We start from the raw sequence: 120,862 nt of genomic DNA on the forward strand, positions 1-120,862 counted from the left end.
CACTCCATAATTAACGGTAGAAACTGAGTTGTTTTCAACCTGATTGGCAGCGCATGAAGAGTCTACACAGAAAATGATCGTATACATTCCATTATTACTAACACGCACCAACAAGGCCAATATTGAACCACCACGTACCATGTATCCATGTTGATTATTCAAGCCCTGCACCCTATAAATACCATCACGCACTTGAACAAGAAATCGCATCATACACAAAACAAATTAATACCTCACTCTCCATTCATCAAATTAATAAAACCAGCTATATGAATCCCATAATGAATACCCAATTTGCTCTTTGCATTATTTTGGCATTCTCCTTCTGTGGTATGATAACAATTCATCCTTTGAGTTTCCTTTTTTAAATTTAATATGCTATTATATCCATATATTTGATGCATGACTAGCTAGCTTAGCTATCTTCATTATTATTTTAATAGGAATTTTATTAGAGAATCTTTACCCGTTCAGTTGTGAAAAACACTAAACAGTTTAGTATTTTTCTAATAAAACAGTAGAAAATTACTTATTTCTTTCCTAGGAAAACTATGGATAAACTAAAATAGCACTAACTACGTACCTACTTTGTCTTAAAAACACTTTTAACTATTTTTTTTTAAATTATTTTTTAAAATTTATTATGAAGATTGTAACTAAATACATAGAAATAAGGCAGGAACTGTAAAAATTGATTAGTTTTTTTTTTTTATTTAGCATGTGAACCATGGTAAAGATTTTTTTTTCTTTTTTTAATGATATTATTCAGAAAATCCAAAACAAATATTTAAAATCAAATTTAAGAGCTACCAAAGGGCAATTAGTGTTACTTTAGTTTAATTACATATAACGAATTTAAGTTTATAACTTACCAACTTAATTAACTATTCTTGTAAAAAAAAACATAATTTCATGATAAGCATTCCCAATTAATTTGTTTATATATAAACGTCTTTTTTTTTTCTTCACAAAAACTTAATTGTTACTTCTAAAGTTTACTAAGCATTCTCAATTAATTTGTCTATATATGCGAGATTACTTTAGGCATCGATTTTTATGCGAGATTACTTTAGGCATCGATTTTTCATAATAAGTCAATTAATCAATATTTTCATGCATGTGTTGCCTCGTGTAGGAGCTTATGGAGCTAAGATCACATTCATGAACAAATGTCCATACACGGTATGGCCAGGAACCCTAACAAGTGCCCAAAAGCCTCAGTTATCAAAAACAGGTTTTGAGCTAGCATCTGGAAAATCCGATTCTGTGGATGTCCCATCTCCATGGGAGGGTCGGTTTTGGGGCCGAACCAGATGCTCAAACAATGCAGGCAAATTTAGTTGTGCCACTGCCGATTGTGGCTCCGGCCAAGTCGCGTGCAATGGTGCCGGTGCAGTTCCACCAGCAACATTAGCAGAACTACACGTAGAAGCCAACGGTGGACAAGACTACTACGATATAAGCAACGTTGACGGTTTCAACGTGCCCATGTCCATTGCTCCACAAGGTGGAACCGGTGATTGCAAACCCTCGAGTTGTCCTGCGAATATCAACGATGTGTGCCCGGCAAAGTTGCAGATGAAAGGACCTGCTGGGAAAGTGGTTGCTTGTAAGAGTGCTTGTGCGGCTTTCAATCAGCCACAATATTGTTGCACTGGAGAATTCAACTCGCCGGATAAATGCAAGCCTACCCAATACTCTGATATTTTTGAAAAGCAATGTCCTCAAGCTTATAGCTATGCTTATGATGATAAAAGTAGTACTTTTACTTGCTTCAAAGGACCTAACTACACCATCACATTCTGCCCTTGAACTTGAAATGCCATATTACTTTACTATTTAACCACAATGAAATGTGTGGTTTGAAATAATACCCTAGTATGTATGTAAGGAATAAACAATCACATTTTGGTGATTGCATATGTATTGGCTCATATGATACGTGTTTTAATAAAAATTGTCATAAATTATACTACTTCTCGCTTAATTGTTTGTGTGCGCGCTACCAGTATCACCTTAGTATATTATATTACTAATTCCGCACCACATTACCCGACTTCCATCCATGCCTGATCCTTCCATCACCAAAGCATCTGCACTACTGTTCGCTTTTCGGTCAACATGGACAAAGGAAACCTTTGTCAGATCCATGAATAGGTTGCTAAGCTTGTTACTGTAAAATCTCATCTCCCATAGACTAGCTAGTCTCCACTTTTTTCAACCATGACAGAGCAGAGTTCAACCTCAAACAATAAATGAAATTGCTAACAGATATTGGTCCTATATATAAAGGTAAAGACAAGAAGAATTTCATAAAATTAGTTGTGAAATGGCTAAATAAGGTTCTCTAGACCTTGTATACAGACACATGATAATATTTGACGAGAGATATTTTCCTTTCAAAAGCTTTGCCAATTAGTAGTTGTAAGTGATCTTTGGTTAATAAGCTCTAGCAGTCCAGCTTAATGCCAACAATAACCAGAAAACAAAGAGTGTGAACCAAAAAATGGAAAATTAACTCTGACATAAGGCTTGGAAACAAACAATCAAAAGCTAAATACATTAACTTGCAAGACGGAAGTTATATGTATAGACAAGACTAGGCATACTTTAGTGACAAGAAACTATAATTAATAGAAAGAAAACACTGACACAAATACATGCCTAAGAATATGAATTTAATGTGCATGTAAATTTTAATAAATAATACTCCCTCTAGTTCCACAAAAATTGACATCTTTGCTAAAAAAAGTCCTAAAATGATTGACAATTTCAATTTCAATTTTAGTCCTTATACTGACGTAGAACATAACCAAACTATGGGAGGTCTAACCTATTTTCATCTCCTTATACAGGCTATGATTATACCACCAACAGGAAAGCTTTCAGTTTTCAGAACCTCCAGCAATGCCTCTAGCGACGCCAGTACATAAATACCCTCACCGCTCCTTTCAATCCTGCTCATGCCCAATATTATAGTTTGAATCATCGCCAGGCTTCATCACGTATAAATCAGTGCCAGGAATAGCATGTTTGATCCCCTGAAATATTATCCAAAAAATTATACCAAAACACTGGTTCTTGAAACATTTAAAAACATTAGAATGAAGAAAGACATTGTTAAAAAGGCATAAAGAAGTCAATATCCCAAAGAAGTACCTGGGCAATGATTTTGACAGCCTTCACATCTTTGATTTCTTTGCGACGACGATGATGAGCCTAAAATTAGACCACCGTTACTTAGCAAGAAGACAAATCTGGATGGTGGAGTTCATTGTTTTAGAATATATTACAAAAAAGATATGATTGACAATCAACATTAACATGCATTGGTGACAAGTTCATTCGTTAAAGCCACCAATATAAATCTGTAATGTGCAAGATTAGCCGAGTTCATTCATTCAACCCATTAATATAAATAAACTTTGTGATGTGCAAGCAACTAATCGTCAATTGACATGCTTTCTATGTTTGGAAAACCCTCCATAATGTGGAGTATGAACGACAATACTTGCTGGAACATTTCTGACTTATGGCAAGTCTCAACAATATCTCAAGAGGGACCACCAGTTCAAAAATTTCAGTAATTATCATCTACTATGAGCAAGTCCGAAATGTTGATTTCAAAGTTTTAAAACATCATAAAAACTAATATGCTTTTTCATGCAATCACACACTAGAAGAGCTAGAAACACGCACCACTGGATTACAAGTTAAACTATCTTACTGTGAAACTCAATTCTGCGAGTGAATTTCCATTTAAGGAGACTAGAATTCCACGAGGTTTTAGCCTTGAACTCGAGGTTAATGTCAATTTTGTTAAACAACAGAATATCATAATTTCTGACTATAACATGTCCGAGGATAGGATATTAGATTATATTTTGGCTACAAGGATATTACTTTTAAGTTTTAACCAATGCTTTTAAAGAATATAAACTCTTGCAAGCTTTCTAGTTGAGTTCACCTAAACTTTGAAATAGCTTTAAGTTCCAGAATTAGTTCACCTCTAGGTCACAACCTCAACTCAGAAAATTTACTGCCATTTCAAAGACGTTTAGCAATGGATTTGAGCTCCAAAGTTAGAGCCCTCTAACAAAGAACGCATATATTTATTTCAAGGGTATCATCTAAGCCAGAATTGATAAAATTGACATTTAAAATTTCCATCAAACTATGGACTTTGTGTTTTTAAGCTCCGCGCCTTCATGCTAAGCACAATGTTAAAAATCGAGGATGTCATTCCTTAGCTTCTAACAGTTTAGCAATCATTGAAACTCATTCAAAGTTCAACATGTCTTTTTCATTCCAAAACCATACTTTAATACCGAATCAACAAAATATATCAACTCAGCACACAAAAAGTATCTTGTTCACATGCATACTAGAAAATTATGTACCTAAGTTATCATTTTCCAATCATTTAAGTTTGAGGTTAGTAACATATATGTCATTTAAGTTTTTTTTTAATACATAAGTCCTTTTTTAAGTGTATGATTTGGCATGTTGATGGGTCAAACACAACGTTTTTGTGATCTGATGTGACTAATATCATCTCCTTAACTACCGCAACATACAAAAACGTTACATCACATTATCATTTTTGTAATGTTTGGTTAACAAAATGCTAAATTGAAATTGTTTGAAAACTTAAAAGACTTACGTGCGACCAAAATAACATAAAAATATATTTGTTACAAACTTCAAAACTAAAGGACGCGTGATGTAATTTATCCCAATTAAAAATAAATAAGTGTTCATTAAAAAGTTGCGTAATTATTACATGATCAACTATAACAACCTAGTTTTTTAAGACAAATTTTTTATTTCTAAATTCTTTAACCAACTGTCGAACACTTGTTACCAAGACATTTAATTTTTTTATATATTATTAAATAAAATGTAATCAAAACCATAAATAAAAAAAGGGGGAATTAGTCACTTTAGTCCCTGAATGGGAAATGAGTAGTCACTTTAGTCCCTGAATCCAGAAAAATTGCAAAACAGTCCCTGAATGTAGACTCCGTTGGTCAAGTTTAGGGACTGAAGTGACCAACAAAGTCTACATTCTGGGACTAAATTGACTAACGAAGTCTGCATTCAGGAACTAAATTGACTAATAGAGTCTACATTCAGGGATTATTTTGCAATTTATCTGCATTTAGAGACTAAAGTGACGACAAGGACTAAAGTGAGTAATCTAGCTAAAAAAAAGTAATCAACTGGTGTAAATGTTTCCCTCAAAAACATTCCAAAACATAAAACTTTCCCTGAAAAAAGTGGTGTAAAACTGTAATTTTAGATGGAGGTTTTATTGACTGTCAAAAAAAAGATGGAGGTTTTATTAAAACTCTTAAATGAACACATCTTGAGTAGTGTATTGCCATGTAGGAGCTGTGTACTATTTTGGTCCGTAGTAGCAAACAAAATCTTTTTTGGGAATGAATTAATCAATGAGTTACTCTTATTGTTCTATAATTCCGAATCCGATACATGTAAATTGATTGTAATTAGCACTTACAACTTATGATTCTAAAACACGAATAATAACTTACAGAATCTTTTATTATGGGATGGAATGAATTATAATTATAAGTTATTATTATTGTTGTAACAATTGAATTGATTCAATGCAACCAAATTGTGTTGCAAACATCTTTTAGGGTTCCTTTTCGCCAAAACAAAGAATGGGCAAGAAAAAGATGAAGACGGCACCGATTGATCGTGTTCCAAAACATTCTCAACAGCCAAGGAGTTCACCTCCTAAACGCCGCACTGATTTCTCTTTTTTCAATCGTGCTCCTTCTTCTTTTTCCAATTCTCCTATTGGTATGCTGTCATTCTTCTTGATTTCTTATAATTGAATTTCATTGTTTCTCAATCTTGATTGTTTAATTGCTTAATCTGAAAATTACTTGAATTTTAGTAGATTATTTTTAGTAATTAAACAACCAATTCCAATTGAAATTTTGAAAATTGAGATCCCCTTCTCTCCTTCATTCATCATGTTGGGAAAATCAATTGAAATTTCCTTATTAATGTAAGTGACTGGAAATTATAGAGCTGCATTCTGTTAGGAAGAGATGTGATGCAATTCATGTCTAGTTAGCAGGACTAGGCGTGCGTTTGTGGGTGATCACTTGTAGGTTGTATCGAGATGAGTGTGTTTATCATCATTCCTTGTAAGTTTGTAGAATGATACACACCTACTGTTAGCTATACAATCTTTGTAATCATATTTGAGATGGTGAATACATATGATATGGGCGTTTCTGTAAACGTAGGCAAAAGGTTCCAAACCATGTTAAATCTTTGTATATGCTCTTACTTTCTTTATGATTTGTTAGTGTATGTTCTATCAAAGATCCTAGGGGAATTCGGCGTGTGTGAGTTTTCGCCAACAGATCATACTTACAAAGTATAGCAATACTTGGCTTGACGACAGTTTTGTAAAAATTTCACATATTTAGTTTTAGGGAAATGCTAACAAAGTGTAAGGGCACTTGTTAAGAAGTCCAAATACGAAACTTTATATTGGGAAAGATGTATTCCCAACACATTGAAACTTTAAAAAGGAACTTTTTCCACATAAAATTTATAAAATTATTTCCTCTTTTGGATCATTTACAAGCACTTGTTAGCATTTCCCTTAGTTTTATATATCTTTTACGGTGTTTCAATGATTAAGCTATGAACTAAGTATAGCAACGTCGTTTCGTTCTTTGTTGCTTTGATTAGTTTCATGGCAATGGAGGGAAATCATGGCTTTGTTAGCATGCATGCTTAATTGTTTGGTGAATATTCACAATAAAATTTTATGTAGCAGATAGTTCTTTGGTAAGAAGAGTAGATCAGATGGAGAGTAGTCAAATCACTAGAGGCAGAGGAGGAAGACCCAAAAAAACTATAAGAGAAACTATTAATAAAGATCTAGAGATTAATGAGTTGGATAGAAAATTAGAAATATGGTATATGATTATAGAGCATTATGGCGTCGGTTGATCCGGTTAGTGGGATAAGGCTTGGTTGTTGTTGTTTGATTGATTTCAATGCTCCAGCGGCTTCTGTTTTTCTTAATTGTCTGAGAGGAAAAGTGTAGAATTGTATATTTTTGTCATAAACAAATAATGAACTCTCTCTATAACACCTATCCATCATAAGTGAAGTTTGATAGAATTTTATAGAAAGATGTGACTGATCTTTCATCTGGCCAATTCTTTCAAACAGAATCCTTACCTGGCTCGTCTTCCGGTGAAATGAGATTGTCCAATGTCACAGCAAACAGTTCGCTGGAGAGGAGAATGACGGTTAAACAATTTTCTAATGATACCCTGATTCGATGCAACAACTACCAAGATGGTAGACCAGTCTGTTCATCTGAGTCTTTTGATGTTCCAGTTGCAGAATTGGATTCAGTTTACCTTTCCGGAAATAGGTCTACTCTTTGTTGGACTGGCATGCTAGTACAATTAAGTTGAATCTGAGACCTTTCACTTTTTATGTTTCTAAGTGACTGAAACTTATGATTTTCTGTTTCATTACAGGGATGCTTGTACTAAGATGTCAGAATCTACCCCACGTGAATCATCTGTCAGTGATAACAGTTCTCTTGCTGTAACACCTGGAAGTGTTGTATGGGCAAGAACAGCTTGTCAAATGTGGTGGCCTGCCGAGGTATTCACTTGATATCTTGTAATATTAGTTGTTTACAGAGGCCAATATGAAGTTAATTGGACAAAAGGGTTCATATTTACAGAGCCCACCTTCTCCTTTTGGCATCCCTAAAGGATCTCTTTGCGTACACTTAACTATCCACCTAATTTTTTTAGGGGAAAATTCACAAGTATTTGGATATTGCAACATGTTCTTATCTTTCAAATTGGATAATCTAGATTTAAAATGTAAAGTGGCTTTTGATTTAACCAATGGAGTATGTCAGTTTTAGCCTAATGGTATTTTCCTCTTCTCTTTTGAATTGTATTTAATTGAGTAGCATTATGTTAAATAAAGACTTGATGATATAAATACAAGTGAATATCATCTTCATATTGTCTTGGCTAACAATTGTTACAAACTTCCCTTTTATTTGTGTTTACTCGTTCTAGTCTGCTTCTCTCTGCGTGAAGATTTGTTAGACAATGTTCTCTCATGGGAACTCTAGAAGTTAAGCTGCGTAAACAGTCATTTTCGTTACTGAAGTGTCTAAATTGAAAACACATCTTCAAGTGTTTCTTTAGTTAGTAATTTTGCTCATCAAATGTGTCTTTTGTTAGGTTGATCCTCAAATGTGTTTTTTGTTGGTCACTTTGGTCCTCCATTGTGTTTTTCATTAGTCAATTTAGCCCAAAAATTTAAAAAATACAGTGACATCCGGAGATGTATTGGTAATTTTGATACATTCAGGGACTATAATGACAACGCTTCATACATTGAAAGACCAAAATGGTTGTTTACCCAATTAAATTTAATATTTTGAAAATCTATTTTTGTGTGCCAAATTTTATAAATCTTCAATGTATTGAAGATCAAACTTTTGTGCATAGAATCATTCAATACAAAATTCTCCTCCACTTTACTTGTTGAATACTTTTGTGGATTATAATATATACACTACTGATGCAAGTTGTCATTCTTTTGATGTTGCATTGATGTGTGTTATACTTCAGAATGTTTTGAATCCTCGTCTCTTTGATTCTAGTTGGTAAAATTTATGAATTTGGTGTGGAGCTGATATTTATGCATCGCTGTTCCATTCTTCTATATTCATTTTTAAAAATTACTTTTCCAGATAATGGAAGAAAGCTGTGCATTGTCTGACCGTGTTAATGATGGGAATGTTTTAGTGCAGTTTTATGGAAATCATCCTAGGTATTGGGGCATATATTATACTTGGGAGTTTCTTGGATTTACGTAATATCGTCTACTGATTGCATTTTGAATTATACTTTTTACGTTTACAGTGCTTGGATTGATCCCACCACAGATATTTCAATTTTTGAGGATGTAAGTTTAATCCTTGTCCTGCATTATGCTTTTGTACATACAAGTTCATGTTTTCACTATGATTTTGTACTTACTAATTCAGGGTGTTCACTATCTCTTTTTTACATTTTGATAACATGTAAGATCTAAATAAATCCACACTAGAATAGGTGGTTGAAGAATCCCTCATCTTCAACCTCGAAGGAAGAAACAAGAGAGCAGAGAAAGCTTTATTTTAACTAAATGTAATTCATATCATCGTATGTCAGAGAATTAATTTGTCCACTTTCGTAGACAGCGTTTAATTAGCGTTTGAACGATTTCCAAAGTTATAAATTCTTATAAGTTCTAACGCACCTTTTTTTTAAGACTTGGGTTGTTGGATAATTTCGAGATTGTTTTTGTCTCACAATTCTGTCACGCAGGCTTTAAATTTAACCATTGTAAAAGAAACAGTTTTATCGCATTTTGCGTAAAGTATATATCTCCATTGCCTCATGTCTATGCATTCTTCTAACCCACCCACCCTTGTTTGCTTAAAGTATATATCGTCATTGTCTTGTGTTTATTGCAGTCTTTTGAAGAAAGGAGCAATAACCCTTCAAGTGATTTTCAAGATGCTCTAAAGCAAGTATGTTGCATATTTTTGTTACAGTAAATTTTACAATTCTTCTCTCTATCTCTCTATCTAATTTTCTCTCTTGTCTAAATTTTCATTTGTATTCTAATTTATATGATACCAGGCCCTGCAAAGGAAGACACAACTTAGTTCTTGCCAAAATCTGAGTCCTGATAGGTCTACTCACTCCAACCAGCAAGATCATTCAGCTGGTATGTTCCTGTTTTTTATTTTTATTCCAAATCATGTTTTGCACAGTAAAATGGTTTAAAACAGGAAGTCCCATTCCTGAGTCCTATGGGTGCATAAGTAAATAAGAAGAATCAGTTTTATTTCGTGCTTTAATTGAATAGTATATTTTTAACCAAAAGTAATATGCATTGTAAGCTTTGTTCAATGCTTGTTTTCTCGAATATCCATAAAAGAAATTGTAAATCCATGACAGTGATATATGATAGTCACACTAATAGGGTTTTGAGAATCACTTCCTTCAAAAAAGTCTCACATGGGTAGTCTTGTCTGTTATCCACGGATAATTTCATTTGTCCATGCATGTTTTGGACATTTGTTAGCCTCAATTACAAAACTTAGACTCTTGTCTCAAGCACACATGCACAGTTGCACACCCATACCTCACTAGATAATTCATAAACCCTCCTAAAATGATTTACTCTCTGTTTTTCCTTTTGCTTTTTAATATGGATTTATGGTTTGAGCAGGTAAATGCACTTCACCTAGCTCAAGCAGAACAATCAACGATTTTCAAGAGAAGCGGAGAGGGAAAAGGGAACGTAAACCCAAGGTTCATTTTGATGTGAGTTGCTAACTCAATACTTATGACATGACCATTATTAGAACTTATTTCTCATTTACATTGAATGAATAAATTCTCTTCCAGGAGGTTACTCATCCAATGAAATCAGAAACGAAGGATAGGCGGTTAAAGATAATGCGGTACCTTGGCCTTGCACCTCCAGTTGGTTCTCCTTTTTGACCATGAATACAAATGAAGTTATTAATTTTTCAAGAGGAGTGCTATCAACGCATTCTTCTAAGACACTCTTTTCAGCACACGTTATCTAATTGGTTGAAATTCAAACGGGTCCTACTAAATCATGTAGGTCCCACATAAATTTAGCGGAACCAATTTGAATTTCCACGATTAGAGAATGTGTGTTGGGAAGAGTATTTTCGAGAGTGTGTTTCAAATGTTTTCGGTCCTACCACTTATTTCTCCTTTTTTTTTTTTTTTTTTTATATTCATAGTTGCTTCTATAGTTTTACTTCACGCCATTGCCATAGTAACAACACTTTTTTCCGGATTATCTACTCTCATTGTTTCATTATATGTAAAAATTCTATTATTCTTATGAGTCATGACAGCATAAAGGAATATCACTAGTTATACAATAAAAGTTGCACTTAGCACATTTTGATGTTAGTGTATATTTCAAGACTTTAGAATTATGAAAAACTATCTCAAAATAAGTTTTTTAGGGAATATCTCAAAATAAGCTAATCTGTTTTTTAGGGATTAACTCAAAATAAGTTAATCTACATAAGATACCTAAGATCTGAGAAGAGCAAATAATTTAGATGATAGACAGGGTATGTGCTGTGTTTATTGGTTTAAAGCCGAATGGATCATCTTATGAATATTTATATTTGATTAAAGAAATATTGAGTCAAGAAATGAAAAAAAAAAAAAAAACAAAACAAAGAAACTTTGTTTAATTGAATAGTTAATTAAAGATAAATTAATATTAATATATTTTGATATAGGAATTCTAAATATATCATAATATATATATATATATATATATATATATATATATATATATATATATATATATATGAAATGACATGCGATTTTTTTGGCTGAAAACAAAAAATGGCATGAGGATTTCATTAGAGCAAGAGAGGATGACGTGATTTTATCAGGTTCGAAAATAAGAACTCAAAACTAGTAGCTCGATGCCTTGATTAAAATATATATCGAACTTAAAAAAAAAATGTTTTATGTATCTGTCAATTTTTTTATGTAATTTAAATATTAAAAATTGCTCTTACATTATAGTTTTTTCTATTAAAAAATGATATTGCCACAAAAAATGTTTTCAATTTTAATTTTTGTTTAACTTTTTACAACTATGCACTGATAATGTGATTTTTCTACTTAGATACCCAATCAGAAAAATGTTATACACTATAAATTATAGACTCAAACACTACATTTTTCTATGTTTATCATCCGATTTATAAGAAAACATTACGTTTTTCTGTGTTAATCCTTCAGTTCATAAGGAAAGGGGTACTGATAATTTGTGGTTCGACTGTAAGGTAAATATTTTGTTCATTATTAAAGTGGCATATATAATAACATTATAAACTACCAAAAAAGATCTATATTTTCCAAGATATTTAAGGTGTGTCATAGCTCAATAGACATTCGAAGAAATTTGTGAATCGAAATTCAAACTATAGACATAAGATAACACACTAATAATATGAACATGTTGGTTAGCTTCTAAATATTGGTTGATGTATCAAATTACATCGAGCATATTTGATTAATATAATGCTATAAGTATATTTATGTAAGAATAAATAAATTATGAACGTTCATAATTAACATTTTCTTGTATAAAAACTGTTTCACAAACAAAGTGAACTAGTCATGAAATATCTATCAATGGTGATAAAACGTCATGTCTCCTCATTCATTTATATCTGTATTATTGGTGTTTCACACCGTTGATTGTTTTGAATTATTTTCCTAATATTTAGTCTCATATGTGTGTCTTGTTCAATTTTGGGAGAGTTGTAATAAAGTTACTAATACCAACATGATAAAAAAGACCAAATGACAAGCAGGATGTTGGATCAGCCAAAAGAATAAAGTAAACATGAGAAGACGAAAGGGAACATCAGATTTTTTATTTATTTTTCAATAAAGGGAACATCAGATATCGATGAATCTAGATGATTTATTTTTGGATATTTTTATTTCTTTGCTTAAATATACTTTTTTTTGACAAAAAATATACTTTTAGTCATGGAAAATATACTATTTTTTTAGTTATGTAAAAAAAAAAAAAACCTTACAAATACATCACTTGCTTTTGATTATTGATATTTTTGTTTAAGTTTCTACAAAATTTGTTTGTGTTAAATGCAATATTTTTAGTTTTTTTATTTAAAAAAAAATCAAAAATGGAATATATTAATGAAGGCGATGACACCCCCCTAGCACAAGGTGTATCAAGGAAGCCATCCCAAGAACAATCAGTCAAGTATAATAATTACAGAAACACGGTCAGTCGATACCCAAGCAAATCAAAGGGTCCAACCACCATCTATGAGAACCGTACTTGAAAGTGGCATTATTAGCCTTCAGCCACCATAGCGAGTGGTATTTAACTCTATCTAAAAGCTGCATAATGGGGGTTTGGATGTTATTAAAAATCCCGTTGCTACGCTCATTCCAAACCTGCCACACACATAAAAGCCATAAAAGCTATAGAAACGATCGACGCTTCTTCGAATGACCTGTATAATGAATAAACTGATAGAAGTGATCCCTAATATTGTTGGGGTCTACTCCTGTGATACCAATCCAAGACCTGATTAATTGCCACAAGGAACCGAAAACATCACATTGAAGGAACAAATGAACCGCTGATTCGTCGCTGGCGCACCCTGCCCCACATCTCGCGGCCTTGTGGTGAATGATCCCTCGCCTCAAAAGATTGATCTTGGTTGGCAAACACCAACATATCCATCCTCTTTTCTTTTGCTGATTTTATTACAATAAATGAGTAAATTATTTTATGCTGACTTTTAAACCCATCCTATATCTAAGATAGTAATTTTTATTTTTTTTTGAAAATTCAATATCGGGTGCAAACAAGACTAATATGTGGGGTTTGATCCTACCATTTATTTACGGGGTCTCGTTAAAAGACAGAGCAAAACTTTGTACAGATCAATCCACTAAAATTGACGTCATAAAAAAATTAATCGTAAAACATTGAGAACAATACAATTTAAAGTCCTAAACTAACACCATATAAGTTAATTTTTTAACTAGAGATATATGATATGATAAAGTTTAAAATTAATTTATCGTATAATTTTTTTTTGAGGAAATTTATCGTATCACATAATGTTGGTTTATCTAACAATTGATTGTGAAATATATGATAATTTATCTTATAACGTCTCTCATATGTGTTCATCAAACTTATCAAATATATGGTCAGTTAGATTATCGAAAATAGATTTTTTCAAAAAAAAAAGATTATCTAAAAAAGATTAATGATCACTAGCACACAAAATTTATGATATTTCGCACCAATATAGTTGTAATCAATATCGCGCGACAACTCAGTGTAGTTATCAAAGAAACACCAATCAAGACAAACAAATCCACTTTTTCTTTTAAAAAAAAAAAGATAAACAGATTCATTAGTAAGGTAATTACGTCAATAATATTGCAAAACACTAAAGAAATTAGTGATTAATCATCGTATGAATATTTTTTCTTCTTAACACTCCCATTTCAAAGGAAAAATGTTCTCATTAATTCGAAATTTGGATATAGCTAAGAGTGAATCATCTCCATTTTTGAACACTATCATTGTCACTCTTATTCAAAATAAGGGAAGTCTTTGTTGGTTCACAAACTTTTCGACATACCATTTAAGAGCACACAAAAATACATACAATTTTATTATATTAAAAATAAATATGATTTAATTATTTTTTATTCTAGCTTTTCTTAAGTCTGTCTCTAATTTGTGTTTATATACTCATGAGTTGTGATCAATTAGATATTTTCATTCAAAATATTCATATTTTCGGTTGAGTTAGATGTTAAATGCAAAATTAGCGAGATACATCAATTAGCGAGATCTTAGAATTTTAGAATTTTTCTAATTACACCCTATGTATTCTTGGTTACACCTTAAAATGACAAAATTATCATTAAATAAAATAAAATTTTCAAATTCACTCATTCACTCAGAAAACTAACACATCTTCCTTCTTTCCTCTTCCAAAACTCAGTTTAAGTAGGTTGTGTATATTAAGTTTAAGTGTACGCACTTAAACTCAGTTTAAGTAGGTCATGTAAACTTAGTTTAAGTAAGTCATGTAAACTGAGTTTGAGTGTGCATACTTAAACTCAGTTTAAGCAAGTCATGCAACTTAGTTTAAGTATGTCATGTAAACTGAGTTTAAGTGTAAATAATAAAAGTTGAATTTTGTTTTAACCTCTTCAACCTTGTTTAATGATTCTACATAATCTTATCTTATTTTAAGTATGTAAATGTAAGCTCAGTTTAAGTAGGTTATGTAAACCACGTAAACCAAGTTTACATGAACCTACTTAAGCTGAATTTAAGTTAACCTCAACAATGTAAATCAACGTTAACGCCACCATCAAATAACCGTCGTTGTACAATGCATAACATATCAACGTTGAACAGCAAGAAAAAAACGAAACTATAACATCATTGAAAAAGAAGAAGAGATTCACCTACGTATATGCAATAGAGTATGGATTAAATATGTTTTGATTCACTCTTTAATTCTTTATAGAGATTGATTGAACATTCATGATTGTTTGTGGGTGAAAGGGGATGAATTTTTAGAGTAACCATGAATAAAATTAAGGTTTTAAGATTTTTTTTATAAAAAGACAATTTTGGTATTAGAGGAATGATATCTTGACAACCAATTTTCAACAACTTTTGTGACAACTCTCTTTCATACTCTCATTATACTTTTATTCTCTCTCTTCCTTTTTCTCTCTCTATTGTCATTGTCCAATAAGAATGGAGAAAAAAGGTTGTCCCCAAAAAGTTGTTGAAAATTAGATGTCAAAATATCATTCCTCTTGGTATTATTGCAAACTTTAAAGTAAATTAGGATGTAACCGGATATATATGGCATGTGAATAGAAAAACTCGAGATCTTAAAATGAATGTCACTTTACATTTCCAATACAACTTTAATTTTTTTTTCTTCCAACTCTACCCTCAACAAATACTCCAACTTTTCTCTCACACAATTTCAATGCAACTTTAAGTTTGTCTTTTTCGTATAAAGTAAGAGGCAGTTTAGTAAAAATGTTATGTCTAATGATTATTTCATTCTATTCCTTAATCTGCGTGTAATTGACTAAAGCGACATTCATCTTGAAACGGAGGGAGTAGATTTAAAACGAGAGAGATTATTAATTAAATTCATATTTAATTTAATTAATAATGAATACTAAAATGTAAAAAAGAGAATTATTTCCTGTCACGGCAAAGGCATAACCAGCGCAGCAAAGTGTCTGTTGTGTATGTCCGCGCCGGGGGAAGAGAAGAGGCCCCCATTTCTTCTTCCTCTATAAATTATTCATTCATCTATTTCTATTACTTGCGTTACGGTTATTCCATCTTCTTCAAATGTCAATGGCTTCTTCAATCTCAATTCCCGCACCAGGTACACTCCTTCTCCAAATTCGCGATTCACTCCTTCAATTCCTCTTCCGATCTCTTAATCGCACTTTATTTTTCTCTTACAGAGGCAATTCAGGTTCTTCTCTCATTACTCGCCGATGATTCTTCATCCGTTCGTGAATCCTCCATGTCTTCTCTCAACGACCTTGCCGCACTGTAATCAATCCAATCACCTTCACTTCTTCATTTCTTACTCAATTTCACTTCAATATCGTTCATCGTGAGTTTTTCATGATTTTGTAGAAATCCTGTCCTCGTTCTCGAGTGCTGTGCTGCAGTTTCACGCGGTGGACGTCGAGTGAGTATTCTTCATAGCATTTTGTTAACTTGTTATAGTTAGATGAAATGATTTTGCTGATCATAGTTTTGTTCTTGTGTGTTTTTAGAGATTTCGAAACATTGCTGGAGTTTTTCAAGTTATGGCGGTTGGAGTTCGAGCTCTTGATGAAAGAGATGTTGATTCTGCTTTTATGGCCAAACTTGCTAAGATTGCTACTTCTGAGATGATATCATCTAAGGTCTCGTGCTTTAGTTCAACTTATGACATGATTTTACTTTGTGTATCAGATAGTAGTAATCTTAGCTGAAACTCCATTTACTGAAACTGTGAACTGAAATACAATCACACTCAAGTGAATAAATAGGAAATGTAAAGATAGAAGACAAAATCATCATGCTACTCTATAGTGAACTGAAATTAAAAACAAATGTAAATTTTGCTTTGATCAAAAGGAACAATGAATGATATGGAAGTTTCCTTTGACACTTTCTTAGGCCCAAACATCGGTGTCTGCGATTTGGAAGTTTTGATGATTGAATTTATATCCTTGTACTTAGTTGATTTTGTTTTTCTGGTTTTTCGGTTGATGTAGTAAAAGAGGTCAAGATGATTAAGGCTTTGTTTGCGATTTTGGAGGAGAAAGGAGGGGAAGACTTTGGGGGGTTCATTTTTCTTCATAATACAAAATCCTTCTCATTTGGGGGAACTTAAAAATTGTACGGAGGAGGGTTTTGGAAGGTTTATACGAATTTTTCAAATTTAATCTATGTTATTTTAATATTCTTAAAATTAAAAATATATTACTCATAAGCATTAGTTTATCATTCTCTAAAAAAATACTCTTTCAAAAAATGCGAAAGATCTCTCCATTTCCCCCTATATTTCCCACCCCCCAAAGCCCTCCCTTCCCCTTCCCTCCAAACTCCCAAACAGAGCCTAAGGATTTTGGAGGGGATTACTATTTTTCCTTTAAATTATGGAAGCTATAATACAAATTTATGGCTGATGATTTGAATTTTGAAAACCCCCTCCCCTCCAAAACCCTCACAATCCAAACATACGCGGAGTAGATTATGCTTATTTATGGATGGTGATTTGAAATTTGAAAGATAGTTTCCTTATAAAGTAACCAGTGTGATTCCTGTGGACTAATTTATGAAACAACTTACGTACATGTTAATTCTAAAGCAACAGGTTACAAATAATACAGCAACATTAATGACATTTAGGCCTTCTCACTAGATGGGTCGAATATATGGCTTAAATGACACAATAATTTTCTATCATGTATAAGTTTAAAAATAGATTGTTTACCTCTTATTCTCTTTTAATGTTTGACCTACGATACAACTTATCTTTGTTTTGCTTTCCCTCTAATTATTAAACTATCTTCTATCAAACTCTTTTATTATTTTGTATGGTTTTCAACTTGTAAATAATGACCCAGTGTTTGAAATTTAGTTGTCCAGTTATTCTTAGCGAACTGTCTAGCAGCCATTTCTTTAGTTATTCGTATGAGCAAATAGTTTTTGAGAGTTGAGGGAGAAGTTAAGTGAGTTTGCGAAGAAATAAAGATTTGGATTAAAATGACAAGGGATTTGGCTCTCAAAATTGAGTTTGGATGTTGTCGTGAAGAAAAAAGGTCGGGTTACATGCCGGGCATGTAATTGATGGTTTTAGACATGTGAAGGCTAATCTTGACCATTTAGTTAATTGGTTGTGCGTGCAAGATTCTGTAGCTTGACATGTGACAGCATGCAACTTAGTTGCCGGTATAAATTTTATACCGCAAGACCTGAATTGGATATTAATTTATTAAATGTATATATCTCTGAGTTGAAGGTGTTTTCTAGTAGCCATGGCAATCATTTTACTATAAGCAATGTTTGAAATACAATTGTCTCGTGGGTAGGTTCACTTTTTTTGAAGAATATACTTTATAACTTGCGATGTAAACTGGGCATGTAGTTGTTTTCGTGGTAGTTAAAATCCTGATTTTAATCGTAAAATCCCACAATTTTGTGATTCTGCTTTTCCTCAATGATTAAGAGTATACATAGAATCCTATTTTGGTGGAATTGCCTTTGTTAACCGTTGAATCGTATAACTTACGATCTTTGAAACGTCTCTGCAATTATTCTTATGAGTACATTTAAATATATATAAGTATTTGATGTGTCATTTAAGGTTTTAATTTTCTTTCTTGTGAGCTATTTTTATGAATTGAAATTTACGGAAGTATTTCAAGTGATTTAATGCTTTAATTTTCTTTCTTGTATGTATTTATATGAATATAAACGAGTTTTATGAATTTTGTATAATCTTACTATTAGTGTCATGATTCCATGATTTATGATTTTACTTCCACTTCCCGATTTTACGTAAAACTCGATTTAACTACCTTGGATGTTTCATTTTAAATATGAAATTATGTTTTGGACTTGGGGCTATATGTTGTTTAGGATTTTGTCATATTTTGTGTTATCTTCTTCCAGAATAAAATAGGCTTATATTCCGAGTTTGGTTATTTTGGGTTTATATGTTGAACATCAGCATAAACAATTGATACTATACCCCACAGCATTGTGATTTTCTTTTCTTTTATTCTGCTTGGGCAGCTTAAACCCTTATTACAGGAGTACCGTCGGCGTATTGGTCTATGTAACCATTATTATTATTATTATTATTTTAATATTTATTTTAAATGACCATTATTCTCATTCACTATTCACTGGTTTCTTTCTGGTATGGAACAGTATCAATATTCCAACTAAAGTCCTAGTTATCGTTGTATATTCCAGTTATTGGGTTAAACAGATTTTGTATGTTATTGTTCATGGTCTATGGGATTCACATTGACTGTCTTCTGCAGGAACTCAACTCTGATTGGCAACGAGCAGCAACAAGCTTACTTGTTGCGATAGGGTCACATTTACCTGACCTTGTAAGTTATTCTTTTTCGTTGAACTATCATGGATGTAGGCATTTTTAGTATCATGTTTTTTTAGTTCAATAGAGAAAGGAAAAACAAGGTTATAGGTCTAGAGGCAGACAAGACAAAGGGAAATATGATCAAAAGAATGAAGCCCTATATTCTCTTTGATTTCTAGTTAAATAAATCTAACTAGAATATCATTTACAAGCTCCATAATTCATTTTATCTCTTGATACATGTAATGCTCTCTCATGGGAATCAATCCTTTTTCATATCTGTCTTTCTTATGTGTTCAAATAATTTCTTCATACTCTTCCTTTTGTTTCAAAATTTGTAACTATTTGTTAACACTCTGGTATCCCCTTCATTTTAATTTCACCAGATATACTACTTGCTTAATTTCACCGGAGTATATTTTATATATACTTATTTTGTCTGTGCTTATCCTAGTTTTCCTTGAATTTTGAGGTTGTTCTCAGTTTTGTCCTTAATCTTCCTTACCCTTGAACTGGTGCTGCAGGTGATGGAAGAAATTTTTCTTCATTTAACTGGGACAAGTTCAGCATTACAGGCTATGGTTCAAATCCTTGCAGAATTTGCTTCTAGTAGTCGTCAGTGATTAAATTTTACAGTTTTAAAGATATCACTTTTTTTTTAATCTGTGTGGGTGGGGAGAAAGGTGGTTTCAAATTCTGTGGTAAACACTGATGCATTTTATTTTTTTCTTCTAATTTCTGAATCTAATACAGCCTTGCTGTTCATTCCACGCTGGAAAGGCGTACTTTCACGAATTTTGCCAATTCTCGGAAATGTGCGAGACATGCACCGGCCAACTTTTGCAAATGGTGTGGTGATTTCTCTGTCACTTTCTAGATGGATGTGTAACATGCGATATTATCTTCGATTGTGTGCTGATTTGTCAAGAACTGGTTGAATTGTCCAAGTTGCCTTGCTTGCTGGTGAAATAATTTTTTTATTGTAAAAAATTTCAGACCATATAGGGTAGACACATTCTAATACAGATAAAGAAAATGCTGAGTAGTATGAAAAAGATTCTTTGCACTTAAGGTGTAATTGCAAATGAATGAGTTTGATTTTCTGTCCACTACAGTTTTTCTCTACCCATTATTTCTATTTAGTCTCTTCACTGACCTCTCATACATTCATACCATTTACATGATACTAAATATTAGCAAAGCTGCACTGGTAAAGTGTGAAATGAACTGATCACAATCAGTTAAATATAGTCATGCACAAGGAACAAGGTAAAAATCTTACAAATTTTTCAAATGACAGTGCACTTTGTAGTTTCTGAAATTTTAAAATGAACTTGACCAAGGAGAATGGTAACATCTTGTGATGTAATTGACCGTTAGTAGAGTAACATCTTGATTGAATGGTAAAGTTTAGTAGGTGGGAACAATTTTGTCTCCATGGTTTTGGAGCAAGTATGCTTGAAATCAAGAATTTGCCAGAAAGCGACAGAAACAACGAGAAAATGTGTGTGCGAGTGAGAAAAACTTATGTTTCAGTTAACTATTAAATGATAGAAACTAACTAAAGTGTAGATTCAGTCATATTCGAGAGAATCAAACTCAGATTCCTAACTAACAGCAAGGTCATTTAGATTGATAGCTGAGGATAACTGAATTAGTATTTCTTGAACAATATCAGTTTGGGAAATCTTGTTTTCATTGTACTCTATTTAAAATGCATTATAGGCTTAGTTTATAATGGTGGATACTGTGATATATCTTTACTGATGAATCATCATTGAAATAGTTTTTAGCTGTTTGCAAATGTACATTTTGTTGATTTATGATCCTTTTGCTATTATTCATACCTTCAATTATGTCCTCATTATTTGGTGGTGTGGGGATGGGGAGAAAGCTTTGGCTAACCTTTCTCAATGGTGTAATTTCCATCGATAGTCCAATGTATTTAACTCATCTTTTGTTATTGTTTTCAGCATTCAAGTGTTGGTGTCAAGCTGCTTGGCAATATAGTACAGATTTTCCTTCAAATTTACCTCAAGATGGTGATGTCATGTGAGATCAGAATCAGTCTTCTAGTTGATTTTCTGATTCATGGTATTAAATTTCCTATTTTTCATGTCTGAGGGTGAAAGATATATCTATGTAGTGCAGGTCATTTCTAAATTCTGCTTTTGAGCTTTTGTTAAGAGTTTGGGCAGCTTCACGGGACCTAAAGGTTTGCCACCATATCACATTTTGGTTCTGTGTTTGTGCTTATACAGTCCTCTATTATTTTTTTGTATCTTCTTTTTCTACTGATTTTTTTGCTTTCTTTCATTGATACCCTAGTGCGAAATCTAACTCCCTGTCCATATTTGATCCGAAGTGATTTTTCAATAAAAATATATTCTATATCTTCAGAATGATATTTTCTTTGCACCGAGTTAAGAAATTTGTCAAGATATTAGAGTTAGTTGGGTATTAGTGTAATTTTATACTAGTTGTTCTTGTATTTGATCTAATTATCAGTACCAATATCAATATTAGCTAGGTTAGAATATTATGACACGTTACATCTATCAATCATATTTTTTATTTAGTACTATTCACTTTGCCTCATTCACTAACCCTAATTATTACTATGAATATCGATATCAGTTTTGGACTTCATACCACATTCAATCTATGAAATATATATTTTTAATTTATTGCCATTTACTATTTTCTCTCTTTTTCTTTTTGCACTTATAAGCCTATAATTCTCACAAAAGTAATGTTCTCCTTTTTTTATTTTCTTACATACATGGTGTGTTAAATGCATTTTACCTCAAAGTTTTTGGTTTAACAGTTGATATGAAGCACAACTTCAAATAAAACTACTCAATATAAATTGAGTTTCTAAACTCACTGTTTTTATAGTTGAATGATTGAAGATAAGTAATTTAACATATTACTTAGATGATCTATTTACCTATTTTAGTGCTCTCATGTATTTTGGTTATTTCAATTTATTTGGATATAGGTTCGTGTAGCATCCGTTGAAGCACTTGGACAGATGGTTGGTCTCATAACACGTACGCAATTAAAGGCAGCCTTACCAAGGCTTGTTCCTACGATATTGGATTTGTAAGATTGATCTGCATATTGCTTTAGACAATAAACTTAGTTTCTTGCATGCTTTGTGGTGGGAAAGCATTTTGCTTTGTAGTTTTTTAATGAGTGCATTATAATGAGACTAAAATATAGACGATACTTGAAAATAAACATGTATTGCAGTATAAATTCTTATTGTTCTATTCTATTGTCAGGTATAAAAAGGATCTCGACGTTGCTTTTCTAGCAACATGCAGTCTCCATAATCTGTTGAATGCCTCTTTACTGTCCGAAAGTGGCCCTCCTATGCTTGATTTTGAGGTAATGTATGCTATAAAGTTATTTTTAAAGGTTATTGGTATGTTGAATTTCTTTATCCTACAACTAGGTGAAGTTTTAGGGATACTTGGTTCATGATATTTCATTAAAGGGACATTGAGTGGATTTGTATATTGCTCATGGTTCATGTGCAAGGGCACTTGCATGAATCGGCGTGTTAAACATAAAATTGTTCTTACACCTTCACCCAGAAGCTTAACATTTTGGAGCCTGCCTCCCGAGAGGTCACTTGGTTGCAGACTTGATCTTGCGCCTCGAGGTACTCGGTTTGAGACTTGGGCACCGAGAGAAGCTTAACATTTTGGGACAGTTGGTTTATGACATTAAGTAGTTGCTTTATAAGTAGTTTCTTTATCTATGGCTTGCTGGAACTAATCCATTGAATATTAAAATAAAATTGTCGGTGCTGTGCAGGATTTGACTCTTACTTTAGGGACACTTTTACCTGTGGTATCTATGAATAGTGAAAGCAAAGACCAAGCAGATTTCTCTGTGGGATTGAAGGTATTAGTATCAGTTTCAATTGTTGGAATTGTTTTAGATTTTTGTATAGTAACTTCTGTAGCACTTTTTATTACAAAGTTACAGTGTCACTACTAGGTTCCAGTCCTCACTTTTTAATCCCTTGAATTCGATGGTGCATGTCTCTGTAGTGTCTATATGTTATCTTTCATTTTTGTGTATTCTTTCTGAGATTTAGCCATTATTTATTACAATTGTTTCCTAGAGTTCAATTCCAATAGGAGGCATATTGATTAGACTTTTTTTGGGTGCTTTTTTGCAACGAAAGTGAAAGGTGATTGTGGTTGATAGGTCGGTTCACTTGGTCATTATCATTTTCTGGAGATTGTCGTTGTCTGCAGTTTTGGTGTATTTGGCTAGTTTGATGTTATAATCTTTAGGCCGAATTTCTTGTTCTGATTTTGGAACAGAGATGTCTTCTTGAATTTGTTATTATGGATTAGAAGGAATAAGCTCATCTAAAACAAGTTTGCTCTAAAGTGAGCAAGTGTTCATTCGCCCTTAAATTTTACTGTGTTGAGATCCGAATGCATTTTAGAATCAAAGGTGCGCATTGGGTCCGTCCTTGCTCACTTTAGAGCAACCTTATCTCAGTTAGATGACATGATTTCCTCAGGGTTTGGCTATTTGACATCTGCAGAAGGTATGGAGACCATTTTGAGCTGATAATTCTTTCCTTCGTTCTTTATGTTTTTGTGGAGGGTTGTCTTTGAATCTGTACTAGTAGTCTCTCTTCCATTGATATTCTTTTGGATAATGTTTCACTTAGTTGACCAAATAAGGGTGTATCTTCATTTAATTTAAAGTCCACCTTAATAGTGCGAACCCACATAAATTCAAGGGTGGATGCAACTTTACTCTGTTCACGTTGGAGGAGCTTTTTCCTTTTATCCAGAGATGAGGTCAAATTTATTTGATATAATCATGTATGGCAGATGTATAATGAGGTGCAGCATTGCTTTCTGACAGTAGGCTTGGTGTATCCAGATGATTTGTTTCTGTTCCTTGTAAATGTAAGTATTTGCAAATTTTAAGTGTATCTGTATAAATGATAACATTCATGGACTATTTTATCCGATGCTGTTAGATTCCCGGTTTAGGTCGGAGACTAATAAATGTTCCGAATAAGGGAGTTTGTTACATTTGCTAATGTGGCCAGTTTGTTAGAAGGGAACGACAGTTATATGAAGAAGAGCAATAGCAAGAGGGAATGTTATTCCTTATCGTCTCTAGTTTATATCTTCTGCCAATTCCTCTACACCATAAGATTTTGACGAGAATATGACCCCATTTCTAGCCTCCAAAATCTTCAATTTTGAGGAGGGCATTTCGTTTTTTACCTTTCTTAAGACTCTTTTTGTCCTAAGAGAAAATGGTTGATTCTTATTCTGTTTCCTTTAATGTGATGTGACATTTTGCTTCTTTTGTCTTTGTTTCCAGAAATGTAGGCTGAAGGAAGAAACATCGTCCTTTGGTGCACTTTGTGTTTTGAAACATCTTTTACCAAGGTTTAGTTTTTGTTTCTAGGTCGTGATGATAATTATTGGTAAATATCTAGTCTCAGCAGCTGACCTGCAATTTTTGTTTTCCGTAGGCTATCTGAAGCTTGGCATAGTAAAATACCTCTACTGGTCGAAGCTGTAAAGTCTTTGTTAGAAGAGCATAATTTAGGTGTTCGAAAGGCACTTTCTGAGGCAAGTCATTGACCATTTACCTTTGTTGATCCTTTTTTTTTTTTTTAAATTTAAAAAAAAATAATAATAGCAAATTGTTACTCAAGTAATTTTTTTTGTCTTCTGTCTTCCTCATTTGGCAGTTAATCGTGGTTATGGCTTCACACTGTTACTTGGTTGGTTCATCTGGAGAGTTGTTCATTGAATATCTCATACGTCATTGTGCTTTAACAGATAAAAATCAGAGTGATCTTGATAGCATACCAAATAAGAGAATAGAGGTACACTTCCCCCTTGTTTCCGTCCTTAATTGTTAGTGAGGTAAATTTCTTTGAATTTCTGGGAGTTCTTTTTATTCAGTACTATACAATATTGTTCATTTTTACTTTGGAGTAAGGTTGTCAAACAAAGGTAACTCCTAGAGTTGTACTGGTTTATGATTCAGGTATGAGAATTGTGTTAACTTGATTACAAAATTGTCTGTGAAAGCTGTGGTAGACTTGCATAGGTTCGTATAAACTCACATTGATTCACAATTTTGAGGATGGTTGAATGAGTCACAACATAATGATTTCTCCCTAGACATGTCTGAAATGACACTGGCTCAGTGTTCTTTAATAAATATAATTGCAACAGTTAAATTACAAGTCTCTTTAGTGTAGAAAACATTAACCTCACAGTTGTAGAGCTTCGGCTTATGCATCTAATATCCCAATATGAACCCGTACACTAAGGAGGCGGTGATACTGTATTGAGCCTCAACTCCATAGCTCCTAGACGAAACGAAGTCATAGAAGAAATTATGAACAAGCCCGTTGTTTCTAGTTTGCAATGAACCCGGCAGGTTAACAAGGGAAACCTACCAAGCTAAATCCATCACCAACGAGGGAAACCTAGAGCTATCATCCTGCACTCCCGAATTTTGAACCTAGTGATACATTAATTTGGAGCTTGTTATGCCCTTTTCTTAATGCTGTGTTGTGAACGTATCTTATGATTTATGAATTGGACTATCAATTTTGAATGCTATGCTTGTTATTCTGGTCAGGTCTAGTCCTATGAAAATATTTTGCTTTATTATATTGTGTGTTGAATATTTATTTGAAACACCCCCTCTGTTTCTTTTTAGTTGTTGTTTTAAGACTTTTTACACATAACAAGACAACCAATAAATTGTTACTCTTGATAGAACTATTTATCCTTTCCCTGTAATGCCCTTAATAATTTATCATGTCATTTCATCTATTTCTCATTCTAAAATAAATAACTAAGGGTATTATTGACAAAACAATAGTTAATATTGCATTGAACTTTCAATATGACAACTTAATAGGAACAAAATTTTGTCTGCAAATGAGACAATTAAAAAGGAATGAAGGGTGTATACTTTACGGAGATTCCACAAGTTTATGTAGACTCTCGAGTTTGGTAACCTTGTTTTGGAGCTCGATCCAATTTTTTTTTTAAGAACATTGACATATTTGGTTATTTTCTTGGATATAGTAATCCTCTTTGCTTAATTGTTTTATGCATTTATGGGCGTTTTCTATATGATGTCATTCGGAGGCTCCTTGTTTTGAACCTCTTTCACTTTCTAGTATCTTTTATTCTTTTTATTTTAATGGTTACACTAATCTAGTTTTTTTGGTAACCTCCAGTTTATTTGTTTTTCCTTCAAAATGAAATTTATTCTTTAACCAAAAACAAATAATATAAAATAAGATCTGTATAGTACTTCCAAGCTCTTATCTATATCGCAGGCCCCTAACTCTTTGTTGTTCATGTTTTTACTTTTCAGATGAAAATTGGAGCAGTTACTCCTGGTGAGTTACGAACAGTTTGTGAAAAAGGTCTCCTGTTGGTCACTATTACGATTCCTGAAATGGAGGTTAGTTTTATTTTCTTTACCGATCAATTTTGTGGTTGTGATTTCACAAGTTTACTGGGTCCTATTATTTCTTTTAGTATCCTATTTGCTATTTTGCCAAGGAAAATGTCTTATATTGCTATTGGACTTTCAGCATATCCTTTGGCCTTTTCTGTTGAAGATGATTATACCACAGACTTACACTGGTGCTGTTGCCATGGTAAAAGTGCTATATCTTGTATTTTTATTCTGCAGAAAGTCGAACCGAATACTGTGTTGCTTGATGTATTTTATCTTTTCACGTTGTACACACTGATGTTTTGATATTGCAGAGGTTTGACCTGGCAAATTTGAAGACAGCGTTTTTACTTTTACAGGTTTGCAGGTGTATCTCAGAACTGTGGCGGCATAGATCTTATGGTAGTGATATGTTAAGCGAGTGTAAAACCCGTCCTGATATTCCAACTGCTGAAGTAGGTTCTCTGCCTACAGTCTTTTTCTGTTTGAATTTTCTTAATTCCTTGTACACTCAAATCTCAACGGTACAAGGAAAGCCATTATTCCTTGCATTCAGCACATATATGATTAAATTATTTATGGTTGATATAGGAACTTCTTGCCCGTTTTGTGGTGCTCTTACACGATCCTCTAGCAAGGGAGCAATTGGCTACCCAGATTTTGACAGTGAGCTCATGTTATCCTTAAATACTGCACATATATTTTTTTTGAATTATTCTTTATTTATTCTCACATAGTTAAGTCCTTCAGCATGTTTTAAAAATCAATACTTGTTGGACTGGACCGTATAATTTTATCAGTGTTTTAATGATATACTAGCGTTTGTTAATCTATTATTAGCTTTTGTACATGTCTATTGCATAGTTTCCTTCCTGTTATTTGGAAATGCATTTTTCTCTCTCACGTTTTACTATCAATGAGTAAAACTAGATGAAGTAGCTTTAGTTTGCATACGAAATCTGCTTTTCAAAGCTTACGTAATATACTATGTGATCAATCTGTTAGTAATAGGACTCCTAAGGGCAAAAGTTATATAATATAACTAAATATTATTTAATTTATTCAATTAGTAACTGCTATCTGCAGATCTTCCATGTAACTGCTAGGTAGTCAGAATTATAAATATATTCTGAAAGGGAAAGATAGGGGATTGGGTATTTTCTATGTGGGTTGGTTTGGGAGGGACTAGGCTCTCTAATTCCTAGAGGTAGGTTACTTTTCTGCAGTTACTTTCCTGTATGAATAATAATACATCACGTGCATTCCCTTATTATTATGCAATAATCTCCCAAATACCATAGAATTATCATTGGTATTTATACATATCTGAACCAGTATATAACACAATCACAGTTTATTTTGAAGAATGCATTTCCTTAGATGACAAGTATATACATGTTTTTGTAGGTTCTATGTCTTCTGGCACCTCTATTTCCGAAAAATATAAATTTGTTTTGGCAAGATGAGGTAACAGTTGTGCTAAAAATTAATGTGTTAACAAATTGATACAATCTATGTTGAATGTTGAGCATCTGTCAAGTTTCTAGTTATAATTTTTTTTTGAAGTATATTGTGCTTCTGCAAATGAATGTCCAGAGTTTTCACATTATGTAGAAAAAATGATGGAAACTCGGCTTTGGTGGTTTGAGCATGTAGAGAATGACTTGTAGGTCCGTAATAAAGAGAGTAGATCATATTGAGGGTAGCCAAATCACCAGGGGCAGAGGAAGACCTATAAAAGGAAGAGAAACTATTAAGAAAGATCTAGAAATTAACGAGTTGGATATAGATATGATATATGGTAGAACTTTATGGTGTCATATGATCCATGTAGCCGACCCCACTTAGTGGGATAAGATTTGGTTGTTGTTGTTGAAGTCTTCACCTTCTCAGCTGTTAGCTGTGCATCTTTTAACATAAACTGAAATCGTGAAATTCATTTTGTTGCTGGGCTTTCTGAACCCGAGAAAATAACTCAAGGTTATGAGGAGTATTGTGGCCATGGTGTTGGATCTTCAACTGATATTCTATAAACTTTTTGGTCATTAAAGTTGGGTCTAACTGATCACAGGAAACTAACTCAAGGTTATGTGGTGTATTATGGCCATGGTGTTGGATCTTAATCTGATCTTTTATAAAATTTTTAGATGAGGTGAACATTTTAGGGGAACTAGAACCACTGCATAGTTTTGTTTCATGTTTCTGCATCATTCTGTAATTGTCACGACTCACGAGTCAGCAAAAAACTACATACTTTCATTTCATAATACAGTTTGTCATAATCTGCTATTTTTTATCAGTTCCTACTTACAATTTTGGGATGGTTATTATTTATCAAAATGTAATTAATTTGTGTTTTTGGTAAGTTCTAGATTCCAAAGATGAAAGCATATGTTAGCGATACGGATGACTTGAAACAAGATCCATCGTATCAGGATACTTGGGATGACATGATAATCAACGTAAGTTTCATTGACTTGTAAAGATACTGTCTTCCTCATTTTGAAGTGTTATCATTTTAAAGAACGGTAGTTCATGAAGTCAAATTTTCTCGTCTATGTGTGAGCTGGTCTTATTCATGCAGTAGCAGGGTCCATTAATTTATTTGCATTTGAAATATCTCTTCAATTAAATTGAGTGGACAGCAAAATAAAGATTTTGCCGAAGTGGTGAATCACTTCATTGCATATGTGTATTAAAAAAATTGAAAAATTGTAGATAATCTGATCTGGGCATCCAAAAGTAATTTAACTCAGTTTGTTGTCCTAGACATTATAACAATTGTGAAATTCAAACCTCTTCTGCCAGCAAGATATTTTATTGCATCTCTTTATTTTTGGGTTGCAGTTTCTTGCAGAATCTTTAGATGTGATTCAAGATGCAGATTGGATTATGTCTCTTGGAAATGTATTTGCCAAACATTATGAACTTTATACATCTGATGATGAACATGCTGCACTTCTTCACCGGTATCAATTCTCCAACCTCAAGCATGTTTTGGTAGATGCAAAAATGTGATACGTTAAATATTTCTTTTTGTTGCATGAGAAGCTGATTGCTTCTCAGTTCTTAGAATTTGGGTTAAATCTAACTCAACCACACAAAACTGACTTGTAAGGTGAGGGACATCGATCTCTTAATTCCTTTTCTCTCCATATCACTATTTCATGCGGGCGCTCTCGATTTCCTCTATCAATACAAACGAGATAGGAAAAAAATTGCCGGTGCAGTTTATGGTGTGACTAACTAGACTGGTTTGGGGTGACCGGTATTTTGTCAGTTTGTATGTCTTTTGTAACCAGTTTCCAAAATAGTGGTTAGAAGTGGTTGCTTAGGATTTTTTTCCACCTTTGACAATGAATCTAGATATTAAAAATAATAGATAAAGAAATAGTATAATTTCAAAGACAGGAGAATAGAAGCCATTTTTGCCATGGGTCTAATGGAGTAGGTTTTAGCCACGAACTCTCAGTGAAACTATCCGGTGGTGGCAAACAACGACATTGACCACATTAGGATCGCAGAAACTGGATCAGAGTTGCTGTCAGTAGCAGCAACAGTTGCTTGAAAAATAGTTTGGGGGTAGTTGGAAAGAAGATAACGGCCACAAAAAGAAGGCTTGAAGCCGGAAAACAGATGAAGCACGGTTTCTTGCATTTTTTTTTTCAATGGACAGTGGGTGGGTGTACTGGGTTTCATGGATTACGATTGTCTGTTGTTAGGATTGTCTGTTGTTAGGATTTAGATATCCAGTTTCCAAAAAGAATGTGATTAAATTCCTGTGTTGTGCAGTAGAGCTGTATTATTACACACACACACACACACACACTAAATTACAACAAATACAACGGTTAACTTATCCTATTTACTATATTTATATGATACTGTTTAACCACAACTGCCCTAATTTCATTATTTCTAACACTTTCATAAATAAAAATTTCGTCACATCTTTTTTGGGTATCTGGATCTAGATACCATGCTGAAAGATAACAGAAGTGAAAAACAGCTTTGGCAGAGAGACTATAATATAATATATGCAAGGTCCGGGGTTCGAACCCCGAACACCACCAAAAAAACATTATACCGTATAATCCAATAACTGCCCTATTTGCATTATATCTAAGACTTGTTTAAAAAAAATATCTAGTCATGTCTTCTTTGTGACTCTGCTAAAATATGTAATGAGTAGTACTGAAACACAACTGAGCATATAGTTTATATCAGCTTTCCTGTAGTTTTTTTATTTATAAAAAAATAAAATTAAAACTTGTACTTTAGGACTTATCTACCACATTTCTTGTATTTCGAATTCCAACTTCATTAGAATAACCTTGGATTTTCAAATTTGGTTTGATGCCGGCTGTCTGAATCTAAAAGCCTAGTATTTAAGATTGGAAAGAGTGTGAAAAATGATACTGAACTTTGACACAGATGCTTGGGGATTCTGCTTCAAAAGGTTAATGACAGAGCATATGTCCATGATAAAATGAATTGGATGTATAAGCAATCCAACATTGCAATCCCAACAAATAGGCTTGGTTTGGCAAAAGCAATGGGATTGGTAATTCAGTTTCCTTTTCTTTTTAACCTTGTTAGATATATTTTCCCTTTTCCATTGCTTTTTTTTACTTTTTTTGATAAGCCCATTGCTTCTTAAATTACTATTTTTGTATGAAGGTTGCTGCATCTCACTTGGACACAGTGTTGGAGAAGCTGAAGGATATTATAGACAATGTTGGACAAACCATAATTCAGAGGTTTATGCCAGACTTAGGATTGAGTGTATACACTTCTCTTTCCGAATTGGTTTATCAGTTCTCATTCTTAACCCAAGCTTATGCATGTAAAATTATTAGGGTCTGTTTAGTTTCTCATTCCATTTTCTGTTTTCTTTTCTAGTTTTCACTAATTACAAAAGGGAAATGTTAACTTGTGCCCTTGGGGCATAAGTCAAGGAACCAAAAGTAGAAGTTTTTCTTTGAAAATTGTGCGTTCAATGTCTTGAAAGTTTCAAAAGTTATCTTTTCAACATAAAATTTATTACTTAATTCTATTTTAAGTTCCTTAACTTGTGCCCTTAGGGCACAAGTTAACATGACCCATTACAAAAATGTTGCATTGTTTTTGCATTATTTCATGTTTTAAAAAATTTGTACGAAAAACAATGAAAACAACTTTTTATGGTAAAGCGGAATTTTTGTAATTAAAAAGTGAAAATGACATATGAAAACAAATAATGGAAACAGAAATCTAAACAGCCCTAACTTATTGACAACTGTTTATTTTTTTAAAATCTTCTCCGTTGTATACTTCATTCTGGTTTGAATGTTTCTGAACCTTTACTTGCTATGGTATATTATGCTCTTGTGTTTGACGAAATTATTAGGATCTCACTATCTTAGTTTCTGAAACTTTTAATGTTGGATGTTCACAGTTTACATATCTCATATTATAGGACAGAACATCAAGTGTGTCTGTGTTAAACCGTATAAGATAAAGATGCCCCACCTTTTGGAATATGTCAAGAAAATAGTAACTTGATAGGAATTGGTATCTAGTTAGACAAAAATAGTTATAATTTATAAACCCCCAGTTATACAGATCTGAATTAGTTACAAAGAATGAAACAAAGATCAAACTTGAAAAATTCTAGATTCTACAATGCCGACTGACGTGACTGGATGCTTTTTACCCTTCCCTGCCTTTGCTCCCTCCTTCCCATGTAGGGAAGGTCGTTACAACCCAAATCCTTATTCTGCCTTGTCTCTTATATCCCAAATGTGGTCTACGACAGGAGTTTTTAACGTAACTAAAGTTTGTATATCACTGTAGTATTGGTGGAGTATTCTATCTGTCATTGATTAAACAGATATTGGAAAGAGAGAATGGATATGCATAAATCTTCCTAACGAGAAAAGGAAATAAAGAATAAGAATAATATGATTTTAGACTCTTCAATGTGCTTTCTCTCCCTTTATGCAGTGCTTCTAACCATTCTTCCCTTGCTTTCCGTTCCCCTTTCCATTTAGCTAACAAGGTTATAACCTAAATCCACATTATGTCCCTTACTCATATTGTACTTAATGTCTTAAGTTTCTATTCCCCACCCTTCCTTCAAAACTTCAAAGAATGGATCTCTTTCCTTTTCCTTTTATAAGATTCAATTAATTCAGAATTTATCTGACCTATTTGTAGATCAATATATGCTTTGGTTGAACAATCACTTAATTTTCATCAGAACTTGACAATAGTGTAGACAAAAAGGAAAAAGTTCCTTTGGTTGAACAGTCATTTAGTTTGTATTCAAACATGGCAAAAGTGCACCCACAATGAATGGTCATATTTTTTTCCGACATTGAATATGATTCAGAACATGTCTGACCTGTTTGTAACTTTTTTCATTTGCAGGATACTGTCATTGTTCTCTGATAGTTACAGAACAGTAGAGTCTGATGACATACATGCTGCCTTGGCTTTAATGTATGGTTATGCGGCAAAGTATGCCCCATCATCAGTTATTGAAGCCAGAATAAATGCCCTTGTTGTAGGTTATCTTTTCTCTATGCTATTGATTTAGTATTTGCAGGAATGTCTATCTATTGCGCCATTGCTTTATTTTGTGATTGGAACGTTCACAGTTTTATTTTTAAATACAGTTTTGATTTTGATGTATGATGTACTAATAGATTTTTTAAGACCAATACAAGAAAATACGCAATAGATTTTGAGGAAAAAGGCAACTAACTTTATATATTATTACTGTTTTCCCGATAATGAAAACAGTTTCATGAGGTGTTACCTTATTCTTTAATGAAGTTTGGAGATGCCATTCTTTGAGCGGGAGGGTGTGTATGGGATTGCATAGTTGAGCGAGGAAGTAGGAAGTTAGTTAATCAAATATACGGCATGAAGAATCCATGGTGACCGGTGCTTGTGTTTTGACGATGATGACAATCATTGGTTATAGGTTTTATTTGTTGCTTCCACATAAAGAAGTTGTTGTTGTCTAATTCTTCTTAAATAGAATGCAAAAATGGGATAGGTGCTTGTTCTTCCATTGTGGAGGATGTATTCATTGGCAGTGGGGAAATGACTTGAGTAGTGTATGATTCACCAAAAAGCTTGCTAATGTTGGAGGCGGAGGCAGTGTCCATGAGTAGAGTGGTAAAGGACTCACTAGAAGGCTCAATGATGGTGGTGGAGCAGATGGTGCAAAATGTTCAGAATCTATGGAAATGGTTCAGAACCAGTCTTTGATACCATTTTGTAAAAAAGTATATATAGAATCTGAGTGAGGAGAAGCTCAGAGTATTAAGGATTTGAGAAAACTGAATTCTGATTATGTCTTGTGAAAGAGGGTGTACAAATGATATTTATTTATGCGAGCTTGAGGGTTATCACAACTCTGTAATAGTAATAAACCTCTGTCACAGTTACAAGTATATCCAACCTAAAAATAGTTTATAGAAAGATCTTAAATAACTACTGACAGCTGCACTAAAAGCTTCTAGCTAGACACTGAAGTTTGCTACTAAGAGATACATGGTTGCTGTAAAAACTAATAACTTTTGTCTGTATGTAGTGTAAACAATCTCTGAAACAGTTTTGATTGGTTTGTAGTTTAAGAAAAGATAATAGGAAATAGTCTGAAACCAACCCTTTTTGCTCTCTTTAAGTGGTGAATCATGAGAACACTGCTATGTCACTTTGTTAAAATATTTGTTGTTATTTGTAAAGCTGATTTAGTCGTATTATTTATTCGTGGACAGGGCACCAACATGCTCTCAAGGCTTCTTCATGTGCGTCACCCTATAGCAAAGCAAGCTGTAATCACAGCGATTGATTTACTTGGTTAGTTATCATGTTTTCATATTTTAATTATTATTGTTTCTCATTATTGAAAAAACCAAGTCCCACATAAATTAAAGATAAGGCCTGACTAGAGTTTATAAAGAGGTAACCCTCACCTTACAAGCCGGTTTTGTAAGGATGAGTTAGGCACAATATAAAAACCTAATATGGTATCCTACCATTTTTATCCATGCACCAAGCCCAATAGAGTTGGGCGTAAGGGGTTTTATTGGAAAAACCAAGTCCCACCACGTAGATTAAAGATAAGGTCCGACTAGAGTTTATAAAGAGAGGCTCCTCTCACCTTACAAGTTGGTTTTGTAAGGATCAGTTCGTCCCTATATAAAAAACTAATACATCAAAAGGGATTGCTAGAAAACCATTTTTTGAAAATGAACATTTGTGAAACAGTGTTGTCAAATTTGGCCATGTCTTTATGGAATGGAAGATTTTGTGCTAGCCAGCATAGGGTGCAACGCCTATTATATCCACCATAGGCCGCAACACCATGTTCATATGGAGAATTTGGCCATGTCTTTATGGAATGGAAAATTTTGTGTTAGCCAGCATAGGGTGAAACACCTATTATATCCACCATAGGCCGCAACGCCATGTTCATATGACGAATTTTTGGTGGTCCCCATATTCCGCTATCTACCATTGATAACACTGATGTGAAATTTGTGTTATTATTTTGCCCTACAGTAAAAACAATAAATATCAGAGTTATGCGATTGCTTCTCATTGAAAGCGAGCTGCTTCATGTCTCCATTAAAACCTTGGTGATTTTGCACAACAGTCATTGTTGTTCATATCATTAAACAAGTTATCTTCCTTGTATTGACGCATGTTGGGGTTGATTAATTGTTAAATTTATTATTATTATTATTATTATCTACTTTAGATTCTCAATGAGCCTAAGATCTAACCAGGGGAAGCTAGGTTTTTAAAAACAGATGGTTTCTAGAGAAGATCTTCTATAAATGTTTTTGTTTTTGTCTTGCATAAATAGTGGGCTATGTTTGACAACAAGCAGATGAATTATTTTGAGCAAGCAATAATGGTAGAAGAACTTAATACAAAGAGGCCTGCTAGTTCAATCTTGATGGATCTATCAAAAGTTTTTACACTTCAGTTGCATTCAAGATGTATCCGTGGGTAACTTGAATTGCTGCCATTGTCTTATGTGGTTATAAAATTAAACCACAGCTCCTGAGCAATCACGAATTCAAGATAAAATTTGCAGCATCGTCATGTTATCTTCTTGAGTTTTAGAAGCTAGTTTCCTGTTTGCTTCACCTCTTGTTGAGAGTTCACCAGAACTTCATCAAAGTTCAGGGTTGATATTGTCCTGATATTTGTGTGCATGATGTAATTCTGATAATGCAGGTAATGCTGTCATTAATGCTGCTGAAAGTGGTGCACCATTTCCATTGAAAAGAAGGGACCAATTGCTTGATTATATTTTAACTTTGATGGGGCGAGATGATAATGATGGTTTTGTTGATTACAATGAACTCTTGCGTACTCAGGTATATAAAATGTTGCAAAATGAGTACTTGTGTTTAAGGTGAAGTCACTTGTCAATTTATGCTGATAATATTTTAACTTTTGATTTTTTTAATATTGAGGCTCTTGCGATAAGTGCCTGCACTACATTGGTCACTGTAGAGCCAAAACTAACGGTTGAAACCAGAAACTATGTGATGAAGGTATGAGCTTTTATTTAGCTGTTGAATGTATTTACAAATTTTCAGCTATCTAAGTTTTCTGGTGAATTTGACAGGCCACATTAGGGTTCTTTGCGATACAAAATGATCCAGTTGAAGTTGTTACTCCCCTTATAGACAACCTGATCTCTCTTTTATGTGCAATTCTTCTCACTGGGTAATTTATTTAAAAACGTCACATTATTCTGCTTAAGTTTTGTGTTTATTTCCATTGCTCTTGTCAAATGATTATTTTTTATTTCCAAAAAAAGAATTGTTGCTCTTTGGTTCGCATTTACGTTCTGGGCCATAACTTTTGCAATTCATTGTTTGCTTATTATAAATATAATATTCTATCCTTCATCTTTCTCTTTCTAAATATACCCATCACTCAATTAATTTATTAATTTTTTTTTTAGCTTTCTATCACGTCACCCTGTGTGTATAAACTGTAAAGGTGTTTTTTTTTTTTTCACCTGTACTAATTAGTAAATACATAATATTTAGTGGAGAGGATGGAAGAAGTCGAGCAGAGCTGCTAATGCTTATCCTGAGGCAAATTGATCAATTTGTCTCTTCCCCTGTTGAATATCAGAGGAAAAGAGGTTGCCTTGCAGTCCATGAGATGCTTCTCAAGTTTCGGATGGTTTGTGTTACCGGCTATTGCGCACTGGGAAGCCATGGGAATTCTGCACACACCAAGCAAATTGACCGCACACTATATGGGAATTTTTCTAAGCTACCATGTAAATATGTTCCATCAGAGAACTTTGAATTTTTTATTTTAATTATACTACAGTAGATATAACTATATGCCAGTTGTGTTGGGGTACCGATTAAGGGTATGGGTAGTTTGCATAAGGTCATAGGTATAAAACCTTATTGCCAATATTTGACACCAAATGGAAAATATTTATTTTGGTTTTCAACTTCCAGCTGCATTTGTATTGCCAAATCGGGAAGCTTTGTGCTTGGGAGATAGGGTAATAATGTATCTTCCACGTTGTGCAGACACAAATTCAGAAGTCCGAAAAATATCAGCGCAAGTAAGTACTTGTGTAGTTTTCTGAAATATTATAAGTTTTACAAAATACATGTTCTCTAGTTTCACTTCAAAGAGGAAATTTTCTCTTATTCTTAATTAGTCCATTTAATGGTTATGTTGTGCAGATTCTTGATCAACTCTTCAGCATTTCTCTTTCTCTTCCAAAACCACCTGGTTTGTCTGTATCTGCTGAAGATATAGAATTGTCGTACCGTGCTTTGTCTTCTCTTGAAGATGTAATAGCCATGCTGAGGAATGTGAGTTCATTGATCTCATTGTTTCTGCCTTTCTTGCATTTAAGCTGCTGATGAAGAAGAGGGCACTAATAAGATTTTGGTCCCAGAAAATGGGACAATTTCTGACATCATTCTCTATTTCCCTTCATTCAATAAAAACTGTGTTTTTAGTCCTTGGTGAGGGATAGGACTACAAACACATTTTTTGTTAGATGCAGGGCTAAGAATGAATAAAATTTAAAATGGGACAAATTAAAAAAAAAAAAATCATATTTTGAGGGACCAAAAGCATATTTAAGCCAAAAAGTTAAGACCTAAGTGTATGTGGTTTTTGTCAAAGTTGGATTTAGTCCTATAGGTATCGAGTGAGAAGTAAAGAAATACTTGGAATAGTGACTTTATATCGATGTTATGTTGATGCAAGTAATGTGTTGGATGTTAATGTTAATACAAAAGACAAAGCACCATTTATTATTCTTGTTTATACCAACTAATCCATAAGAAAACCAATTATGATATATAAGAAAATATGAAAACCAATATTATTAGATATTTAATTTTTTTAATTTTTTTATTTTTTTTATATATTATATGATAATGATGCTTTGTTCAGATATTCTAATATTTTTTATTTGTGTGTGTGTATACAGGATACCTCTATTGATCCATCAGAAGTTTTCAACAGGATTATTTCCTCCCTCTGCATTCTGTTGACAAGAGATGAGGCAATTGTCTTTCTTACTCTCCTTACATGTGTCTGTGTCTGCAAATTATATTTAACAACTTTGGTGACACTTGCATACAGCTGGTTGCTATGCTTCATGGTTGCTCAGTAGCTATATGTGATAAGATCAAACAGTCAGCTGAAGGAGCTATTCAAGCTGTTGTTGAATTTGTTACAAGGAGAGGGAGTGAACTGACAGAGATTGATATCTCAAGGTTTAAAGCATAGTTTATGTACCAATGTTGTGTTACTGGAGAAACTACCTTTGGTTATATCATATTTTTACCTGATAAATTTTCAGCGTTAAGTTATTGTGACATTTAATGTAATACAGGACAACACAGTCATTGATCTCTGCTGCTGTGCATGCAACTGATAAGCATTTGCGTGTGGAAACTCTTGGCGCTGTATCCTTTTTTTCCCTAAAATCTTAGATTCCATACTGTACCTAAATATCAACTAAATCACAGTTCTTTATAAAACATCGAGTCTCTTTTTTTGCCATTATTTTAACTTGTCGGAACAACAGAGTTCTCTGTATTGAGTGAAAATCATTAACCCCAGCCCAGCTCTTTCTAGCTGTTTGTCTCTGGTTATCCTTTACTATATAAAAAGATTGCTTGTTTGGCCGAAAGTACTAGTGCAAAAACTGTTTTTGACGAAGTCCTGGCTACTGCTGGAAAGGATATAGTAACGAAGGATATATCTAGGCTGCGTGGTGGATGGCCCATGCAGGATGCATTCTATGTAAGTCTGTTGTTTTTCAGTAATAAGCATATTTCCCCCTTTTAAATTTTAACTACAATTTATTTTCTCATAACAAGGATTATAATGGGTGTACAAAAGTATTCACTAGAATTTGGCATTGTCTATAATGCATGGATATGGGAATTGGTGTTGGATATGACACCTACTTAGAAAAAATATAATGATTTTTTTATAACAGATTACAACATCCACCAATATGTCAAAAAATATACATATCTAAAACTATCGAAAAGTGGAATGACTTTTTTTCCCATCATTTAACATGAATCTTTGATGTTTGTTGTGCAATGGAAAATTCTAATTAATTCCATTTGAAGTTGTTAGGACTTTGGTTGAAGATTATTTCTTTATGAATTCATTAAAGAGGGAATTTGTCTGTTTTAGTATGTTCCTTGCATGTTAAATTAAAATTATGGATATTGATCTAAAATTGGGAGTGTTTATGAATTAGGGTGTTATTAGAAGTGCATACAAAGGAAGGAGGGTACTAGAAATAGTAGAGACCATGTGGTTCATATCACGTGTTAATCATCTTCCCTACACTCCGATCTTGTATACAAAAGAATTAACAATATAGGTTACAACAATCAAAAGCATGAGTGTGTTAACTAATTGAAGTTTATTTAAAAGGAGACATTGACTTAAAGTGAACAATGTTCAACGATAATAAAAGCAAAGGTGTGGCTTTAGTAGAGGCAATGCAGGCCAGAGGCTGTGCAGAATTGATGAAGGCACATATGAATGATTAATTTAGGGGAACTATGATGAATGCACAAAACTCATGACTAGAGGACATGAACTTTCAAACAAAGACCCGGGAAATGCACATAACGGAAATGGGTCGAGAGGTCTCTTAAATTAGTGGCAGCAGCCACATACTGATGGTGGTTGGTCGACAGGACTACTAGCTAGTAGAGTTTCTGTTAGGACTTGGGACTTTTAGGGTTTCTGACTTGTACTTTTAAGGTTTGTCCGCTCCACATTATATGAACTCTTGTGCCAAGTTGAATATGAAATTGATAGGATCTAATATGTACACATAGGCCCAATTGTTCAAGGCCCACTTAGAGGGAGAGTTAGTTACACAAGAGAAAGATAGTGGAGTTAGTGATATAAAGGAATGAGAAGAGAGAGTAAGGGATATCTTTAATCATTTGTTCAGTTAGAACCTTAGGGTTTAGGCAGAGAGAGAAATGTCTCTTCTCTGAGGAGCTTTTGCTCGGTTACAGGGGTTATCTTCTGTAATACATCTATTTCCAATTCAATAATACAGTTTATTTATTTTCTTTGAATTCGGGTTCCTAATGCTTGAGAGATCAACCCTCAATGTGCTCACTTACAGGGATAAAATTAATCTTAAATCAGATCTTAATTATTGTATTTGTTGTAACAGAATATTTACAGAATTTCAAATAACTTCATATGATGTTTGTGTTTCATGCTGTCATCTGTGGCCCGACTTGAAGAATATATTTATAAAATATGTGATTCATGTAGCATATAAATGTTTGCAGGCATTTTCGCAGCACATGGTTCTGTCAGTGTTATTTCTTGAACATGTGATATCTGTCCTTAGCCATATTCCTATGCTTAAATGTGATGTAGACAGAGTTGAGGATAGCCAGGTCCACAATCATACAGAGGATGGCAAACTGGAAGCTGCAATTTTTGCTCTTACTGCTTTTTTCAGGTCTGTATGGTCAACATAATTCAAGTTTAAAATATCTAAATGATTTAACAGTTTTGAATCTTTCATTTGATGCAGAGGTGGGGGAAAAGTTGGAAAAAGGGCTGTTGAGCAAAACTATGCTTCTGTTCTTTCTGAGCTGATGCTGCAACTTGGAAGCTGTCATGGGCTAGCTTCCTCTGGTCACCTTGAACCATTGCGGTGAGGATTAGCATTACTATTTGAATGTTGACGTCCACATTTGTACTGCATTTCAAGCATGTGTTGTGGTTTGTTGTACCATAGACATATTAATAACAGTCTCTAAGCTTAACATTAGACTTATTAGAATATATAAATAATATCTTCTCATATCTTGGAGTAATTAAGGGTGTGTTTGCGAGTTGGTTTTTGAAGGGTTTTGGAGGGGAGGATTTTGGAGGGCCAAGTCTATATTTTGATGTATATTTGATACTTTAAAAAAAATTAAAAGAACAACATGATAGTATATGTTAATGTATATGAGTATATCATGCTGTTCTTTCAAATTTTGTAAAATATAAAAAAAAAAAAAAAATATAGACTTAGTCCTCCAAATTCTTCCTCTGCAAAACCCTCCAAAATCCAACTCCAAATACACTCTTGGAGTATCTTAGATTAGTATAAACATAGATTAGTAGTACTTTGTCGTTTGTGATAAAGCTAAACATATGTAACTCACATCAATATTAATTATGAGTATTCTTTATCCTCCCTTTCCTAAGACTACCACTACAACTTCACAAGAATATAACTGGCACTGTCAATGACAGAGACAATAGTTGTCAACAACAACACTACTACTAAGCCGTGTGCGGATATTTTGCCAACCGCCATGGCCAATTTGTGAAGGATGGCAGCGCCAAGCCGGTGCCATATGGCGGATTTTTGACATTCAGCCATGGTCCACCATCGATAACATTGCTACTAAGTACTAGCATACTCTAATATAGAGGGTTAATGTTAACTTTTTGATAGGAACTCAAATGAGAATTTGGGCCTAGATAGACAATTGGCTAATCAGTTGCACAAGCTCATTAGATGTAGATTGATGTTAAAATATAGAAAAGGAGAGGGAAATAATATGACGTGGCAGGGAGTGAGGGATGAGCAATTGGTGTGAGCAAATTCTGTTATAAGAGGAAGAATGAGAGAGAGGGAAGGGTATTTAGAATCTTTTCTGTTCGAAGCAATTTCGTTTGTCTTAGAGAGAGTCATCCCTTCTCTAAGAGGTCTAAGAAGTAGGATTACCCCATTCTACTGTAATTTTCCTTCTCCATAAATAATATATTCCGTTATTAAGCGTTTGCTGTGTTATTTTCTCCGTTGGGTTCTTGGTTTCTATCACCATTGTTGATTCTCTAATGATCTTAGGTAGATATTAAAATCTGCAAGAAAATCCCCAATGCAAATTTTCCCATTCTGCCCACCATTCTAATATGGTTTAGTTGGTTTCCCTAGGATGTTACTGAGGAAACTAAAGTCAGGGCTGTATGTCTAAGTAAGCATACTATGCACACACCTGCGCTTGTGAATTCCGTGTTTAGTTTGTCTTTTATCTCCTTGTGCAGGAATCTTCTGACTGCATTCCAGGCATTCTGCGAATGTGTTGGTGACCTTGAGATGGGAAAGGTAGTCAAACATTACATTTGCTCCATTTTAAGGATGTAAGATGGTTTTGTAAGCAAAACAATACAACAAATTATTTCTTTATTCAGATTTTAGCCAGAGATGGGGAACTTTCTGAAAATGAGAGGTGGATTAGTCTCATTGGAGATATAGCCGGATGCATATCTATAAAGCGGCCAAAAGAGGTATTATGTTTTCAAGCATACCCCTGTGTTAATAGATACATATCCAAATGAATACGAATTTGCATGACCAGACAGAAAATGCTGATAAGTTATTAGAGTAGTTTGATTATTGTACAATAAAAAATTGTAGATTTATGAGTTTGTGCATCCTTCATCTGCTGATAGTTTTGAAGGTATAACCCAACCGAGTTCTGGAAATTCTCCAAAAGCTTAATGCATTTAGTTTCATAAAGGAAGAGGCCGAAGCCCAAAAGCATTTAGGTTAGGTTGATTAAGTTCTTGACATTATATCATAAACAAAACTCCAACCAAGTGATTAGAGGATCAATCATCATTGCCTCTATTGCACTATAGGGTATGCATGTTGGTGTATGAATCAGAACCGTATTTCAACTGTGAGAATATACTATCCTAGCTGTCAAAAGCTTGCTGTGCATAATAATTATATCAGTTGGCTGTGTATTAATAAGTTAATGATACACAACCAATTGATATAATGGCCATGACTGTCCGTCAAAAACCAAAGAATATTAAGTATGCATTTAGGTAGTAATTTTACATTTCAGAATGTCTCTCAATAATTTAATTTACATTGTTCAGTTTTAAAGAATATGACGAACAGACTGTTTGATGTCATTGTTGAGAAAGCCTGCCCTCTAATAATGAAATGCAATGATTTTAAAGAATCAATTTGCTATTCCTAGGATAGGTTATTTACGTATAACTTCAGTGTTCTAATCATTGCTAATAAAACAATTACTTAAAATTCGACCTGGTTTGAATTAGCTTCTTGCTTGTGGGAGTTTCTCAATTAAAATAAATCTATGCTTACTGCTTACTAAGAGATCATATAAGCTTATAGATGTTTATAGAGAAGTTAAATACGAGAGGTTTCAAAACATTTGAGATTTAAAAAGTAATTTCTACTTATACAATATCAAACTCAGTTATTGTAACATTCTGTTAATATTTCTGTCCACAAGTATTTGTGTGGAAATTTATCCAAACTGGTTCTTGATGTTTAAGATGCCTTTTACATCAAAGCAAATGCCTGTTAGTTTGATGCTTAATCTGTAATCCAGTTTTTCTTCTCGATTAATGTATGAGGATGGCTCACTTCTGCATTTATAACCATCTTTCGCTATAAGAGAGCAGGCTCCTTCTATTAATTTTTTTTTAGCTCCACTCAGATACCTCCATATTTTCCTACACAATATTGACTAAACTTTTGTCTAAGGAGTACAATACATGCAAGAAATGCAGCTATCTTATCATTAGAGTTATTGCTGTTTTATTATTTCTTTGCGATTTTATGTGGCATTTGACATGCTTTATGATTCTCTAAATAATAAGATAGAAAAAGGCTTGTCATTAAGGATCATTTGTTTCTGTGAGGTTGCATGGTTGTGAACAGAATTGCTCCTAATTACTCATCCATCTCATTATAATTACTCATTTGAATTGTGCAAAACTCTTAGGAAGTCATTAGTTGTGTTGATTTTAATGATAAAATGAGTTATTTTTACTAAAATACCCTTATTATTAGCAGTTTGGCGGGTTGAGCAATTAATAAGTGTATATTAATGGAAAAAATGAATTAATTCTTCATTGGTAATATAAATGAGAAATAATTTGAGGTGTAGAAAAATTACAATTGAGACAGAGTGAGTATTTTGGTAAGACAGCTGTTTTCTCAGCATAAGAAAATTTTGACCAAGTTTTATGTCCTGTTAAAAACACAGATCCAAAATATTTGTCAATTTTTGAAAAGATCATTGGATCGACCCCAGAAATACCAAAGGGAAGCTGCTGCTGCTGCCTTGTCAGAATTTGTTCGTTATAGGTGCGTATAGAATGATATTTTGTATAAGTTGTCTACTGTTAATGTTGGAATGTTGTATTAAATAATGAATGTTTATGTGGAAACTACTGAATCTTTTTTGTATTGCTTCTTGTGACATTTAGGGCCCAATTCATGTTCCTTCTGTTTTAGGATAGCGTCCTTAGTGAGGCGTAGTGGCTCCTAAGTGCTACGCAAGATCGTGTAGCGTTGCAGTTTTGAGGAGCAGCCGTCGCAGCCTCTATGTTCAAGCCCCCCTATGAAAACATAATTATGCTTTCAATTTATAGTTGTTCCATGGGCGTGAGGGGTGTGATGAGATCCCTGTTATTCTACCCGCATTAGTCCATGCTTCATCTTGAGTGTGAGGGGATGTGTTGGGAGTCCCACATTGACTAGAGTTATGACCTCTATAGTGTTCATAAGCTTGGACAGTCTACACCTTGTGAGTCGGCTAGAAACCTAGGAACTTTCATTAATGATTTTTCACTATGGACTTCATTATTTTCAATGATGGATCATTCTGAGCTATTTGATGACTTTCAAACTCTTTAAATCTGGGTTGTGCCTAACTCAATCCCGAAAGCTAGTTCATGAGTTGAGGATTGCTCAACCTTTTTAAGGTTTACTTTGGTCATATCTCTAGTCCACGTTGGGTCTTATGACACCCCCCCTTACTCATAGAATTGGACATCTGGATGATGGACAAATGTGTGGACTTGAATGTGATTCTGAATGCGTGATAGATTAACCCAAGACTTATGAATATACAACAATAGGATTGCAATCAAGATTGCTTGATTATAGGGATAAGAACGAGTAACCCACGTCTATCTAGTCATTTATTACAATCAGAAAAATATATGCAAGGAGATAAAGCATATTTATTTGATGTAAAATAATATATCAACACTCTCCCAAGTTGGTGCATATACATCGTACATATCCAAGTTACTACATATATAAGATATCTTTAGACCTCTAAGAAACATGTTGATATGAGGACTAGTCATTTATTAAAACTTAAACCATACCAGGTCACACCAGTTCCAACGTCTTGTTTTGTGATTCTGTTTCGCAGGCTTGAGTGCTTGACTGGATCATTCATGGGTCTGGTTCACAGATGATTTTGTTTGTCTCACTAACAATTAATTTAATTGAATAGTTTATGGTTATATTGACTTCTTACTGTTTGGTTGTTGTTAAAAATATAAACTATACCTGGTTCTCTTTGTATGATTTGTTTGTGACTTTAGGAGGGGAAGGAAGGACTTTGGAAAAAAAGACTGATGAAAGGGAAATGGAAGGAAAGATAGTCACCCAACTTGAATGGATAGATTTGTTTTTCTTCATACTACAAAGTCCCCCTATGGGAGAGCTCAAAAAATGTATTGGAGGGCTTATAAAAATTCTCCAAGTCCTTTCCATGTTATTATAATATCCTGAAAATTAAAAATATATTAATCATATGCATTTCTTCCTGATTCTCTACAAAAACACTCACAAATAAGGTGAAAGACTTCTCTCTCATTCCAACTCCTCCCCTTTCCGCAAAGCCCCTCCCTTCCAAACTCCCAAACAATGCCTTAGTATTTAAACCTTTTGGGAGAGTTGATTCTTACCATAACAAGCGTCTCTATGATCTGGTAGTTAGGAGTTTTAATCCTTTTTTTTTTTTCTTCTGAGGGGAGGAGTTTTAATCCTTGTTGTCTCTATTCATGATTGTTAAATTAAAATCATGCACAAGGTAAGAAAGGTTTGTGTATTTTCCTCGCCTCAGGACCATTAGCTCTTGCACGAGGGGTGATAATTGTCGTATGTCTTCATTTTAGCCTTTTGGAAAGTCGGTCTTCGACAATGTTTCATTTTTTAACTTTTAACGATTAGCTTTTGCAATTTGTCCTCTTCTCATAATAATAATTGTTCAATAATTATTTTGACATTTGAAAAGAGGTCTTTACTGTTAAGTTAAAGTGCTTATTGATTGCCATAAACTATACAGCGGTGGACTTGGTTCGCTTTTGGAGCAAATGGTTGACGTTGTATGTAGACGTGTATCAGACGAGTCTTCTACTGTTCGGCGCTTTTGTTTGAGAGGATTGGTACAGGTTGTTATCTTATCATGTGACTATTCCTTCATTTCAATGCTAGTTAATACAACATTGATTTAGCTGTTTTAAATACCTGATTTCTTGCTAATTGTCTGCTTTTTTTTTTTTTTAAGAAAAAAGTGTGTAGAACTACCTTCAACTTTAAGTTCGTCTCAATTATTCCATATATTTCAACTGTTGTTGCTATTGGTTATTTTGTTAATTTGGATTATCTTAATACTTGGTCCACCAGTCTTAAGTGAATGTTTCTCCGAAGGGATTTTACTTTATGTTTTCAGTTAATTTTTCAATTAGTTGGAGATGTCTATGCTCCCCCATGCTTCCTTGTACTCCCTTTTTAAAGAATTAATATCTCCAAATAATGATGTTGCAGATCCCATCAATTCATATTCTGAAGTATACAGCTCAAGTCCTGGGTGTTATTTTAGCTCTGCTAGACGATTCTGATGAATCTGTACAATTAACTGCAGTATCATGCTTACTGATGGTGAAGTTATTAGTTTCATGTGTCTCATTTGTTTACTTTTTAAAATCATTTTAAATTCAATTGATAACTTTGCTTTTCTGCCTCAGATTCTCGAATCTTCACCTGATGATGCAGTTGAGCCCATTTTGCTTAATCTTTCAATACGGCTTCGAAATCTACAAGTGCGTCAGTTTACTTTCAATGTATCATTTGAATTTTATTCTGTACACGTTTCATTACATCCACATGCCACTGTATCTGACACATTTCTTTTGTAGATATACAATTGATAGTTTTCATTAATTCTAAAACAACATTTTACTGTTGAATCAATAGGTTTCTGAAATAAAAACCTCACGTTCTCTCTTACTTTTAAGATTCAATAGTACAAGAAATATACCAGATAAAATCCAACATTTTTCAAACATTTTTTCATTAAGGTCTTCAGGCAAGCTAAATGATTTGCAGGAATATATCTGTACCTGTTAGAATTAAATGTTAGATTTGATATAATGGGTAGAATTTGCTGGTACTGGTTGATAAGTGATTGGTGCTGAATAGCTCTTCTTAGAGTTGGGGTTTGAATCTAACTCAATCCTACAAAACCAACTTGTAATGTGAGAGATGTCCACCACTTATAAACACTTTCAGGTCATATTAAACCCAATGTAGGACTGTTGACATACCCCGTCACACTCAAGACTGGGCATCCAGAGTGTGACCTGGTCAGTCTGATACTCAGTGGCTCAGTAGATTAAGATAAACATTGATACCTTCTTATAATTTGGATTTTAGCCTAATTCAATCCAACGAAAGCAGCTTGTAAGTTGAATGATTTCCACCACTTATAAACACTTTTTTCGGGACATATCACATCCAGTGTGAGACTCCCAATAGCTCTAGAATAGGAAATTATTCCTCCAGTAATTCATATTGTACACAGTGATTGATTTTGACATGACATTGTGTCTCCACAAGTTGATGGTGTTATTCTGGCAAGTCCTGTGGAAGATTCAAAATTTGTATTTCTTTTCTCTAACTTTAGCTCATTGTTGGCTTCTTGAATTGTTGTGTGAGATACATAGGATTGAGATTTTTTTCATTTGAGACGCACGGCCTCTCTTCTCTATTCTGTATTTGGAGTGTCAAGTTTCTCTTCTCTTTCTGGTCATAGTTTCTTACTAAGATTCATTGTTCTATTTGTCTTACATGTGCGGATTTGCTTCTTGTAACATTTAAAAGCTTAAGTTATGAGGGGAACTGTTAAGAGAGCATTAGAATATAATTAATGGTTGTAGAAATATGTTTCTTGGTTTTTCCTCAATTAATTACGGTTTTATTACTACTATAAGTTTAGGCTTGTGCTAATTACACTAGTACCTGGCCTAGTTATTTGTCCAAGAATGAGCTTGGTTAATACATTGAATAAGGTTATATCTATTTAATGCAATATTTTCTCATGTTTCTGTATTTGATCAATAAATTTACGAGTTGCCTGGGATGTTAATGCTGGTTTGTTCTTGTTTCTATAATTTTCCGTTTTGAAGGGTATTTTAACCTTGCTTAATATATTTTTTTAATATTTGTATTTCTACGAATTATAGAATTTTTTTATATTAAATAATCTTTTCTTTTTTGGGAAATACTCAACACAATTAATTTTAAAAACAGACAAGCATGAATGCAAAGATGCGAGCCAGTTCCTTTGCAGTATTTGGAGCACTAAGCAACTATGGAATTGGGGAACTAAAAGAAGCATTTGTTGAGCAGGTATATAACAGTGTTAGTAGCATTGTTAGAAAAAGTGTTACCATGTGCAAAATTGTCACATGTACTAGTGATATTTTCAACCAAGTGACAAGTATATTCATGGAGCTTTTTCATTATTTTGGTGAATCTCATACTTGATGATAGGCCTGTGGAACTGGTGATTGTCATATATTAGTTTCTTAATATTTTAGCTAGTTCATTCGATTATAATGATTGCTTTTCAAAGGTTCATGCTGCTATTCCTCGTCTGGTTTTGCATCTTCATGATGAAGATGTTAGTGTCCGACTAGCCTGCCGGGTAATCAGTCATCATCTTGGATTTTCCTTGAATTGGAGATTTATAGAAAAAATTCTAACATGGTAAATCATTTCTTTCTGAAACATACTTGCTGACAGAATACTTTGAGACGAGTTTTCCCATTGATGGAAATTGAAGGATTGCTTGCCCTGCTAAACACACCGAGTTTCCTTTCTGATCACCGGTATGGTTAGAAAGATTTTAAAAAGTTGAACTTTGCAGATTATTTTTAAGAATATCCTGAGGTAATATTGCATCTGTCTTTTTGGTTTTTTAGAAGTGACTATGAGGACTTTCTACGAGACATTGCAAAGCAATTTACACAGCATCTTCTTTCCAGAGTTGATACTTATATGGCGTCAACAGTGCAGGTTCTTTTTTCACTATACTGGGTTCAACACATGTTGCTGTACATCATAACTTATTAATTCCAATACATGCATGCTTTTCACCATAAAACCATTCCTGATTATTTTCCTAACTGAAATTAATATTAAATCAATTGGTTCCTCCTGATCATGCTACAATGTTAGCTGGATTTTCATTTCATGAAATTTCTTCTCGATTCTCCCCCATTGAGAATATTATGAAGCATGGAATAATCTTACAACAATGAAGCTTTTAGAATACTTCAAAACCAATGCAATGTTAATTATTTTTCCATCTGTTTAAATCTAAAGGTCTTGAGAACTTAGCTGAATACTTTCTTGATGAGGCAGGCTTTTGATGCACCATGGCCCATAATTCAGGCAAATGCTATGTACTTAAGCAGCAGCATGCTCTCTCTATCGGACAGTCAGCACATTTTAGCTGACTACCATACACAGGTATTTTCTTCTGAGAAGTGCTAGCAGTACACGTCTAACACACACTTTTCAACACACTATCTTGTGTATACAGGTTAGAATTCATTGGGGTCTCACCATATCAGATGGGTCCCATTTGAATTTGAATTTGAAGTTTCACAGAAATACCGACTCTTGTTTCAGGTATTTGGTATGCTGGTTGGAAAAATGAGTCGATCACCTGATGCCATTGTAAGGGCAACATGTTCTGCTGCTCTGGGCTTGTTGCTTAAGTCTTCCAACTCATGTTCGTGGAGAGCAGTTCATCTTGATCGGCTAGACTCAACTCACTCGACAATAAGGAACCATGACACGGAGTCCATGATAATAAACTAGCAACGACTCAACAATAAGGAACCGTGATTTAGAAGTGGTCGAGTGGATCATTATTCTGCTCCTGCACACATTGAAGTCATGTACAGTGTTTGTTGTAAGCATCAATCACCTCCTTGTATTTTTTCCTTTTTTTTCTTCAAAATCTTCTGTCGTAGAGTTTGATGTAAGTTAATGTTCAAATGATTGTATGTTGTTGTATATTAATTACACTTCCATGAAACTCGAACATCACCTAGCAGATTTCATTAATTTCTACTGATTATATATATCCATTAGAATGATTCTTATTGGTTTTTCGTTCAATATAGAATTTATACAAATAAGATTGTCAATGTTTGCGCCTCCACCTGGGGGAAATTACCAATGATAGTTTTATTATTCTCCGTAGTGGTTAGGATTTGCGGCATTTGTGGTAGTAATATTTCTTTCAGAAGACATTGATAGTATTGCATGACTAAAATTTATGCTGCATTCTTTAAAATACCAATACTTTCGTAGGGGTCAAAAACATAGCAAGTGTCTTGAGGGCGCATGTAATAGAACTAAAGGCAGAAATATTTTAAGGGTGTGTTTGGATTGAGGGTTTAGGAGGGGAAGGGAGGGGAGGGTTTACTTTTCTTTTTTAAATTACGGACTATGTAACATGTTTTTCTAAAATAAATTAAGTGTGATTGAAGTATTATATGATCGTTTATCATGATAATATGTTAACTTTTAAAAAAACATTTCATAGTGTCCGTAATTTAAAAATGAAAAGTAAACACTCCCTTCCCCACTTAAACCCTCCATCCAAACACACCCTAAGTGTTGTATTCAATTCACAGTTATTATTATTTTTTAAAAAAATTTATTTTAAAGGAAAATTTACTAACGAATTTTTATTTAGCTTTTTATTTGTTTAGTTTTTTTTTTGATGTTCTTTGCATTTCGTGTGCTCAAGGCTACCTTTTTCATAATCAATGAAAACCTTTTGCTTATTAAAAAAATTTGCTCATAAACAAAAAATAATAATAATAATAAGAAAAATTTGACTGTAATGCTGATAAATATCATTGAGCGGTGAAGAATATTTATTGAAAAAACATAATAGAAATTTAGAATTATTTTCATTTTTTGTAGAGGAGAATTATTTTCATATAAAGACTGTTATTGATCAGCGTATTTAATGCAATACTTGAAAGATAAATGTATGTATATAAAATATATGATATCAAAAATAAAAAAAATTATTCAGTACTTAATCTGAAAGAGTAATGATATTTTGACATCCATTTGATGACAACTTTGTTGACAACCTTGTTTTTCTCACTCCTTAGAGCATCTCCAATGGGGGGTCCTTACTTAACAAGGACCACTCCCCGTTAAGGACCCTCCATTGGAGGAAGAAAAATTGAGTCCCCGTTAAGGAACGGGCAACTATATAAGGACCCTCTCTCCTGAGTAACTAACAGGTCTCACGTTTAAAAAAGTAATAAAATGTGTACTACTTGGTCCCACTTGCATAAAGAAGTAATAAAATGTGTACTATTTGGTCCCATTTGCATAAAGAAGTAATAAAATGTGTACTACTTGGTCCCACTTGTAAAAATGAGTAATAGATAAATTATTTTTGTTTAATATGTAAATATAGTGGGACATATTTAAATACTTTTCATTGGAGTCCTTATTAGTGTATTGCCATTGGAGTCATTGAGTCCTTAATAGGTACTTTTATTAAAAAATTATAAATAAGTGATGTGTCACGTGGGGTCTATTTAAGGAGTCTTTGTTAGGGAACTACCATTGTGGATGCTCTTATTGGTCAAAAACAATGGAGAGAGAAAAAGGAAGAGAGAGAGAATAACAACATCATGTGAGTATGAAAGAGAAAGTTGTCCAAAAGTTGTCAAAAAGTGATTGTCAAAATATCATTTCTCAATCTGAAACTACTTTGCTCAGTAGTTTTAGATCGATCGAACTGGTGTTTGGTTGTGTGTGTGTATTTTATTTTATTCAGAACTGATGTTTGGTTTGAGAAAACAAACTTAAACCAAATCGACGAGATCAAAATCCACCCATTACAGAAATAGAAATATTAACATGATTAATCCAAAATAAAATAATTTATTAAGATGATAAACCAAACTATGTATATAATATTGTCGCGTGAGTCTTCATTAATTCTGAAAAAGAATAATAAAAATGTATGTACATGAAAATTAAACTCTTTTTTTTTGTTTTTTCCCGCTTTCATAATGTTCAAGATAGACTTACTCTGTCCTTGTGAGCTTAGCTTAGTTGGTATAGACAATGCATAAAAATATGTAGGGTCCGGGGTTCAAACTCCGGTCACCACAAAAAAAAAAGATAGACTCACTGTAAATATCATGTTAGCAGAGATTTGAACTTAATTTTTTCCGTTATAGAAGTTTAATTCCTTATGTTAGACCTAACTTTATATACCATTTTTCTTTAAATCAACTATTGAGTATGACAATAAAATTCAAAAATGCAACAAATAAGATTAATGTACACAACATTACATTTTTATATGGTATTTATGTCATTTAATATATATATATATATATATATATATATATATATATATATATATATATATATTTCTTTTCTTATCCTTTTCTTTTAACCATTAAATAATCATCGCACCTTCCACTCATTTTCATTCTTTTAATATTCTTTCATTTCACTTTGTTTTTCTCATCCAAACAAAGCAGAAAGATAACGCACGGTTGTAGAATCGATCATCTTATCTCGTTATCATATGGGGAAATGCATTTTTGTTTCTTGAAGAGCATATGGTACCGACCTCAGATTGTAGGCTTTACTAGTGGCTGCTGGATGTTGAAATCTGGAGAGAACTTTTACTTTCTAGCGTCTTTCCAATATTTTATATACTACTACTCCTTCCCTTTTTAATTGTCACATTTTGACTTTTTACACAAACCAAGACAACAAATACTTTTACTACTTTTGATACAACAATTTATCTTTTTTCTATAATAACCTTAATCATTTAATACTTCATTTCATATATTTCTCTCTCTACAATAAATATCTAAGGGTAATATAGGTAAAGCCACATTTAAAGATACATTGGACTTTGAAAACGACAGTTAATTAGAAACAAAATTTTTATGTAAAAGTGACAATTATAAAAGAACGGATGGGTACTATTTTTCAAAGAAATAGTAGTAACAAGCAATAATACTAGAGGCTTGAGTCAAAAAGGGACAGATAAAGTTAAGAAGTTTCTGGCCATATATCAATCAATTTAATTTTAAGGGTTGAAAAGGCTCAGAATATCCCACGTATGTTTGTTTCGGTCGGCGTTTTTGTCTGCATAAATTGTCCACACATGGTAACCATGGAGATGAAGAGACTGATAAAAAGTCTAGAAACAACGACCAAATCAAAACTTAATTTATCAAATATACATAAATAAAAGATCTTGCACCATACAAAATATTTTTTTACTAATAAATCGATAAATCATATCATATTTTATTTAAATTTTAATGGTCAAATTTATTAATTTAATGGTGAAACTAACTTGTAACTTAATGATGCAATACTTATATTTATCTCACTTGTACAACATATAATTGACCCTAAACTAAATATATCACTTGTCAAAAAACACTAAATATCTCACCTTTTTTAAATGTTAAATATCTCACTTCTTAGATGAAAGGATTAGTGAGATGTTTAACATAATATAAAAGCTGAATTAAGCATGACAAATGTGACAATTTTCACAAAAATTCATATTAAAGTTGTACTAAAATCTCACATTAATAAGAGTTTTAGGTAGTTGGATGTATATATTTGATTAGGGCATACTCATCCTATATATAAGCTAGCTTTCATCATCTTTTTCATTTAGAAAATCCATAGTTTCACAAAAATTGATAAGGGTACACATTTAGATCCTATTTTGAGGTTAATTTTTTCCTATTTTATTTTAAAAATCAATCAAAAAGGACCACAAACCAATTAGGTTGACACCACAAATCAAAACAACAACGAGGATATTCGGAGAAATATACCAAGTAAAACACGGAAGAGTTTTAGACATGTTACCTAACTCCATATTTTGTTCATTAACAATGTTGTTAATTTTGATTTTATCAATAACTAATATTTCCATCAAAAAATTTAATTGACCGCGCGGTCTTTAGGTGGAATATTCTCTCCCAAACCCACTTTTCAGTCGGCAAAAACTCTACATAAAAGATCTGAGACAAATACACTGATCTTGAATATATTAACAAGGTTTAATACCGTACATAATACCATGTGGATGTGGTCATGCAAGAATTTATTCAGGTAAACAAGTGGGCAAGAGTCTTTTCCATTCTGATTCTTGCCTTACTAGAATTGAATCTTCACGTCACTTCCCTCTCACTTTTTTGTTTGCGTCCTAGCATAGAATTTGTGGTCATCATAAAACATGCTACGTGTGATTCACACGATTCTAGACCTATATCCATGCATTGCAATACTGCATACCATCACTACTTTCCTAACATAATCCAATGTTCATTGCATATGCTCTTACATCACACCATTCACAAGATATAGAAATCTTCTAGAACACATATGTCATCATCTTTTTTTTGACACAATCCACATATATCGTATACTCTGTGTTCTACAATAATCCACATATTTGACTAGCTGACGCAAATTACTGTGTTCTACAATAATCCATGTATGAAGTCAATCGGGAAAATAGTATTTTTACCAAAAAAATAATTACTAAAACTACAAATATTATAGAATATACTGGAACTGAAAGTGATGTAATATTAGTAGTATTAATTAATCCATCAGATGTATTTAAATATATTATAGAATATACTGAAACTGAAAGAGGTGTGTGTAATATTAGATTAATAGTATTAATTAAGACTTTTTACATAATTTTATTTGTCTTTAAATATAAGAGTCACGACAAAATTTTAGATACATTTATTATTTTTTTTCTTCAAATATATTCTTTAATAATACTACATTCAATTTATTTTGGAATATAAAAATTTAACATTGAACGTATTTATATACAAATGATAATTTAATGATGGCCGCACACATTTCAGATATATTTATTAATCAAACACGTTTTCTTAATACTACCTCCGTCCCTAATTATAGGACCCTTTTGAAAAAATAACGGGAATTAAGATAGTGGATATTTGTATTAAATATGTTTGTAATTACTATTGGTTTTACAATTTTATCCTTTAAGAGAGAGGGTTGGTTTATGTTTTCAACATGTTATTTATTGCTTATTGAAGAAAAAGATGTATAATAAATAGGGGCATGTATGTAAAGAAATAATTAATGTAGTTGGAAATAGCAAAGGGGTCTTATAAAAAGGGACAAAAAAAATTCTCAAAAGGGTCTTATAATTAGGGACGGAGGTAGTATGAGCGATCTTTCTTAGAGGTTCCTATGATAAAAGACGAATGAAATAAAAAGAACGAATTGATAGATATAATAGATCGATAATTATTGAATGATTGTAGAAAAATTTAATATGTATAAATATAAGTGCTAAAAATATAATGTACTACATCAATTTGAAAGTTGAAAGCGACAAATTTTTTAAAAAAAAAAAAAAAAACTTTTTATTTACAAATACTTCAAGTATATATTGTGGTGAGGAGGGAGTATCATCTTCATAAAACATTCAATTCAACTCTAACATACACTGCTCATTAATTTGCCAACCATAATGGTTTTGCAAGCAAACATTAATGCTCCACACTTTGTGTTATTTCCCTTAATAGCACAAGGCCACATTATCCCAATGATAGACATAGCAAAACTCTTAGCACAACGTGGTGTTATTGTTACCATATTCACTACACCAAAAAATGCATCACGTTTTACTTCAGTTCTTTCTCGTGCTGTTTCTTCTGGCCTTCAAATCAAACTTGTAACCCTAAATTTTCCATCAAAACAAGTTGGATTACCAGATGGTTGCGAGAATTTCGACATGGTTAACATTTCAAAAGACATGAATATGATGTACAATCTATTCCATGCAGTTTCCTTGCTTCAAAAGGAAGGTGAAGATTTGTTTGATAAATTGTCACCAAAACCAAGTTGCATTATCTCTGATTTTTGCATAACTTGGACTTCTCAAATAGCTGAAAAACATCACATTCCAAGGATTTCATTCCATGGTTTTTGTTGTTTCACCCTCCATTGCATGTTCAAGGTACACACTTCAAATATTCTTGAAAGCATCAATTCAGAAACAGAGTTTTTCTCTATTCCTGGCATACCTGACAAAATTCAAGTCACAAAAGAACAGATACCAGGAACAGTGAAAGAGGAAAAGATGAAGGGGTTTGCTGAGAAAATGCAAGAAGCTGAAATGAAATCATATGGTGTAATCATAAACAGTTTTGAGGAGTTAGAGAAAGAATATGTTAATGATTACAAAAAGGTAAGAAATGATAAGGTTTGGTGTGTTGGTCCTGTTGCACTTTGCAACAAAGATGGTTTAGATAAGGCTCAAAGAGGTAACATTGCTTCAATAAGTGAACATAATTGTTTAAAGTTTCTAGATTTGCATAAACCAAAATCTGTTGTTTATGTTTGTCTTGGAAGTTTATGCAATTTAATTCCTTCACAACTTATTGAATTGGCTTTGGGATTAGAAGCAACAAAAATTCCATTTATTTGGGTTATTAGGGAAGGAATTTATAAAAGTGAAGAGTTGGAAAAATGGATTAGTGATGAAAAGTTTGAGGAAAGGAATAAAGGAAGAGGACTTATAATTAGAGGGTGGGCCCCACAAATGGTGATATTATCACATTCTTCAATTGGTGGATTTTTGACTCATTGTGGTTGGAATTCAACACTTGAAGGGGTAAGTTTTGGTGTACCAATGATAACTTGGCCATTATTTGCTGACCAATTTTTGAATGAGAAACTTGTTACTCAAGTTTTGAGGATTGGAGTGAGTCTTGGAGTTGAATTTCCATTGAAGTGGGGAGAGGAAGAGAAATTAGGTGTAGTTGTGAAGAAGGAAGTTATTAAAGAGGCAATATGCAATGTGATGAATGAGGAAGATCAAGAGAGTAAAGAGAGAAGAGAAAGGGCTAGTGAACTTGGTGAGATTGCAAAAAAAGCTGTTGAAAAAGGTGGATCTTCTTATCTTAATATCACTTTGCTTATTCAAGATATCATGCAACAACAATCAAGCATCAAAGTTGAAACTTGAAGAGATATGCAATTTATAACATAATTTGTCATTTTTTTTCCTTTTCTATCATTGCATATTCTACACTGCAAAGCACGAAGTTATGCAACATGCATGAAGAGGTATTGAATTAATATAATAATACTTCTATATTATAAGAAGAGGGTGGTATATGTTTTCACTTCATTTTGTTTATATGTTGAAACTTGTGCAATGACAAGCTGTTATTTGTTTGTATGATTTTATTTTATTATGAAATTGTAAATCAATAAATTAATGTTGCTTTACAAGCATTATAGACATTTAACTAGTCAGTTCGTTTTTCTTATTTTGTCTACTAAACTAGATAGAAAAATGAATGTCCGTACGTTTTACTATTTTGCCCCTCTGAGGGTATTTTCGTAAATTGGTAAATATCCATCTCCCCCCATATATATATGTGAAAAGGAAAAAAAAACAAAAGAAAAGAAAAGGGAGAGAGAAACGGGAACGGGAGAAGAAAGGGGGAACGGGAATGGGAGGAGAACCATTCTCTTCCGTCGCGAAAAACGGCGGCGCTTTCTCACTACTGCTTCATTTCCATTTCCTTCTTCAGCATGCTAAAAAAAACGCCTTCTCTCTAAAATAAAACACACCACCGCCGTCAACCTCGCCGTTGATCTTGCCGTCGCCGCCGTCGAACACACTGATCCACGGTTCTCCATCTTTCATCAGCATGCATGTCACAGATCAAGCCTCAATCCTCTTCTCCTCTACCCCTCTCCCTCAATTTTCACCTTGGGTTTTCATTTTTATTCAAATTCAAACAATAATTTTAGAGAATTGAATTTTTCAACTTTTTAATTTTTATTCAATCAATCTAATTGCATGCAAGTCTCCAGAAAGTTGTTTTTGTGATTTTAAGGGTTTGATTTTGTGGTTTTGGTTTGTTTTAGGTTCAGAAAAAGGTTTTTCAGAATTTTATTGTTCTTGGATGATTTTCGTTTTCTGGGTTTCTGTTTGTGGCTTTTTTTCATGCTTTCATGTGTATTTTGGTGAGTTGGTATCTTAATGAGGGTTTTGTATTTGTTTGGTGAACGCAGAAAAGGGAGGAAGCAGGACAATTTGTGACTGTAGCTGAAGACCCTTTTCAATCTTGTGTAACAGTTTTCATTCTTCTTTAGAAAGCGGGATGTGTCTGATATTGTGATCTTCAAAGCACCATCTTGGTTGAAGGTATATTTTACTGGCACAACAGTTCAATTATTGCAAGTTTTTGGTCATATTTTATGTTTATGAATTATGATGTTTATTGTTTGATCCGGCTTATGGTGTTTCATTTTGAATTGTTGAATTTGAATTCATATACTTATATATATTTCACTTGTGGTGTGAAATTGTTGTTGAATTTCATCAGGTTTATGTTTGATTTGAATTTAATTTGATTTGGAATTAGTTTTGTGCCCTAATTTTGTGTTTGCAATTTCAGTTTTGGCTTCAATTTGTTGTGTTAGTGTGTTTTTCTGCTTCCAATTTTCGATCTTTATCGTTTAATTAACATGGGTTTTGTTCATTCTTTTAAAATAATTGAGCTTTTTTCTCATCTTGATAGTTGAAGCCCCAAAATTACTTTGATTTTAATTGGTTAATCCCAAATTGGTGTTGTGTGGTTCATTGATTGTGCATTGTGAGAAATTTAGAAGCATTGTATAAGTTGATTCAATTCAAATCAATGATTTGTGTCCTGTTGAGAATTGTATGAGTTTATCTTATCACATTATTTTAATGATTTTAAGCTGCAATAGACATTTTCATATTATTTAAATAGCGATGATTCTATCAGATTTTAACTTGAGAAGTTCCATTAGACTTGATTCCTGGGAAGTTAGGTATTATTGGCTTCATAATGTGTGGAACAAATTTTCAAGCCGTGGATTTTGGACATGTCAAAGGTCACTGCTTGAAGAGTTGAAGTAAATTAGTTTTATTCTTTCTTTTTTTGATCATTTTGGTTTTGTTATTATATCATAGCAATTTTATTGTGTATTCCACTGTATGCATATTGTCTAAATACTGCTTTAATTAATCATTCTTAACCAAAATGAATTTAACTATGTGTTCCATACAATTTTTTTTGAAGCATCATTGACTAAAAAAGGATCTGCATCAACAATGGGCATTATTAAGATCTTAACAATTTGAAGTATTATGACTATTCCATAATTTTCTGTTTTTGTTTTATAACGATAATGATCATAATTTTGGTTTACCTTACTTATGCAGTCATTGATTGGTCATTTTGATTTGGATCCGAACCGGGTTTTTGATATTGTAAGTTGGATCTCTTCAGGTGTCTATTTTCCCAATAAACTCAGGTGCCTATCTGCATTATCATTTATTGTTGTATTTGGCTACTGACGAATGTTTCTTATCAGATACTTGAGTGTTTTGAACTTCAGCCAGATAAAGGTAGACATAAATCATATAGCTCATGCGGTACAGAAGCAACGAAGTGCATCCATCGGTGATTTTGAGATTTTTCATGGTAGCGGTTCAAATGTTTGGAGCGTAGTTGGATCTGGATTGCTGTAATATTTTTTTTAAAAAGTTATGCGAATTTTTGTGGGAGCTTCTAAAAATAGAGCTGCTAATTTTTGTGAACTTGGCCAGTTAATTTGGAGTTTGAATTCTTTAATCCTTTTGCAGATGTTCCTTTATCAAATGCTCTGTGGAGTTGCTTATTGTCATTCACATAGAGTTCTTCATTGAGACTTGAAACCACAGAATTTGTTGATATTTGGCGCACTAATTCAGTAAGGCTTGCAGATTTTGGATTGGCTAGGGCATTTGGCATACCTGTCAGAACATTTACACATGAGGTTTACTATTATTTACACATTTACACATTTGGCATTTGTTTTTTCTTAAAGGGTTTGATTATTGAGCATGCTTAATTATGATTGTGATAAAATTGATGATGTTTTGTTTGTATGCAAAACAGTTGAGCATGCTTAATTATGATTAGTACTAGATAATATAAAAGTGCAAATTATGATTGTAACATACATGTGATATAATTCATGCTTTCATTTTTCAAAGAGTATAAGTTCAAATGTATCTCTATTCTCTAAAATTTGCTATGTCCTATAATTGTACACACATTTGATATATGCCTACATAAATATGAATTTGTTGGTTGCGAAACCAATTAGATTGGAAAGCTTACTTTTACTACTTTAATACTGTCAAGTCTTATATTTTTATATTGGTTATGTGATTTATAGTGATTTTATGAATTGAGCTGTTCGATTTTACAAGTTATGTTGCATCAGTCAGCTTAGAAAGTTAACATCTTAAGCTTGGAAACTCCTTTTCAAGTGGGACCAGTTGCGTTTGAAAGAGGACATACAGTAGTTTCTTCATGTTTAATTTCATAATTTTATAATTTGCCTAAATGTCCCAGTTGCTATTTAAACACAGCTGTTCTGTCACAGAATTTTAAGGTACATGGTTGACTTTAGGTAATCCAAAACTTGAGTTATATGAATCGGCTTGAGAAGCTGTTTTTCCAAGTTTATGTCTATCTTCTCATCAATGTGTATGTTATGTTGCAGAGACAAAGAAACATCATGAAGAGTCTTAATGGTTATAAGGTCATTGAATAAACAAAAACTTAGGAACACTCTATTAGAACTTCTTTGATTTGAGTTGTGTTTTTTCTCTTCCATTTTAAGTCTTAACTTTTCTTTATTTTCATGATGCATGTTTTTATTTCCATTGCATTAATCCTTGGTGATGGACTATACAACTTTATCAAAATTATATATTTTAGTGCCTTAAATTTTCAGGCCGGCATGAAAAAGAGGGATCACAATGCAGGTAAATAAATGACCTTTTATCACTTTTTGCTGTAAAAAAGCGTATTAACAAAGCTATTTATGCTCTGATAATAAGTCTAAAAAATGAGTCACTTCAAAAGTGACAAGTGGTTTAGGTCATTATACAAGTATATGGATAATTAGTTAACAAAACCGTAGGCCATGATGCTAGATAACTTATAATTTTAAGATCCTAAACTCTCACATTTTGTCTCCTCTAGCATGGAAAAATTTTCTGCACTATTTTGCACAAATCATACTTGAATATGAGTGTTTTCAACCTTGGTGGATCAATTGAAGATGAAATAAGGTGGAAGTGCTAGGCAGCCGCCTTGAAACTAACCTTTGTTTGGAGGGAATATGAAATGTTGTTTTGAATGTGATTGTTCTCTCTTGGACATCCTTTGTCACCAATAGTGGTGATCAATTTCAGTGTTGCTAAGCTAGCTTCTATTATCCTTTTAACTCAACATGTTCTTACATATTTTAGGATAATTTCAAGCCTGCAATGCTCATGGACTTTGTTGTGTTCCTTTATATGATACCTTAGGTATGATCACCTTCTTTGGTATCTATCTACCTACTGAACAATATGAGAAGTGATTTTGCCTTTGATTTGTGATGACACAATTAGAATGAATAATGTTTAGTTGAATGTAACTTCTACGTACACAAGGAATTTGTGACGGGTTCAAGAATAACCAAGGCAGGTATTAACATAAATAATTAGTTATCAATTATCGCAACAGGGACTTGCTTTTTCGTTTGATTTTTGTGCATCATATCTGATTTCTTGCTTTCCTTGGAGTTCTATTTTTTCAACTATAAGTAGTTTCAATCAAAATTTAGGTGTCACTATATTGTTGATGCTTGCTTTTTCATTAATTATAGTCAATTGTTGCTCAACAATGAGTGGTTGTGGTTATGGTATCTTTGCATATATTAAAATGGTTTGGGAAAGATTTTGGAATCAAAATTCTTGACAAAGTTCGTTTAAGATGGATCATCAGAAGTCAAAGGAACACTTGATTTTTAAAGATGGGGTGAGAAAAAATAAAGCAGCAAAGGCTAGACTTCTTAGAAAAAATGTTCTCCAAGTTAAGAAAACAAGAAGGTTGAAAACAATGTCAAAAGAAAATGCTCCAATCTCATGTAAATGTTCTATTTTTTTATTCTTTTTTATGAATATGAAGTTTGCATTTTCACTCATATTCTAATCTTTTGGAAATTGTATTCTGGCATGTATATTTTGTATAATATTTCAATGACAACTTCACTTCGTGGTGATAATAACCAACTTCGAAATAATACTAACATGATCACAACTTCTACAGCTGCATTACCTAACAAACCATTAATATTTACTGCTGTGAATTCTAAGGTGAATCAGAAAATAGAAGAAAGTAATGTTACCTCATCTAAAGTCTCAGAGATTCAAATCTCTACTCCTCCGCCGAGTAACGAAGCAATGCAAGAATCAATCCACAACAGGAAGAAATGGATAAATGATGAGGAGAACTCTTCAAAAGTGGTGAGAGGATTTCGTAAGCTTATATTCTTTGGAAGAAGGAGTTGAAGAACCTTTGTGGATTGATACTTTTTCACAGAGGGGTTCACATGAACTTATGAATTGTTCATGGAAGTTATGAGTTCTCTTTATCCATGCTTTTGGTTATTCAATATTTCAAAAGAGAGTTTACTTTGTCCATTATTAGCTGAGTAGAAAGTGTTTGGCAAATTGAATTATTTGTTGTTACTGAACATACTCATTCATGTGACATGGTAGTCATGTGGAAGATTGTAGATAGTTTCTAGCTTCCCACACCTTATAAGAATAATACCATGTGGATTGGAATTGCTATCATACTAAGGAAGGATACCAAGTATAATACATTTTCCATGTTTTGGAATAATAATATTTTCCATTAGAACAAATTTCCTTCATTACTTTAAAAAGTTTATAGCAAAAAAGTTTTTCGGTTGGATCGAGGTCCACTTCTGGAACCGCACCCGCATTAGTAAATGTAATGATCCTTTTTAGTTTATAAATGTGCAACGTCTTTGACTGTTTATCATTTTAGAGTTATTAATCTGCAACATTTACATATATGTTCTTAGATAAATTTATCAACATTATTAAAAAGAGTAGAAACCTGAGCGCAAATACGAATCGGTTTTAGTAATAAACAGATTTTCCAAATTATAACTTATTCAAACATATAATAAAGAATTTCAAAACCATAGTATTCTAATTGCCCACGGGTACCCGTGGGTAAAATCCGTCACGGACATGGAGCGGGTAGCTAAACGAGCATCCACGGGTATAATAAACGGGTATTTGACTACCCATTTTAATATGAACACAGACACGGATTTGATTGTATCTATAACCACGGGTACCCATACCCGATAATAAATTAAGTAAATTATTAAAATATCTTTATATATCATATCTTATTACTTAAAGTTTTAACATTATTGAAGAAAATTTTACCGCCCACCTAAAAATCCTCAATAATAACCTATTTTTATTTTAAATTTTTTTAATTCAATCTTATTAGGTTTACCGTTTCCACTTCATTCACATCATAAAATATATAGATTATCTAAGAATCATGAATTTCATATGGATTATGTATGATTTATGAAATTTTGAACGAATTATGTATGGATGTTTAAAAGTTGAGGTTTTTTGGTAATTAAAAAAGTTTTTATTTGTACCAAAAAATAAATAAATTCAAAACTTCATGGGTACTCATAGATACCTGAATACCCACGAGTACCCGTATAGTGGGTACCCACGAGGTTAGATTGACTCTGCATAATGCAGGGGTGGTGGATCGGATCAAGTACACAGTTCACAATTATTCTACTAAATTAACTTTACAGTTATTGAGTTGTGGAAAGCCACTACTTTTCCAATGCACGTTTAGCCTTCTCAATTGTTGTCTTCGCTGCAACTTGCTTTGCATCTCTCTCTACAAAAAAGGTCCTTAACGTTTTCATTTGTTAATCGTGATAAGCCGTTTTGAACATTTCATTTTTTAACCCGTGATGCAGGAGTACTCTAAATATTGTGTTATGGTTTATAATTATCTGTTATTTTGCAATCTATCCGTCCGATATAATATTTTGTCAAAAAAGTAGCTAACCCCCGTGCGAAGCACGGGTTTGTAACTAGTTGGTTAAAAAATACAATTTACGTGTACCACTTAATTCATTCCGGCCACCTTATCCTCAGAAAACACTCTTGTGTGAGGTAGGAAGTTTTAAGCATACAAAATGTTATTTAAACATTAAAATACAAAATACGAGATTATTTTATCTCTTTTATTTTTTATCTTTTACAATCTATGTACTCAAAAAAAAAAAAAAAAAAAAAATATATATATATATATATATATATATATATATATATATATATATATATATATATATAACCTTATAATTAACATCAAAATTTTGTTGTGAATCATTTCTCTTAAGCATATATGACAATTTTGAATGGCAAAATGTTATACTAAGAACTCGTAAAGGACAAAGAGTACTTTACCAAAATACAAGAGAGTACACCGCCAACAAAAGAAGACTACAAACAAAATTAACAAAAAGTAGAGGCCACAAAATCAAGTACGTACACGCCTAAAGAACACCCAACCAAAACAAGCTATCATCAATAAAAGCAACCTTCTATTTATTTTGGATTTATGTAAGAGTAAGTATCTGCTCCATGTGTGGAATATGAGCCTACATTGTACGGTGATTCAAAAAATATATTATTTTAATCATCAGTAAATTTGGATTTAGACATCCTCACAAATGATAAAAGTAGAAGAAAAAATAGTTATTTTTTATTATTTTTTAAAATATTTTTTTTATTATTTTTAACAGAATAATTTATAATTATTATTATTGATGTAATAATATTTCATTTTCTACTTTTTTTTTTATCTTTTATGTGTGCGCTCAAATTCAAAATATTTGTTTTGTATATATGACCACACGAGCTTTGCTTGGTCGGATTAACCAGAGTTTAACAAATAAATTAATGAAAAATGCTATATGTATAGCGAAGGAAACCGTCTCGAGTAAATAGCCAACCGTGTTATACTGTGCAATTTTTTTTAACATCCATCCTCCTTGAATTCCGCTCAATCCTCTTTTATTATTGGTTACTTCTTTGTTCGGGATGTTTTCGTGGTGATTTTTTCGCTAGACTTAGCACTCCTCTTAATTAATTTATTTTTTGTTGCTAATGCTTAACAATTTAGCTTGACCAGAGAGTATTGAATCAAGATTGAACTTAAGGTTACAACCAAGCGACTATTTGGGAAACTAGTGACATGCCGCCGTTTTTTTTAAACCAAACTATGAAATGTCCTTTTTGTTACTAAACCATGACATGTTCCTAAGCAAAATGGACTCATATGATTGCACATAAAGAGCGGTAAAGATATTAATTAGTGGTTAATCGACCAAGTGGGTAGATATTGCGTATCTTTTTTTTAGCAAAGATATTGCGTATCTAATATCTTAATTATTGGCTCGTAATTTATCCAATTTTGTTTAAAATAATAAAAGGAAAATACTACTTCTCAAGAAAAAAAGCTTCAAGAATTTTTCAAGAAATAGTTGGCAAATTTTAATTGGATGATTTATTTGTCCACTTCCTATTTTTCAGCCACACCTCCTTGAATTGTGGCAAATAGTGCATTGTGATTGGCTATTCTTTATTCTTGAAGAATTCTTGATGTTATTTTTCTAGAAATATAGCATTGCTCATAATAAAAAGATAAATTTCTTAAACAAATATGGATCTCAAAAAGATATTCAAAGGTCCATCCTCATTATTTTTAGTAAAAATTAGTTGGTTTGTTTGTAAAATAAACATGAAAAGAGATGTGATATTTTACTAAAAATGGTAGATTTCACATTCGAGACATTTTTTATTCATATTAGATATATAATAGAATTTAACGAGAGAACTGCTTTTATCCTCCATTTTTTCTTAAAAAATTGCATTCATTTGGAGCTGTAAACACTATATTCTTTTTCTCTACCTCCAAACGAGTAAATTCAGCCAGGGTTGTCTCTATGATTTTAGATGCCCTTTACGAATGTTTGGTGTCCTGTTTTTTATAAGTCATATATAAATATATCTGTTTTACGAATGTTTGGTGTCCGTTTTTTATAAGTCAAATATATCTGTTTTACGAATGTTTGGTGTCCGTTTTTTATAAGTCATATATAAATATATAATTGTTTTGTGGTGGCCGGGGTTCGAACCCCGGACCTTGCATATTCTATGCATTGTCCATACAAACTGAGCTATGCTCACGAGGACAAAAAGAAAATATAATTGTTTCTTAAAAGACTCTCGTTAGTAGACTCAAGGTTTATTTACGTGCTTTTAGACGATTTTTCATCGATATTTCTTTTTACGAATTTGATATTTTAAGTAGTTAGACGCACATTCAATCTCCATTTCATTTGCCATTATTTCAGCACAAACAATAGCACTTACAAAACCAAATTTTCTATATTTTTGCAAGTAAGCAATTGGAGAGAATTGCTATATGTCGCGAGAGATAATTTCCCGACAACATCACGACTGCATGATTTCTCACACACCGCTTGCATTTTAAGTCTGGATTTTACCACACCTACCACGTATATACTCCCTCTGGTCACATTTATAAGCAAAAATGTACATTTTAGGTTCATTGAATACATAATGTATTTGGTCTATATGTTGATCAAATACATTAAGTATTGAATGAATCTAAAAAGTGTTTTTTTGCTTATAAATGTGACCGGAGTATATCATTAGCCACATTTACACTCAAATGTTTCTTCAACTATATATTACCATTGCACCTTTTGGATCCACCTTACGTTTATACATGTGGCTCAATTATAGAGAGACAACTCTTCCATGATTTGGAGTATATAATTTTTATGTATTAACAATCATCGTAAGTTTTATTAAAGTGCCTATTATCTTTGTTGATGCACGGAAAAAAAAAGCGCTGCATATCAAAAAATCTTCTCTATTGCCATTCGTGAACTTTTCGGGAAAATGCATGTCGTGAGATTAAGCATTTTCTTAAAAAAAAATTCTAATTGTATAGCCACGTCAATGTGCATGTCTTTTTTTGTAAAAAAATTCTAATTTCGTGCCCGTTTGGTTCAGCTTTGAATATAATTGATTCTGAGAGAATTGATTCTGATAGAATTGATTCTGACAGAATTGATTCTGAGAGAATTGATTTATGTTTGGATACAATTATGTGGAATTGATTAAACAAAATGATTTATGTTTGGATGCAATTATGTAGAATTGCTTTTGAATGTATAATTACTAAAATAGACATAGCTAAAGGAGAATTGATAAAGAATGAGAATTGATAAAGGGCAATAAAGTAAAATAACGTGTTGTAATAATAAAATATACAAACCTATACACGTTGTTCAAGGAGAATTGATTCTAGAAAAGCTAGAAGCTAGGATTTGTAGCTTCATGGAGAATTGCTTTTGGAGGACAAAAGCAATTCTGAAAAGCTGAACCAAACACGTTGTTTTTGGCTAGAATTGCTTTTGGCACTGTAGAGAATTGATTTTGGGCTAGAATTGCTTCTCAGAAGCCAAACCAAACAGGTCCAACCTCATATAACAAGTCAAACGAGATAACCATAGCTAGTCTAAGCCTAGCATTACTTTTTTTATTGGAGCCTAGGGCTAGCCAAAATATGTATATTAAATACTAGTATGAGTAGTAAAAAGAAATTTTGGTAAAACTTTGTGCTCCAAGCCGCCCCTGATTTAGACATGAAATTGTGTTTTTTCCACCAGAAAATGGGTTTAAGACAAGTGTGGTTTTTATAAAAACATGCAATAAAACGTAGCTCCCATTAAGGGAGAGTCGTATACTCAATAAATTACTTTTATAATATACTAATCCTAAAAAAGACAGCACTCACTTTGGGCTCCATTGGATACTATGCACCTCACGATTGGTGTTCAAAGAACATTGGAACAATATTTTCATTGTCATTGCATGGCCCCTTGGTTTGGCCTGCACAAATTTCATTTGTCTTCTTTGTAAATGTGTAAAGCATAGACAGACAACAATGCATATATTGAAATACTCCCTCCCCCAATCTCCTTGGTGATAAATATCTATTCATTTTACGTATTATTAATTGCCCTAAACGGCTACTTTGTTTATCACAACAAAGTCCTCCATATACAAGAAAACATAAAGTCATGAGAGCATAATTCTCATTCTGGAATTATTACATATTTTGATTATATGAAAAGATTATTAAGCTTGCTTAAAAATACAAAAAAAATGTTATTAAAAAAATATACGTTGACTCGTAACAAAAAGTAATTATTTCTTTTTTTTTCATTTTTTTTAATCGTATTTCTATTTCATTTTACATTGTAAAGTGTATATATATAATATAACCATATGTAAATAACAAACTAATTCTTTTCTTATGTGGCACCATGTCAGAAAAAAACGCCCACGTGACAATAGCATGAGACTAGAAGTGCATTCTAAAAAATTTAGAATGACGCAAAGTTTTATAGAAGTTAAAATCAAAAACTTCAAAAATGGATAAAAAAAACATGTTGAACCTTTAAATTTACAATAAAATACACCTCCAATTTTGCATAGAAACTCCTGCTTGGTTGCTAGTACTTGCTAGCTAGATCGATAGTTAAAAGAATAAAATGAAAAAGACAAAATGGTAAAACAAACTTTATTGAAATAATCCAACTTTTACCTAGGTAAGCGCTTACATCACCTTAAAAGCTCTTTCTAGAACTACATATTTGTCGTCTTCTTTTTTTTTTTTATAATAAAATACATACTTTTGTCTCTTTTTTTTTAGGGACATACTTGTCTCTTTTTTTGGTAAAGTAGTACGGTGGCCGAGTTCACACATTTTAAACGTGGAGAAATAAATTTTTTAGAGTTCAAACCCTAATCCCCGTATAATATTTACAGTTATAAACTGAGCTATGTTTATATGACATACTTATCTCTTAGTTAGCAGTCTTATAATCTCATTATATTCACATATTTTAATTAGTTAGCAGTATAATATTAAATGACTAACTTTGTATTTTTGTCAAACTTATTGGACCAAATAAATTATTTGACCTATTTTTTATTGGAAAGTTGTATTCAAGGACAAAGTTAGTATATAAATATGTGTAACTTTAGTTCAATTATCATTGTACACCAAACAGAAATACAACATCCGATCCTTAATCCTTCCAAAAAAAGGAACATATGGCATCCCAAGATCCAAAGCTCCACTTTGTGTTGTTTCCAATGATGGCACAAGGTCACATGATCCCAATGATGGACATAGCCAAAATATTGGCACAAAATCACAATGTTATTGTTACAATAGTAACCACCCCACACAATGCATCTCGTTACACATCAATCCTAGCACGTTATGTTGAATCTGGTCTTCATATTCAATTAGTTCAACTTCAATTTCCATGTAAAGAGTCTGGATTACCAGAAGGGTGTGAGAATCTTGACATGCTACCTTCACTTGGTGCAGCCACAAATTTCTTCAATTCATCAAAATTTCTACAACAAGAAGTTGAAAAGTTATTTGAAGAGTTAACACCACCACCAACTTGCATTATCTCTGATATGTGTTTGCCATATACAATTCACGTAGCTAGAAAGTTCAATATTCCAAGAATTTCTTTTGGTGGAATAAATTGCTTCTATCTTTTGTGCATGCATAATGCACATGTCAATAATATTATAGAAACCATGGCTAATAATGAATTTGAATACTTTGATGTGCCTGGTATTCCTGATAAAATTGAAATTAACATTGCACAGACAGGAATAGGATTAAAGGGTGAAGCTTGGGAACAATTTAGTAGTGATTTGGCTCAAGCTGAAATGGGTACTTATGGTGTAATCATGAATTCTTTTGAAGAGTTAGAGCCAGCATATGCAAAGGAATATAAAAAGATAAAAAATGACAAAGTTTGGTGTATTGGTCCTGTATCCCTTAGTAACACTGATTACTTGGATAAGATTCAAAGAGGTAATAATAATAAAGTTTCAATTGATGAATGGGAGCACTTGAAGTGGCTTGATTCTCAGAAACAAGGGAGTGTTCTCTATGCATGCCTTGGAAGTTTATGCAATATAACACCACTACAGTTGATAGAGCTTGGTTTAGCATTAGAAGCAACAAAAAGACCTTTTATTTGGGTTTTAAGAGAAGGAAATGAATTAGAAGAATTCAAAAAATGGATTGATGAAAGTGGATTTGAGGAAAGAATCAATGATAGAGGCCTAGTGATTAAGGGTTGGGCTCCTCAGTTATTGATATTGTCGCATTATGCAATTGGAGGATTCTTAACACATTGTGGTTGGAATTCTACTCTTGAAGCAATATGTGCTGGTGTGCCAATGGTTACATGGCCACTTTTTGCGGACCAATTTTTGAATGAATGTTTAGTTGTACAAATATTAAATGTTGGTGTGAAAATTGGGGTGAAGAGTCCAATGAAATGGGGTGAAGAAGAGGATGGTGTGTTGGTAAAGAAGGAAGATATTGAAAGAGGAATAGAGAGGTTAATGGATGAGACAAGTGAATGTAAAGAAAGAAGAAAAAGGATTAGAGAGCTTGCTATGATGGCTAAAAAGGCTGTAGAAAAAGGTGGATCTTCTCACTCTAATGTTTCTTTGTTCATCCAAGATATCATGAAGAAAAATAAAGATATGATGTCATCATTTGCCAATGGAAATGCCAATTCAAAATGAAAATGCATGTATCTCTTTTAGTCTTTAGAAAAAGTGGCAAGAACTACTTGAAAAACATTTATTATATGTCTGTTTTTTTTTTTTTGCTTGCTATGTATGTTTGATTGGTACATTGTTATTAGGGAAATGTTAACGAGTGCCTCCGGGGCATTCTTTAAGCACTTTAATTAGTAATTTCTATATGAAAAGTTGTGTAGTGAGTGCATTGGAAATTGTAATAGTTAACTTTTTAAGAGAATAATTGCTAAATTTGGTATGCTTAAATTGTAATAGTTAACTTTTTAAGAGAATAATTGTTTTCCTTTATTAAAAGGATTTTTTTCCCTCTCTAAAACAATTTTCTAACTTATTTTATTTTCTAACTTATTTATAACTAGTCTAAATACCCGGCGTTGCCCGGGTTAATTATTATAAGCAAATTTTTGTGTCCGGACAAACATAAATATATTAGGTTGAAATAATTTAAATTCATAAATAAAATTCATTAAACAACATAACATATTAATGGTTAAAATCCTTTAACCAACAAATATTGACTTTAGTTTCGCACCTAAATAAGCTATCAATACTTGACTTATAGTGGTAGAAAATAATATTCATAGTCTGCATCATAAATAAAATAATATGTTAAAATGTATAATACTTTGTCATAAAATAAAATTTTAAAGACGTATGAAAATAAAGAAGTATGAGAATATTTGCTTTAAAGTTATTGGACTTTAGGAATATTAACATTAATTATTGTAAAAAAAAAGTCTACATAAACAATAAATATATACAAACGATGACAAAACATGATAGGAATGAAAAGCGAGCAGAAATGTTAGGGATTACAGCATTTTAGAGGGAATTTGTTAGGTTAAATTGATGCGCTGCATTTTAGATGGAATTTGTTAGGTTAAAATGCTGCTAACCAAATACAACATTTTAGAGGGAAATTATTAGGTTAAGTTGCTGCAGACCTAATAAAATTTTAAAAAAAAAGCAAGAGGATATGAATGAAATCGGTGTGATGCATTTTTTTAGATGGAATTTGTTAGGTTAAATAATTTCAAACCTAATAAAGCAAATGAGCGGGAAAAAATTAGGTTAAATTGCTGCAGACCTAACAAAATTAATAAATAAAGAAAAATTAGGTTAAATTGTTGCAGACGTAACAAAATTAATAAATAAGGATAAGTGTAGAAAAAAAAAAAGGCAAGATGATAGAATGAAATTGGTGAGATGCATTTTTTTAGATGGAATTTGTTAGGTTAAATAATTGCAAACCTAATAAAGCAAATGAGGAAAAATAAGGAAAAAAAATTAGGTTAAGTTGTTGCAGACGTAACAAAATTAATAAATAAGGATAAATAAGGAAAAATTAGGTTAAATTGCTGCAGACGTAACAAAATTAATAAATAAGGATAAGTGTAGAAAAAAAAGGCAAGAGGATAGAATGAAATTGGTGCGATGCATTTTTTTAGATGTAATTTGTTAGGTTAAATAATTGCAAACCTAATAAAGCAAATGAGCGGGAAAAAATTAGGTTAAATTGCTGCAGACGTAACAAAATTAATAAATAAGGATAAGGATAAGTGTAGAAAAAAAAGGCAAGAGGATAGAATGAAATTGGTGCGATGCATTTTTTTAGATGTAATTTGTTAGGTTAAATAATTGCAAACCTAATAAAGCAAATGAGCGGAAAAAAATTAGGTTAAATTGCTGCAGACGTAACAAAATTAATAAATAAGGATGCACCGACTTATGTTGTTTTTTTCACATGCATTAAAGGTTTTTTTACATGCATTATATCTCATCATTAAAGGTTTTTAGATATGTTTTTTTTATGGGTTTTTAGGTATGTAATTAAAAGTGACATGACAAAATGGTGTTATAGCAATAAATTAAGGAGGTACGCAATAAATTACTTCTCAGATATCATCCTAAAAGCCATTGGTGTTATTTTTTTTGGTGGTGGCTGGGGTTTGAACCCCAGACCTTGCATCTTTTATGCATTGTCCTTGTAACCAATTGAGATAAGTTCACGAGGACAAATCATTGATGTTATATCACCTCGCCATTGGTGTTCAAAAAACGATGGAACAATATACATATATATAGCCGTCAAAACCTTACTAAATTTGAATCTGCTAAAAACAAATTAAAAATAAAAGGAAAACCTTACTTGTCATGTATTAAGATTTATTCCTAAAAAAAAATGTATTAAACTTGGTTTGGCCTGCACAAACTTGAGTTGCCTTCTTTGTAAATGTGTAAAACACATACATCAATCATATTTTGGAGTATACAATTTACAATTTAAAATACGAAATAATTTCTTTTTCTTACGGGTCAATGTATTCTTACTAAATTTAACCCAATAGTTTTTTCATATAGCAGATCAAATGAAATGTAGGATTTGGATTTTTACCTATCACACTTAACAGTACTGAGCTGTTGGGTCAATAGACGCGTCTAAAATATAATTGAGGAACAACACGTTTATTTTTTATTGTAAATAGTTTAATGACTAGATTCACACATGGTTAATTATATTGTATTTTTTATTGTAAATAGTTCAATGACTAGATTCACACATGGTTAATTATATTGTAAAGAAATAAAAAATTTAAGGTTCAAACTTAAGCTCTACAAATAATATCTTTTATAGTTAGAAACTAAACTACAGCGCATCCAAAATTTTAATCATGTGATTTGTATGATTTCACAAGACAACACGCCCAAAATTTCTTTTATTTATGTTGTTCAATGCTAATAATTTTATCTAATATATGAACTTTTACTTACATTTGACATTCCAACATATTCACGTGGACCATGTCGTGGGTGCCATGATGGATGATCTTGATATTTCTCACCACTTAAGTATTTAATTATTTTAAATATCTAAGTTCTAACATTCATATTGTTAGTAATTGTTAATATTATGTTAAAAATGAATTGATTGAATTATTTCTCCTTACGACTCAACTTCTTAACATATCCATCCAATCACTAAATCAATCTTATATCTCCTCATTCAAGTGTTTAATTATATACACTGATATATGAATTAATACAACTTCTTTATAAGTAAAGAAATATAGAAAGAGTTCAAGGGTGACTAATATGGTTAGGGGTCCTCGTGAGCTTAGCTCAGTTAGTATGAACAATATATAATATATGCAGTGGCGTATCCAAGACCCTGAGTCAGGGGTGCAAATTTTAACTTTATTAATTATTATTAATATTAAAATTATAATTTTAATATATATATATATATATATATATATATATATATAATGAGAGTGATGAAATTAATATTAATTGGTGTCTCTGTGATAATTATTTTTTGCAAATGACTCGGTTATTTTAAGACGGAATGAGTATTTTTTATCTACAAGTAAATAACAAATGGATTTGACTTGGTGTTGCAGATGAGTAATTGAAATCAAAACCTTAAAAAATGAGTTCAATGCCCATGCGTTTTGGCTTTTATGGAAAATAAAAGTCTACTATCAAAGAGAATAATAACATTAAAAGCCAGTTTATGAGCAAATTAATAGCATTAAAATTTCAAAGACAAACGTTACCAATTATATGAGACGTGTGAGTGTAGTGCAGTCTTGGCCTCTTGGATGGGAGGTGCAAAACAAAAATTCTAGGTTGTGCAAATAACATAAAAGTAAGATTATTGGTGCAAATAGGAAAAATTCAGGGTGTGCAGGTGCACACCCTCATCTATACCTGGACGCGCCCCTGAATATATGTAAGGTCTGGAGTTCGAATTTAAAAAAAAAAAAAAAAAAAAACCTATGGCTAGCGTACTCTAACCAACCAACAAAGGCCAAAAGGCCTAGGGAAAGTATTACAAAAAATAGACCACAAACCAAGCCGACAAAAAAAATTTAATAACTAACTAACATGATAAAATACAACTAACTGACTATATGTGGTTGTGGTCATTGAATTTATTCCATCAACTTTGCACCATAGGTTGTTCTGTCTCTTCATTTTATGGCATTTGGATTACATGCACTTGTTCCAGAACTGTACGCTTCTTTTCTTTATCCACAAGAAAACGAAGGGGAAGAAAAGCAAAGTATATTTTGCATTTGACAATTGCCTTAATTTTTTTCCGTACGCGTGTATATATATGCATATACTTCTTTATATGAATAATTTTATGAGACATTAATAATTTAAAAATATTTGTAGAATTTAATTTTTTTTTAACAGATAAAAATGAGGCTTATATTAACAACAAAAGCGTCGCTTCTTCCGCACAAGACGAGCTAAACAAAAACGACCATAATTACACAGTGTTCAATCAAAATGGAAGATAAAAGCATAGGGGCAGCTAACCTATACCCAAACAAAGAATAGGACAAGCTAGCCAATTATGTACCCCTAACTCAAAAACTGCATTATATTAGCTGCCTTCATCCACCAGTAAGAATGTATTTGAACCTTTTCGAACAACTGATGAATAGAAATTTCGGTGTTATTGAACTGCCTATTATTACGTTCAGTCCATAACACCGACACACATAAGAGCCACAAAAGTTGCATAAATGAGCGTATAGTTGTTGCCCCTTCTGTCAAATAAGTGAACTGAAGAAAGTGATCAGAAACGTTAACCGGATCAACTTCACAAACCCCAATCCAAGCACGAACATGATGCCATAACCCACTGAATATGGGACAGGAAACAAATAAATTAATGTGCACGGTCACTGTACTCTCATTTTATGATTTATCATATCATTGGATGTTTGAGTAAAATAACTTTACATGGACAATGTATAGTAATTACACTAATTAAACTCATATTTGTAGTTCAAAATATAATTTATTTTACAAGGCCTTTCAAAAAATTGTTACTTGTACAAAACCTTACATAAAAATTCTATAAAGAACTTTGATCGCATTAAATTATAATATAATCGAAACATACAATATTTCTAAAACTGAGGAATTATGCTCTCACTTTATGTTTCCTTGAATATACTTGACGGGCAATTAAAAGACCCTAATTTAACATAGAAACTTTGTTTTGCGTTGCTATCTAATTAGTGAATAAAATGAAATAATAGACAAAAGGATAAAATAAACTTGTTTGTGATTCAAATAATCCAACTTATACATATGTAAGCGCTTACATCACCTCAAAAGCTCTTTAGGGAGTACCATAAATTTCTCTTGTTATAAACTTATTATTATGTCATTTTTGCATATATTAAAAAGGTATAGTATAAAATCCCGTGAGCTTACCTCAGTTTGTAAGGACAATACATAATATATATATATATATAGGGATCGGAGTTCGAACCTCAAACATCTCACTTCTTCATATTTAAAATGTGTGAGCTCCAGCCACTAAACTATTTGACAAAAAAAGTATAGTATATTCAATTTTCTATTTTATATAGATATTATTAAAATATTATTATGTATATGGATGTTTCCAAATATGATTTATTATCCGAAGATAAAGTAGTGGTTTTAATAAAGAGTATATTTAAAAAAGGGAAATGTTAACTTGTGCCCTCAAGGCACAAGTTAATGATTCAAAATAGAAATATTCTATTGTAATTAATGTATTTGACTTTAACTTTTTTACTTTTCAATAATTGAATGCACAAAATTTAAGAAAATGTTACCATTTTTGAGTTGCTTAACATGTGCCCTAAGGGCACAAGTTAACATGACCCTTTAAAAAAATTAATATGAAACCTGTATATTTCCAAAGGATATATTAGGAGATGGAATTAGTATATACTCCCTCCGTTTCAAAATGAGTGTCGTTTTAGCCAAAAAAATTTGTTTCAAAATGAGTGTCGCTTTCAGTTTCCAATGCAATAATAACTTTTTTTTTCAATTGTACCCTCCAATTAATACTCTGCACACTACTTCCAAAATACTTACTTTTAAAACTAACCAATAGTTAATAAGGATAATTTGGTAAAATAACCATTATCCTTCTCTTAATCATTACATTTCTTAATATGTGTGTAAACACCTAAAACGACACTCATTTTGAAACGGAGGGAGTATAAATATGTCTTGCAACTTTAACTAAATTCATTCATTGTACACCATATACTACAAATAACAACAACACATCCTTAATCCTCTCAAAAACAGAAGCATGGTATCCCAAGACCCAAAACTACACTTTGTGTTGTTTCCAATGATGGCACAAGGCCACATGATCCCCATGATGGACATTGCAAAAATATTGGCACAACATCAAAATGTTATTGTTACAATAGTAACCACCCCAAAAAATGCATCTCGTTTCACATCAATTGTAGCACGTTATGTTGAATATGGTCTTCACATTCAATTAGTCCAACTTGAATTTCCATGTAAAGAGTCTGGATTACCAGAAGGGTGTGAGAATCTTGACATGCTACCTGCACTTGGCACGGCCTCAAACTTCCTCAATGCATTGAAGTTTCTCCAACAAGAAGTTGAAAAGCTGTTTGAAGAGTTCACAACACCAGCAACTTGTATCATCTCTGATATGTGTTTGCCATATACATTTCATGTAGCTAGAAAGTTCAATATTCCAAGAATTTCTTTTCTTGGAGTAAGTTGCTTCCATCTCTTCAATATGCATAATTTTCATGTCAATAATATGGCCGAAATCATGGCTAATAAAGAATCTGAATACTTTGAATTGCCTGGTATCCCTGACAAAATTGAAATGACAATAGCACAAACAGGACTAGGAGAATTAAAGGGCGAAGCTTGGAAACAATTTAATGATGACTTGCTTGAAGCTGAAACGGGTAGTTATGGGATGCTCGTGAATTCTTTTGAAGAGTTAGAGCCAACATATGCAAGGGATTATAAAATGGTAAGAAATGATAAAGTTTGGTGTATTGGTCCTGTATCACTTAGTAACACGGATTACTTGGATAAGGTTCAAAGAGGTAATAATAATATTAATAAGGATTCAAATGATGAATGGGATCACTTGAAATGGCTTGATTCTCAGAAACAAGGGAGTGTTATCTATGCATGCTTTGGAAGTTTATGCAATTTAACACCACCACAGTTGATAGAGCTTGGTTTAGCATTAGAGGCAACAAAAAGACCTTTTATTTGGGTTTTAAGAGAGGGAAATCAGTTAGAAGAGTTGAAAAAATGGCTTGAGGTGAGTGGATTTGAGGGAAGAATCAATGGTAGAAGCCTAGTGATTAAGGGTTGGGCTCCTCAGTTATTGATATTGTCACATCAAGCAATTGGAGGCTTCTTAACACACTGCGGTTGGAATTCTACTCTAGAAGCAATATGTGCTGGTGTGCCAATGGTTACATGGCCACTTTTTGCGGACCAATTTTTGAATGAATGTTTAGTTGTACAAATATTAAATGTTGGTGTGAAAATTGGGGTGAAGAGTCCTATGAAATGGGGTGAGGAAGAAGAAAGTGACGTGTTGGTCAAGAAAGAAGATGTTGAAAGAGGAATAGAAATGTTAATGGATGATAAAAGTGAAAGTGAAGAAAGAAGAAAAAGAATTAGGGAGCTTGGTAAAATGGCTAAAAAGGCTGTAGAAAGAGGGGGATCTTCTCACTCTAATTTTACATTGTTTATCCAAGATATCATGCAAAAAAGTAAGGATATGGTGTCATCATTTGCCAATGAAAATACCAATTCAAAATGAAAAGACCTTCATACCAAAAAAAGAAAATTGAATGCATGCAAGACTTCGTTAAGCTTGAAGGGAGTTTTACTATTTCATTTATGTATTCTTGGATGTTTTACTGTTTAGTTACAAACATACTATGTTCTTTCGAAAAACAAGTTACAAGCATATGTAAGTTGGTGCAGGTTATGGTGGGAAGGGTTCTTAATTTTCCCATGATGGGAAAAGCTGAATTAACAGGTTATAGCCGGTACAACCACTTTGTTATATTTTACAATTTTCACTCACACAAAAGTAAATATAATTCTATCACCCAGTTATTGTTTTTATTATACTTTTTTACACAGATCTTTATTTTATAAATATTTTCAATAAAAAAATCTTATCTTAATGCCGATGAAATGACACGGAATTGAACTTTTCCGAATCTACACATACCGTTCTTTATCGAAATGAAGGATTTAGTGAAGGAGAAGAAGAAAAAAAGACTTTTTGTCATTTATAATTAACCGTTAAATGAGTTGTTTGTTTGAAGAAAAATATTATTTTTTATCAATTATAATTATAATAACTAAATCTTATTTATCAAAAGCGTCAACAAAATAAAATTGATATTTTTTTTATTTTTATCACTAATAATAAATAACATTGATTATTTTTTACAATAATATATAAAAAAAATTACTACGATTCTTATAAACAATGAAATGATGTTTTTCTATAAAATTATATTTTCGAAAATATAAATGTTGACAAATAACTTTTTACAGGAGTGATATGGACACTCTCTTTCCGACACTCTCTCTAACACCCACTCTTTTATTGGGTGAAATCAAGGTGGATATCACACATTAAAAATGAATCTCACATAAAGTGACGAGACTCACATGAGTTTCACCCAATAAGGGGAATGAATGTTTGCATTTTTCAGTTTTTTATTTCATAAAAATAATCGTTAATTTATAAATTTAAGAAACAAAGTATCGGTACACCTCGATTTACAAATGTACTATAGAAGTTCTTTTAAGGCAAAGTAAATCAAGTGATTGCATTTTTTACATTCGTATAAATGCGTAATAAAAAATATTTATTAGACATGTTGTAACACATAAGTCGAATATTTGCTAAAACTCAATCATAGATTTCTAATTCCCTGACCCCTTCAATAAAAGATGTCTAATTCCCTGATGTTAAAAATATTTATACACATGTGACATAACTATTTTTTAATTAGACAGGCCGCGGAAAAAAAAGAAGAAAGAGATAGTCCATTAGGGATTATATTTGATTAACATATACTCCTATTGGACAAAAATGGAGGGGCACATTCATAAATGTATTAAAACTAACAAGGCAATTGGTACAAAAGGTACCCAATCTCACATCTAGGCCATCCAATATTTTATGAATATATCAATGGTATATTTGACCTTTTCCCATTAAGGGAAAATTAAGAAGCCTTCCCATCATAAATGTCACCTAGATTGAGAAAGAAGGGAAAAAAAGTTTAGGCTTATTTGATCCAATGGTCCCTCAAATAATTTCAAGTTTTCATTTTAATCCCACAATTAATAAAACGTACCTTTTGGTCCCTCACTTTTTCCTCCGTTTGCCAAATAAATCCCTGGATGTTAAGTTTAATCTCAAATGTCTATGGTGGATTAATTTTAACCCTTTGATCTTTTTTAAAGAAAGAGGACCGTTGGATACACATGTCTATTTTATCTTACGGTATACCAATACCTCATCTCCTTCATTTTCCTCTGCATCAATAATATTCATACATTCATCATAACAACCCAGAATTTTTTTATTTTTTGTAAACTCATTCTCTCATGTCAAAAAAATAAAAAACTTCCTTGCCTTTCCTTCTCTCACGTAAACTCATTCTCTTTCACTGTGATTAATTTTTTTTTTCTCTCTCACTCGAGACAACCAGAGAAAGAACTCCTTCTTCTCTCCCATGGCCACCACTGTACCTAACGAAGCCAAGGAATAAATAGTATCCAATTTTAGAGAAGGAAAGGCAAACCAAATACCTCCATTCCCCAAATCAGATCCAAATTCAAAAATTGGATTTCAATTCCAATTCCAATTCCAAACAAAACCTAACCCTAATTCCCAATTCGAAAATCACCAAATTGAATTTCCCAATTCCTAAATTTGTTGTTGTTTTGGGAGAAGGTAAGAAGACAAGGAAGGAATAAAGTGATGGTCCACCATATATATAAAGATTTTTTTGTTGTTGTTTAGTTTTGATTTGATGGTGTTGTGTTTTCTGTTCAATTTCTGTATCGAAACCAGCTTATGTGCCACCCTTTCTGCTGTCTGTCGAAAAGGGTCTCATGGGCATGCTTCTACCACAATAAAAATCCAATCTTTGACACAAACTTGGACAAAAACGAGATTATATAAAATGGGTCGAAAAAACTGTGAAAATGGCCGTGAAATTGGGAATTTGGAGATGAATTATGTGTGATTAAAGAGGAGGTTTGAGGGTTGAAAATGTTTGATTTTTTCACGTGTATATAGGAAGAAAATTGAGGAAGAGGAAATTGGGTTGTTGTGATGGTCCACCATATATATAAAATATATATTGTTAGTAGATAAAAAAATTCTAGGTTGTGATAAATGTATGAATATGATTGATGATGAAGAGGAAGATGAAGAAAAGTTAGGTGGTAGTGGTACATCGTAAGATAAAATAGACATGTGCAATCCAACGGTTCTCTTTCTTAAAAAAAGATCAAATGGTTAAAATTGGAAAAATTAATAAGGTCTATGGTGGACTATCTATAATATTGGTCCATCTTATACATTTGGGGTTAAACTTAACAGTCTGGATTTATTTGGCAAACGGAGGAAAATGTGAGGGACCAAAAGATACGTTTTATTAATTGTGGGACCAAAATAAAAACTTGAAATTATTTGAAGGACCATTGGATCAAATAAGCCAAAAGTTTACAAGGGTTGTCAAAAGAAGTGAATTCGAGTCAAAAAAGAAAACAAAATTAGTGATATATAGGTAATAGAGAGTCTTCTATATTATTCTTATCAATTACTATCAAATAATAATGTAGGAGTATCCAGGGGCGGATTTAGGATTGAATTATTCGTGGGGTTAATTTTTTTTTTTTGAGGAAGTAAAGACTAAAAATTTTGGACAAATAAATTACAAAAATAACAACATATGTATTAATCATAACAAATCGTCAATTATTTATAGATAATGCACAACGTAAGTCACAAAATCTTAATATATATTTATATATATTAAAGAGCATGCGCGCGCGCGCACGCGCACGCGCGCGCGCACGCGCACGCGCGCGCAGTGTGTGTGTGTCTGTGTGTGTGTGTGTGTGTGTGTGTGTGTGTGTGTGTGTGTATATATATATATATATCAAAGTTGCAAAAAAATAACATAGCAAGCATTATAGCTTAGTGGAAGGTAATGAAGTCAATGTGTTTAGAGTTCGCAAGTTTGATTCTCCCTATCGTTTATATTATCATGAAAAAATTATCAAAAAAATGCAAAAGTTAATAGTTGAACCAACAACCACCAAGCTCAAACATAAATGTTGCGGCACTAGCCCAAAGTATAATGTCATGCTATGGTTCGAAATAGAACAAATATATTATATAATTATGCTCTTTATAAAAAAAAAAGTATGAGCTAGGCTGGTGTGGCAATAGCCACACTTATCCGCCCCTGGGAGTATCCATCATATTTATCATAAATAAAAAGTATAAAATATTGAATTGAAAGTGTTCAATATATTATGTAGTATCAATTTTAAGGCACGATTTAAAAAATATAATTAATGTTACCTTAGAATATAAAAATTGTCAACTATTTTAAAATTTATTTTACAAATAGATCAATTACCAACGCATAGACATTACATATTGAAAAAATTACAATAAATTTATTTTTTTCGCCTCAATATTTTCACATATATTTTGACTTTTTTTTGTGATTTGTCGGTCTTATGTGACACATTGTTTTGTTCACTGTCTCGGTGAACATTATTTTAATTTCTCATCTTGTGCGATGTTTGATTTTTAAAAAAAACTATGTGTCAAAAAATTTATTTAATTTGCTTCAGATAATTTTAAAATGAAAATAGATTTACAATTTGCTTTAGAACATTTTATATAATCTCTTCGCTGCTTTTATTAAAATTGTCTAAAGCAAATTTTCATTTTGTGTTAAAGCCAAGAGATTATACATACATACATACATACATACATATATATATATATATATATATATATATATATATATATATATATCAACGTCCAAGCATGTAAGAGGATGCAAACTGAGCTAAGCTCGCGAGGACGGCTCATCTTGATTTGGTTTTGAGTAATAAAGGCTCCAAACAAACAGCAATATATAAATCCTTAAAAAAAACAGCAATATATACAGAATTAATTAACAAAAAATTAAATAAACTTTGCTATAAAAAGAAATTAAATAAACTTTGAATCCATTTAAGATAGTAAAACAAATAAAACAAATAATATCTTATTCCTTTTTTTTCCTATATTTAATTAACCCATGTTTTTTTATTTTTGGCAGAACACTGCTCCTGCCAAGCAATGAGTTGTTGGGGCACAAGCTCTTGCATTATTGCATAAGAGCTGGTGGTGACCAGACAACATTCTACGGATGTGGAATGTATGGTGCGCAAGATACATACATTACACGACGACCTTGTGAGGCATTACTACAAGGAATGTTTTATCGAAGGATCAATCGATTTTATTTTCGGTAATGCTAGGTCATTTTTGAGGTACATATATTTTTAAAATCTTGCATTTTAGTCTCATTTTTTAAAAATCCAGATCGACCACAAATTTTTTAAAAATTTACAAATTGACCCCTAAATTTAACCAAAATTAAAATTTGGCCCTTTAAATTTGCAAATTGGCCATAATAATTTTTTCCATGCAAACTTTTTTGACTTGGCGCAATGAATTAAATTTTTTTAATAAAAAATGTTGCTAGTAGTTTTTTTTTTTTCTGAGGGAATGTTACTAGTAGTTAATTTGCAAAATTAATATTTACTATTTCGTTTGAGAACATGCAACTCTTTATCTTTAATCCAAATTAATTAAACTACACAACCCCAAAATTTTGTTTTCTTTTTATCCATACTTTCATTTTTCTTCTTTTTTTCCTGATCGCTCCTTAGGATTTCGGTCATCATCCCTTCAAATGCCAATTTGTTGTATACATTTATACCAAACTATCAGACAATACTTAATTACGATAAAAATGAATCAAGATACCTACACGGCTATTCTTACTTTATCTGTTGATAACCGATTATAACTCAAATTCTAAGCATATCCAGTGAAATATTCCTCACAGGAGAGCAAATTGATTCTATATAAATTCAGAGAAGATAATGCTAGTGCCTAGTGGCCTCTGTAACAATCTTATAAAGAGACGTGCACTACATGCATTTGCGCGCATAAAGCAAATGTGAACAGTCGAGTTTTGGAGGAATTTTTAAAATCAAACGTTATTTTTAAAATCTTGCAATAATTTATTTTTAGTCTCCAAAAATAAATTAATGCATTTGCGCGCATAAAGCACTTAGATTCTAAGGTAACAATAATAAGACAAAGATTGAGTCTAGTAGAATCACTTAGATTCTTATAATAACGTGAAATATGAATAAGTATCAATGTTTGAATTTTGGTCGAAAGAAATATTCATATTTAATGTTGCACAATTTTAATAGAATTATTTTTGACGAAAAGAAGTTTGAGAAAGGAGGAAAAAAAAAGGTTTACAAGGGTTGTCAAAAGAAGTGATTTCGAGTCAAAAAAGAAAACAAAATTAGTGATATATATAGGTAATAGAGAGTCTTCTATATTATTCTTATCAATTACTATCAAATAATAATGTAGAGTATCCAGGAGCGGATTTGGAATTGAATTATTCGTGGGATTAATTTTATTTTTTTTAAGAAAGTAAGACTAAAAATTTTGGAGAAATAAATTACAAAAATAACAACATATGTATTAATCATAACAAATCGTCAATTATTTATAGATAATGCACAATGTAAGTCACAAAACCTTAATATATATTTATATATCTTACAGAGCGTGCGCGCGCGCACCCACACACACACCACACACACACACACATATATATGCATCGGAAAGGGGAATTGTTTATATTATCATGAAAAAGTTATCAAAAAAATGTAAAATGTTTGGAGGTCACAAGTTTGATTCTCCCTGTTGTTTATATTATCATGAAAAAGTTATCAAAAAAATGTAAAAGTTAATAGTTGAACCAACAACCACCAAGCTCAAACATAAATTCCTTTCAAAAAAAAAAGCTCAAACATAAATGTTGCGCCACTAGACCAAAGTATAATGTCATGCTATGGTTCGAAATAGAACATATATATTATAGAATTGTGCTCTGTATAAAATAAAATAAAAAGTACGGGATAGGCTGGTGTGGCAATAGCCACACTCATCCGCCCCTGGGAGTATCCATCATATTTATCATAAATAAAAAGTATAAAATATTGAATTGAAAGTGTTCAATATATCATGTGGTATTAATTTTAAGGCACGATTTAAAAAATATAATTAATGTTACCTTAGAATATAAAAATTGTCAACTATTTTAAAATTTATTTTACAAATAGATCAATTACCAACGCATAGACATTACATATTGAAAAAATTACATTAAATTTATTTTTTTGTGCCTCAATATTTTCACATATATTTTGACTTTTCTTTTGTGATTTGTCGGTCTTATGTGGCACATTGTTTTGTTCATTGTCTCAGTGAACACTATTTTAATTTCTCGTCTTGTTCGATGTTCGATTTTTAATAAAAACTATGTGTCAAAAAATTTATATAATTTGCTTAAGATAATTTAAAAATGCAAATAGATTTACAATTTGCTTTAGAACATTTTATATAATCTCTTCCCTGTTTTTATTAACATTCTCTAAAGCAAATTTTCATTTTCTTTTAAAGCCAAGATATTATACATATATATATCAACGTCCAAGCATGTAAGAGGATGCAAATGACGAAGATCAAAGACAAAATCATGCACCTTAGCTTTAATTCTGGACCATGATAACATGACATGACATAAATTTTACAATGTCAAGAATGTGTCCAATATATATGTGTTAGTCTCTCTTGAGGGCATGTCAAATTACTTGTGATGTGCATTCATATATTTAAATTTTTTATTTGGAAATCATTTTTGTCATAAATTTAATTTATAGCCAATCAGACTTTGAGATTTCTTGATTGTATATAATATATTTATGGATGATGACTTCTGTCAAAAAAAAAAAAAATCATGGATGATGACCAAATTAATCATATGATTTTTTGTTGAAATGATTAATCATATGATTTGAGAGTAGTAGTTGTTGGGTACGGATTATTTTTTAATCACAAGAGTCTCATAAACTGTATGTATTTCAGGCTTCATACTGGAAAAAGGTGACTAAATAACAACACTATACAACGTATCTAAATTTTCTTCTATTGAAATTGATTAGAGCATAATAAAAGATATATAATACCGCCTTATCTACAGAAAAAGTATGAAAACGGCCAAATTTGATTGCTGAAGATTTTATATTCAATATTCATTGAATCGCATGATCCATGCCAAAATGCCCTTATTTATTTATATATTCCCATCATTCCATGCCAAAATAACACACACACACACACAAAAAAAACTAGCACAATGAACTCAACAACAAAATGTCACAATGATCTCCATTTCATATTCATCCCCTTAATGGCACCTGGTCATCTTCTTCCAATGGTAGACATGGCAAAGTTATTAGCACGTCGCAAAGTTAAGGTAACAATACTCACCACACCCCTCAATTCCATTCGATTTCAATCCACCATAGATAGAGAAATTCAATTAGGATCACAAATCCAAATTATTCACATTAAATTTCCAAGTGTAGAGTCTGGAATCCCAGAGGGATGTGAAAGTGTTGACACTTTACCTTCAATGGATTTAATGTCCAATTTTTACATAGCTTTATGCAAGATGCAAAATTCACTAGAAAATGTTTTTGAAAAGCTAAGACCAATTCCAAGTTGTGTAATTTCAGATAAACACATTTCATGTGTAGCTGAAATTGCAATGAAATTCAAAGTTCCGAGAATTATATTCGACGGGACTAATTGTTTTCATCTATTATGCAATCACAATTTACGTAATTTTAATAATATTCCTAATGAAGGAAAATTTATTGTTCCGGGAATGCCCGATCAAATTGAGTTGCGAAAATGTCAACTTCCAGGGTTATTTAATCCAGGGGGAAACAAAAAATTAAATGGTTTTCGCGAAGAAATAAGGGAAATAGAAGAAAAATATTCTTATGGTGTAGTGGTTAATAGTTTTGAAGAATTGGAAGAAAAATATGTTGAAGAGTATAAAAGAGTAACTGCTTATAAAGTATGGTGTGTTGGTCCAGTTTCATTATCAAATAAGGATGAGTTAGATAAATTTGAAAGAGGGAAGAAATTAAATTCAAATGATGAAAGTCAATATGATAAAATTCTCAAGTGGCTTGAATTGTGGCCTTCAAATTCTGTTATTTATGTTTGTCTTGGTAGTTTAAACCGTGCAACACCTCAACAATTGAAAGAGGTTGGGTTGGGATTAGAGGAAACAAAAAGGCCATTCATTTGGGTGTTGAGAGGTGCATATGGAAGAGAGGAAATGGAGAAATGGTTATATGAAGAAGGGTTTGAAGGAAGGGTGAAGAATAAAGGTTTTTTGATAAAGGGTTGGGCACCACAAGTGTTGATACTATCACACAAAGCAATAGGTGTTTTTTTGACACATTGTGGATGGAATTCAACATTGGAAGGGATTTCTTGTGGGGTGCCTTTAGTAACATTTCCTATGTTTGCTGAGCAGTTTTATAATGAGAAAGTTGTGGTGCAAGTTGTGAAGAATGGTGTAAGTGTGGGAGCTCAAAGTGCTGTGCATTTAGGAGAGGAAGAGAAGTGTTGTGTTGTTGTTAAGAGAGAAGATGTTAGAGATGCTATTGAGAAGGTAATGGGTGAGGATGAAGAAAAGGAAAAGATTAGGGAAAGAGCTAGAAAATATGCTGACATGGCAAGGAAAGCAATAGAAGAAGGTGGTTCTTCTTACCGCAACATGACTCTACTAATTGAAGATATAATAGATCTCCAAGGACAAAGCTAAAGTACAATTGAAACAAAATTGGTGATGTTACTTTTGTTTTTATGCTAAATGCTTACCTTCATGCATGTAAGCAACACAAACTTTCGGGTTTAATTGTAAAAAAATAAATTCCCTCTATTCTTTTTTCTAATTTTGTAATATTTATTTGTTTTAAATTTTAAAATAATAAAAAAAATTAGGCGAAAAATGGGGCAGAGGGGTCACTTACTGCCACACCCAAAACACACACGCACATAAAGGGAAGAAAGTACAAAATGAGGAGGACATAAACTAAAACTCTCAGAGAAAACAAAAAACGACAGAAAGAGAGATCAAAGCTTCAATTGAAAATCTTTAGAAGTACTTACCCTAAATCTGGTAGGGTAAGTCCCTTTGTTAGCTTATAGTTATGACTGCCGCTTTTGATGTTTCTTCTTATTCTTTGAGACCACTATTTGAAATTGTTGATTGGAGTTACCAATGTTCTAAACTAGATCAACTTCAACCATATTATCCCATGATTCTCTTAGAGAGAAGTTAGAATATTTCTTCACCCTCCTAACTATTATCCCAATGTTACAAATGTTCTCAACTAGATCAACTTCAACAACTTTTTAAAATTTCTTCAACTTTCCTAACTATATATTGTGTTGGATTTTTTTTTTTTTGACAAAAACAAAACAATATTCATTCATTCAAATTGATATAATACATTAGAATCAACATCGCTAAAAACGTTAAGGGTGAATATGCGAACAAACTCACAGCATCAAGTTAATAACATAAAACGACAAAATACCTACAAATAATATGATAAAATCTAAATCACCAAAATACCGATGTTTTCGGATCTGCAACGTTGATGTCCAAATCATTGATTGAATTTTTGATTAACTGAAGTTGATCTTTCAATGTAAACCAAACGAACACCATAACAAGACGCGAAATCAAACAGCGCCACTGAAGACGACGAACAACACAACACCAAGTTGATTTTCATATATTATTACGAAAATCTTGATGTATCTCAATAACATACGAAACGATTTTAAATTTTCGCAAAAATTTACGTGAATGATCTATGTGACATAAACCTACAATCAAATGGTCAAATTTAAAAAATATACATCGAGTAAAACGATATTGAGCAGTGTAACACTGGTGTAACATTAACTCGGTGTAACCACTAGTGTAAACCAATTTAAAGTAAGGGATATTTTAGTAAATATCCCTCAAGCTGTTTGTAATAAAATAAAAGTGGGTCTAAGTTAACAAATATATTTTAATGAAAATTACTAAAGTAATCCTCAAGCTATTAGTTTTAAATTTTAAAGATGAATAATATTTTTGTCCAAATAAAAATGTGAATTTTTGCTAACCTGGACCTTTAAATTTGTTTTTTTTTAAGGGAATGCTAGGACCTTTAAATTTGTTGTTAGCCTAAATTAACAAACCCTGATATATATTGCTTAAATTACTTAAAAGGGTTTTTCTATCATGTGCAAATTTGCACATGTTAAGAAATTTAAAATGGTAAGATTGTCTTGAAACTTGTGTATTTTATATTAAATATATAACTTTTTAATAAATAATTGATGGTTTTCAATGGAAAGTTACTACTTTTAGTTAGCTTAGCATGTGTAATATTGCACATGTTAGACAAACCCTAATTAAAATACCTTGGTTCGCCTCCGGTAACCATTATTGACCGACAAACTCAATTAACCAACAGTAAAATTAAACTTTATGACTTGACAAAAAAAAAACTTTATGAAAGTGATTTCTTAGTTCTTACAACGAAATGGAATTCATTTGGTCATTAGCGAAAAATTAGTGTACTTAACAATTTAAACTCTTATCATATTTTTGTTTCCGAACACAGCATCTGACCCATCAAAAATAAAATATTTCTTTAATTTTCTACTTATTAAAATTTTTTATAAGAAAGATTTCACGTTTTGCATTTATTAATTTTCTATTTAATAAAACTCACTTGAGATTTTGAAGTGTACTCTTCTTCAAGATTTAGGTTCGATACTCCCTATGTTTATTTAAATGAGTTAATTTAAATTCTTTAAACAAAAAAATTATCAATGGAATTTGTTTAGTGGTGCTATATCAAATTAATTGATGATTTACTTCATACATATTGGAGATTTACTTCACAATATTTATTCTAGTTCTATCATCAGCGAAATTTAAGCGAAATTCTTGAGAACGTTTGCTGACCCGAAATTTTTATGTCTTTCCTCAATGAAAAGGAGGGAAAAAAAGGGTCAAAAGAAAATGTCATTTTGAAGTTTTATCGACAATTTGCTTGTGTAGGCGGAGATCCCACATTTCCTGAATCTTTATGTACGAAATTAAAAAAAAAATTCAACAAAGATGTGAATTAGGAGGGATTGATCGCCGAAATATGAACCGAAGACTGAATATTGATATACCCGAGAACAATACATTTTTGCCACCGCGAGATATATTGACAGTTGCGGATCATTTGATTGGAATGAAGTTTGTATTGGGTACACTTGACGATATGAATTATTTGAAAAATAAACGTATTTGTTCCGTAGCAAATCTGTTACAAGATCAAAATTTGACCTTAAATCGACCCTCTTTGATAAATGAAGAAAAAGAAACTAGGGTTTTGGTGACGGCTCAAGAGAAAAGGAGGAGAGAGAGGACCCATATATGCATATACTCCCTCCAGTCTCAAATGTAAGAAACTTTTCACTTTTTAGATTCATTCAATAAATGATGTATGTGGTCTATAATATAGACCACATACATCATTTATTGAATGAATCTAAAAAGTGAAAAGTTTCTTACATTTGAGACCGGAGGGAGTATATTATTAGAGAAATTCTTACATGAACTCTTACCTAAGAGATCATTCTTACACCCAACCAATTAAAATCAAACATCTCATTAAAATAATAAAAATAATTAATATCATAATTTTTTCTCATTATTTTAATATTTCTCTCTCCTTTTTCCACTTTCTTTAACCAACAAAAACCACCCACCACCATTTATGTTTCCATTTCCTTAATTAAAATCACATATTTTTAAAGTTAATAACATGTGTCATATTTTTATTGGTTGGGTGTAAGAATAATCTCTTAGGTAAGAGTTCATGCAAGAATATCTCATATTATTATTAACAAAAAAAAACAATTGAAAAATGCTATATAAACGCATAGTTTTGAAAACCGGCTCGGACCGGCCGGTTGAACCGGTCGAACCGTGAACCGGTAGGGTGTCCGGTTCGGTTTATTTATTAGATCGGTCATGCAATTGAACCGGTGTAAACCGGCATGGCTCGGCGGAAACCGGCAAAAACCTGTGAATCAGTCGGTTTGTAGAACCGGACCGGTTCAATACTCAGATTTAAAAAAAAAAACAGAAAAACAAGAATAGAAGAGAAGATATCAAAGCTGGTAAACTGGTAACAATGTGAATATAGTCATTCGATTAAGCGGCATTGAAGATGCAAAGAAGAAGCAGAGAAATCGAAGAAAAAAAAATTAACAACACTGTTGTTGTGTGAGGCGGCCGATGTCTTTAAGAAGAAGCATACTTTCTTATGTTGATATTGATCTGTTGGTGGATAATTAGGGTTTAGGAATTACTTTTCCCACCCTATGGCTTTCCTCGCGCGCCCTATTTTTTCCAAAAATTGCCTTGAATTTCCGGATTTTATAATCCCGAATGGTGTTTTCCTTTGTTAAAGGGTGAAAAAAATGAGTTGCGGAGTTTTTCGGATTTTGTAATCCGGAAATCTCAAAAAATGGGGCGCGTTACATGATTTTTTCGGATTACATAATCTGAAAACCCCCTAAACACCCTTTTTTTCATGGTGCTGATGCAATCCGGATTACGTAATCCAGACAGCACCAACACCAATTTTTTCATATGTAAAGATACCAACAAATATGCACTCTGAGATGTCTTTGTGGACAAATATATCATATTGAGTACTCACAGTGTTGTGATGTGCTATGGTGTGGCTTGAATGTGCACATATATTCAGTCTTTCTCTAAATGCAACGGTAGGTCCCAATGAAAATAATAAGTCTCAGAATGTAAATTATACATGATAGAAACTGAACTTGTTGTCTCAGTGCAAGTGGAACACTTCAATCACTTGGTGAGACAAGAATACATTGAATTATATCTTAAGCAACTCCCTACGATTCCAGTTGCCATGGAAATGTTGCTGGTTTTTTGAGTGAGGTATATGTAGAATATAGTAATGTAATATTTGTGGTTAATATTCGATGGTGCGGCGGAGGGTGGTGGTTGAAGGTCATCGCGGCAGACGACGATGGAAACCGGTGGTGGGTTGTGTTTGTGTTGTTCGCGGTGGAGGGATGTGTTTGTTAAATTTTTCCTGCTCAACTGTTTTTTTCATTTGCTCCATGATTTTTACATCCAAAATCCAAAATTCCATCATTTATACTTTTTTTTTCATGGTGCTAATGCAATCCGGATTACGTAATCTGGAATGCACAAGGACATTTTTGGAAAATTTACAGGACACGGGAGAAGGCCATAGAGTGGGAAAAGTAATACCCTTAGGGTTTGGTTTGTGGTCTGATGGGCTTATTAAACGTCGGCCCAAGTTTAATGTTTCATGAACATGTATATGCTCACAAAATATAATCACGTGTCAACAAACATAACAAAGCAATGATTTTTAACAAATTTTTTTTTTTAAAAATACCAACCAAAACTTTTTTTTATTAAAAATACCATTATTTTTTTATGATAGTTTGTTAAATCTTCATATTTTATGACTTTTTTTATTTGAGAGGTTGATATTGTATGACTTATAAAATGAAATTTAAATTTAGTATGATATTGTTTTTAAGTATGTAATTTATTTTGAGATAGAAGCATCCGATTTAATTCAGTTTAATACTTATACAAGAAAATTATATGACCGAGTCATACAACCGAGTTATTCGGCTCAAACCGAGTTAGTCATGCGGTTCAACCAGTAACCCACTGGTTCGACCATTGACGCAGTGACCCGACGCCCTTGTCGAGTCGAAGACCGGTCCAATTTTTAAAACTATGTATAAACGAACAAAAAAAAACGTTTGAATGAAAGATTAAAAAAAAACGCAAAGCCTTTTCCTCTTCTTCACTCTAACAAACACTTCACTTAGAGCGAAATCACTGTAACAAACTTCAAAACTTCATTCAACAAAAATGTTGATTCCGATTTCACAAATATGGGAGAGAATGAAACGGCTGAAGATGAAGCCCTTCAACGTAGGGAAAACGACGTTGAAGTTGTTCGTGAGCGAATGGCTCAACTTGCTGCAAGCCTCGAGCAAAGGCGGCGTCGCCGCCGTGAGCAGGTAGAAGAATCATTTCTTGTTATTCTTTTGACCATTTTTTCTCATTGGTTTCTTCCTTTTTCCTTGTGTTTTTTAAAGCCTCGAGTGAGAGTTCACAAGCCTGTTGGTGCGATGAAGTGCAGGAGGAATCACAACATCAACGCCAATGTTAATCATTTTGATGCAGTAAGATCTTTTTTCTTCTTCTTTTCTTGCTAGTCACCAACACTTAAGATTGAAGGCATGTCTAGGTGTCAGACTCTCGTCGACATTATGCACAAACACTTACTATTGAAGGTGTGTCTTAGTGTCAGACACGCGTCGTCGACATTATGCACAGACACTTTATCATTGAAGGTGTGTCTGAGTGTCCGACACCCCTGTTGTGTCGTGTCTGACATCAACAGCGGCATTATGGTGTGTCTCAGTATCAGACACGTGTCACCGACAATATGCACATACAATTGAAGGCATGTCCCAGTGTCCGACATGTGTAGTTCTGTGTCCGACACCAACACCAGAATTAACTATTGCATTGAATTATGTCAGTGTCAGACACGTGTCGTCGACATTATGCACAACCACTTACTATTGAAGGCGTGTCTCAGTGTTCGACACGTGTAGTGTCGTGTCCGACACCAACACTGGAATTAACTATTGCATTGAATTATGTCAGTGTCATACACGTGTCACCGACAATATTGAAGGCGTGTCTCAGTGTCCGACATGTGTAGTGTCGTGTTCGACACCAACACCGGAATTAACTATTGCATTGAATTATGTCATTTTCTCAAAGTCGTCTGTTGTTGATCGGTAAATTTAGTGTAGGTATCGTGTTTGTTAGTGTGTTAATTCTAGCCAACTTAACTATGACTATAGATTGATCACTTGATTGTTTGTTTATTGCTTTTGATGTATCAATCCCTGATTATTGATTTTCTCATGGATAGAAATATGGGTGGTTTTTCAAGGTTCACTTAATGGTTTTTCAAATATGATGTTGTTTCATTTAATAGTTTTCAAATAGGAAGTTAGAATTGTTCATTTAATGATTTTCCAGATATAAAGTTAGAATTAAATGAAGGGTGCATTATTATCGGTACATTTAATTTAATAACAAACCGTTTGTTGTTAAGTAGTGTATTAGATTCCTCATCTTTTCCCTGAACTGAAGTAAGCTATTCAGGATAGATTTGCTGGATTTGAACTTCAATATAATAAGCTATTTAGGGTTCCCTTCAACTCTTTTTGCTTATTTTCAAAAAGCACACTATCATTAGACTGTTGCTGGATTTGAACTTCAATATAATAAATCACACTACAGTATTCTTTACACATATTTAAGGTTATAGACATATCTTTAAAAAAAAATCTTAAATACTTGTTTCTTAATGTATCATATTTATTTAACAGTTGGAAGAGTCTGTTGCTACTTTTTCACAATACATCATCTCTGATCTCTATGCTCGTCAGTTGAAAGGAGTTTACGGAATTGGGGAACTATTGTCACGTATGTCTTTTTAATTAATTAATGTATCTTATTATTGTTTGGATTAGGAATAGGAGGTTATACATTCCCTACTATTTTATCATCATCATCATCATCCATGAGTATCTATATGTTTGATTAGGATCGGTCAACCCCCCAATTGCGAATGTGGTTCAGGCCGGAATTGTCCCAATATTTGTTCAATTTCTTGTGGGGCATGATGCGCCAGAAATTCAGGTGTGTAATGTAACTTTTTATGCGATTCTTGATAGTGGAAATTATTTTTTACTTGATGCCAATTGAAATATGCAGTTTCAAGTGACAACTGCCTTGAACAAGATAGTTTGCGCGATGCCTGAACAGATAAATGGCCTGATTGAATTGGATGTTGTTCGAGCATTAGTTGCTGTCATTGCTTCTCCTTTCGGAAGCCCAAACCTTAAAGAACATGTAGGCATTAGTATATCTTGCTCTGTAAATGTTTGTAGATGTTACTTCCTTGCTCACAATTTAAGCTTCTCATGCACTGTACAAGGAGCTATGTTAATGGGAAACATTTCGCTTGAATCTTTGGAGGCCAGGGATCGAATAATAGCTGAAGGGGCAATCACACCAATGCTTAATTTGATTCCGCTGCCCTTACCCGGCGATGTAGGAACCATACTACGTGAGCCATCGGCTTATAGCACAATATCATGGGTCTTGTTTAATTTGCTTCGCCATCCGTCACCACCACCTGAGATGGTTTGTTGAGACCTTTATCTTGCTATATATAGTCTTTAGCTACTTTTCATTTCAATGTTATTCTGGTGATGCAAACAGTGGTGTCTCATGCAGCCTATTTTTTTGCCTAATTTATAAAAGAATTGAGAACCACAGGATTTTACAAGTTAGAAACTGAAATACTATGTTTCATTATTTTTCAGATTATACCTCTTCTTCCCACCCTTAGGAATCTCTTGAGGATAGGTGATCAACGAATCATGTCAGATGTGTGTTGGACCCTTGCTTTCATTTCAAATAACTCCCCTCAAATTAGAGAAGCCATCATCGCACACATAGGTTTTGTCAACCTAGTACTCGAAGTAATTGAGTAAGTTCATTGCTCTCATCATGATTGTACTAATATTTTGCCGTATATTGTTATGATTTACCAATACTGAATTACTCTTCATCTTTTTTTGCAGTGAAGAATATAATTCACAAAATGTTATTGAGCCTGCTCTAAGGTTGCTTGGCTGTATTGCAATGGGAAACAATGACAGGATGCAGGTACAACATAACTGTACTATTCATCACCTAATTAACTTGTTACATTCTGTTGTCATATTCAATTTAACTAATAGCTATGCATTTTTTTCTTTTTAGATTCTTATAGACCACGGTCTTCTTCCTTGCATTAATACACTTCTCACACGACGTATTCCTGATTTTGATGGCGGTGACCATCCACCGGATAGAAGCTGTTTCCACATAGCATGTTGGACCATTGCTGTTATTGCAAATGGGGGGACTTAAGCTCATCTACAGGCTGTAGTTGATGCGGGTCTGCTTAACCTCATTTTCTGGTTTACTGGGGCTGAGGATTTAATCAAGGAGGAGGCGGCATGGGCTATCACTCATGCCGCGATTCGAGCAACAGACAATCAGATTCATATCCTGATCAATGAAGGATGCGTGGAGGCCCTAATCAGCTTTCTTTACATTGAAAATGAGAATCTGCAGTTACGATGCATTGAGGCTTTGTCTGCTATACTGCAAGTGAATAACAATGAAAGCAGGGAGACAATGATTCGCCGTGGAGGTTGGGTGAAAATCAAGAGCTTACGCACACTTGATATTTCGCCAGCGATCTCCCAAAGAGCAGATGATCTGGTGCAGAATTATTGTGATGGGCAATTAGACACCATATATCAAAATTACATTGCTGGTGGTTTCGTATTTTCTTCCAAGGCACCACTTTAGAAGATAAAGTGGAAGTGGAACTACATGCAACACATGTTTCATTGCTATCAGAACTTTAGTAGACATTTTGTTTGCTATGTTTTCTTTTAACTATTGTCTATTACTTTCTTTAACAAACCTTTGGTGATGTTATCCGTAAATGTTAGAATTTTCTAGTGATGTGAATTTTCGAAAGAGCAATCACTATGACCACAACCGGTAACCCTCGGTTTCTTTGTTTATTGTCTAAATAGTAAATATTAATGTCAATATTATCCTGGTTCTGATGTGGTGTCCACGAAAACAAAGCAGATAACAACAACAACAATTTGTATCCTCATGCTTAGATCTACAACGAAAGAGTTAACTTGTGAGGTGGTATAGAAGGAAAATGGGTTAAAAGAGCCTTACCAATATTGATTATGCAGTTGTTTAAAATTTCTCAATTACCTTATTCAAACACACTTTTAAAGTATCTATATATACATGTATTCTAACCTACATTTTGATTATGTGTCACCTCACCAATGCCCCCCTTTCTAACTATCTCCTCATTCTCTCTCATTCTAAGCTACACTTTGCTTATGTGTCACCTCACCAATGCCCTTTTTTTATGATTTCTATTTCTTATATGAATGCATTCTCCTTGTTTTTTCATTGTTAATTATTCATTATTTATTATTATGTATCCTAACATTGTCAGTTACACATACACTAAATATTAAGGCCAGAATATGTATTGAGGTGTATATTGAATACTAAATTTCCCTATTGGTTTATTTTCGCAATAATATGAGAGTCCCCTAAATTTTGGTCAGAAATTGGTCTATATTTTTTAAATTTTTTGACAAATGAGGTTGGTCACCCTTGAAACTTTATCATCGAGATATCTGTATGTTTATATGTTATTTGTTTATTTCATATACAATGAATTTATTGTGGCAATCTATGTGTTGCTCCCATTTACCAAAAATCATTTACTTATTTTTTTTTTACTAGTGATTGCCAAAACTTGAATGATTATGTTGTAGTAATGGTCAGTTACACATCTTACTTATTACCTTTATTATGAGCGGCTGACAATTATATGTGTAATAACTCCTTTTTACAAAAATTATGCACCTGTCAATTATTTCTTATTGTAACTCCTTATTTGATCATCATTGGGACGGGTTAATACAACAAAAAAAATGCCCACTACGTAAATTTTTCCAATTCTACATTCTTATAGGTTACGGTTTTAATATACCATGCCACACAAAAGTAATGGTCACAATAATCAAGGTTCACAAATTTTTAATTTATATGACCAAGAATGCAATATAAATATAAATAAATAAATAAACAAATAACAAACATGCAAGGTTACAATTTAAATTTGTGCCTCTTCACATTCCTTCACATGAAGCCTAAAAATATGTTACAGTTTAAATCATTTCAATGACAGTATTTCCCTCACACCTATATAACCAGCACTGGTGTCATTCCTTTTCCACTCATTCTATCACATCTATTTGTGTAATTTCATTGATTCCCACATACTCTCTTTGCTTCCCTACCATGTCTGCCATTGATGTCATTGAAACCAAGTAAACCACTTTCCTGCACTTTTCCTCTGCCATGTTAAATAAAAGCTTTAATCTAATCTTTTTTCATGTTCTTTACTTTTACATGGTCGGAGAAGTCAACAACAATGGCGTGCATACCTTTCTCAACGAACTCTCCAATGCTGCCCCTGATACCAAGATCAAAGTTAGGGTAGCACGCATGTGGGACACGCTGAATATAACCAAAAAAAAAGGAAATGATTAGTACAGATATGGTGCTAATTGATGAGAAGGTGTTTGTCAATGAAATTGTTATATTGTTGTTCCTTCGCAAATAATCTTTCTTTACTTACTATTAGTATTTACAAATGCTTTCTAGGCAAATTGCATTCATGCTACAATACCAAGGAGGTTCTCACCTTCATTGAAGAAAGTCTTGCAAGAAGGCAATATATATGTTATTTCGCGCTTTGAGGTCTCAAAAAACAAGGAGAAATATGATGTGGTTGAAAACAATCCCTCCATGCTTAATTTCTATGGTGGCGCAGTTGTGACTGAGGATGGTTCGGATGACAACACAATCCCTCGCTATATCTTTGAATTTGTTAATTTCAATGATCTGCCCAAACGTTGCGGAAAAGAGGTGTTAGCAGGTTGGTTTATCAAAATATTAAATTATATGTCATACACATCTATTATATTGTGTAAATAATGTAACACTTTTGTTTCTCGACAAATGTAATTGGATTTATAATTGATGTGGATCCAATTGACGAGAAAACAATCGTCAATGGGAAAGTCGACATGTTGTCACTTCATTTGGGGGATGGCAGGTGCAACATAATTTGTTCCCCGTGATTTAATTATCATTTAGTAGCATATAACACATTTACCACAAAAATCAATTAACAAACTTTTTAATTCTTCGTAACTTTTGGCAGTGGGAATGTATTGAAGGTAACACTATGGGATGACTATGCTCCAATGTTTAATCAAAAACTGAAAGATCAAATGCATGCTGCTCCTAAGCCAAATGTGGCAATTTTCACTTCCACTTTGGTTAAACAATACCAAGGTAACTGATCGTACCATGACATTTAATATTCAACTGACCCTCTCCTCAACCACTCCATATGTGATATATTTTTGTAGGTGAGCTTTATGTTTCGTCTTCAAGATCCACAACAATTTATATCAACATAGACACCCCTGAAGTTGCTGATCTAATTTTGTCATCCAAGTGCGTTATTTAACTCATGTTTCAATACTTATGTTTATATTATGTTGCCTATTTTCTGATTGTGTGTTGTTGCATCGTTGTAGGGGAAAAACCAGTGTTGTGAAAACAACTGAAACTTTGTCTTCAACTACTGTTGATGTGAAGACTATATCTGAGCTTTTATCCATAGCAGTTTCGGGAGTTTATCAGGTCAACACTTGGTTAATTATTCTCTAGACCTATTTTTATTTCATTATCACAGTGTGTGTCATACACTTATACTTTCAACTTTACTTGCAGGGTGATGTTGTCTATAATTGTGTTGCAACAGTTGATGACATCCTACTAAAAAAATGGATTGTATTATGTTTGTTGCACTTATTGTAGAAAAACTGTGAGTTCCACTGAGACAACAGACTTCAATTGTGAGCATTGTACTAAAAAAGTCGATTATCCAAAGATTAGGTGAGGTCATTTGAAGTAATTATTTTTTCATGATCACATGGCCTTAAAAATATACATGTTGCTTGAAATAATTACAATGAATCTCTATAGGTACCGTTTGGAGCTTCAAGTCAACGACTCTACGGAATCAACAATATTTGTATTGTTTGCCGAAGTTGCTGAACAATTGGCACAGCTGAAGCTAGATGACCTCACCTCGGATTTAGAAAATGTGTGTTACATTCTATACTAAATCTAATGTGGTGTTTATCTGTGTTTTTTTTATTGAAAACATAGAATAAAAGTTATTGTTTTCTCAACTTACATTCCTTTCCTTTTTGTTTGGATAGCAGACTGGACGTGACTCTGATCTGCCTAAACACCTCCAGCATATCATTGGTTCAAAGCATATTTTTCAAGTTAAGCTGAGCTCTTACTTTGAACGTCGTGGAATACAAAGTTTCACAACACATAAGATTGTGAAGCCAGCTGTTAAGGTGGTTAGTTATATCATGTTTCCATCATTTATTCTTCACTGCTGGAAATCATTATATACCAATTTTTTGATGGAATTTTACAAATTTCAGATTGAGAAAGAAGACAACATTGACACAACGTATTCTTCCTCAAGTGGATGCGTGGAGGCCCTAATCAGCTTTCTTTACATTGAAAATGAGAATCTGCAGTTACGATGCATTGAGGCTTTGGCTGCTATACTGCAAGTGAATAACAATGAAAGCAGGGAGACAATGATTCGCCGTGGAGGTTGGGTGAAAATCAAGAGCTTACGCACACTTGCTATTTCGCCAGCGATCTCCCAAAGAGCAGATGATCTGGTGCAGAATTATTGTGATGGGCAATTAGACACCATATATCAAAATTACATTGCTGGTGGTTTCGTATTTTCTTCCAAGGCACCACTTTAGAAGATAAAGTGGAAGTGGAACTACATGCAACACATGTTTCATTGCTATCAGAACTTTAGTAGACATTTTGTTTGCTATGTTTTCTTTTAACTATTGTCTATTACTTTCTTTAACAAACCTTTGATGATGTTATCCGTAAATGTTAGAATTTTCTAGTGATGTGAATTTTCGAAAGAGCAATCACTATGACCACAACCGGTAACCCTCGGTTTCTTTGTTTATTGTCTAAATAGTAAATATTAATGTCAATATTATCCTGGTTCTGATGTGGTGTCCACGAAAACAAAGCAGATAACAACAACAACAATTTGTATCCTCATGCTTAGATCTACAACGAAAGAGTTAACTTGTGAGGTGGTATAGAATACAATCAAGGTTTGGTTGTAGGATTTTGGGATTTAAAAAAGTTAACGTTTTTTTACTGTCAAAAATTGCCTTTCTATGTCTTCGTATATTCTGATTTTCCTTTTTTTAATCACTTTTAAATATTGATAGAATATATGCTTCTTCTTTTTTCCCTAAAAAAAAAAATTACTTTTAAATTAAATAAAATCTATGTTTTTTTAAAGGACCCTTCATATTTTTTTAACATAAAAAAATCACTTTTCATGCTATTTGTATCCTTCGATTTTTCTTTCAAAAATAAATAAACTTTTAAATTTTGATAGATAGATAACAATATGCTGTTGGTAGCTTTTTAATTTTTCTTCAATCAACTAAACAAAAATAACTAAACAAAACACATTCTTATTGCAAAAATAAAACTAACAAAAAAAATCCAACTTTTAAACTTAAGAATATAGGCCTACACGCCTTTGATTTTTTTATGTCAATAAACATCTGAATTTTTGGAAACGAAGAACTTTAATTGTGTTAAAAAATAATCTGTCATATGCTTTCATTCTTTCTTTTTTTAAAGCGGTTTCGTTCGCTCTTTTTTTCAGGTGCATATACGGTATTTTAGTTTGTATCGGCTCGACACATTAATCAACTTTAATTTTTAAGGCAGTTTCGTTCGCTCTTTTTTTTAGGTACATATCTGCTATTTTATAGTATTTTTAAACCGGTTTCGTTCGCTCTTTTTATCAGGTACATATCCGGTATTTTAGTTTGTATCGGCTCGACACATTAATCAACTTTAAATATGTTTAGTGTATGTTTAGATGAGCTCCCCCAAATCACGTTTTCATTGAAAGAACAATAAAAAATCACTTTAACAAATTACCTCTAATTCAAATCACAACAAATTTACATTTAGTATTGTGCAGGTCTAATTTTGCTTCATGAAACACAACACAAAAAACTATATATTCTTTTTTAAAAAAAAAACTTATTTTAAAAATAACAAATGTACAGTCTTTTTTCCATTTACATTAAAATTTTTAATCAAACCCGTGCAACGCACGGGTTGTATCCCTAGTCTATTCTATTCTATTCTATTATTATAATTTTAATTTCTTAAATTAGACCATAAATCTCTCCCATCGACACATCATACATACATGTGCCACATAACTATATTTGTTCCACATCAGCAAAATATCCAAGGTGTCAACCTCCTTATTCTACCTTCTATTTACCCTGTTCTAGCTTTCTAGGGTACTACCTCTAATATTTTTGGTTTCTATTCCTCTTCATGTGATAGTTTGATAACGTTATATATCAATAACTGCACCCATTAAGTTGTAACGTCTACTCTGATTTCATATAATTAATTATTGTCTTCTCCAATTCTTCATCAACTCACCATTCCCCTTCAATTAAATTTTTCAGTTTTATGTTTTCCATATATACCTATATGCACGTACCTGTATACACGAGCAATGAAATCATAAGGTTCTTACCTGCATACACATACCTGCATAGTTTTAAAAACCGGCTCGGACCGGCCGGTCGAACCAAGTACCTGGTACATGGAAGCAAAACAGTACAGAAATAAGGAGAAAACTTGTTAACCAATTTTGCTCTCCTGCAAATTATAGCAAAAAATAATTACATGGATCAAAACTTAAACTAAAATTCTTGGATGCTATAAAAGGAGCATGCATGCATGTGTGGTGTACTAGTTTGATGATAGAAATACGGAGGATTTATCAAGAGAGGATTTATCTAGTCATAATTCCGGATTCATAATCATTACGGCTTTATCTTAAAATTACAAAAAAAAAATTTGTTAATGAGTCTAATGACTTTAATAAGTGAGAATTCGGAGTTGGAATCCCGAACCCTTTAAAATTATACTTCCTCCGGTCACATTTATAAGCAAAAAAACCAACTTTTTAGGTTCATTCAACACCTAATGCATTTGGTCTATAATATATACCAAATACATTAAGTATTCAATGAATCTAAAAAGTGATTTTTTGCTTATAATTGTGACCGGAGGAAGTAGTAAAGTATTATTTATCTAGTTATCTAAATATTGTTAGTTGGTTACAATCACTTTTAAGTTTATGTCTCAATAATGAACCAATTTTCTTTATAGTGATTAGTGAAAAGATGGGCACGTAGCTCATATGTTCGTCTTTCCGCTCTTTTTATCGCACTGACGTTTGAAAATTATAAACGGTGCTTTTTTTTATTAAATTTTGATTTTGATTAATACTAAAAATATAAATATTTGTTGCTTTCAAGTTATAACAAACCAAATTAATGATGATTATCTATTTTAATGACACCACCAACAATTTTTGTTTTGACAAAACCAACAACAGTCTTTATCATAGAACTTGTCAAAAAAAACCTTATTATAGAAAACGTTGTTTAAGGGTATAATTGAAATAATGAAAAAGTAAGTATAAATATCTAATTTGTTACATTTTTTTTATGTAAGTGTATGTATGTATTTATATGCATACCGTGTTTGTTAATTTTTTAATATTTAAATTTATTAAAAAGTGTTAAAAGGGAGGTTTCGACTGTTCTTTTCATCTATGTAACTTATTCTTCTTATAAATGATTCCTTCTTTATGATGTGTGCTTTTTTTTTTTTTTGGACTAAAAGACATGTATCTTTAAATTTATAAAGATTAGAAGTGGGTTTTATTGTATCTTATGATAAATTCAAATGTAAAGGAACCCACGAGGGGATCATATGGAGAAGGTCGGACAAGATGAGGACAAATATAATGAATTCGTGAAGGGACTGTATAAGGTAGTTTCCATACTAGTGTAATAGAACTTTTCAACTTTTGTAAATGAATGTTGTAAATTTTCCTATTTCAGTTATTGGATCCATAAGTAAAATTCAAACCAAATGGAAACACATGAAAATGACCAAAAAATCCAACGATTTTTTTTTTTGGAGGTAAAACCCAACACTAATTAACTACCGCGATTTTTTAATCATAAATCAGCAGCAAGGACAAATTGTGTAATGGCTTCCACTTAAAATGATTAAAAATGTAATTTAAAATGATCTTTTGGCTTCAGCTACCACTTGCCATCTCCCTCAAGTCTTTTGTTGATGAATAAGGCCATATCACTCAATTGACACATCATTAAAATTTAGCCTTTGTTTGGTATGAGAGAAATAGAGGAGAGAGAGAGAGAGAGAGAAGAGAGAAAGAGAAGAGAAGTTGGAGATTTCTCTTGTTTGGCAAGAAGAGAAATTGAGAAGAGAGAAGAATAAATGGCAGGTCCCATACCTTTTTTGTTTCTTTTCAAACGTGAGAAGAAAGAGGGAAGAAGACAAAAAAGTCTATTATGCCATTGATTTATTAATTAATCATAAATTATAATGCTGTCTTATCAAGGACATTTTTGTCTTTTTAAAATTAATAACATTTCTTTCTCTTCTATTTCTCTCTTTTTTCTCTTATACCAAACAATACATCAAATCTTTCTATTTCTCATCCTTTTTTCTCTTCACAAACTCTCTCTTACCTATTTCTCTTTCCAACTTCTCTTCCGAACCAAACACACCATTAGAGTCAAATTGATGAGACTAAATTTCAATTTCTCAATTTTGAAATTTGAAGGACTAAATTTGCAAATTAAAAAAATTAAGGGACATAAAAATTACAAATTTATCAAAATACGAAGACTAAAACTGCATTTAAGCCAACGAGTTATGTACATAAAAATCTAATTCAAACCAAAATAAAAGTTAGATGTGCGGACTCAACGAGCGTCGAATATAAACTACTTTTTGCTGCACATCACATTACTTTTGTAACTGCATTTTTTTTAACCAATGGTTTGACATGAAAAAAATTCATTTGACGTCCCTAGCAATAATAGGTTTGTATTATACTACCTCCGTCCCTAATTATAAGACCCTTTTGAGAATTTTTTTTGTCCCTTTTTATAAGACCCCTTTGCTATTTTCAACTACATTAATTATTTTTTTACATACATGCCCCTATTTACTATACATCTTTTTCTTCAATCAGCAATAAATAACATGTTGAAAACATAAACCAACTCTATCTCTTAAAGGATAAAATTGTAAAAACAATAGTAATTACAAACATATTTAATACAAATATCCACTATCTTAATTCCCGTTATTTTTTCAAAAGGGCCCTATAATTAGGGACGGAGGTAGTATATTTATTTAACTATAATTCCACAATCTAAATTACCCAAACTTAAAAAAAGGAAACTTGGTGGGTCGAAATTAATTTTGTTTTAACCGTTCGAACTCATTGTACTAATCTCTCTATTTTGCCTTTAGGAATTTCAACGACACTTTGTGGCGTCAATTTGGGATTCGAAAGTGAGATACTTGATCAAAACTCGTTGATGAGCCCATATATGATTTCATCAAAACTCGTTGATGAGCCCATATATTCGAAAGTTGTCATCAAATGGATGTCAAAATATCATTACTCTTTCATGTTATTCCCTCTTTGTTTACTCTGCCAGAGGCTCATGTTGAATAGTTGGTTTCCATGTTATTCCCTCTTTTGATATGAACTTTTTTTTTCTTACTCAGCCAAAGGTGTAGTTTTATTCTGGTTCATGTTGAATGGTTGCCTTACATGTGCATACATCACTATATAAAATCATGAGTAATGATATTTTGACATCCATTTGATGACAACTTTGTTGACAACCTTGTTTTTCTCACTTCTTATTGGTCAAAAACAATGGAGAGAGAAAAAGAAAGAGAGAGGATAACAACATCATGTGAGTATGAGAGAGAAAGTTGTCCAAAAGTTGTCAAAAAGTGGTTGTCAAAATATCATTTCTCAACATGAAAACTGGAAACCAAGTTTGTAATTAGGTATAATTTTTTTACTTCATTCAAAAAATAAATAAACAGAACTAACTGTACAGCCTTCACTACTCCCACCCACCCACACTATTATGAAGATCTACCGTTTCAAGGTCCTCAGGCCAATATTTCTCCAAAATAGCTACAGCCCTTTTATGAATGTCACTGTTGTCATAGCTTCGCAAACGTATAATCTTGTCCAATCCTCTGCACTTTTCAACCATTTGAACATAAATATTGACCCTGTTACATAGTTCCTTTTCCTTGTTAATTTCTCCTGCATTTAACATGTTTAGAAGCCCAGCCAGACAAACTGTTAGAGTACTTGGGTCTGAATAGGTCAAGAGATCACATAATGCCTCAATGCACCCTTTACTCGCCATGAACCTAGAGCAATGTCCATTGTACAACATGCAAGTCATAAGTTTTCATCACAATAAAATGTAAAAGGAGTAAATAATAGCATTCTTGTACAAACCAGAATATTAATAAACCACAATCCCAATTCCCAAGGGTCTAAAATGCAAGTATCAAATTTTTTCCACAATCCCAGGGACACAAACAATGCAGTATATCCCATGGTAGTCAAATCAAGATATGTATTGTTGATCGTAACTTGTATCGTAAGATACATGAACAAAAAATCCATGACTAGTGGCGTTGGCAATAGCCCGTGCAGCCTCCTTCCTAATGTCGTCAAATTCACACTTTGTAAGGCGGACAAGTGGGCTAATAAGATCAACATCAATGACAGCCTGAAAAAATGATCATAATAATATTAGTTGTGACAATATTTTATGTTAAGGGTTAACTAGTCTGCCCAAATTTGTATAACTAACTCTGTTGGATAAGGTAATTAATTAGCATAACTCCATATTTTTTAAGAAAATCGGCTTTCAACTTGATAGATGTGCAAACAGCCTAATGTACCCTTCATTCCTTATTAAATAAATCCCCTCCCAAATAAACCCTCTCCCAAAATGTCTCTTAGAAACAGTTAATATTAGTACACATCTAGGGGTGCATGGGGCATAAAATGAACCAAATTTATGGTTCAGTTCAGTTTTCAAAACCTCTTTTAGCAAAAACTGGTATTTTTTTTTTTTGCAAAACCAATACAATTTAGTTTGGATTCGGTTTACAGCATAAACCGTTTTTTTTTTTTGTAATGTTCAATTATGCTTCACGAATCTAAAACAATGTATAGGTTTCCCCAAAAAAAAAAAACAAAAATCATAATCGTTAGCTAGAGAGAGAAATAAACTTTGAGTCGAAACTAGACTCATCTTTTTTGGTACCTTCAATTTAATACAACAGTGAGAGAAAGACAGAGAGGCATAACCACCAACAACACCATCTTAATTGAGCGTTGTGTAGTAATTAATTGTTGAGAGAGAGAGAGAGAGAGAGAGAGAGATTGGTTGCGATAGACTTTTAAGACAAGCGATTTGTTACAAGAATGAATGTTGGTCATGGATTGTGAGGAAGGTAGGAAGGGTAATTGGTTAAAAGGAGGAGAGAGAAGCATTAGACCTTCCACAATGGTAGATGCTTCACCTATTTAGCAACATGCAATGTTACAACGGTTTGTGCTGTGTTTAATGCTTTTTTTGTCAATTTAGACACTGAACGTTTACAGTCTACAAACGTTTTATGACTACAAATAGCTTCATATCCTTCAACATTTTCATTTAATCTTCACTTTTAATTCATTCTAAATTTTTCTTTCTTAGTTTTTAGTTGACGCTGCTTCAGGATACCATGGACAATGTACGAACCTTGAAATTGCTTTGCAGGGGAGTCATGGTCACTGCCTACCATTCATACAATCCCTAAAATTGCTTTGCAGTTTTTGTGGGGATCGTAATGTGGTCAGCAGAGACCTCCGTATCACTTGCAACATCATTTATGGGTTTCATGGGGTTTCAGATTGGATAATCCGAAAATCCATATACAATTGTTCGGATTATATAATCTGAACAAAAGGTATTCGGGGATAGAGCGTGCGAGAAACAAATAGGATGGAAAATGTAATAGTCTAAAAAAACATTTGTAGAAAAGTAATGATATAAAACTATTGGTGGACTTATTTAAATAAATATTTTGATATTTTGAGGTATTGGGTCGGAGAAAATTGGTTTTTATTAAGTACTACCATAAATTAAATAAATATTTTGATATTTTGAGGTATTGGGTCGGAGAAAATTGGTTTCTATTAAGTACTACCATAAAATGAGTGATGAGGACATATGGGACCCCAGTTAGGGTCCGTTTGATTCGAGAATTAGGAGGGAGAGGAGGGGAGGGAAGGGATTTTAATGAAGGGGGAGGGGAGATATTTTAATTAAAAATGTGTTTGGTTCGTAAGGGGAGGGATTTTAAAAATTATCTTACTGTTTTACCCTTAAACTTAACTTAATTAAATAAGGATAATAAAGTAACGAAACAATAATGATGTAATCGATTATTTTACTGTTTTACCCTTAAACTTAATTAAATAAGGATAATAAAGTAACGAAACAATAACGATGTAATCGATAACCACACTATGTAGACAATGGAATAATGGATTAGTAATAGGGTTGTTACAAGTAGTAATAAAAGTTATTACAAGGAAAAATTGTTATAATATCGAATAAAAGTTGTTACAAGGATAATATAACCTAATATAATAATAAAAAGTGTTACAAGATAATATAACCTATAATAATAATAATAATAATAATAATAATAATAATAATAATAATAAATAAAAAAATCAAGGATAATATAACCTGAGAGAGAGAGAGAGAGAGAGAGAGAGAGAGAGAGAGAGAGAGAGAGAGAGAGAGAGAGAGAGAGAGAGAGAGAGAGAGAGAGAGAGAGAGAGAGAGAGAGAGAGAGAGAGAGAGAGAGAGAGAGAGGGGAGGGAGAAACGTAAAATGGGTCAATTATTTTAGAACAATATTTTTGTACAAAAGGGTAACCTTATCATAGGACGGAGGGAGTAATTTTTTTAATGAACAAGTGTGGGTCAATTTTGATCCAAAGAAATCTGAGCTTTTTAGAAAGAAACATTAGATTTTTTAAAATGGTTCTTGTAAATCAGTTTTTTTTTTTTTTCACACCCTATACGCATTAAGTTTTGTTCCATACAAAAGGTCCTTCGTGGAATGAGTTTAAGACTAATAAGTAGCATTTTCAACAAACAATCAATAAGACACTACTTAGAAGCAAACCATTAATCACCTGTATTTGAGCCCTAGTCCCAGCTGTGATGTATGAAATTGCCCAACAACAAGCTTCATAGAGGATGATTTTATCACTTTTGGTAAGAAGAAATTTAAGGAGAGCCCCATGTTTGATTTGAATCTGAAAAATTGTGGCAAATTTAGTAGGAATAGATGATAATATATAATAGGGTTAATTATGTTTCTAGTCCCTATAAAATAGCGACCTTGTAAGTTTAGTCCTTACTTAATTTTAATAGCATTTTTAGTCCCTATAAAAAAAATTTACTTATAATTTTAGTCCCTGCTAAAACAAAGTTTGATTAATTATCCTTAAACTCTTAAATTTTTGAACGATTTTTTTGAGACAAGATTAGAACACTATGAAAGGTTCGTTTACTAAAATTTAGAATTTTCAGACATGAAATGAATTAAATATGAATTTTTTAAAACGACAAAAGTTAAAGATAAAAAGTAATAAAATCTGGATGTAGAAATCAAATTTTGCGATAATTTTTTGCGGAGGAACTTTTAGTAATGTTCTAAACATGTCTGCAAAAAATTGTTCAAAAATTTAAGAGTTTAAGCATAAATTAAACAAATTTGAATTGAGTAGGGACTAATACTCAGGGCAAAAAAACAAAATTAGGGACTAAAAATGCTATTAAAATTAAGTAAGGACTAATCTTACAAGGTCGCTATTTTATAGGGACTAGAAACATAATTAACCCTATATAATAATAGTAATAATAAAAATATAATACTAGTAATAATTTATCTCTTGATAGATATGGTTACACATCTTTACTTTTGAGTGAGTCAGAGACTCGTCACCAGCAGCAATATCTTCTTGAATCCGCAGAGGGGGAACAAGATCTTTCGAGGTTGGAAACCTGTGAAAAGGAGAATTAGCAGGTTCACACGAGGAAAAAAAATAAAAAAAAAAGACAAACAATGTGAACTTATGTCATCATAGATTATATGCGTCCCTGCAAAAAGGGCGAACGTGAGTTCTAATCCCCGTGATTGCTTATCATTTCAAACAAACCTTGCAATTACTAATCACTTTTAATTTGGACCCTCGGTTTATTTTTTTTATGAAGTGTCGTGTTTTTATTGACGTGTCACTGGTGATTGGCTTTTCGACTTGTTGAGTCATTTAATTTCATTATAAAATGACAAAAATATCCTTGATTACATCCTATAACTTCATAGCACTCAAATTTTTCATCTTCAACCTTGAAACCCATGAAATCCCTAAACGCAACCCAGAATCTCTAAATTGTGGAGATAGGATTCCATGGAATTATCAATTCAACTCAAATCCTTCCTCTCTCAAACTCCTCGCAATCCCTTTCACCTCTTCCCACCATCCTATTCTCATCAACAGTAGAATCAATTTGATAAATCCAAATTGATTATTCCCAAAATCAACCCATTACATAACAATTCTGACCCTTACAATGTGTTTCCTCACGTTTAAAAAATTCTTAACTGTCACAACGTGATTCACACATTTGTGTCACAACCATGGGCGGATCTAGTGTGAAACATGGTGTGGCAGTTGCCACACCAGATTATTTCCTATTTCAGTATATATATAGTATAAGTCATCAATATATCACAGTATCTTCGTTAGCCTAGTGGTAAACGTTTGGTGGTGGCTTGCTGGTCCTCGTGATATATATAGTATAAGTCATCAATATATCACAGTATCTTCGTTAGCCTAGTGGTAAACGTTTGGTGGTGGCTTGCTGGTCCTCGGTTCAACTCTCGGTGGTTAGTTGCAGTTTTTGATTTTTTTTAAGTTGTTTGTTTTTAAGTTGTTTGATTTTTTTTAAGTTGTTAATTAAAAATGGTGTTGCAGGGAGTCGAACCTGTAACACCAAGGTATAATGCTCTCACCCAAACCACTTTGCTATAGTTTTTAAGTTGTCAAGGCTTTTCTCTGTTAATATATATAGTTTCTTTGTAAATTTTGCCACACCAATATCAACTGTCTAGATCCGCCCCTCACAACACCTCTTACCTTATGCTCTGAAATCCAAAAGAAAATTAACACAGAAACATGGCACTCTAACAAATAACAATCTATTGAAACCTCAAAACCTCTCCCTCTCATATCCACCTCTCACGCCTAAAACTCATTCTCATATCCCTCTCAAATTTGAAACCATCATCTCCATCTGAGATATACAGCCACCTTCTCCCTTTGCTCCTCTTAGATTTAAGGGGTTAAAGGATCTTTAAGATTGTGAGTTCTAGAGATTATGGGTTTGTGGTCAAGAATTTCATGAGTTTGAAGGTTGAAGATGAAGGATAAAATAAAACATTGGTGGATTCTAGGTTTTGAAACGAAGAAGATGAATGAAAGTTTTTGGAGAGCTAAGGGTATTTTTGTACTTTCATGTCATTTTCTATGAGTCATCCACAATCCGCAAACCACACTCAACAATCTTGTACAATCACCAGTTCCACGTCAACAAAAAATGCACCAAATTGGTAAGCATAAGAATGAGTTCATAGACCTAATCAAAAGCAATTAGTAACTGCAGGATTAGGTTGAAAGGATTAGCAACTATAGAGACCAAAACTCGAATTGCATGATTAAACTCAAATTCTATGGTACACCTAAAACATTTGAGAGTACTGGAACACCAAATCTTTAATTTAATAATTAAATGAGTAAAAAATGATGTTTTTTCCTTGTGATATTTTCTAAAATATAAATGCCCACAAATAGCTTTTATTTCATAAAAATGATCATACGAAATATAGGAAGCAAGAGTAAGAGCAACGGTACACCTCAATTTACGAGTGTATAGTAGAAGTTCCCTTACAATATAACTTCAACTACAAACTCTGATGTCAAAAGCGGCCGCGCAGGCCACTATAGCGAAGCATAGTGGACAAACCGCATTGGTGCGTGGCAGAAGGGGAGTGTGGTCAAAGCAGACCGATCAATAGTAAAACGACAAATTGCACTAGTTTTATTTCATATTATGAATACTTCATGAAAGTATTAAATTTATCAGTGGTCGCACCACCAAAATAGCGCCCGCTACGCATAGCACAGCGCCAATTTTTGAGTTGGCCGCGCTAGGTCCACATTGACAACAGAGACTAGAAACAAGCAACAACAAAATCACAACACCAACAGCTTGAAGCCATGTCCTCGAACGCATAGGACAAAACGCATAGAACAATAGACTCTAAGGGTCTGTTTGGTTCGAGAATTAGGAGGGGAGGGGAGGGGAGGGAAGGAATTTTAACGGAGGGGAGGGGAGGGGACATATTTTAATTAAAAGTGTGTTTGGTTCACAAGGGGAGGGGAGTGATTTTAAAATTATTTTACTGTTTTACCATTAAACTTAATTAAATAAGAATAATAAATTAACGAAACAATAACGATGTAATCGATAACAACACGTTACCCTTAAACTTAATTAAATAAGAATAATAAATTAACGAAACAATAACGATGTAATCGATAACAACACGATGTAGTCGATGGAATAATGGATTAGTAATAGCGTTGTTACAATTACAAGTAGTAATAAAAGTTGTTACAAGAAAAAATTGTTAATAATATGGAATAAAAGTTGTTACAAGATAATATAACCTATAACATAATAATAGTAAAAGTCGTTTCAAAATAATATAACCTAATAATAATAAATGTTGTTACAAGGATAATATTGAGATTTTAAATTAATATAAGGATAATTTTGGCAGTGCAATAAAATTTGCTCCCCACCCCTCCCCTCCCCTTTCTAAAAATTGAACCAAACACTTCAAATTAAAAATCTCCCCTCCCCTTCCCTCCCCTCCCCTCCAAAACTCTCGAACCAAACAGACCCTAAGATAATTGTTACCCTTATTTACTTTAAAAGAGTAAGTAGATTGTTTTGCAAAATTAGTCCTAATAAAGTAATACGTATAGTTTTAACAATGAGAATAATATATGTATATAATTCTACCCAGAATTAGAACAATTACCTTTTCTTCAATTTTCTTATCTGCCCCAGCATCAATTCTGGATGCATATGAATTGATGAATCAAAAATTCTGGACCGATGGAAGCTAGGGTTTGAACGTTTCTGGCAACCGCGGTGAGCTCTTTCTTTACCTGCTTCGAGGTGCTGATAATACTTAAATTTGGGCAGCGGCTTTCTGTCGATGAGGCGGAAAGAGCAGTCGTCGTCGGCAGGATTCTCCGAGCGGGAGAACTGGGCGATGGTGTTGTCACCAGTGGAGTCCATCCGGGTAGAATTGAACGGCTCCTAGGTCGAATTGCAGAAGCAATTAACATCTAACAATAAATAATGAACAATAACGAGAGAAAGAATCTGCAAAAGCTTTGAGAACAGAACCCTATTTATTATCAGAAAATTGCTTTTCTGCCATCAATAACTTCTTAACAATACACATGAAAGTTACGAATTTACCCCAGCAGTAATTAACCACCGCTACGTGTGTTAGCTATCTAATGACCAACCTCAATTCTAAAAAATTTAGGCTCTTAATTTTGAAAATTGCTTTTCTCACATCGTTGTTTACTAAACACACAAAGAAATGGCCGTATTATCTCGGCTGTAGTTAACCTTGAAATGGACTTTAATCTCATCAACAATTTTGACAACCTCCCTCGTTTGGTTCTTAAAAATAGCCTCATTTCTCGCCCTCCACATAACCCAAAGTACAACATGCAAAATTAACCTCAAGTCTTTACGCAACTTCCGACCAACACACCAGTGCACATACAAATTAGGTGGGGTATTAAAATTAAAGTGCAAGCACCTCATCACCTTTTGCCACACTTTATCCACTATGTTTCGTTGATAAGGTAAGAGCAGAATGACATAAAAAAGAATATTGACCAACTAAGTTGGAACCCTACTCTAATCTAATGCCAATTGCTCATATATATTATTAAAAAAAAGGAAAAAATTACATAAAAATTGGGGGGACATAAAACCTAACCCAGTAAACAGCCCAAACGGGCAAAACAAAAAATAAGAAAAATAAAAATCCACAAAATGGATCCAACCCTAAAAATTAAAGCAAACGATGAATACCAAGAGGGTCTAAATTTTGGCGAATGGAATGAACAAAGCCACTGAATGATGCTTGAAAGTGTGGTGGATTCGACCGCCAACACGGTAATTTGCGAACCCACTAGCACCAACCGTTTGCTGCGATCAATTTAATCAACCATTTCTGGCCCACAACAAGCGATCCTACAAGCACAACCTAGGGAAGCATGAACAAGCACCAACATGAACCAGCAACTCCCTGTAGCAAATAGTGAATGGAAAAGCTAAATCGGCGTATGAATCATCTGCCAGAACAGAAGCAATTCAAGATCCTGCAACTCCCTGCCAAACAACAGCAAGCTATAATTTCCTTTTCGAGCCAAACCATCTGCAACAAATCCAGTAAAACTAGATACGAGTGCACAACGAAAGAACCAACCGCCAACACGGATAGATTCAAGAACCAACAACCCTTTCAAGCCAAAATTCAGAGCGATGAAATCTCCCATCACTGTAATTGGTTCTCTGATCATTGCGGCAACATCGGTGATGTTTAACCAAATCTCAGATTGCGACAAAATCAACCATAAACGTCAACGCGATCAACAACCACGAACCACCTATAACAGCATATTGAAAATCCGGCGGCGGTAAACAACCACCGTGCATAAGGAACCAGAGACCGATTCACCTTCCGATTCATAAGAGGACATACACACGGTGTGACCACAAAGCAGCAACACCGTCATAAACCCATCCCCCGACGTAATCGGCACAAATCAACGTGTCACAAACGCGAAACCAAGATTGGACCAGAGAACAGTACCACAAAAATGTGACGGCAACAAGAAGCCACCGCAGCGAAGCTGATACCGGGACAACCCTTTTGGAGCAAGACCCATCTGGGTCTATAGGTGGTGACGCGAGCCAAAGAACTCGATCGCACCACCAAAAGCCATGGTTTACATCGTGGCGGCCAGAATTGAGGTGCGGTGGAGGGTCGCAGCTGTGGAGGTTTGTTAGAGAGAGGGGAGCGGAAAAATTTTAGAGAGAGGGGAGCGGCTGTATCTTAATTAACTCCCATATTCAACTTTATCCACTATGTTACAATGAAGAAGTGTATGGATTGAAGTCTCCTTACCCACACCACACAAGACACGGTTCAAGTTTGAGTTACTATCCAACACATTACGAAGTGCAAGGATCTCCCGTATTGGGATACGGTCTAAAAAAAGGGTCCAAGAGAAATTCACTACTACTTTTGAAAGAGTCATACTCTTTCCAAATTAATACAAACACCCTTTCGTCCTAGAAATCACCACCTTCCTCCGGCCTCCACCCCTTTGAATCATCCTCCTCCACCACTCAAAAACCTCTTGATCGTAATTAAGAGGTTATCAATTTCCTCACATTCCCACAAAAAAGGATTTCGCCTCCAAAGAGGCATCCACGTACCCCCATTTTCACCATTCTCCCAAAGTTCCCCCCCCCCCCCCCCCCACCCCCCCGCCTTAGCCTCCTTTTAACTTGAAATTGAGAAAAGTTTTGGCCCTTAGGAATAAAACATAAACATGCGTATTACCCACTCAAATATCCTTCCAAAAACTAGTTTTAAAACCGCTCCCAATTTTCCTAACTGCCTCTTGGTTAAACCCACATTCAATTTCAAACCCACCACCAACTCAAGAGACATCAAAATTTTCCACCATCTTGATGGAAACCTTGGCCTACTACCATCTGTCATCTCCACCAACTTGCATATCCCCTCCACAAGAGTTTTACTATTAACTTTGGTTGTTATAAAAGGCTGGTTCTTGGAATAATATATTTACACGAGGAAGTCTACTTACCATGATTTTATATGAGGAAAATTATGTTACACATTATCCAGAAGTCCTAACTCAACTGGCAAAATGCCGAAATTGGCCGAAATTGTTAGGCCGGATGTCATGATCGGGGTTCGAACCCCGGTACCTCCACTTGTGTGTGTGAGTTTATAATGGCTTTGCCATTTTGTCTATCTACCAAAAAAAAAAATATGTTACACATTTATATTACAATTTCTTAAAAATTAAAATATGAATAATCAATAATCTTGTAAGTACAACTCAGATGGTACAGTGTTACAGGGACACTTAATATGATGAGACACAAGTTTGAACATGTAACATTCCTCTTTTCCTCACATTGTGTACAAGAGTTTTGCAACTAAAGATTCTTGAAACTAAAAGAAAAATGAAAAGAATTAATAACCAATAACACAAAATCTGAAATGAGTCGATTACCCAGCAAAGATTGGACTATTTGCTTAAGGGAAATGTTAACTTGTGCCCTTAGAACATAAGTTAATGAACTAAAAGTAGAAGTTTTTTTTTTTTTTTGGAAATTGAGCATTCAATGTTTTGAAAATTTCAAAAGTTATCTTTTCAATATAAAATTTATTACTTAATTATATTTTAAGTTCCTTAACTTCTGCCCTTAGGACACAAGTTAACATGACCCTTTTCTTAAATACTTGAACATGTAACTTTATTGTGGTTCACTCAATACATGTATATCACACACTCTAACCTTCCAAGACTTGTTTTATTTTTTTTCTTTTTATTATTAACCAATATGGTGTAGCATTAAACTGCAAAGAAATACAAATTGAACAATATGAGTAATCGGAATCAAACTCATCACAATCTTTGAGTTTTTCAACTACCTTGGTTCACTTGAACAAAAAAAGACTTGGAAAAAAATCAAACGTTTTGATTTTAATTTGTGTAAAAAAAAATAATATAACCTATTTGGTGTGTTGATTTGGGTCCTTAGATTGTACTGGCCCTCAAGATCCTTGTAATGTTGGTTTAGCTTCTTAAAAAAAATATGTAAATTTTTTTTGTTTTGTTTTAGTCCTTGCAAATATATAATCTTTTGTTTTGGGCTTTAGTGTTTAGATTTAGTCTCAATTATATATTTGCAAGGACTAAAACAAAATCTTTTGCTTGATCAATAACCTTATCGACATACTGTTTTATTAATTAGTTTATATGGAACCTACCTAATTTAATAAGAGTTTTAATAGGGATGGGTTGACGGTTCAAAACAGTTTTGCACACACAACCAATTAAAATATTTTGAATTGCCACATCAATTAATGATTTTAATTTATGTGGGTCAAACGTGGCAATTCAGAATGTTTTGATTTGTTTTGTGTGTGCAAAACTGTTTTAGACCGTCAACTCATCGCAATTAAACTCATTTAATAATAGCTATTTAAATTTCAATAAAAAAAATAGTGTATTAACAAAAAATGTAGTAGACCTTTCAACAAACAAAGAAAATCTATTAGAGAGCACCGATAAAATTTCAAGAAAGTTGAAAGAACTCCAGCATTTTAGAGAAAAGAAAGATTGCCATCATACTTTTTTTAACTTTATTCTTCATATTCTTTTCTAACTTAAATTGAACTAACTAAAACTTCACATTTTTTCATCATCTCACCCTTAACAATAGTTTTTATTTTCCCATGGCTTCCCAAACTAACCAGCAACACTTTCTTCTCATTCCATTAATGTCTCAAAGCCATCTCATTCCTTTCACAGAATGGCCAAATTGTTTGCATCAAATGGTGTCACAGTTACGTACCATTGTTCTCACACCCCTTAATGCAGCAAGGTTCAACATGGCCATTGATCAAGCAAAAGCATCAAACCTTAAAATCCAATTTCAATTACTATCTTTTCCTTGTGTAGAAGCAGGTTTACCAAAAGGGTGTGAAAATATGGACACACTTCCTTCTCCTAAATACCAACCTTTGTTTTTTGCAGCTTGCAATATGCTTAAAGAACCTCTTGAAAATTGGCTTTCAGAGTTGGAAAAACTACCTAATTGCATTGTTTCTGATATATGTCTTCCTTGGACTTCAAATGTTGCATCAAAATTCAACATTCCAAGAGTTGTGTTCCATGCAATTTCTTGCTTCACACTCTTGTGTTCACATAACATTAGTCTCTCCAAAGTTCATGAAAAGGTTGACTCAATGTCGACGCCTTTTGTTGTACCAGATTTGCCTGACACGATTGAATTTACGAAAGCGCAGTTACCTGAGGTGATGAAGCAGGATTCAAAGGCATGGAAAGGAGCTATTGATCAATTCAAAGAATCTGAACTCTCAGCACAAGGGATATTGGTGAATACTTTTGAGGAGTTGGAGAAGGTTTATGTTCGAGGTTATGAGAAAGTTGCTAAAAAGGTTTGGTGTATAGGACCACTTTCCTTGCATGACAAGTTAACCTTCGACAAGTTTGGTAAAGACGATAAGGGATTCATTGATGATTCCGATTCCAAATGTCTAAAGTTTCTTATTTCAAACAAAGCTAGTTCTGTCATCTATGTATGTTTTGGTAGTTTATCTTTCATTCCTGCTTCACAACTAAAGGAACTTGCTTTAGGATTGGAAGCATCAAACCATCCATTCATTTGGGTGATTGGAAAAAATGATTGTTCTATTGAATTAGAGAAGTGGCTAAAAGAAGAGAATTTTGAAGAGAGGAATAAAGGAAAAGGAGTTATAGTTAAAGGATGGGCTCCACAAGTTGAAATATTGTCACATCCTTCAACTGGTGGATTTTTATCTCATTGTGGTTGGAATTCAACAATAGAAGCAATTTCAAGTGGTGTACCAATGATAACTTGGCCAATGTTTGCTGAACAATTCTTTAATGAGAAGCTGATTGTGCAAGTGCTTAAGATTGGCGTGAGGATCGGTGTTGAAGCTTTTGTTGATCCAATGGAGACATTTAAAGGTGAGAAAGTGTTGGTGAAGAAAGAGGATGTGAAGAAGGCTATTGAAAAGCTTATGGAGAATGGTGTGGAAGGAGAACTGAGAAGAAGCAGAGCTAAAGAGATAAAAGATATGGCTTATAAGGCTGTTGAAGATGGTGGATCTTCTGATTCAAATTGCAAATTGTTTATACAAGAAATTGTAGAGCAAAGCTCATAATCAATGATTAAGCATACCAAAATAGTTCTATTGTAACTTTCACTATTTTATAATAACTATATCTCATGTGTTGATTGATACTACTGCAATACATGCAAATATAGATTTGTTTGGGAAATATTAACAACTGTTTGGTGATAAAACAACGTTTTAAATTTTTAATTGAAAAATTGCTTTATATTTGTATTGTATTTTATGTTTTTAAACATTTGTACATATGTTGTTTTGAATTTCATGAATTGATAAATACATCTTCTAAATTGTAATGTGCCACAATCAAAAGTTAAAGATTAAATTGACTCATTAAATGAACATGTGGTATTCTATGTAAATCTCTCATCAATGCCACATCATCATCAGAAATTAAATTACATATAAAATTTATGAGGTAAATATAATTCAATATGTTTGAATTTTTATATAGTAGCTTTATAAAAGACTTGACTACAAAAATTTAAGGTGACACATAAGTCTTTAATGATGTGAGATCCACATAAAATCTAGTGATGTAGTTGTCAATTACTAACTCCGTCCTATGTGACCTAGTTGACTCTGTCACGTATGTCAATGCACAAGTTTAAACTTAAATATCTTTAATAATCTATTAGAAAAAATTATGAAAATTTGATATTTTGAAAATATTCATCGCGAAAAATCTAACAAGATCTTATATGTTATATTTTGTATTTATATATTAGTAGAAAAATGAGATCAAAATATGTAATATGAATAGTACACTTTTTTAAACTATGTCATTTAAAACGGGACGGAGGGAGGAGTAAACTTCAAATATTATTTTGATAAAATCTTGAAATTTTGGATGACAAATGTAACTATTTACTCAATGATTGCCCAATCAAGATAGTGCACAGTAGACACTACCAACACTAAACAAGTGTGCAAACTAGACTTTAGACATTTCAACTCTTATACCAAACTGCTATCATAATCTTGCATAGGTAGGCGCTTACATTACATCATATTCAAATAAATAAATAAAGGGTAAATTATGCTTTTCGTCCCTGTAATTATAGGCCATTTGAATTTTCGTCCCTGAGCTTACTAATCCTCCCATTTCGTCCTGTAAAAGTTAATCACTTGAAATTTAGTCCCTCGCCCCTTTTAATCACTGCCACGTCAGCAAATTACCAAAATGGCATGGGAAATGACGAAAATACCCCTGACTTATTTTTTTTCCTTAAAAAAAATTTCAAAATTTTGAAAATTCTTTTTTTAAATTAAAAAAATCTGAAAAAATAATTAAAAATCATAAAAAATTTCGGAAAAAAAATGTTAAAATTAAAACTGAAAAAACTGAAATTTTTCGGAGAAAAAATCGTAAAAAAAAATTCGGGAAAAAACTGGGAAAAATTTTTTTGTGAAAATTATTTTTTTAAATTAAAA

General features: G+C 32.8%; 7 protein-coding genes, 1 long non-coding RNA gene and 4 pseudogenes across 13 annotated transcripts; 11 read left to right on the top strand and 1 right to left on the bottom strand.

Annotated features, from left to right (window-relative positions):
* Positions 1–209: 209 nt before the first annotated feature.
* On the top strand, positions 210–1,975 carry LOC146910599 (thaumatin-like protein 1b). The gene is made up of 2 exons (XM_085725589.1): positions 210–330; positions 1,136–1,975. The coding sequence occupies exons 1-2, from the start codon at positions 270–272 to the stop codon at positions 1,810–1,812; spliced, it is 738 nt and encodes a 245-aa protein (XP_085581715.1). The 5' UTR covers positions 210–269; the 3' UTR covers positions 1,813–1,975.
* Positions 1,976–5,624: 3,649 nt separating this feature from the next.
* Positions 5,625–11,031, top strand: LOC146910600 (uncharacterized). Of its 2 annotated transcripts, XM_085725590.1 has the most exons (9): positions 5,625–5,829; positions 7,228–7,435; positions 7,545–7,674; positions 8,789–8,868; positions 8,961–9,003; positions 9,557–9,613; positions 9,726–9,813; positions 10,321–10,415; positions 10,500–11,031. In XM_085725590.1, exons 1-9 carry the CDS (start codon positions 5,688–5,690, stop codon positions 10,593–10,595), a joined length of 939 nt encoding a protein of 312 aa, XP_085581716.1. In that variant the 5' UTR covers positions 5,625–5,687; the 3' UTR covers positions 10,596–11,031. The 2 variants fall into 2 exon arrangements, with proteins under 2 accessions (XP_085581716.1, XP_085581717.1); XM_085725591.1 differs by lacking the exons at positions 8,789–8,868; positions 8,961–9,003.
* A 4,878-nt stretch (positions 11,032–15,909) lies between these two features.
* Positions 15,910–50,620, top strand: LOC146910601 (ARM repeat superfamily protein). The gene is made up of 51 exons (XM_085725592.1): positions 15,910–16,093; positions 16,176–16,266; positions 16,354–16,408; positions 16,497–16,628; positions 19,263–19,334; positions 19,846–19,936; positions 20,075–20,170; positions 21,295–21,373; positions 21,473–21,536; positions 22,323–22,426; positions 22,609–22,714; positions 23,147–23,236; positions 24,190–24,267; positions 24,695–24,762; positions 24,849–24,948; positions 25,071–25,208; positions 26,726–26,815; positions 26,949–27,014; positions 27,172–27,267; positions 27,404–27,478; positions 28,220–28,279; positions 29,185–29,274; positions 29,660–29,781; positions 31,247–31,376; positions 31,493–31,572; positions 33,224–33,359; positions 34,585–34,666; positions 36,056–36,198; positions 36,298–36,378; positions 36,453–36,553; positions 36,883–37,121; positions 37,312–37,421; positions 37,546–37,677; positions 38,307–38,381; positions 38,462–38,595; positions 38,715–38,787; positions 38,996–39,127; positions 40,663–40,838; positions 40,914–41,036; positions 42,425–42,485; positions 42,572–42,667; positions 44,410–44,510; positions 46,510–46,615; positions 46,992–47,105; positions 47,192–47,266; positions 48,756–48,854; positions 49,081–49,152; positions 49,251–49,336; positions 49,430–49,523; positions 49,872–49,979; positions 50,142–50,620. Exons 1-51 carry the CDS (start codon positions 16,057–16,059, stop codon positions 50,331–50,333), a joined length of 5,151 nt encoding a protein of 1,716 aa, XP_085581718.1. The 5' UTR covers positions 15,910–16,056; the 3' UTR covers positions 50,334–50,620.
* A 5,404-nt stretch (positions 50,621–56,024) lies between these two features.
* On the top strand, positions 56,025–57,851 carry LOC146910602 (UDP-glycosyltransferase 73C25-like). The gene has a single exon (XM_085725593.1). It carries the CDS (start codon positions 56,071–56,073, stop codon positions 57,568–57,570), a length of 1,500 nt encoding a protein of 499 aa, XP_085581719.1. The 5' UTR covers positions 56,025–56,070; the 3' UTR covers positions 57,571–57,851.
* Positions 57,852–58,014: 163 nt separating this feature from the next.
* Positions 58,015–63,341, top strand: LOC146910603 (uncharacterized). Of its 3 annotated transcripts, none has more exons than XR_015018559.1 (8): positions 58,015–58,244; positions 58,632–58,764; positions 59,812–59,859; positions 59,964–60,116; positions 60,235–60,407; positions 61,377–61,407; positions 61,897–61,956; positions 62,788–63,341. It is a non-coding gene; the product is annotated as an uncharacterized LOC146910603 (long non-coding RNA). The 3 variants fall into 3 exon arrangements; XR_015018560.1 differs by having other exon boundaries at positions 62,797–63,341; XR_015018561.1 differs by lacking the exon at positions 62,788–63,341 and adding an exon at positions 62,298–62,395.
* A 6,199-nt stretch (positions 63,342–69,540) lies between these two features.
* On the top strand, positions 69,541–71,487 carry LOC146910604 (UDP-glycosyltransferase 73C1-like). Its single transcript, XM_085725594.1, has one exon. It carries the CDS (start codon positions 69,712–69,714, stop codon positions 71,221–71,223), a length of 1,512 nt encoding a protein of 503 aa, XP_085581720.1. The 5' UTR covers positions 69,541–69,711; the 3' UTR covers positions 71,224–71,487.
* Positions 71,488–77,291: 5,804 nt separating this feature from the next.
* Positions 77,292–78,907, top strand: LOC146910605 (UDP-glycosyltransferase 73C1 pseudogene; annotated as a pseudogene). The gene has a single exon (XR_015018562.1). The product of XR_015018562.1 is annotated as a UDP-glycosyltransferase 73C1 pseudogene (transcript).
* A 7,679-nt stretch (positions 78,908–86,586) lies between these two features.
* LOC146910606 (UDP-glycosyltransferase 73C12 pseudogene) lies at positions 86,587–88,236 on the top strand (annotated as a pseudogene). Its single transcript, XR_015018563.1, has one exon. The product of XR_015018563.1 is annotated as a UDP-glycosyltransferase 73C12 pseudogene (transcript).
* A 4,762-nt stretch (positions 88,237–92,998) lies between these two features.
* LOC146910607 (importin subunit alpha-1a-like) lies at positions 92,999–97,170 on the top strand. Its single transcript, XM_085725289.1, has 7 exons — positions 92,999–93,454; positions 93,533–93,619; positions 94,847–95,159; positions 95,235–95,666; positions 95,849–96,015; positions 96,110–96,194; positions 96,291–97,170. The coding sequence occupies exons 4-7, from the start codon at positions 95,274–95,276 to the stop codon at positions 96,438–96,440; spliced, it is 795 nt and encodes a 264-aa protein (XP_085581415.1). The 5' UTR covers positions 92,999–93,454; positions 93,533–93,619; positions 94,847–95,159; positions 95,235–95,273; the 3' UTR covers positions 96,441–97,170.
* Positions 97,171–98,426: 1,256 nt separating this feature from the next.
* Positions 98,427–101,002, top strand: LOC146910608 (replication protein A 70 kDa DNA-binding subunit C-like; annotated as a pseudogene).
* Positions 101,003–109,306: 8,304 nt separating this feature from the next.
* LOC146910609 (uncharacterized) lies at positions 109,307–113,783 on the bottom strand. Its single transcript, XM_085725595.1, has 3 exons — positions 113,432–113,783; positions 110,241–110,325; positions 109,307–109,574 (listed from the first exon to the last, which is right to left on the bottom strand). The coding sequence occupies exons 1-3, from the start codon at positions 113,692–113,694 to the stop codon at positions 109,404–109,406; spliced, it is 519 nt and encodes a 172-aa protein (XP_085581721.1). The 5' UTR covers positions 113,695–113,783; the 3' UTR covers positions 109,307–109,403.
* Positions 113,784–118,085: 4,302 nt separating this feature from the next.
* LOC146910610 (UDP-glycosyltransferase 73C5 pseudogene) lies at positions 118,086–119,617 on the top strand (annotated as a pseudogene).
* The last annotated feature ends 1,245 nt before the right edge of the window (positions 119,618–120,862 follow it).

This window comes from Medicago sativa, chromosome 7, assembly GCF_051527215.1.
Source record: "Medicago sativa cultivar Bolivia chromosome 7, Bolivia_mono, whole genome shotgun sequence".
Taxonomy (NCBI): Eukaryota; Viridiplantae; Streptophyta; class Magnoliopsida; order Fabales; family Fabaceae; genus Medicago; species Medicago sativa.

Excerpts from the sequence above, each read along its gene's own strand:
- LOC146910599 (XM_085725589.1), top strand. The coding sequence starts at position 270 with ATGAATCCCATAATGAATACCCAATTTGCTCTTTGCATTATTTTGGCA. Across the intron at positions 331-1,135 it reads TTTGGCATTCTCCTTCTGTG|GAGCTTATGGAGCTAAGATC; the intron begins GTATGATAACAA and ends TGCCTCGTGTAG.
- LOC146910600 (XM_085725590.1), top strand. The coding sequence starts at position 5,688 with ATGGGCAAGAAAAAGATGAAGACGGCACCGATTGATCGTGTTCCAAAA. Across the intron at positions 8,869-8,960 it reads TTTTATGGAAATCATCCTAG|TGCTTGGATTGATCCCACCA; the intron begins GTATTGGGGCAT and ends TTACGTTTACAG. Across the intron at positions 9,004-9,556 it reads ATATTTCAATTTTTGAGGAT|TCTTTTGAAGAAAGGAGCAA; the intron begins GTAAGTTTAATC and ends TGTTTATTGCAG.
- LOC146910601 (XM_085725592.1), top strand. The coding sequence starts at position 16,057 with ATGTCAATGGCTTCTTCAATCTCAATTCCCGCACCAG. Across the intron at positions 40,839-40,913 it reads GCTCTTACTGCTTTTTTCAG|AGGTGGGGGAAAAGTTGGAA; the intron begins GTCTGTATGGTC and ends CATTTGATGCAG. Across the intron at positions 42,668-44,409 it reads CTATAAAGCGGCCAAAAGAG|ATCCAAAATATTTGTCAATT; the intron begins GTATTATGTTTT and ends TTAAAAACACAG.
- LOC146910602 (XM_085725593.1), top strand. The coding sequence starts at position 56,071 with ATGGTTTTGCAAGCAAACATTAATGCTCCACACTTTGTGTTATTTCCC.
- LOC146910604 (XM_085725594.1), top strand. The coding sequence starts at position 69,712 with ATGGCATCCCAAGATCCAAAGCTCCACTTTGTGTTGTTTCCAATGATG.
- LOC146910607 (XM_085725289.1), top strand. The coding sequence starts at position 95,274 with ATGCCTGAACAGATAAATGGCCTGATTGAATTGGATGTTGTTCGAGCA. Across the intron at positions 95,667-95,848 it reads CGTCACCACCACCTGAGATG|ATTATACCTCTTCTTCCCAC; the intron begins GTTTGTTGAGAC and ends ATTATTTTTCAG. Across the intron at positions 96,195-96,290 it reads GAAACAATGACAGGATGCAG|ATTCTTATAGACCACGGTCT; the intron begins GTACAACATAAC and ends TTTTCTTTTTAG.
- LOC146910609 (XM_085725595.1), bottom strand. The coding sequence starts at position 113,694 with ATGGACTCCACTGGTGACAACACCATCGCCCAGTTCTCCCGCTCGGAG. Across the intron at positions 110,326-113,431 it reads ATAAGAAAATTGAAGAAAAG|GTTTCCAACCTCGAAAGATC; the intron begins GTAATTGTTCTA and ends TCCTTTTCACAG. Across the intron at positions 109,575-110,240 it reads AGTCTCTGACTCACTCAAAA|ATTCAAATCAAACATGGGGC; the intron begins GTAAAGATGTGT and ends ACAATTTTTCAG.